This window comes from Gouania willdenowi, chromosome 6 (assembly GCF_900634775.1).
Source record: "Gouania willdenowi chromosome 6, fGouWil2.1, whole genome shotgun sequence".
Classification (NCBI taxonomy): Eukaryota; Metazoa; Chordata; class Actinopteri; order Blenniiformes; family Gobiesocidae; genus Gouania; species Gouania willdenowi.
Window position 1 is genome coordinate 65,487,988 of NC_041049.1, and position 144,179 is coordinate 65,632,166.

A 144,179-nucleotide genomic window follows, 5' to 3' on the forward strand; every position below is an offset into this window, starting at 1 on the left:
GCAGAACCAGGTTCAGAGGTGGCAGCCATCTGCGTCGACTGGTTGGGGTTAATGGACAGAAGGACCAACAGAACATGATAGAGAGCTAGAACATCAGAGTGTCTCAGACTAGTTGAGCCGTGAACCACAGATCAGGAACTGCCATCGTCAGCTTTACGACATCTGAAATTGAGCAGAGATAGAAGGACGAGGAGAAGACACTGACTGCAGAAAAAAATGATACAGTATTATCAAGTCAGCCTGCTTTGGCCTTGGGCCTCACTCCCAGTGGCCTAGTCAACACTTATAAAAGTGACAAATCTCTTTTTGTTTATTGGTAAGCTAACAGCGACTCCAAGATCTGCAAATGTGACCATTCACAGACGAGTCCATGTCCACTCTAGTGGTTATGTTATGTTATGATTCAGTCCTGTTTATGCGGACTGTTAGTCATAACCAGCTACATCAGAATTTGAATCTTTTCCCGTTTATTGAATCAGTAAATGCTACCGTTTACAGACGAGCCCATGACCAGCGTCATGCATGGCGGCTCAGTCCCATTGGTGTATGAATGGGTGAATGAGTTGATATTGTATAATGCTTTGAGACAACTTCAGTGTAGTCATAAAAGCACTATATAAATCAAGTCCATTTACCATTTACAAAAACAACATCCTAACTAATGCTTTACATTTGTAAATAACATGAAAGTTGACATTGAAACCCTTAGATCACATTTTTGTAGCTCCCACTGTGACAAAAGTTACCCATCTCTGATGTTCTGTAGCTCTAAAATACCCACCAACGTATGACCACAGGACTTTACAGCATCAGCCACATTCACCCATTCACACCCACCAACGGTGACAGAGCAGCAAGGCGAGGCACTAGTCTACCATTGGGACAGGTTTAGTTTTGGAATCGAACAAGCAACCCTCTCGATCAGAAGTAAACTCCTCCACCACCTGATTCATGGTCACCCCAAAAAGTCACATCAACACAGAAAGCAAAAAAAGAAAGAAGTTTGTCCAATGCTGAATTCAGTATGTGCTACTGGATAACCATAAATCCTATGACATTGGTTGGATTGTCGGTAACCTAACCGACAACCACACGAGTGCACCTGGTCTGAAGGTTGAAACTGGTCATCTCTGCAGAACAAAATACCATATCTGCTACAAGGTCTATGTTGTAACGCCCACTTGTTGACCTTAGGGGGAGAGACAACAGACTTATGTTCCCGTACAGTATGAGATCACTGCCAGGTTGTGTCTTGCCTTGTCCTTGCTCGTATATCGCAGTGATGCTTTGCCAAGGGTGGGACTCTAGTTACAAGGCAAGAATTAGTTTCACTAAACCGACATGCCAGCAGTTCAATGGTTAACAAGGAAAACGACCAACCGAGCAGAGCGTTCTGAAGTCTTCGTCAACAGTCATAGTCGCGTGACTGAATGTGTGAAAGACTTCTCGCTGTCATTCAAATCTGTGATTTCTCTCATTTGGGGATCTCACCGCCTTACGCTGGTGGGCAAAGGATAATACAGAGAACAATCTTAAAGGGTGGGTTATTTATAATGAGAGGGTGGGAAGGGACAAATAACACTGGACTGTATTTCCATGACCTTGCCAGCTCATTGGTTTGACCAGTAATCCCTGTCCATAAAGAGAAAGTGGTGGATTTAGAGGGCTATCAGAGATTCCAATATATACCTCCTTAGCACTCTGCCTTTCTGCAGGATTTGGTCTCTGTCGCTCTGCTCAACTTGCCATTTTTCCAAGTAAGGAAACCACAGTTTTGATGCTTTTGATTGTGTTTCTGAACATTGGGTGGACTTGTGTGAGAACGTGTCACGGTTGGTTCGACAGCAGCTGGGAATGCTCTCATATCGTTGGTGTGATGGTTGGAACTCATGTTTGTTGGCTTAGAAATGTGTCAGTGGACAGTTGTAGGTTTGTCTTTGAGGGTTTGAAGCATTTTGTGAGTTTGCTTTTGCTACAAGACCGAGAGGTGTCAAACTGTGGGTGGTTTAATGTCCTGTCAGTGATAAATTCACTGACTTATTGAGCTTTGTTGTCTTTTATTGGGGTTATGAGCCGGAATGACAGGTTTATGTACATATTTCATAGTGAGCTCTAAGTCGATTATATTTGGATTACTTACAGTATATTGATGTTTTAGGTTTCTATCATGTGTGACAAACGTTACATTAAAGCCTTCATGGTCTTATTGAGTATTTAAGTAGTCTTGGCTTTATCTTAATCCACCACTGCCGCCGCATCAGTGATTTACAACTCGGTGATGTGGAATGCAGGAAGGTTACACCATTACAAGGCTGAAGTTGAAAATCGATCCGTCTGTCTTTATCCTGCTGTCAGCGCTGAGGAGACACGGCAATGCCGAGGAAGCCCATCTTTAATCTGCAGTCACTCCCATCCTGTCTGGGGTCTTCACTCTACTCCTCAGTTTAATCCTCGTTTCCAGATTTAGCTTGTTTTCCTACAAGGTTTGAAACATTTAATCTTGCCTCATCAATTCTGTATTACATTTTGGCCGTAAAACAAAATCCGAATCTTTCCATGAAATACCATTAACGCACGGCAGGGACGGGTAACTTTTATTGCAGCGGTGGCCAAATAAATGTGATTATATCTGATCTCTGGGCCATACAATAAACATTCATAACAGTATTCAGAGTAATGACGCATCTGAATATTACTACATGGAAGAACAAAAGTTTGTGTGTTTTTATAGTTATTTTTCTGTCATTCTTTGTCATTTTTGTTGATGTTTTGTGCAATTTCTGTAATTTAGTAACATTTTTTGACTAATTTCGTGTATTTTTTTGCTCTTGTTTTGTGTATGTTCCTGTCATTTTGACAGTTTTTGCTGACATCTTATGCTTTTATTTTGGAGGCCGCACAAAATTAGACCAAGCACCGCATGTGGCCCATATTTAAGTTACCTTACTTTTTCATTTATTTTCATTTATTTGTGTTTTTCGAGCAGGGACAAGAAAACAAAAAACAAAAGGAACAAAATAACTCTTTGTGTTCAAGGAAACCACAACAGAGAAAAACAATCAGAGATGTTCAGAATAACAGATAAGATCCATGTACACTTAACATTGTTATAAAATGTCTGCTCAAAAGGGAGTGGGAAGAAAAAAAGACTTATTTATTCTTAATCGTACAGATTTCATCATATTGTTTCTGTCTGTTTAGACTTCTAGAAATACACAATAAGATATAAAAATAACCAAATACAAAGCAAAATACCAACAATGGTAATACATTCCATTCAGTTCAATTCACATTTAAAGACCACACTAGCCATAGATGTAATCAGTCTATTAGTTGTATTAAGCCCCGCCCCCATCCTCACTGTACTGTGACCAGATCATACTTTTATGAAGTGATTTAAAACTCTGAATGCTTTGCTTTTGTTGTGAATCTAGGCTGTTCCATGATTTTTACTCACATTAAATAAACAATCCAGGTTTTTTATTAATAACGTGCTATGAGATGCTTTTTCTCTCCTCCCTTTTGTTCCGGATCCATTTTTCTCGGTGTGAAGCAGGAGAGCTGAGTGAGCTTCAGAGGTCAGCTTAGCAGGATGCTATTTTTGCATTATGTTCTCATGTCTTGGCGGTCCGAGGGATCTTCTAAAGTGTTGGATTACCATGAACTCTCGTCTTTTTTCTGAGACAATCCTGTCTATCATACACACACACACACACACACACACACACACACACACACACACACACACACACACACACACACACACACACACACACCTTGCACATTTGATCCTATCTCCAAAGCAACCTGCTGTTGTGTCCTCAGAGTGTAGAGTGCCCTAATATACTCCCTCAGCCTCAAAGATATCCTTCTGCTGGCAATCCGTCGCCGGCGTACACATGAGAGCCATTTGTTGCCGTGCCAGCTATCTGTTTTGAGATTCCTGCTTTGGTCGTCCCAGGCTTTCTTTCTTTTAAGACGAGCCCGCTGTCATGTTTCCTGGGTAATGAAGACGTTGCGAACAGCTGTGCGACCAGGAATAGCGTGTCGCTCCATCATTGTGCCTAAAATCAGCTCCTCTGGCACAGGTTTGGCAGTCGACTCACTAAGTACGGAGACTTCTGGTTGCTGTTTGGTTAGGAATTTAATCTTCTTGCAGGCCAAGCTAATGCCAGTAGATAAGTAGAACGTGTGCTACGGCTCAGGGTGAAGGATTGTTAGCTTTGTTTATAAACTTAGCTTCTCTTCAGACAGCGAAAATCCAAATGTATACATTTTATCACCACTTTGGTATTTCACTGCATCTACAATCATCCTACTTTAGGTTCTATATACACTGTAAAGCAGGCCACACCAGTAAAATGCACACATAATGAACTATGAAGAATGATAATTCCCACTGTCTCTCCTTTTGTTATAGTGTACATACATACATACATGCATTTTTTAAAATGGTCAGGTTCGACATCATCAACAGGCAGCTGTGGCCAGGGGTGGACTGGGACCACAATTCAGCCCTGGCATTTTGTGTCCAGACCAGTCCTTGTGCATTGTCAGTGACACCATGTGGAAGCCGTTATTAAGTCAGTGGTGCTCAACATGTGGCTCATTATTTCTTAATTTTGAATTTTATTACCCTAGAAAACCTTAAAATGGGGAAACTTTTATCCCCTTTTTACCTATTTCCTTTGGCCATTTTGCAACTTCCTTTGTCCCAGTTCTGACACTATTAATTGCCTAATATGCCTAATTAATTCTAATTATTATTCCCCCAGAAAACCTTTAAAAATTGAACATTTTTAAGCCCTTTTTTACCAATTTCTATGGCCATTTTGCAACTTCTTTTGTCCCAGTTTTGGCCCTTTTCAGGCTCTGGCTCCTTTTGCAAATAAATATCCCTTTTTATCCGATTTTATGTTCATTTTTGCAAATTCTTTTTGACATTTTTATCCAATTTTTGTCCTTCTTTAATTATTTTGGCTACTTTTTATCCGAATAAGTTAACTTTTGCCCAATAAATACCACTTATTTCCTTTTTCTTCCACATTATTGCCCTTTTTCACTATTGTTTGACACATTTTGACCATTTAAGCAACCCTTTACCATTAAATACCACCTGGTTTCTTTTTATTTGCCATTTTTTGACAACTCTTGAATGTTTTTGACAAATGTTAGTCACTTTCCACTCTTTTCTTACCATGTTTTTGCCACTTTTGGACCATTTTTGGCCACCTGTTACCGTGTCTACCTCCACTTGATTGTCAAAAAAAAGTAGCGGAGCAGACCGTATGCCAGATGGCCAGTCCACCCCTGGCTGTGGACCCCTCGTCTAATTTTGTGCAGCCCCCAACACCCAAAATGACTCATAATCACACAAAATGACTGAAATATCACAAACAAAGAGAAAAATATCAAAAATGACAACAAAATCACACAAATGCTTAAACAAAAAAACCTTGGTTCTTTCCTGTATTAATGCTTAGGTCATTACTCTAAATGCTGACATGAATGTTGATAATGTGAGTCTTATATCAGACAAAATCAATGTTGTCGCCCTCACTGTGATAATAAAAGATGCCCATCTCTGGGTCAGGGATTGAAAATGCAGATTTGCATTAAACACATAGACCACAGTGTATCAACAATAACAAGAATCTGGAATCAGACACATATTATTATTCTGTCAAACACTTCAATATCTGTGTGACCTTCAGCTCACAAATTAGGAAAAGTAATGGATCGCAAGTACTCACATTACTGTGATTGAGTTGTTTTTATTGGGACTTTTTTCAGTATATTTTTAAATCTTACTTATACTTACTGTAAGTACTTTTTTAAAACAAATAAAGTGATTCATTACATTTCTACACAAACCGTTACTGAGTAAATCATTTTGAATGCAGTTTATTCACAACATAACATAACAATCCCTGATTGGCTGAAATCTTCAAAATAGCAACAATCACACATAAAGGAATGTTACTTGTATTTTAAGGATAAAAGCTGGTTTGAATGACACTAAAGACGTATCTGACACAAATTAGTAACACAGTTTAATTATTCAGATTAATACGGTTCATCTAAAGTGCAGTCATGTGACGTGTTGGCATTGCTGTAAGACTTTTATTCCACTGAGTGATGTGGATAAGAATAGCCACTTTAAACCGAGGTATTAACACATCAAGTTCAGTTCCATGAATACTAAATTAATATGGGGGCGTGATTGATTTAATGATGAACTTTCGGGCAAGAGAAAAATAATAACCGTCGACAAAGACATCAAAGAGTATGTGTAAAGATTTAGTTTAGTTTTACTCTCAAATCTGTTGAGAGTAAATTGTTACTTTTTGGTCAAAATCTGATTTTGGGGTTTTCACTAGCTGCGTATGCATTTTTGATGATAATTTGTCTGCCATGTTGTACTTAAAATAACAAATGCATTACAGTTTTTCCACTGGTGTATTTCTGGAGCTTACACTACTGTCACTCCAAACTGTGTGGGTATACTGGAGGGCAGCTGTCCTGCACGTGGAGGCTAAAAAACAGCCCTGATCGTAGAAAACAAAGTTTTAAAGGTTTTTTTTAGTATGTTATACACAATTTGTTTTGGCTTACCTATTGAAATGATCATGTTTTGTAGTTGGTCAGGTTGTCTGTAAACCCACAGGTCAAACATTTACATTTACTTTTACTTCACTGGTGGGACCAAATTGCCAGTTTGATCATTAAAAATTGGTCCTTTATTTCTGTGTACATCCCATCAGGGCTGGACTGGGAAAAAAATTCAGCCCTGGCTTTTTGTGTCCAGACCAGTCCACTACATTATCAGTGACACCATGTTATTAAGTCAGCGATGCTCAACATGTGGCTCATTATTTCTTAATTTTGAATTTTATTACCCTAAAAAACCTTAAAATGGGGAAACTTTTATCCCCTTTTTACCTATTTCCTTTGGCCATTTTGCAACTTCCTTTGTCCCAGTTCTGACACTTTTTTTTCCAGACTTTAGCTTCCTTTTGCGCATAAACACCCCTGTTTTCCTTTTTCTTTTTTCTTCGATTTTTGCAAGTTCTTTTTGACGCTTTTATCCAATTTTTCTCTTTTCTTAATTTTTTTTTGCCACTTTTCATCCAAAGAAGCTCACTTTTGTCTAATAAACACCACTTGTTTCCCTTTTCCTCTTACATTCTGCCTATTTTTGTTGCACATTTTTGCCTTTTTTCAATAATGTTTGCCACATTTTGCCCATTTAAGCTACCTTTAACATTGCATACCACCTGGTTCCTCATTCATTGCCCATTTTTTGCCACTCTTGACTGCTGTTGGCCAATATTAGTCACTTTGTTTTCTCTCTTTTCTTGCCACGTTTTTGCCACTTTTTCCCACCTTACTATGTCTGCCTCCGGCGGACCGCACAGGCCCCCTTTGGTCGACGTACCCCAGATGGCCAGTCCACCCCTGCATCCCACACAGACTGTGAGTCAGTTGTAGGAAGGCTACATTTGTTGCAACTGAAACAAGAGAAGGAAAAATGGTCAGTTGTAAATTTAAAATGTTTTTAAAAAAAGAAGAAAAATGAAAAAAAAACAAAAAAAAAAAAACAAAGGCAACAAAGTTTATTTCTCATTTTTTTTTACTTATCTTGTCTGTATTTTTTATTTATTTTTTTTTTCCTGCTTCCAACTCAAACAACTTTTAATGAAAATCATGCTCACCTGCTTCCTGATATAATCCACCTAACAGGAGCTCAGAAATGCACACCACCTGTTTGAAACTACTCATAAATGTACAAGAGAAATGTATGTAATAACAATAACATGAGTAATTTTGATTAGTTACTTCTATCTGGGTCCTTGATATTAGGCCTAATCTCTGATTTTTAAACAGATTGTTATTTATGTCATTTATTAAGAGATAAAGACATTTGTTACAACAAACAAACCTTTTGTTACACTTTATTACAGTTGTTGGAATATTTCCTAAAAAAAGACATTACTGGCATGTTTTCAGTGTCAATTCTGCAAAAGACAGAAAAACTCCAAACTGGTTAAAAATAATCAAAAATGACAAAATTGCATGAGTTGGAGTCAATACTCAGTGACTCGTTGATGATAACTCAGTCCTAGCGGAGAGATTTTTATTGTGCTTGGTCTTCTTTGTTTCCAGGTAACTGTTACATCAAGAGCTTCCAGCCAACATGGCCGACGAGTGAGTAACACCAACATCTGCCTTTCTATGAGAAGTTCACTTTACATTTTCACATCAGGGTTCCCACCAGCGCTGTTGAGCGTAGGGGCCCCCGACGTTGTCATTTGGCTTCCAGTGGCTTTTGTTTTTTTCCTTTTTTCAAGAAAGTGTCTATTTGTACGGCACCGTACAGACAACCCCCGGTGTTAATGGTACGGTTACTGAAGTACAAGTACGTAGCGTCTTAGGGTTAGGTTTAGGTTATAACCCAATATTGCAACATTTTTTAGGGTTAGGGTTAGGTTTAAAATAAGGTTTAGTCTTAGTCCCGCGACCAAAACTGGCCAAAGAGGGGCGCTGCGTACCGATAGAACGTCGATATATTGATACAGCAACCGTACAGATAGCCACTGCCTTTTTTTAATCGGTACCTCCGTAATATTTGTTGCACACTTGAACATAAAAGGGACTGCTGGGCGTGTCCATAACAATCCCAATAATACTGTGGGTGTAAAATATGTATAAATATATACTAATATGTTATTTCTTGTCTTAATACAGTATACTGTATACACCAGGTATGAGTAACTCTCTAGATCTATTCATCGTGACCCCTCACCAATTGATTTGATTTAATTTAATAATTTTGAACATGAGCACTACAGCAGTATATAAACCACAATTAAAAAAAATAAATAAAATAATAATAATAATAATAATAATAATAATAATAATAATAATAATAATAATAATAATAATAATACGTTGGTGGTTAGGTTTACGTCACTAAATTTGGTCCTCAAAAATGCGCTCACACACACACTATGCGGTCCCCCAAAGCTGTGAAAAATTCCTGGTGACAACCCTGTACATGATTCTTTGAGTTGTACATTCCAATCTTACAATCTTATTATAATACAAACTCTCTACTGTTAATGGGTAAAATGTTGAAATCTGAGGAAAAAAACAAAAAACATTATTTAGTCCACTATTTACAGTCTGACACTTATTTAACGCTTTTACAGAAAAAGACTGTCTGCCAGGCGTAAGCACACTCTGAAGGTAAGGGTTTCATCTTTCTGTTTGCTCTGTGTTGATCTTCATCCTGTCACTGACACCCTGTGGTGCTGCTCAGAGCTGCATGCTGGTGGTGGCCACCAACCTGCTGGAGGCTGAATCAGTGGTGAAGGTTGATGAGAGGGAGAAGTTCCTGTCAGAGAAATGTCCTCCTCTGGAAGTGCCTCATTCCAGGGATGAACTTGTTGTGAGTGCAAGACCATAACACATCATTTCAATCTCCAGTGTGCAATAGAAAAGTGATATTTACCCCTGTTTAAACACAGCCTCTATGACCCCCACACCACCTGATATACAAACGTATGGGGCGCCAATTAGTAGTTGCAACATTTACCAAACGTATGTGATATTTTTATTGTTACTTTTGACCAGATTTACAAAAATCTTTGTGAAATTAGTGATTTTTTTCTCTCTCGTAAAAATATAATGTCAATGTTAAATCCAAATGTTAAATATTAAATCTAAATCTAAATGTTATATTTAAATAAAAATGTTAAACCTAAATCTAAATGCAAAATGTTAGATTTAAATGTCACATTTTAAATGTTAGATATAAATGTCACATTTTAAAAGTTAAATCTAAATCCAAATGTTAAATCTAAATGTCAAACGCTAAAGCTTACCGGTGAATTTGCAAATTAGCTACATAGTTAGTTGCACCCATGACATTTAGATTTAACATTTAGTTTTAACATTAACATTTAGATTTAACATTTACAAAACGCATGTGATTTTTTTTAATGTTACTTTTGACTAGATTTACAACATTTTTGTGAAATTAGTGATTTTTTTATCTCTCGTAAAAATATGTCAATGTTAAATCCAAATGTTAAATATTAAATCTAAATCTAAATGTTATATTTAAATAAAAATGTTCAACCTAAATCTAAATGCAAAATGTTAGATTTAAATGTCACATTTTAAATGTTAAATCTAAATCCAAATGTTAAATCTAAATGCCAAACGCTAAAGCTAAATGGTGAATTTGCAAATTTTCATATTAGCTACATAGTTAATTGCACCCATGACATTTAGATTTAACATTTAGATTTAACATTTAGTTTTAACATTAACATTTAGATGTAACATTTAGATGTAACGGTAACATTTAGATTTAACATTGACTTTATATTTTTACGGGGAAAAAAACATCACAAATTTCACAAATATTGCTGTAAATCTGGTCAAAGGTAACGACACATTTTTAAGCGTGGTTTGTTACTAAATGTTCCAAAAAGTTGCTGTTTATTTTAGCATGTGCAACTTAACAATCGGTGCCCCTTATTAACGAGAATCAAATGATCCAAAAGGACCACCTGACTGTAAACCTGAGAACTTTAACTAATGACGCTTCTGAATCGGATAAACATTTTCATTACGTCTTTTAAATTGTTGTGTATATAGATGCTGAATTATTGTGTTCCATGTATTACAGACGGTAAAGTGCTGTCTTCCTCTGGGGCTGTGAAGGTAGCCTACTAGCGACCAGTCCCGCATGTTTTGGTTAGCTTAGCATGTAGCAACACTGGCAAAGCAGGGTCAAAAGACAAAATATGATGATATATCCATTCAAACTGCATACTGTTCTTTTTGTTTTTATCTTTTAGGAGCTGTGCCATAAACTTCATGAGCAGATTAACCTCAGTGAAGAGGAGCGCTACTCCATAGAGTTTAAACTGAACATGGTTATAAATGAGGTACTGTCATGTCCTGAACTGATCACACGTGTGTTTATTTTTACATGCAGCATGTTCACTTTACTACACTGTTAGCATTATTGCGTTACGCTAGCAACTGCAAGCGTAACGCAATAATACAATTACACATGTGGAAAAAGCATCAAATTCAATGTCTCATATTTAGCTTTTCTCACACTTGGAACACATTGAACTGAAATAGCTTGCTAAGTGTTGCACTGTTTGTTAGCCGTTTAACAATTCATAGCCATCCTGGATATTGGTTAGAGACATCTGGTCAAAATGAACATTGCATTTAACTACAATGTGATTCTGCCAAAGAGAATCAACATCACATTTTCCATTCATGTCTACAGGGCATATCATCAGATATCTAAAATGTCTTGTAGCCAAATATATATATATTTTAATTACTTCATTTTTTTCAGAAATCATGACTTTTTTTTTTTCCTGAATCCCAAAAAGTGCCAAAATAGATAAAAAAATAAAAAAATAAAAAATAATAAAAATAATAAATAATAAAAAATCTTCATCATCTATTGTAGGAGGTGTAGATTGATAAATAAAAAGCCCTCCTTTAAAATAAAGCCACAGGATCTTTTTACTCATATCTTGTGTCTGTAACCCACTGTTGGTGTGAGAACCTGTGCTTTGTTCTTTCTATTCCGCAGGTCAGGGATCTCAGCATCAAGATTGTGGATCTGAGAGGCAAATTCAAGCGACCCCGGCTGAAGAAAGTGCGCATGTCTGCAGACGCCATGCTCAAAGCTCTGCTGGGCTCCAAACACACAGTCAACATGGACCTGAGGGCCAACCTGAAGCAGGTCAAGAAGGAGGTGAAGGAGGAGGTGAGATGATGACACCCACCTACTCAACCCTGGCATTATGTGTCCAGACCAGTCCACTACATTCACAATGACACCATGTAGAAGCTGTTATTAAGTCAGTGATGCTCATGTCTCTATTTTAATTATGTTTCCCCCAGAAAACCTTAAAAGGGGGAAACTTTTCAACCCCTTTTTACCTATTTCCTTTGGCCATTTTGCAACTTCCTTTGTCCCATTTTTGCCCCTTTTCAAAAAGTTTTTTTCAGACTTTAGCTACTTTTGCCAATGAATACCCCTTTTTTTCCTATATTTTGTCCATTATTGGCCTTTTTATCCAAATAAACTAACTTTTGCCCAATAAATACCACTTGTTATCCTTTTTCCCTACATTTTGCTTCTTTTTGTTCCATTTTTTTGCCCTTTTTCACTATTGTTTGCCATATTTTGCCCATTTAAGCTACATACCACCTGGTTCTTCTTTATTTGCCCATTTTTTTGGCCATTCCTCACTGCTTTTGGCCCATTTTAGTCACTTTTCACTCTTTTCTTGCCACATTTTTGCTACTTTTGGACCATTTTTGGCCACTTTGGCCACTCGCTTGTAAAAAAACCCCCCAAAACGTAGCGGACTAGACTGGCCCACCGCCAGCATTTAGAAAAATGACCATTCTAAACATGAATACAAGAAAAACCAAATGGTTTTGTCTACTTTTTTATTATTCTGTGTTTTTTCATCATATATTTTTCTGTACATTTATGTCATTTTTGCTGTTGTTTTGCGTATTTTTATATTTTTGGAGTTTTTCGGATAAATTTGCACATTTACTTTGAGGGCTGCACAAAAATTCAAACCGAGAGCCATTCAAACTAATGCGAGGTTTGTGTTTTTTTGCAGGACAAGCAGCTGCGTGACGTCGGAGACTGGCGTAAGAACGTGGAGGACAAGTCTGACAGGAAGAAGATGTTTGACAGTTAAACATAACGGAGTTCAGGTCTAATGTCTGTAAATGAAGAGTTTCACTTTTAACGGCCACATATTCTCTCTAAATCAAATCAGTGTTAGCTGACGAGGACAAACTTGTCTTTCGTGTTAGTGTGAAGTGCAGAAATACATCTGGATGAAGGTGCTTTGATGCTTTGTGCGTTTCTAGGATGCAATTTTTGGATTGATTTCCTATATTATGAGAAAGATGATGGAGGGAAGATGAGGTGATATGGGTGATTTGTGCTGTAGGGTGTTAGTAACGTGCTGGGGTTTGTGAATATGTCACTTTGGGTGAAACTCTTCAGCCTTCTGCGTTGGCCTTTATGGAAAGTAATGTACTTATGTGCCATCCTGCTGTACATTTTACAAAAGGATGATTTATTCTTCTGCATGAACATGCTGGACGACAACAACGTTTTTCTGTTCACAATCAATTAAACCATCCATGTTCTTGAAGATTCACCACTTTGTCACGCATCTTCTGTTCATTTACTGTCGAATATGAGGGAGAGATCCAGACCAGACCACCAGGCACTTTCAAAGTGAAAGTACAGCTTGAACTAACCACCACTGTCATGCTCCTATAATCCTAAGCATAAAGGTGTGACTTGGCTTTTGCTGAAAATAAACACAAAGCTGTGTGTTCACCCTCCTGTCTGTATCCTCCTGCATTTGTAAAGCTGAGGTGTGAGCATCATCATCATCATCACCAACATCATCATCATCATCATCATCCAGGAGTGTAAAACTAAGTTTGTTTTTTTTCCGTATACGACCCATCTTGATCTCAAGTAGGGCCGAACTGTTAAAGTAACATAAAAGAAGATCACAGCAATAAGTTAGATATCACTGTCTTTCGAAGAATAAAAAAGATTCTGGAGCCACTGGATTAGTTTACAACAATTTATTTTAACAATGACAATGTCATTTGTGAAAATCTTGTGGGATTATTTGTGAAAAATTAGAAACATTTATGAAAAATGGAGAGTTCTTGCTGCAATTTGTGATTAGAATATTATTACTACACTCATTGTAATCAACACTGAACAATTGAAAGCTCCCTATGGCAGAGATGGGTAACTTCTATCACAGCAGGGGCCACAAAAATGTGATTGTCTGAGTCCGAGGGCCACATTATCAACCTTCATGTCAGTGTTTAGAAGAATGACCAATCTGAGTAATGATCAAAGCTTGAAAACACACATTTTGTGTGTTTTTAAATTTATTTTGTCGATTTTCTTGTCAATATGGTAATTTTTGGTTGTGTTTTTGTGTATTTGTCAAGTCATTTTATGTCATTTTGTGTAATTCTGTATGCCTTTGAAGTACTTTTGTATATGTTGTGGTTTTCGTGGTCATTTTGCATGTGCTGCCAGTTGCCTATGTCTGTCCTATGGGGAGTTATAGTATATTTGGAGTAACTGAGATATATTTGGACCTCAAATATCTGGTGACCTAATTAAAAGTAAAACTAAATCTCCTTTAGCAGAAAACAAACCACATATTCGGACTCGGGGGGAATAAAACGCATCCGCTGGTGCCACATTTTTTTACAAAATAAGCAATTTTGGCTGACGTATTGAATTTTTTCCAAAATGGTGGCCCTTACAGAGTATCTGTGCCAAATGTCATGTTTTTGAACCAAAGTGAACGATTCTCTTGAAATATGCAATGAATCTGCTGCACTATGTGGTCAGCCTGAGCCCCACATACCAGTGCAACAGTCCTTATGTCTAATCAGCATCTTGATTTGCAACACCTGTGTGGTGGATGGATTATCTGGGCAAAGGATGTGCCGACTAATACAGATTTAGGCTAATTTGTGAACAGTATTTGAGAGAAATAGGCCATTTGTGTAAAATAGAAATAGTTTTTGATCCCTGGCTTCAGCTAATGAAAAATAGGGTTAGATTAATTTTTTTGTTCAGTGTAGGTTAACAACGCATGTTTTTTCTAGCAAACAAAAAATATTATTAGAATTATTATGATGCTAAATTGTAACCTTCACTAGCCTTCCCAATGCTAGGATTAATACTATCAATCATTAATGGAGTTTTTCAACCCCTTGGGCTGTGGGACAGTATAAGACAAGTCATGAGAACATTCAATGCGTTTACTCGAAAAATAAAATAAATGTCTTCGTCCGATAGTAATTTGATTTTTAAATGCATGTTTACAACTTAGCTAGGCTGGAATTAGACAATCGTTAGCTCAATGACCACATCCAGATAATGTGATAAATCGAGCTAATGCTGCATGCGAGAACGTTAGCTCATTAGGAATAAGACACGGCGTCCTGCGACCATCCCCTGGATGAAGAAAGAGACGAACGACGGACGAGAAGGAGAAGATGCACTTTTGGACAGATGAGGAAACCAGTTTCATACTGCAGCTGCTAAAGGAGCGGAAAATATTCAAATACATGGACGGGAGAGAAAAAGATTTTCATTTGCTGTTATCTTAATACAGAAAAAATACAACGTTTTGCAAAAAAATACACCTGGAGGCTGAGTCGGAAAATGTTTGTCAAGAGTTCCATTTTGGCTCATGCATGGATACTCACACAAGACGAGAGGACCTTAATCCACGTGTGAGCATGTGAACACTGTGTGAGAGTAATCCACAGAGCTGTACTGTTAATTCTAAGAAAAAAGCAGAAACATGCAACATGAATTTGTCGGTGTGTGTGACTCTATTAACATCAAACTCTCGTCTGGTGAGAAATGGTAAGTTTTTTTTATACATTATCATAAACAGATCTATATCAGTTTCATTCTCATTATTCACTTTATTTTCCATTTGTCTTGCAGATGAAAAATGAGATGGTCATTTTAGCACAAAGGTACGTTCACTCATTTTCCTGTTTCATCAAAGCTCCATTTAATGTCCATCACTATAAGAAGAAACATTCCCTTTTAGTCTCAAACCTTTGTCCTTAGTGTAAGGAGGGGAATGATTAAGTTCTTTCAATATAAAACCTTTTAAAAAGTATTTATTTTTAAGTATGTATGTGTAAATTACTTTGTAAATTTCAACTGCATAAATCTTACGACATGAAAAATATTATTTATTCTAAAATATATGACCTTATTATTTGTTTTACCCTTTTGACTGTTGTCAAGGTGTGAGCCCTCTATATTTATGTTGTAAGACTTGACTTCCGGTAAGAGTTCGATAATCCACAGTCTGTTGGGATTGGCTTTATTGCTCGTTATAAAAAAAACCACCCATGAACCAAAAAGCATTACGGAAAGTAATCTGAGCATTTGTACGTGTTTGCAGTTTTCTACCTGCCACTGCTTGTATACAAATTTTGTTTCCGTTACCCTTGGAAATGCGCAAAATCTAAATAGTGCAATGAAAACTGGTAATGGAAACACCGGAATTTTGGAAAAACACTCAAATATCGCTAAAAAGTTTTCATGAGGATGAATTTCAGACGTTTCAATATTGAAATGTGTCGCAAAAGCACTATGAAAACAGTTTTTTCCGCAAATACACGTCGGAGAATGTAACATACATGGTCACATGACGTGAGGCACCTGGTCACATTTTTCTTTTTTTTTTGTTTTCAAAGTGAATGGACACGTGTTCTATTTGTTTATTGGATTAGGTTAGGGTTAGGGTTATAATCTCAGTACAGAGGTAAACTCAGTACGTGACACCAGGACATTTCTTAGCATTATACTTAAAAATGATTCCTGCCACATTATACATGAAACAACACAGGAATACAAAGTGTCATAAGGAGGTTCTGATCGTCCATCCTCCTGCAGTGAAGACTCGCGGGATGAGATTTCACAAAAGTTACGAGGCTCCTCCCCAAAACAGCCTTCAATGGACTCGTTTAAAACGCAATTATACTTTGTTTACATTCAGAAATATCGCTTTTATTTTGCAAAAATCTGTAATGGAAACCTAGCTACAGACACCAGCACTAGTCCCAGGAAGAAAGATTGTAGGACACCTTGTTACAGCTGTGACTAATTACCCATTAGAACAATTCCCTGAACCGCCCTCCCCTGTCTCCTTCTCCAAATGGGCTTACCCACACCCCATTGATATTTTTTTAATCTTCATGCAATAATCTCATCATTTCATGATGTATGATTACTATACACATATATTTGTATTGTGGAAGAACTGATTTGCAGTACTTTTGTTGACTGAACATATATATATATATATATATATATTTAATAAACAGATAACAAAAGCAGGCAGTCCAGTTAGACGAGCGGTTATTTGGTCATTCAGCTTGAGTTACTGCTCAGTATTATCCACTAAAGTCCAATTGTATTCCTCATCATGGCAGCCTTTTGTCTGCCCTGAGAGTCAAGTACCTCACAGATTTTGTGTCAAAAAGCGGCGCTGTTAAGACGGATCGCCTGCAGTTGATTGGTAGGCAGACACTTTGCACCGAGCCGTAACAGACTCAACAATGTAGTGTGTACGTGACATGTCATTCCTTGGAGTTAGCCCAGTTTATATTTGACCCCCGCTGACGACTGTATCATATCCTAAGGCAGCAGCTGCCTCTCCACCTAAACTCACACACACCGGGGTTTGAAATAGTTGCAGAGATGGATGGAGAACCATCTGGAAAAAGAGAAGTGTGTTTTCATAATACTCCAGTTGGTTGACCTGCTGTGACCTGCGGGTACAAGGTGATACCGTGCAAGACTCCACGCTCACTTCTCAGCCTTCAAAACGTCTCCTGATAGGCGAGGCAAGAAAGTAGCTGGAATATATTCTGCACATACGACACAGCTCTGCTGTGTGGACCGGGACCAAAATTCAGCCCTGGAATTTTCTGTCCAGACCAGCCCATTACATTATCAGCAACACCGTGTAGAAGCTGTTATTAAAGGTAGGGTAGGTAATTTCCTTCAGATACACTTTTTAAGTTTTTGGTTGAAATGGTCTTTATGCCAATTTCAAAATGTTTTTTAGACTTTAGTTACCGTTTGCCTATAAATATCCTTTTTCCCCCTATTTTTTGTCCATTTTTGCAAGTTCTTTTTCACACTTTTATCCAATTTTTCCATTGTCCATTCTTTAATTTTTTTTGGCCACTTTTCATCGCGATAAACTAACTTTTTCCAATAAATATCACTTGATTCCGTTTTTCCCCACATTTTGCCTCTTTTTGTTACATATTTTTGCCCTTTTCCCCATTTGTTTGCCCATTAAAGCTGCCCTTTGCCATTACACACTACCTAGTTCCTCTTTATTTGCCCATTTTTTGGCCACTTGACTGTTTTTGGCCCATTTTAGTCATTTTCCCTCTTTTTTTCCCTGGTTTTTTTGCCAGTTTTTAACATATCTGCCTCCACTCCCTTGTCAAAAAACAAACAAACAAAAGATAAACACCAACGGACGGTCCTGGACGGCCCCCCAGGACGATGCCCGGTATGCCAGATGGCCAGTCCACCCCAGTGTGTGGGTGACTTATTAGAGGCAGATCAAGCATCTTCATGCATGCCATCAGTGCTATCTGAGATGCATTTGGGGATTAGTTAGAAAGACAGGGTAACAGACATCTTCAATAATCCTTGAATCAACAATCCTCCTACTTTAACTAAGATTGGTTCGTTCTATATGCAGAATGTTGTACAAGTGTCTTCAGCTGTCACATGCTCCAAAGCAGTCAGTGTTACAGCGTGGCCAGATGGAGGGCCTGGGGTGGCAACAGACTCCCCACATTCTTGTTGGTTGTCCCAGTGACCACCAACCCAATGGCAGTTTAAGAGAAGCTCCACCTGGAGTGCAGTCAATGTGGCAATGGAAGCGAGACCGCCTATCTTCACACAGCCCAATAGTTCAGCCACCTTGATCAGGGAGTAGCCCCACCTAGCGCCCACCGAGAGCCCAAGATGGGCACCAACAGACCCCTGTGACCCTAAACAGGAATACATGGGTCAGAAGATGAATGAATAACATACTTCATTGAAAGTATGCTGCACAGCAGTCAGCCAATACGCTGCATAGGTGCAAAAAAATGCTACAAATATTGAGTGAGAAAATCAATGATACTTGTATCATGAAATGACTGTAGCAACTAGGAGAGGTCAAATCACAGAGAGATGAAAAGCAGAATCCACATTTACCATTTAGGCCGGGCTACCGGACTCACTTTGTTGTTGTGGTTGTTCTTCTTCTTCTTCCTCTTCTTCTTGTTGTTGTGTACACTAGTTAAAATCGCTACTCCTCTACGCTACGGAATAGGCTGAAATTTGGGAGGTATAAGTTATGGATGTGTAGGCATCGACACTCGGAGCCCGATTTTTGATTTGGGGCCCCAAAAGAAAAAAAAAACGAAAGTCGATTTCTCATTTATTTGTGAGTCAAATATTACGACAGTTGGTGGTACCTAATCATTGGCACATACCAATATATAAATGAATGAATACAATGAGAAGCTCAAAGCCCTTTTTTTGAAATGGGGCCCGGGGGCCCAACACCCCAATTCCTGTAATTTCCAAATTTATGGTAACATAATTGTGTGATGTATCGTTTCAAAGGTAATTCAACATAGATTACAATTATGCCTTGCACAATTTGATTAGGGTTCCGGGAGCCGAACTTCCCTTTTTTTTTGGCAATTTCCATTAAAGTCGTTTTCTTATTTATTTGTGAGTCAAATATTGCAACAGTTCGTAGTACCAAATCATCGGCACATACCAATATATAAATGGGGCCCATTACGTGTCATTATGTGCCATGGATGCACCAGGGGCCCCCATTGTTGTTTGACGGAATTCTCGGGAGCGTGGTAGGTGCTATTAGGCGCGAAGTGGTTCCGCGGGCCCGGCCGTAGTTCATCCAAACTTTTTTCTTAAGCAATTGCTAAATATTTACATTTTCTATTTGTCTCAAACCCCTCCAATGCTTTAAATCAATGCAATGCTCCTTTGTTAGTTTCTTTCAACTTGTGCTTCGTTCAAGCTCAACAAACAATAGCTGAATCAAATGCCAAGCTGACATTTGGTGATGGTTGTTAATGAGCAAAATTAGCTCCAGCTACAACTCATAACTTCCGAGTTATGAATCAACACTCTCTAACGTAGAAACTCTAAATAAACCTTTACACAGTGCTAAAGTGTTACATGTCAGTTACACAACACCACTCCTACCTCCAGAGGTGTGAGAAATATGAGAATGCACCTATCTTTTTCTTTGCAGTTTACACTATTAAATAATGGAGAAGGAATAGGACACAGAAACCGTGCAGATAAAAAGCTTTAGTCCAGTGGTATTTACTGTTATTTACTATTCCACTTGTCCTAGTGACATCCACCAAATCTACTGTAAACCTCTAACTTAAAGCAGATGGTGGATGGATTTCAGAGAACCCTCTTTGGCATGGATAGTATGAATCAACCTCCATGTTAACACACATATATAGATCTCACAAAGGCCATGCGCTTCATTCGCATTTCCCAATTCAGATCCGAGTTAGAGACATTCCTAGGGCTTGAGTTGTAGATCATCCGATGAGAAAACACCTGCCTGTCTGTATGTCTGTCTGACTCCCTGAATTATAAACCCGAGCCCCAGCATCACCATTCAAACTCGCATTCCCAGCATGACGTAAATGCTTTGATGTTGGCTGTCTGCACCTCGCTCAAATTTGTCAGTAGCTCGCCCCCCTGCTCGTAACACTAAATGCTTTTAGCTATTGATTATTTCACTGTATTTTTTGAAGTTTTTTTTTTAATCTTTGCACAAAATAGGGTTTAGTTTTTCTATCTATCTATCTATCTATCTATCTATCTATCTATCTATCTATCTATCTATCTATCTATCTATCGCTCTCGCTATCTATCTATCTATCTATCTATCTATCTATCTATCTATCTATCTATCTATCTATCTAGCTAGCTAGCTATCCCAAACTCTCTATATACCTCTCTCTATCTCAAACTCTCTATATACCCCTCGGTAGCTCAAACTCTCGATATACTTCTCTCTAGCTCAAAATCTCTATATACCTCTCTCTAGCCCAAACTCTCTACTTCTCTCTAGCCCAAACTCTCTATATACCTCTCTCTATCTCAAACTCTCTATATACCCCTCGGTAGCTCAAACTCTTGACATACTTCTCTCTAGCTCAAAATCTCTATATACCTCTCAAACTCTCTATTTACCTCTCCCCAGCTCAAACTCTATATACCCATTTCTAGCCCACATTCTCTATATACCTCTCTCGCTCAAACTCTCTATATACCTCTCTCTTGTCCAAACTCTCTATATACCTCTCTATATACCTCTCTCTAGCTCAAACTCTCTATATACCTCTCTATATACCTCTCTCTAGCTCAAACTCTCTATATATCTCTCTCTAGCCCAAACTCTCTATATACCTCTCTCTATCTATCTATATCTAGTTTGATGACAGAGGTTAATCATGAGATGTAGATAGATTGTATGTAATCTGAATAAACCTAATTAAAATTGCACTGGTCCATCTGGTTATATTTAGTCTATCACAAGAAACATAGAAGCAGTGCAGCTAGGTTAATGTGTCGTTGGGCTTCACAGAGAAAAGAAAAGGCAATACTTTAAATAAACCAAATATATAGTCTTCTGAGAAGCTCTTACAGTGTTTTTTCAGTGAATTCTCCTTGTGATTAAGTCTAAAGCAGCTGGTAATAAAACCCCCATGGAATATTCACACTCCAGATATGATCCCCTTGCTTGTTTTTAGCACATGTGATAATATGAGAGCCTCCTCTCTGGCCAGAGAAGGATCTAGAAATATTTCCCCAACATCTCACATCAGCAATCCAAGTCGAAATATTAACCAGGCCTGCTGGCAATTACTGGTACTTGATATTAATAGATGTGGTGTGAGCTTGATATGATGCATTTTATTTTCAAGAAATATGAAAAAGGATATAAGTGGAATCAGATTCATTTGTTGTTGTCTTAATGTTTGTGAGTTCAGGAAATCTCTGTTTTTTAAAGCTAGTAGGGAACATCACAGCAGGGGTTAGTTAGCAGGTGGCATTATGCTTCAATATTCGATAGGATTTCAATTACTGTCTCAGTCCCAAACGTCTCTGACATGCTCTGTCATTGGCAAATCTGCCTCAGCTTGTTTATATATTTCTATATGAAAAGCAGCAGAGCTTTGAATTTCTTCCAGAAAAATCCTTCTGAACAGCTTGGAGACACCAACAAATCAACTTTAAAACAGTGCTTCCCAATGTGTGCACATACTGTAGCAGGGGGTTCATGGAAACAATGATCAAATGATAAGTTTCCTCCTCATTTATACACGTTTCAAAGACTATTCATGTAGACTGTAGAATTAGGCCAACAGAAAATGTCTTCCTACTCTTTTTTTTTTCACAATGGTTATTCATTTAAAGAGTTTTACCAAGGCCAAACAGCTTTGGATGTAATGCATTAAGTGGATGGTACTTCTGGTAGGCTTCTGTTGAAAATAAAGATTTGCAATGCAAACACAGCGGATGTAACACTGGACTTAATATGAAAAAGTTTCATACAAGTATTTTCAAGTTCTAATTTACAAAAAGACAGTTTAATTTATCTGTAGATGTCACACCTGATTTCCCTACAAGTATTTGCCTTGTAGATCTTTACCCGACACATCAGTGACTGCGTGACGTAATTTTGAAAGTAATGTGATCCATGAAGATTTGTGTTGTACACTAATAGAGTATGAACGTGTGCACGTCTTATTTGTGTACTAACCAGGGGTGGACTGGGACCAAAATTCAGCCCTGGCATTTTCTGTCCAGACCAGTCCACTACATTATCAGTGACACCACATAGAAGCTATTATTCAGTCAGGGATTCTCAACATGTGGCTCTTTATGTCTTAATTTTAATGATCATTCCCCCATAAAATTTTAAAAGGGGGAAACTTTAACCCGTTTTGCAACTTTCTTTGACCCATTTTTGCCCCTTTTCAAAACTTTTTCCAGAATTTAGCTATCATTTGCCTATTTTTGTCCATTGTTGCAAGTTTTTTTTGGCACTTTTATTCAATTTTTGCCCTTTATTAAGGTTCTTGGGTCACTTTTCATTACAATTTTTCACCATTTTTTGCCACATTTTGCCCATTTAAACAATCCTTTGCATTACATACCATCTGCTTCCTCTTTATTTGCCCATTTTTTGTCCACTCTTGACAGCTCTTGGCCCATTTTAGTCACTTTTCACTCTTTACTTGCCACGTTTGGACCATTTTTGGTCAAGTTTAGTCTTAGTCACGCAACCTAAACTGGCCAATGATTGACATATCACGTGACCTAAACTGGCCAAAATTGATATGGCAACCGTACGGATAGCGACTGCCTTTATAGTAAACATGAATTCTCCTCATCCTAATCATCCTCCTTTTATAGCATCTCTAAGCAGAGTCCTTAAATGAAATCAGGCTCCTCCTTAATGACGTCTAATTTATGGGAAGATCTTGGCAGAGGATGATGATATTTCAGGCGCTTGTTTGCCGATTGGTCTGAGGATCTTGCATTTCCATAAACAGAGGCACCATATCCATATCCAAGCTCTTGTATATAAACGACCCTGGAGGATTTCACCCTCAGTGTCACTGGCTGCTGCTGCTGCTGTTGTGCTCCTCCTCCCTGACTTTGTGTTTCACTGTAGGTGAGACCAGTTTTTGTCTTTCTTCACCTCCCTCCCCCCTTTCTTCTCCCTCTCAGCCGTGACAGGAGGTGTGTGTGTGTGTGTGTGTGAGTGCGAAGGCGATGGAAGTCCTGACCTCTGAGGTTAATCAGCAGAGGACACATGATACTGGGATAAGGAGGAGGATCTTTGCAGTAAAGAGGAGACTATCTGAGAGTTGTGTGATTAGAAGACTTTCAAAAGACGTTTCTTTAAAGCTGGAGGATGGATTTTTTTTTGGTTTTTTCTTTGCATTTGGTCACATTGTGAGAGCTGGAACATCTGGGAGTTTGCTTTGGGTTTGGAGCAGGAAGTGCATAGAATTGCTGTTTCGAAAGTGTTTAAAGTAGTTAAATAATATTGGTTCATATACAGTAATGTATATCTCTGTTTTAATGTTTTACATCATTCTTGGATTATTAAATCATAGACGGATGATTTTTTATCACAGTGGGGGCCACAAAAACGTAATTGTATCTGATCCATAGAGCCACATTATCAACATTCATATATTATTAATGTAGAATAGAATTTAAAATAATGACCACTCTGAGTATTAATTGTTATTTTTTGAGTGTTTATGGAGTCATTTTGTGTGTTTTTGGGGAATGTGTTTTGAGAGTCAGTTTAGAGTCATTTCTTGGGATTTTGGAATAATTTAGCATGTTTTGGTTATCATTTTGATTGTCATTTTGTATCTTTTTGTTATTTTGTGTGTTTTTGGATTCACTTTGTGTGTTATGAATAATGTTGTGGACATCTATATTGGGTCTTATGCATTTTTGGAGTCATTTGGTGTACTTTTGTTGTTGTTTTGTACAATTTTCTTTTGGGGGCAGCATGTGGCCTGTTGCATATGTCTGCGTTTGAAAGTTTTTGTTTTATTCTATACAGTAAAATCAGGCACTGATGACTGGCTAATAGAAACTGCTGCACTGCATTTTTTTCTGCTGCATTGATGCTGTTGTTGTAACAGTTTAATTTTGTATTATTCTTTAACATCTGACCTATAATCAGTGAGTCTGTGTGTGTGGAGGGTGTGTGTGTGAGTGGCGTTGGCAGCATATCTGCTGACGCAGCACATTCCCGGGTTGGGAATCTTTTTCAATGTGTGAGGAATTGGAGATTTATCCCCCAGAGGATAATTGGATGAGAACACCTGCAAAAGAGCTTAAAGCAGGCGTCAGCTGCGACATATGACCCCCCCACCACCCCAAAATTAGCCCAGTCAGCTGCTCGGCAAATATATGTAAAGATTGCATTCATACTCAGAAGCTCACATCATCAGATGTGGTTAAAAGTATTTTTCTCCTTTTTCCTCTCAACAGGTTGTGAAGGAGACAAACTGCCACCATGTCTGAGTAAGTGTTGCCCCTCTTTAATGTGGTTTACTGATTTTAAAAGTTCAAATTGTGTTAAAGTATCAGTAATTCCTGGTGGAAGCACAAACCTTTAACACCTAGACTGAAATATACAATGAAAGGAAGATAATATGGTAAAGTTTTCTGATTGGTTGTAACGTGTGAATCCTTTTTACAAAGGTAAATAATGAGTAAATAGAAATCACAGATCCACCATCACTGTTTGTGGACATCATTGCTCTGCAGAGAAAGAAGAAACTAGAATTGTTGCATTTCCTGAAGAAAATGCAATTTTAATTAGCATTTCCATTAGCATTAACTAGAATTAGCATTTCCATTAGCATTAACTAGAATTAGCATTTCCATTAGCATTAACTAGAATTAGCATTAGCTAGCATTAGCATCAGCATCAACATTAACGCTATCATAATCCTTTCAATCAATCTTTTATTTGTATAGCGCCAAATCATAACCAATGGTATCTCAAGACACTTTACAGTAGAGCAGTCTTAAGGATGGACTCTTCATTTTATGGATACACACATATGCATATATACGTATATACACATACATATGTATACCACACCCAACTTGAATTCATCCCACACCCAACATAAGATAGCATTAACATTAGTTAGCTTTAGCATTAGCCAGTATTTACATTAGCCTAGCATTACCACTTACCTTACATTAGCATTAACCTAGCATTAGCACTGACCTAGCATTAGCATTAAACTGATATCTAGCATTAACGTTAGCCTAGCATTAACGCGAACCTAGCTATAGCATTATCTTAACATTAGCATTAATATTAACCTAGCAATTGCATTAACCTAGCACTAACATTAGTCTAGCATTAACACTAACCTAGCTATGGCATAAACTTAACATTAGCATTAACAATAACCTAGCAATCACATTAGCCTAGCATCAACCTAGCAATAGCCTAGCAATAGCATTAACCTAGTATTAGCTCAGCAATAACCAATCAATAGCTTAACATCAGTTAAAAGGTTGCAAAGGGTTAAAAAGCTTGAAAAGGTTTAAAGGGGTTGGACGTATTAGTAGAACATGAGTTAACGACCGACGAAAGAAAAACAGATAACAATAGATAAGATAGCAAGGATGCATCCCTGCTATCTTTGCCATGTCTGTGTCACATGACCAATGGAGCGTAACTGATTTGCTGCTGGACGATATGAGACAGGGATCTATTGCTTTTCCTATGTTGCCAGATCCTGATAGTGGCTCCTTTGCAGCCTAAATGAAGTTGAATCTTTTGACACTAAATTTTAATGCTAAAAAATGGTAAACAAGTAGCTTCAGTTAAATGAACACTCAGGGAAGAGAAAAGAAGCAAGAACTGATTTTTAACCAGAAAAGAGGGATTGACTTGGGACCAGATTAGGTTGAGTGTGACGATGCTGATCGTGATTTTTGTGCTGCTCACAGGAAGAAGTTGACCTCGAGCCGCAGGCATCATCTAAAGGTAGGAAACCTGCGGGTTCACACTCAGTCCACCTTTTAGAAACAAAAGTCTGTCCTCAGGGTACATTTAGGAAGGTACCTGTAGGTTTTTTTTTTTTTTTTTAAATACAAGCTCTATGTAAAAAGTTTATGTAAACAGTGCTGCTAACTGCTGGCTGTGGCTGCTCCAATGCACAACCAGAGTTTACAATAAAAGCGTCATACACGTCCAAAGAAGCTCCAAAACACATCCTTGTGTTGTCCATATAATAGTAAAGAAAATGCAGATAAAAGCATGTCAAAAACATATATGAGAAAAGAAAATCAGAGAATTCAGGAAAAAGCCAAAGTAAACACTGCACAGGTATCGTCACATCTGGCTGAACATTGCTGCTAAATATGGACTGTATTTTAAAGACACAAAAATGTTTAAAAACTACTTCAAATGTTTTTGTTTTTAAGAAAAGAGAATAAATGTGCACATATTTTGTTTATTGGTAATACATTAAATACATGTTGTGTTTTATACATGATGACTAATACAGGTACCTTTTAACTGTAAAAATAGGAGCTGCAAAAATGACTCCACATCTTAGATACAGATTTTTTTTAACATTTTTTTATTACACTCTTTTAAAACACAGTCACAAATCACCAATGATGGTTTTGATTTTGTGAGTTCATGGTTATGGGTTTGCAACTTTTTGTCTCCCTGAGCATGACCTCAATCCACAATAAAGCTGACCAGTGCAGTTTGTTGTGTGATGGTCAAACTTGTTTTATTTAGAGGGCCATATTATCAATATTTATGTCAGCATTTGGAATGATGACCAATCTGAGCATTACAGTAATAATACACACAATGACTCTTTGAAGTAATTATGTGTAGCTAATCATTACGTAAAAAAAGGAAGTATGATTTTAAACACATTTTGCTTTGAAAATTTGTTATGATTATTGTGTTACTTATTATGATTTGTTCTGGATAGAGAATAATTAATTAATTTAATATAGACGTATAGCCTCAGCTATTACAGAATATCAAAACTAGAAGTTGTAGCTTTTAAACTCTAGGGTGCTACCTGCTGGTTTCATGTCAAACACACATCAGAAGTCCATCAGTGTTAGGGAATTCAAGGATTTTTTATTTTTATGTGCATGATGTGCAGGGCCGGCCTTCCCGACAGGCAACACAGGCGGCCGCCTAGGGTGCCATCTGCTGGAGGGGCACCAAATTGCACGTCCCAATTTTATTTATTTTTTAATTTCTTTTAAATGTTAATTTAAAAAAGTATAAAAGACGTGAAACACACCCTTTACAATCACTGTACATGTTTTCTCTTAATTGAATACTAATATTAAAAATCTGTAACTATACCTGCTGATCTTCTGCCCATATTTATATTTATTTTGTTTTAATTCTTGTTCTATTCTATAAAACTCTATTGTGTTGTTTGCACATTGTGTTCTTTGGTTTTAAGATTTTTGTTTTTTAATTTTTTTTAAAAAGTCCTGAAAAACCTTGTCTGAATAACTTAACATACTATTCAAAAAGAAGACAAAATTGATCTTGCTGGAACTATTACTCATTTTTAGTTTGGGTATTTAATTTGGAATTGAAGTGCTGTTTTACCATAGACTTTCTATGGGGGCGGGAAAACTAATAGTTAGCCTGACATGACAACAACATGATAGGCGAACACTGATTGGCTGAAATCTCTAAAATGGGGATGTCCACATATAAACGGATATTATGCAGTAAAAGTTGATACAAAGGTTTTATTATTCAGCTTGAGACACTTTTTTTTTTCTTAATTGCAATTGTTTCATGTTCATTACTTTTCATATGAAATCATCATGTTCCAATTTTATAAAATCAACTAACAACTTTTAACTGATCTTAAAACATGTAACATGTTTGTACAATTTAACAATTGTGTAATATTTTACAAAAAATTGACTTTGCTTATTTTTCTTTATTTTTTAAACACGTTATCACAATTTAAAAACCAGATCTGCAGCATATTAAAAATAAAATAAAAAACACCTAAACACACATTTTTCAGAATGTTTGAAAGTAAACATTTAGCTCCACTAAGGCTCCGACTGCATTTGTGCTTTTATTTTGAAGTGAATTTATTTATATGCAGGACTGCCAATGCATATTAAAAAAGGTACTTTACTAAATACCAAATTATTTTATTTCATACTTTCATTTTACCCTTTATATTTAGTGACATCTTCATTTTGTACATGGAATCTGCTGCATATGTTATTAACTAATATTAATATTATGCCTTTTCACTGACAGTAAATGGGAATATTTTCTAATCTAGCATTACTGCCTTCAAGGCAAAGTTTTCATGTCCAAAAATACAGGAACTGCTTCACTGGCATCACTTACGCTCTCTTTTACAGAGTTTGATGCTGTCCATCGCTCAGAAGTGGATCGCCCAGGAGAAGATCGATATCACAGCTGCTAAGGAAGCCTACATGGCAGAGAAATGTTCTCCTCCAGACCTGCACGGAGACCAGAACGCCCTCATGGTACCAGACACTACATATGAAGAGCTTTGATTGGTAGATGGATAGTATTGTCGGTTGCTATAGTGGTAAAAAGTTGCTCAAATAAATAGTACTCAAAGAAAAAGTTACTAGTTACTTTCAACTCAATTACAGTAATGTGAGTACTTTTAATCCGTTACTTTCACCTCTGCATAAGACACATGATAGTAAACAGTTTTTTTTATTTGTATGAAAATGTATGACAATATATTTTCCATTGTTGCACTGTTTTTATGTTTTCAACAGGAAACCTGCAAAAAGCTGAACGCCCTCATTGAACAGATTGATGAGGAGAGGTACGACCTGGAGTCCAAAGTGGGAAAGTGTAACAAAGAGGTACACCTACACTCACAGATAGCACTATTAGCACACATGTTGTAGCTTCTCTAAAAAATAGTCTTAGTTTGTAAGTGTGCACTGGTCATTTAGTTCATGTCGAGCCCTGCAGGTGAGCATGAATCAATGCTTATACTGGGCTTCAGTGAAGGGACCAACATTGAAATGTTGCTCAGAGAAATGTGATAAAATCGCACATTGAAATTTGTGTATTTATATTGTAGAGTGCGACTCCTACAAAGTGAAAGCTGGTATCAATGCCTAAAGCTCTTAGTGGAATTTACGTTTTCCAAAATTAGTTCCATAACTCTGAAGCTTAGGCTCACCTTTGAATTCTTTATTGATTTTAAACTACACAGCAGCTTTTATGAGATATCATTATAAACTAGTTCTGATGAACTATGGCCGGGTCAACGGAACGTCACCGAGCCGAATAGCACGTACCACCTTCCCTATAATTCAGTAAAATGCCTCGGTTCCACCGAGTCAAACAAATGGAATTGTGCGAAGTAAAATTGTAATCTAAGTTGAATTGCCTTTGAAACAATATATCACACGACTATGTTCCGATAAATTTAGAAATTACCGGAAAATGGTGGTGCCCATCTCCAAACGTCGATGTGTACACATCTACAGTATATATTATACTTAACAAATAACAGAGGAGTAGTGATTTTAACTAGTGTACTCAAGAAGAAGAAGAAGAAGAAGAAAGTGAGTGGCTTATTGAGTCTGGTAGCCCGGCCTAGTGACTGAGGAAGAGGATCAGCATCTTCTACTTGAGTGTGAATCACTATGTCATCTGCATACATCTGGACCTGTATTTCATCCTACAACAACAACGGGCCTAACACAGAACTATTGGGTATTGCCCATGTTGGATTTTTGCTCCTCAGCACTAACACTTTGATCATCATTTCTTTGCATTGTTTACCCATTACATCTCTTTTTGTCTTTCTATCAAACTATTTTGTGGCTTGCAGATTGACGACCTTAAGATCAAAGTGGTTGACTTGGCTGGAGTGAAGAAGCCCGCCTTGAAGAAAGTGCGCATGTCAGCAGACGCCATGCTCAAAGCTCTGCTGGGCTCCAAACACACAGTCAACCTGGACCTGAGGGCCAACCTGAAGCAGGTCAAGAAGGAGGTCAAGGAGGAGGTGAGTGCAACAGAAAAATGAGTATTTTGGAGAGAAACTGGTGACTCTCGTTGACTTGATGATGTTTGTGTGCTGCAGCCTGCAGAGGCAGTGGGTGACTGGCGTAAGAACATTGAGGACAAAGCTGACAGGAAGAAGATGTTTGAGGCTTCCTAAAGAATTAACTAAACCCTGTTATCAATTTTTCATTGAATTCTAAAACCATCAAGTCAGCTAGCTCTGGTACTGGACATTTGTTTAATGGGTGAATCATGGGGACAGACAGTATTTACCACAATCCATATTTGTGCTGCTGGTGCTAAATCAACTATAGATACATGAAAGGTCTTAATCAAAATTCAACTATGACCATGTTTGTGTTTATATTTGTCAAATAATAAAACTTGAGCTTACTTTTTTACGTCCCCTGTGGTATATAATGTTTTTACATGTGAGGTGGTTCCACTAAATAAACTTTAATTGGCTAAAACAGTAAAAGAACTAAAGATTTTATAGAACAATCATGATCACATTTGATATTTCCTAACATTCAATGAAACATTAGTCATTTGTTTTTTTGAGCAAACAGTTTAGTGATGTTTGAAGCTGTGTTCAGGGTTAACACTGTTGTCTTGTGCTGAGCAACAATAGCATATCCATGTAGCGGTTAGCATTATCTCATTACATTGCACTGATTTAAGTATGGTGCAGCTAATTAACGAGGATGCTGGAGGCATGCTAATGCTAATGTTAGGCTAATGTCAATGCTATTGCTAGGCTAACTCTACTGCTAGGTTAATGCTATAGCTAGGGAAATGCTAATGCTATATTAGTGCTATCAGTTAATGCAGTATTACGCAGGCTAGCACCTGCATCCTCACTTGCATTTTCTTCAGGAAATGCAAATATTCTAGTTTGCTTTGATTTCATGGACTATAGGGCAGCAGAGCGTGAACATGTTAGTCACTTTAAGATCCAACCCAAAAACATAAATACAGACAAGGATTTTAACTAATAAGACTAAACACGATTTGGACTAAATGACAAAATGACAGAACCCTGATAAATTCCACTGAGTGGCATTGTGAAAGAAAAAAACAAATTTACGAAATCAAGTGTATCCCGAAAACAAATTTATTTAAAAACTGCCAGCACTAACCAAGCATTAGCCTACCTTTCAGGGGACACAGGCTGAACCCAACCACCAGTTTGGCCTACAGTCTCAGTTAAAGCTGGGATATTCTGTCTCCGGCTCATCATGAAATACTCATTATATCTTAAAAAAATATTGTAAGACCTAAACTCTAGAGAGCATCTTATAGAGCTGCAACACAGAAAGACAGAGGGTTAATGTGGTTAGATACGAGCATACAAATATTCAGACAAATATGTTTTTATTATGAAGCATAAATAAATAAGAGTTTATTCTCCTCTAAACGCTTGTGTTAACTGCACATATACAATACCTTTGTGTCTTGTTAAACTTTAGTTTTGTATTTCACAGTTTTGGCTATTTAAAGCTGTTAGAAATATTTATATAATCCTCATGCTAATATACTTCATCAATATTGTAAAGGAGTCAATGAATATGTTGTGTGGTTAGATTATTTTGTGTCACAGTTTTTAATAGTATGAGATAAATCAGCATGTGCGGTGTGTTTCAAACGCTTCCACATGGTGTCAGCACAGCACTTCTCTCACTCTGATCCATTAATAACACATCTGGCCTCCAACATGCAGAGTTAACACCTTATTTACATGATACACAGTGTAAAAATCAAAATTAGAACAATAAACTACCACCTTTAGGCATACATTTCTTTATAAATAATGTTTTCTTTGGGTGAACCTTGTTTTAAAATGACTTATCTGACAAGAATAACTATTCCATGGATGACCTTTGACGAAAAGTCTTCAACATCCAAATAACTCAACGCCATCAAAGGTTTACAGATGGTGAGTCTTGTGCATGTGCATGTGTGTGTGTGTGTGTCCTAATAATTGATGCTGTTTTGTTGTGATTTCAGTTGCGGTGGATTGACCAATGGCCCAGTTTTCTAAAGACTAAATATTTCTGACCTCTGTAAGTATATTTGATTTACTCTTCAATCTTCATAGAATAATGATCCTATACTATTTTACACTAGAACAGTTTCACTCACACATTTTGATTTTCAAAGCCCTAGCAAAATCTCTCCGGCCTCATCCCCGTGAAATTCCTGCTGACGATGCTAACCAGATGTCACATGGACAGTTTATGAGGTATGCACTAAAGAGATGACGATATTTCAGGATCTCTGTAAGCTATCCGTGCTCCTCCTGCACATAAAGAGGACCTTAAATACTCCACACATCCCACCTTTCAGTGTCTGCTTCTTCCTAGGCCAGTCTTCATCACTCTCCTCATCGCATCTTAGGTGAGAAACGTTCTTTATTGGCTAAAGTATAAACTGAAGATCAGCAGGGAACCCTCTCAATACAGCTTTTATAAAGTCAATCATTTTCTGTTAAAAACCTTGTGTGTGGAGAGACGAAAAATTAGGTTTCCCTAATTAATGGTAGTGCAGATTAACTGCTTGTTTTTGAAAAAAAAAAAAAAAAAAAGAAGTCTGTCTTTTTGGCATCAAAGCTATGGGGCGCCAATTATAAAGTTGTGCATGCTAAAATCAAACGCAACTTTTTGCAACATTTAGCATCAAACCATGTTTAAAAAATCTATGTACATTTTTTTCTGTTACTTTTGACCAGATTTACAGCAATATTTTTTTTCATACAAATCTAAATAAATCTAAATCTAAATATTACTTTCAAATATCAATGTTAAATTTAAATCTTTTGTTTTAGTACTTCTGGTGAATTTGCATATAAGCTAAATATTTAGTTTCACCTGTGACATTTAGATTTAACATTTAACATTTAGATTGAATATTTAGATTTAGATCTAACATTTAATATTTAGATTTAACATTTAGATTAAACATTTAGATTTAGATTTAATATTTATATTCAAATGTATAATTTAGAATTAACATTTAGATTTAGATTTAATATTTATATTCAAATGTATAATTTAGAATTAACATTTATATTCAAATGTATAATTTAGAATTAACATTTAGATTTAGATTAAACATTTAGATTTAGATTCATTATTTAATATATAATATTTAAATTTAATATTTCACATTTAGATTTAAATTCAACATTTAGATTTAACATTGACATTATATTTTATGAGAAAAAAAAATCACAATTTTTACAAATATTGCTGTAACTCTGGACAAAAGTAACTTTTTAAAACGTGGTTTGTTGCTAAACGGTGCAAAAAGTTGCTGTTTATTTTCGCATGCACAACTTTACAATAGGCGCCCCATACAAAGCAGGTTTATATACTTTTTATTTATTAATTTGTAAGTTATTTGGATTTAGAAATACTCTCACAATATCCAAATGTGATCTCATTACAAACATACAAAGGATTTAAATCATGTATATTAATCAGTAACAAACAAAACTTAATGAAAGCGATGTACAATAATCTGATAATCAGATGGTATATAGCCATTAACTCATTTTTTGTTGGTGTGGCTATGTTTTCTCGAGGTTATAACCCCATAAATGCTTTATTTTAGGTAAACTGAGCGAGATGCATTGTGCAAAGCTGCAGATTTTGTTCAGCTTTCAGATGCTGATGCTCACCTTTCCAGTGAAACTATTAACATTTTAAAGCCTGCCTGGACTTTCACTCAGTCAGGTCATGCAATATATCTGCTCCTCAAGTGCTCATCATAAATGTCATCCCTGACCTTTTAACCTGAGCTATAGGAATAGCAGCATCTTGTGAGGTCTGAGATGAATAAATCCTCTGCTCACAACTGTCGTTAGAGTTAATAAATGTATTTATTAATTTATTTGACAGGGACAATGCAATTCGGTACAGATATGTTTGCAACTGATGTGATGCACAGTGTATTAGCATTAGCTACTAGCATGGACACGTGTATATGTAAGGGATGTAATCCTGATAATATCAGTCATTCTCCAGACCAAACAGAACCCTAAAGTCATCAGGCCTTGGCAAACATATATTAGTGCTTTGCTTGTACAATACATATATTATTTTATAATGGTATGTCTTTTTTTGTTTTCAGAGTCTTAAAGCACAAGAGCAAAAATGTCTGAGTAAGTAACAAAAACTTTCCCATTTATTTGTACAAAGTTAGTTCCAGAGGTGTAAAGGGTACTGATATATCCTACTCAAGTAGAAGTATTGTTACTTGATTGAAATTTTACTCAAGTACAAGTAAGTCATACATAAAATATTCAGGTACAAGTAAAAAGTAGCTGAAATAAATAGTACTCAAAGTAAGTTACTAGTTACTTTCACCCCCCATGTGTATTTTTGGTAATAAATCTAGCCACAGTTCCCTTGCATACAGTAAACATCTCATGCATAAATTTAAAAAGGAAGAGACCAAATCTTGCACAGATAGAATTTAATTTATTTTCTGCAAAGGCATCTGTATAAAAGAAAATGTTTGTCAAAATGTACAGTCATTCTTTTGAATAAAATAACACCAATTAATTAATTTAAAAAATAAATAAATAAAAAAATATTGGGCTGAAATAACCTCCATTCAATGCTGTTTTGGCGCCGTGCATTACGTTTAATCTGATTGGTCGACTATGATGTGAATGCATTTGATTGTTGTCTGGTTATTTCATTTTTGTAGTTTCACAATGTCCGTTGATTGTTTTAAAACAAAAAATATATAATTTACTCAGTAATGGTTGGGTGTAGAAATGTAACAAACTACTGATTTATGAATAGACTCAAAAAAGTACAAGTGCCCATAAAAGCAACTCATTTACAGTAATGTGAGTACATGTAATCTGTTACTTTCACCTCTGGATAGTTCTGAGTTTTGTCTTCTTAAATTCAAGCGGAAAGAAGATGACATCAAGCCGCCGGCATCATCTCAAGGTAAAAACAATATTAATAGATTTGTTTAAAGAAAACATTTAGTGTGTTGTTGGTCCAGAGTAACGTTGTGTGTGTGACTGTGCGTGTTTCTGTCCCTCAGAGTGTGATGCTACAGATTGCTGCAGGCTTGTTAGAAACAGAAACGAAGGAGATCGCAGCAGCTAAAGATGCCCACCTTGGAGAGGCGTGTCCTGCTCCTGACCTGAATGGAGACCAGGCAGCTTTGATGGTGAACCACAGATGGAAACTAAACTAAACATCTTGATCTGTTTAAAACACCTCTGGATGATACATGTTTCTTTTTTGTTGCATTTAATTAGGACATCTGCAAAAAGCTGCACCAAGCTATCGACAAGATCGACGAGGAAAGATATGATGCTGAGGCTAAAATGGAAAAGACAAACAAAGAGGTACCAACCTCATTTAGTTTCCATCTGTACTTTCTTATATGCAGCTCACTGAACTACTGCCCTAGACAGTGGTCACCTGCAGTTCAAATGCAAAAATTCAAATATAATGTTCAAAATGTATTCCAACCTTTGGAAGCCTTTATACTTTATTGTTAGTCTAAATACACGGTCATTACACATTATTATGTAGCACCTGGTTTTGGCAGGCCAAACAGGTAAATGGTTTATCAACTTGGGAAACTTAAAGCACGCCTTAAGTAGTGCTGAGAGGACAATTAGGAGATCAGGAACACCTGCATGGAGACACAGGGGAGGAGTCAACACTCTTTCTCTTTCACACAAACTGACCAGACAGGATGTGTAGAAACAGACAGGAACCCATTAGCAACAGATAAGGACAGAACTAAAAGCTCAGTTCAGTCAGGACTGTGTTAGTCAAAATAAATGATTTATTTTATATAGCGCTTTTCATAGACACTCAAAGCGCTTTGGTATGGGTCTGTTCCAGGACCTCCTTGCCCTTTCCACGTGCTTTCATGGAAAGCCAGAGGCCGGGAGCGCACTCCTCCCTGACCTTCTATCAGCCCTCATGGAAAGGCTGAAGCAAGGAGAGCGGTTTAGCAGAAATCCCCAGGAGGAGTTGGGGTGGTGGTGGGTTGGAGATGCTTGCTGAGGAGTTATGAGGCAGCTGTCACGGTTTAAGTAGTGTATCCTGTATGCTGTGGCCAATAGGGAGCCAATAGGAGCTGTTGGTTGATTGAAGGTGTAGCTGGCTTGACGTCCACGGCCTGTCTGAACTAACACTATGCTCAAAAGGTTTAGAGACGATAAGATGGAGTTGTGGAGTTGAATGTTTCTCAATGTATTTAATCCTATTTTTGTTGTTTTAATATTTCTTGTGTGGATTAGATTTTTTTCCTCCTTTGTAACCAATCAACTATGTTATGTTACAAACAGTATACTGTACCTTTTCCATAGGAGTTACAGTTTTAAGACACTTTTTGTCCAGGTGCAATAACTATCAACTAAATTTTGGATCTATTCCAAAATGTGTCCATCAAATAAGATATCTGAGGTTGATTGTATGTTTTCTAGATTGATGAGCTGAAGATGAAGGTGGTGGAGCTGGCTGGAGTGAAGAAACCCGCCCTGAAGAAAGTGCGTATGTCTGCCGACGCCATGCTGCAGGCTCTGCTGGGAGGAAAACACAAGGTGACCATGGACCTGAGGTCCAACCTGAAGCAGGTGAAGAAGGAGGTGAAGGAGGAGGTGAGTGCAACAGAAAACACAATCACAGAGAGAAACTGTTGACTCTTATTATTAACTGTGCTGTGTGTGTGTGTGTGTGTGTGCTGCAGCCTGCAGAGGCTGTGGGTGACTGGCGTAAGAACATTGAAGACAAAGCTGACAGAAAGAAGATGTTTGAGACTTCCTAAGACTTTTAGTTTTTGTCGTTCATGCTCTTCTGGGACTCTGATGCTTTACCTTTGCTTTGTTTAACAAATACTTGTGCAATTAAATGTTGGTATGGCAATAAGAGAACACTGTGAGGCTGCTTCTTATTTCCATTCAGTAATGTTAGATATTACATGTGTTCACATCGGACATGGCGCAAAATGTTTGAACGGGCAGTTTACACACAATGTCAATGGGAAGACACGGTAAGAGGTGAATTCTTCTCCTGTTGGGCGGTCCGGTATGATTCACGTAGCGAGAGCGTTGGCCGTGGCATGCGTGCTCCCATTTTTACGTGACATTCATCATTCGCTTGAGTAGAAAATATTGAATTCCAGCGAATGTTTCGTGTGACACGCAGGCGCGAATGCCAATCAGAGTCCTTGTCATCAATGACGTCAGGCCGTCAACGGGGAAACTGGTCTTTTCGCCCATTTCAGCATGGAAGAGAAAATAATCGTGGCTGTGTGTGACCATTCGAAGCTTTTTTTACCAGGACCGGACCAGGAATGTTTTCGCGAAGCTCCTGAAGAAAACCTTTAAACTCACCAAGTTGGATGCATCGCCTGGTTAACCTGGTGAATCCAGGTTGACATTGAGCCTTCTGACAACTTTTCAGCTTCCACAGAAGGTAAAGAGCAGCCAGCGATTTTACTGGGGTCCTCCATAGTTTATGGTGAGAAGAAAGGGAGTCTGTTTGGGGCCTTTTTTATATTTGATTCAGAAGCGCAAATGAAGCAAATATGGGAAAAACTTTTTTTGATCCTGCGGAAGAATTCGCGCGGTGCCCGGTGTCCGGTGTGAACGCAGCTTTAGAGATGTCACTGAGGTCATCTTATACAGGAGGATGTTTGTCACATCATCAGAGATAGTGCTGTGCTCACTCTGAACCACTGGATGTCAGCAGAGAGCTTTTCCTCTCCTTTCTTCACTCTGCTGGTTCTCCTCCACATCATCACCTCTCAGCTGGAGTCATGAAGCGAGGAGCTTCATCAGATGACGTGTTCTACGGAGTCTAATATGTGATCTTAAAATTCAGCTTGACAATGAACTACATATGGTGAGTGACACATTTCTATATATTTCCAACTTTTGCATTTACCTTTTCCAAATCACTTTTAGCATAGAATAGAATAGAATGCTTTTATTGATCTGCTTTACATTTTATTATTGATATTTTGATCTTTGATTGTTAAACTCATTTCAATTATAAACTTAATTTCAGTCAATTCATTCATTCAGAATTTGCAAGCTAGCAATTTGAGCTTGAGAGACTCAGATCAAAGTTTTTTTTACTTTTGTATTTTTTTCAAACACTCATCCCAGGTATCATACAGATGTGGACCGTATCTTGCAACATTCCTGCACTTTTGGCATTCGTCTCGCTCGTACTAAATAGATGTGAGCCAAAATTTCCCCCACATGATGCTGCAAATGTGGGCCAGTTATCTTGAAACACATTTTGGCCAGTTTTTGTTGAATTATGGCAAGTTTGCATCGACTAATCTGGATGTGAGCCGAAAGTGGCCCATATATAAGGTGCCATGTGTATTTGGTGTGTTCTTGGCTGACGTCTGGTATTGTGATGGCTTGGTTGTGGCCAAGATTTGCCAAACAGGAGCGGAGAGCCCTAGTGCCATCATTCCATGCGGTATGTGGCCCAAGTGAACATGTCAGGTGTGGGCCCACTGGGCCAGATATGGACCAGAACTTTTTTTTTTTGTTTTCTGGGATGGTATTAACACTTGGACTTAAATACACATATATTTAGCAAGAAAAAACATATATACTCCATGAAGTATTAATCTATAGTATAACCACAAATGCAGAGATGGTTAGAAAAATGAAATATTTGAACGCTGATTGGTGGAATCTCCAAATGGCGGTGCCCACATATAAAGGGATATTACGTGTGCTGGAGGCTAAACGTTTGTACAAATGACTCCAAAGTTATCTCAAGGTCAATAATGTGATGAGTTATATATAGCTTGAAGGTATGAGAGTTTAATGCAGTCAAGCTGGAAAAGACATCCTAGTTTAATCAATGATTACTCATGTTTATCAAATGTACTTGTATTAGTGTGTTTATATATGAAACAAGTAAAACTGTGTAACTTTAGAGCAGTGTTTCTCAAATGGGCGTGCGCAATGGCACAACAGGGGGTACTTGAGAGAAAGAGAGGACAATTAACAAATGAAAGCATTGAAAATATGAGGTTTTATCATGTTTATTTTTAGTTAGAAATGATAATCATGCTAAATATTACCAGCAACTCACAAAATAACAACAAAAACACACAAAAAAAGAGTAAAATATATTGAATAATAACAAAAAACAGACAAAATACACAAAATGACACATGCTAAGAGAGAAAAGTGCCATTACCAGCAACACACAAAATGACAACAAAGTAACAGATACACTAAATGAGAGAAAAATACACAAGATCACTACAAAATACACAAAATAACAGAGAAACATCCAAAACGACATGAAAAGCACACACACTGAGAGAGAATTATTTAAATAATACCAATAACACAAAAAATTACAACAAAAACACACAAAATAAGAAAAATATACTGAATAACAATTGAAAAAAAACAAAACAAACAACAACAAAATACACAAAATGATGATAGAAATTATCTTGATGAGAAGATGAACTGAAGAAATAATAGTAGGGAGTGACAGGAACTGATCAAAACTATAGAAATACATCTATTCAGGAGCCACTAAATACTGTTTAATTCCACTTATTTACAAAAACCGATTCTTTAGAATGTGTGTTATCACTCATTCATTCCATCATCATACTCTATAGTTGTTTTTTTGTAGTATTCTGAGCAAAATCTTGTAGTCAGACATATAAGGAGGGTACTTGAATTCAAAAGTAGGAGAAAGGGGGCACTGGAGCCAAAAGGATTTGAGAACCACTGGTTTATATGATGGATGCATTGTCTCCACCAGGACTCCCAGCTTCTCACTTGTGACCTGAAACAGAATGAGAGATAAAGCATTGGAAATGTTGGCCACACTTGATAAAGGTTGTGTAACAATTGCCTCCTGCCTTTACTTGTCTCTGATTGGGGCAGGAACACGATAGCGTCTGTTGAGCGTCCACTCTTTCTGCTGGAGAAATTTATGAGGTTCCTTGAGGAGTTGTGGAGGTATTTCTGGAGCCTGCCGGCCCATTGGTCTGAAAGGGCTGCGCTACCATAAAGAGGGTTGTGTTTCACGCTGAGCAAGCACTTCACACCCTATATACCCTGTATAATCTTTACTGTTTGGGACTTGGCCGTATCTTCCCCTTCTTCTTCTTCATCTTCTTCTACTTCCTCAGCCTCGTCACATTCAGTAGGTGAGAGCCTCTTCACTGCAGCTTCTGTTTCATCGGTTGAGGCTTGGTCACAGGTGGGACTGGTGTTTAATCTGCAGATGGGAATTAATGGTGAAGGCAAAGATCTGTTTTTTAAAGTTAAAGCGGCACCTATGACCTCTGACCTCTGGGCTGTGGTCGGCTGCAGAAACATGGAGCAAAATCACAGGGACTTTGATGACTTTGATGTTTGTCTCTCTGTGGTGAAAACTAACTTCAGTTCTGTCGCATTCAAGCGTAGACTTGTTTATCTTACTTGTCATGATATTTTCCTTTGATTTAAGTGATCATTTTTGGGTATTTTGGCTACGTCTTATCTGGTTTGTGTCACAGCTTTTCTATATTTTGTATGAAATACTTGAGCCTTTTTGTTTTATTACCTTATCCAAATCAAACTTCATCCTACAGACAGTATGTACATTGACTTACATGCTTGCATTTTGTACTATAGTGAGATTATAATCTATGACCACCTGGTTTTTGTCACAAAATAATGATTTTTCTTCTAAAATCACATCCTTGCATATGATATTTGTTCTAGGTTTCTCTGCACTTTATACCTCTGATTTTTTAATTGACACATGAACCTGTTTTTAGTCACACCTGGCTTTTTGCATGCCAGCAGGATGTCGGAATTCAGTGTTAACTGCTCACACTACGAGCTCTGTGCTACATTTGGTTCCTGCACCGGGTGGCATGCGTAGCTCTGGTCTTTGGCCCTCGTTTACAACCCAAATTCCAGGCAGAATGTCTTCAGAGAGAGGTGCGGAGGGGGAAAGGATGCCAAGGTTTCACGCAGGAGCGTCAGAAACCTCGGCATATGACCCCGCCCGTCCAAAATTAGCTGTTTTGTGATCACGGTGGGACTTTAAGTTCCAGCGAAACGTGTTATGTTTCCCACTGGAGGTCAAAAGGTGTCTGATCGATACTGTAAGTCGGTCACTGAGGCATGTTCAGAGTCAGGGGGCTTCGTGTAAGATGCCTGATCATAAGTAACTGCTGATGTTTGTGTCTCAAAGCAGGGAGTGAAAACCACAAACAGCCAAAATGACGGAGTAAGTAACATTCAGTCTCTTTTTTTTATACAAAATACCACATATCAAAGGAATGTTTTTGCACCATTTTTAGGTAAAATGTTTCAATAGGATTTTCATATTCAACATTTTAGGGTTACTATGACTTAACAAATCAAATGGTCAGTGCTTAAAATATTCATCCAAATTGGGAATTTGTTGCCAAAGTATTGAGGGAAGGTGCAGATTACGTAAATGTAAGCCTAAATGTTTTTTTTTACAGCAATGTTTGTAAGTCTGTATTTGTTGTTGGTTGCTCAACAGTGAAGAAAACACTACTAAAACTAACAATTTAACACTAAATCAGCTATCCTGGGTCCTTTCCATTTTGAGGATTTTTTTGGAGGGAAAGAAAGGTGATTTTAAATATCAAAAATCTAAAATTTTTGGGTTGTAGATTATTTCATGATTTTGAACCAACCACTAAGTAATCACAATGACATCAATGTCCTGTCAGTTTTTGGTAGTTTTACAGTTTTGATGATAAATGCCTACTTTTTCCATTATAATGAAAACTAGGGACAGAAATTGCACAAAGTTTTGATACATCACTTCTCAGAAAATAAAAATCAAGCATTATTTATCAAATTTAATGCAAAATATTAGTGGAACAAGGGGGAACAAATTACGACTGTGGCAGCTTGTATAGGCGGATTGAATGCAAAATCTCATTGTCCACACAAATAATAGGCATATACTGTAGTTTAACTTTATAATCAATCAGAAGGAAATACTTTTAAAAAAATGTACTAAACTTAGTCACGTTCAGTTCTCTATTTATACTCCTTAACATGATTTATTTTGCATTTTCAACTTAGCCCATGATCAGTGAAGCCATGCAGAGTTTGAGCCCTAGCTACTGCTTTAGCGCATGTGAATCCATCAGTTCAATGTGAAGGTCAACCTTTCGCTATGAGTCTCCATGGCAGCTGTGCATCAGGCTGGCATGTGAGAGCAGCTGCAGATACATTATAGAACAGCAGTTGTAAACTCTGACTGTGCTGAAAATATAGAAACATTCTGCTCGACTACCTTTAAACACAAAAAACGTTAAGCCACATGTCACATATTCTGGTTAATTAGCTTTTTAAAGTGCTAAATATAGCGTTGCTAGCTGTAAACTGCAATGTTAGCGTGTTTGCTTAGTTTTGTGTTCAGCAAACACCAGCAAAAATGTTGTCGGCCTATACAGCAGAGATGCAAAGAGTATAAGTATAATATATCTTACTCAAGTAGAAGTACTGTTACTTAATTTAAATTGTACACAAGTACAAGTAAGTTGTACATAAAATACTCAAGTACATTTAAAAAGTAAGGTAACAATATACAATGAGGGTCCCATAATTAACCTTAGTTAAGGGCATTATTAAACATGAATTAACAGTTTAATAACTAACTAACATTATCTAACACACCAGTTAATGCATTAATAAGCAGTCAATTAATGCTTAGTAATCTAAACATTACTAAGCATTATTAAATGTTATATAATGTTATTTGCTATCCTTATATAACATTAATTAAACACATACACATACACAGTCCAAATAAACACTGTAGGTAAATGATTATAAAGGACATTATATTTTACTATTATAGTAATATGTGATGCATCCATACGGATAATTTCTAAAAAAAAAATGTCCTAATATGTTTGAAGTGCATCTATAAACTGTATATATAGAACTTTGTGCAGAATATGTATTGAATGTGTACTATAAAGCTAGCAACATTAGTTTCCTAATTATTATAATATTTTTTAACATTATCTCGAGAGCCTTGTTTTTTTTAATATATATATATATATATCTGAAAACTGCCAAAATAAATAATTCAAATTCAAATTCAAATACAAAAACGTACAATTTTATAAATTCAAATTTTTTTTGCCGCAGCACATTTTCAGATTGTCTACTTATGCACATTTTTAGTACAGATTCTACGCAATGTTTTGTAAATGAGGACCTTGTTCTGTGATTATTAAATTACAGGGGAAAGAAAATGACTTCCAGCCGCCGGCATAATCTGAAGGTGAACGTCACAGCCTTTTATCATCTAATAAAGTCTTTGGTTCCCACATTTAAAACCTGTTTGTGTGTTTTTACAGAGTTTGATGCTGCAGATTGCTTTTTCCTGGATGGAGCAGGAGAAGAAGGAAACTGAGGAGACAAAGTCAGCGTACATGAGCCAGAACTGTCCAGACCCTGACCTGGGTGGAGATCAGAATGCCCTCATGGTGAGATGACATGAATAGATGATGTCATAATTGTAGGTAGGGCTGGGGTCATTTATAATAGTAATCGCCTAATTCATAACTAATTACAATTATGGTGCAAATAGGATTGTAATAGTAATTGAATTGTAATTGAGTTTAGATAATTTACTTTGAAATTGTAATTGCCAACAAAATCTATAGAAAACTGTCAATTTGTGTTAATAGGTTAGTGTTTGGATATAATTTTATTTAAGTTGGGACGATACGATTTTACATTAGTGTGAATGTAACGGATGTTTATTACAAAGAACAACTCTTGTCCCTAGTTGGGCTTTTACATAAGATATTATAATAAATGCACTAAAATATAAAGGTAAACATGCTAAAGGTAAAAAATAACTGGAATTTCATTGGAATTGGAAAAAATGTTGGTAGCCATAATCATAATTGAATTGTAATTGAACATGGATAATTCAAAACGTAATTATAATTGAAAAATATAATTGACCCCAATCCTGGTTGTCGGTGTTGTCATGGTGTTGATTCCTAAAGCTGGAAGAATAAATAAAAAAAGAGATGGAAAAATATTTTTTTTATTTGTGTGATTGATATTGATGTTGGTTGATAGAAGGAGATTTAATTTTGTTTGGGTTATTGTCAGGAACTCTGCAAGAAGCTCCATCAGGCCATCGATAAGATCGATGATGAGAGGTACGACGCTGAAGCCAAAGTGTCAAAGGCAGATAAAGAGGTAATCTTTGTTTATTCACAATCCTACATTCTTTTTCCAAACTTTGGGTTACGCCATCTAATATTTTCTCAAAACGGGGTCGATGACGTGAACAGTGAACAGATTATAGAATGAAGATGGTTCTCAGTCATAGTCCTGTTGATTCTGGTTTATAAAGATCAGTTGAGGGAACTGGACTTTAAGTTTAACTTGATTCATCTTTCATCCAAGTGGCGAAGTCTAACAGGAAGTCTAGAGTTAATACTATGGAGATGCTTAGCCATGATTGACCTATTGATTCTGAAGGAGCTTTTTGTTGAGCAGTAAATGTCTTAAAGCTGATATCTGGAGTTTCTGAGAAACGTCTCGATGTCCCGCCCTAAACAGCCTCACTTCCTCCCACTGCCTCTGCCTACTTTTCTGCGGAACATAACAACGTCGCATTGATATAGGTCTAATGGTCTATTGGTCAGGTAAGAGCCAAAATCATATTTACCTGTTTGCTGTTGTGACGTGCACAGTTATGTATTTATTTATTTTATTTATTCAGTTTATTTCCGACATGGTTACATTCACTTTTTTTTTTTTTTTTGTACATGCCGAAAAAGGAGACGAGAGAAGCATTTCCAGTGAGTGTATTGGAGTGTATTTGTGGGTCTGAAAATGGGTGCATGGGTGACTTACTAAAGATTATACGACATTGTGATTCTTTTTATTTCAAGGTTCCATATTATGCTATTTTTCACCCATCTCCATTTGTACTAAGAACCCCAACAACATAGTATTTGAGTTTTATTTTCCCAAACCTACCTGTTTTCTGGAGTTTTAGCCCTTTGAAAAGTCACTTTCTGACCAATTTTAAAACCGGGCTGTTTGAGTGGGCGTGTCTATAGATGCGGACTCCACACAACTGTTGCTCACTAGCGATTTTCTTTTGCTATCCACACTGCACATTACAGTAAAACACATTGCTATTTAAGCGGCTATTGTGATTGTGAGTCAGAAAAACACTGTTTCATGAAGTGTTTTGGCTCAAGAAGGACCAGTTTATAGATGTAGAGACCAGAAAAAAGGTGTTTTTCATAAAATGGGACCTTTAAAATATATTTTAAAAATAATAAAACAATCTCAAATAGATAAAACCACCTTACAAATGTAGATTATTTTGTTACAATTTGTGATTTTTGACAGTGAATTCTTGTCTTTAACGGGTCTACTGACATTACCGACAAAACATCCCAAATACAACCAAGCATTTCAAATGTTACTCTTGCTTTCTATGAGTATTCTGATAGTATTAATGATTACAAAACAAAGTCGTTAACTCAGTGATGTCCACGTTTGGACCAGATTGATCTAAACTGGGCCACACGACAAAAAATTGAGCGTTTCAAAAAAGTGTCCCCACGAAAGTGTGATATAAGAATATAAAACCCAACAGAATACACAAAATGTCAACAGAAATAAACAACAACAATAAAGCACACAAAGCATCACTAAAATACACAAAAATATACAAAACAACAGTATTTTTACAATAAAAAAATACCTTAAAAACAACAACAAAATGACAAAATGAGTCTAAAAATATAGTAAACAACACAAAAATAGACAGATCGATGGAAAACTACACAAAATGAGTCCAAGAACACAAAAAAATATCAATAACAAACACACATTCGTTCCTTAAACACGTTGGGCAAGGGGTAAATATGTAATGTAGAAAACTGTGTATTTGTGAATACTTGATAATGATAACAATCCTGTTTCATACACCACACTCAGAAATAATATATCACATTTGTATTCAATTAATGATTATAACCTTTATTTTACCAGAAGAAACATTGACATTGATAGTGTATTTTATTAAGGTTTGATATCCGTGACACCCAATGATTCTCCTAGTCTTCACACTGAATAAAGAGAATTATTAAAGTAACGTAAACACTCTGTTCCATTAGATTGAGGAGCTGAAGATGAAGGTGGTGGAGCTGGCTGGAGTGAAGAAACCCGCCCTGAAGAAAGTGCGTATGTCTGCCGACGCCATGCTGCAGGCTCTGCTGGGAGGAAAACACAAGGTGACCATGGACCTGAGGTCCAACCTGAAGCAGGTGAAGAAGGAGGTGAAGGAGGAGGTGAGTGTGGACATACGGAGGAGGACATGTACACCTGATAAAGTGAACTGATGGGGCTGATTCATTTACTGTGTTATGAATGGTACTATACTTAGAATTAAATCAAATTAAGTTTAAATTCAAGTTGAAATGAATTGATCTGAATTATTATGAATAAAATTTAATTAATCTAATCAAATTCTAATAGAATTAATAAAAATTGATATAAATGTAATTTATTATTTATAATCAGAATAAATTACCTTGAACAAAATTAAATCAATTTTAATTAAATTGATCAAAATAAATTCAAATGCATTGAACTGAATAGATTCATTATTAGTATCAACACACATTAAATTATGAGCTAATACAATAATCTATAAATCACATGCTAAATTGATGCCTTGGTTAATTCCAAGTGTATTTACGAAATGTAAAAGTGAAAATATAATGAAATAAAAGTTGATACAATTAATAAAAACAATGTTTTATCGCATAATAAATGCAGTAAAACAACTTTTTGTGTTACTGAACTTACATTTGTTAAAAGCTACACAAGATGTTTTATTTTAATGTTATAAATACAACTTAACTAACAAATCGAGACACTTATAACTTTACCATTGGCTGTGCTAAATATGAGTCAGAAACTTTAAATTAAAAATGTAAAATAATCATGAATCATTAGTTTATCTCACTGCGTTCAATGTACAGTAGTTCGCAATGATTCTGATTGTGTTTCTTAGCCTTAGATCATGACTTTCTCTCATGTTCATAAAATCTTTAACAGATAGGTTAGGACATTTTTTTTTTTTTTTTACGAGTGCTAGAGAAACATTTTTTGTTGGTTTGTTTTTAAGTTACTTGAAATTTATATATATTTTTTCATATAAAATACCAAATTAACACATTCATCTCATGGCAATTTAAATTTGAATCAACATGTCGTATACATACATGCCGTAGATACAGTATGTGTTTGTTGTCGTTATGTGTTGTTTTGGAGTCATTTTGTGCATTTGTTTTGAGGTTTTTGTGTGTTTTAGTTGTTACTTTGTATGTTTTTGTCAACATTTAGTGCGTTTTTCTATCATTTTATGTGTTTTTGTATTTTTTTTGCTGGATGGGATTGAAGTCCATGACTTTGTGCACTGGGGCACAGCCATGTTGGAATAACAAAGACCATTCCCCAAACCCAAATGTAATTAGTCTGTATAGTGTAGTGGGCAATTATGATAAACTATATTAAAAACCAAAGCACCACTTCCACAGAGAAACCATTTTTAATGTAAACCAAAGAGAAGAGAAGAGAAAAGTACAAATTGAACATATTTGTGAGTGAGATGTTGTTCAATTGGAATCATGCACATCTCTCACACCTCTTTAAGAAACAATAAAAAGTCACAATATTTCGTCAAGCAGGGGGAAAATGTGGAGACTTTTTTAAGATTTCAGCTACCTTTTGCAAATAAATATCCCCTTTTTTTCTTTACTATTTTATATTTTCATTGTCTTTTTGACACTTTTATTTAAAAATTCTACCTTTTACCCAATAAATTCTACTTGTTTCCTTTTTCCCTATACATTTTGCCTCTTCTTGTTTCATATTTTTTCCCTTTTTCACTATTGTTTGCCACATTTTGCCCATTTTAGCTACCCTTTGGCATTACATATCACCTGTTTTTTTTCTTTTTTTACCCAATTATTTGTCATTCTTGACTGCTTTTTGGCCATTTTAGTAATTTTTCACTCTTTTCTTGCCTGTCCTGCAGCCAACAGAGGCCGTCGGCGACTGGCGTAAAAACATTGAAGACAAAGCTGACAGGAAGAAGATGTTTGAAACCTCCTAAAGTCTTCTTGGACGATGACGGGACAAACGTGGACCGACTGGTCTCTGCTGTCCATCTCAGGGCGAGAGCGTAGGCCTTTTTTCACTCTTCTTTTTCACTTTTGGTTTTTGTGTTTCTACCATCTCCCCGACAAAGACTGAACCCCAACAAACACCCCGTAAACAGTTGTAACCTCCTGCAAAGATACGACCAGTTGTACTAGTTTTCATGAAGTCAGTAGAAATAAAACATTTGGAAACAAGAAAAAAATGGTTTGATTTAATGCTTAATTTGACCTTTTTATACAAGAGTTGTGTCAAACTCAAAGATTATTGTGTACCAGAAAGTGAGCTGGTCTCAACACTAAACTAATGTCCAAACATCTCGATTTAGACAAAGAGAAACTCTGTTGCTCTTGTTAGTTTAATTTAATCTTTTATTTAACCAGTAACAGTCCTATTCATGTTAGAAACCTTCTTTTTAGGCAAGTGTTTAAAGAGTAACTAAGCACCAAGTATTCTACAGTATTTGGGTATAAACTAAAGTAGTTCTGTTGATTGATTCTGGTCCAACTCTCAACATTTTAGTTAAAGTATTTCAATTTGTCATATTTTGTTGTAAAAAAGACAGAGTGACTGCCCTCTATGGGTTGAAACCAGGCTATTACAATTGATTTTTGCTATTGGCTGAGAACAAGATCATGTGATGTTTTGAGACAATCTTGCGTCATAAACAAGCACTGATAGCCCCGCCCCTTTTATAAAAATGTACCACCTGTGGGCTCTACAATCTGTGGTGAGTAGGTTTGGGTTGAGAGGAGAGTGAATAGAGAGGTATATTGAGTAAAAAGTAGCTAGTTAGCATAGCATAGATTGTTCATTGGAGATTTTATAGCATAGACTGGGCGTGTCTTAACTGCTCCAGGAGCCCCGCCCATAATCGAGGCATTTTTTGAATTTCCCTCCTAGTGGCAGGTCAGGGTAAAGCTAAACTCAAGGTTTGAGTTGATATCTGATTATTATTAGACATTTTCTTTTAAAGGTCCCATATCATGCTATGTTTCACTCCATTTGTTCTAAGAACCCCAAAAACAAAGTATTTGAGGTTTATTTTCTACAGTTTTAGCCTCTGAAAAGTCACTTTCTGAGCAACTCCACACAAACAGGCTGATTTACGGCCTACTTGTGCATATTCATGAGTGGGCGTGTCTTTAGACAGGACACTGACTTCCTCCTCCCCCACGGTGACGTAGGGCCAGAGGACGGCCCTCCCTCCTCCCACCCACTCCGTAGCCGAGCTCATGCTGCTTTATAAACACGAGACAGAGCGTGGGGGTGCCCCACCTCCAGAGCTTCCTGGAGGCGGGGCTTCTCCAGCTCAGCGCCGCGTCAAATTCATCATCAAAGTGGGAACGCGTCATCAAATTGGAGCGAGGTGTTTGGGCTCAACCTGCAGTAAGAAAGGAGCAAATCACCCTCTAACTAATGATTGAGGGAATCAGTGAAAAAAACACTAAAAACACTTTATGATGTTTAAAGCACAGAAAAGTTGATTTAGTTTAACATGGACCCTTTAAATACTGGTATTTTACATTGTTGTACATCTGGGTTTTATGTTTTATTGTGGAACACTTTGGTCAAACCTTGTTTGTTGTTAAATGTGCTCTATAAATAAATTGGATTGGATTCTCAGCCAATGGCAAATGTTGATTGTAATATCCTGGTTTCAACCCATAGAGGGCAGCCACTCTTACATTTTACAACTAAATATGACATATTTAAATACTTTGACTAATATGTAAAGAGTTGGACCAGGATCAATCAGCAGCACTACTTTATATTAAAAAAAAATATTTGTTTTCAGCAGAAAAACAGTGGTTTTGAGTTTTAGTTACTCTTTAAAGAGTAAAAACACAATCACACACGTGCACTAAACTTGAATAGGATAACAGTCCTGAACAGTTATTATTAATCTTTAATGACTTTATTAACTATAACACATGACCCTTAAAACATCCTCATGCACATTGATCCCTGTTGGTATTAAAATAGAAAGTTTTCCAATGTCTCTGGGATTATTATCCAATTACTGAAAATGCTGAGGAGGCATTTTTCCTTTTGAAATCCTCTTTTCTTTTCACCAAAACATTAGGCGCACTTCATACATATCTCAACCTATTTAAAATTTTCTCTTTTCAAATCAAATCATTTCTGTACTTTTTTCAAACTTTTCATCAGAACTTTTTTAACAAAACTTTTCAAGACATTTTTAGAACTGTTAAAACTTTTTTTAATTTTATTTTCAACTTATTCCATTTTTTTGGGGAGCTCTTTTAAAAAAAAACCTTTTGCTTTTATTTCTTACCTTTTTTTTGCATTATCATTTATATATATTTATATATATATATATATGTCTATTTGGTGGTGTTTATTTATTTATATAATCAAAAACTAATGGATGGATTTTGGTGAAATTTTCAGAAAATATCTGACATTTATGTGAAATGCAATATGGTGACTGCAGGCTTTAAACTTTTCTTTTTTTCTGTTTTTTTGTTTCCAAATCAACTCTTTAAATCATTTTTTTTTAAAAACTAAACTTTTTCCACTATTTTCTTTATTCATCTTTTTGATCTCTCTGTTTTTTTGTTGTTCCGATTAGTTTAATCACGTGTTTCAGCTCCTGTCACATTGTTTTGCTTTTATTTTGTTAGTTTTTCTAGTGTTTCTTTCAATATCATCCGACCAGCAGCAAAAAGGAATGTTTTGGTTTGTAAGCAGGTACACCCCCTTCAAAGGCAGAAACACCCCCTTCTTCTTCACTTTGGGTCCTGATGGTATTTCAAAATAAGATATTGTAACAGGGTTAGGGTCATATTTTGACCTATGCTGAAGCAGTAATCGAGCTGGAAGTTGAGTAGTAATGACGTTTTTTCAAACTCTTTCTGATTGGTTGGTGAAAAGGTACCGTAACCCCCACTAAGGCGGTTTTGTAGCCCATCAGAAACACCCCACCGCCGGCCTGACCCTCCTCGTTTTTTTGCATTTCTTTATGTAGAATTCAAGGTTTCTTTAAAAAAAAAAAAAAAAAAAAAACATCTCGAGTTAGTCTTGGTGTAGACCTATCATGACATGTATTGCTTTGAGATGTCCAGATTATTACAATGCTAAACTGAAATGCACACTTGTAGTTTTTATCAAATTTTCTAAAGATTGAACCTTTTTTGTAACATGAAACGTACTTTTACATTCATTGAAACGACAGGTGAACAGATGAAGAAAACAGCCTCCCAAGTTATTCCTGGATAATTTGCAGGAATAACTTGTGTTATTTCCAAACAGCTGACATGTTTCAGGCTCCAATCATCTCAGCTTAAACCACAACATAAAGCAGTTAAAGAGCGACCGGTGTCTTTTCCAGTTTATCTCCGTCCACCAGTGCCGTCGGGTCATATCCTCACTGGGAGGGCGGTTAGCGGAGCAGGGCTGGGCCGGGTGTATTTCAGGAGCTCGCAGGCTTATTGGTCTAACTGGGAATCCATTTCCATAAAGAGGATCTGAGCATTTTGCTGAGGCATCACAACCTTCCATATATACCTATTTCACTTTTCACTGTGTGTGGCTTTGGCAGTGTCTCCCTTTCTCCCACCAAGTGAGTCTTGTCCTCATCCTCCTCCTCTCAATAGGTGAGACATTTTCCTTATTTTCTTCTCTGTCTCTGATTTGCTCTGAACTAGTTTTTTGAGATCAGCATCTTTAAATGAGTCTCCATACCCTCTGCACGGCTTCTAAAACATTAAAATCAGGAATCTTCTTCACCTCTGACCCATCCTGACAGCCTCCACACACTTTCTATGTGTATCCACTAGACGTTTGACCTTTTCCTGACAGAGTGGCATTTATGACACCTATTCATTTGTGTTTTACAACTGTTTGTAGCCTTGTGTTAGAAAGTGATGCTAAACCTTCATCAACTGGACTCATGTCATACTGTCAATAATGACTTAAATGTTAATTGAATATCTGATTAATCCAAACATTTTAATTGGAACATGAATTGCATCTACCAATCTGATGGGATTTGAAGAGTTTAACCATTAATTGCGTTAATGGAGGCACTTTACTGAAATAACATCTGGATATTTAAAGATACTTCAACCTCTAACTCTAACTATGACGTTAGTCATAGAGATGTGTCTAATTCAGTAAAATACTGCTGTGAAATTTGAAACATTTTGCCTCTTGACTTGATCGGGCCATAAAAACCTCATAGAGTCGACACTCGAGCTGGAGAATCCCAGTTTAGTTCAGTTGACGTTGTCGCCCCCCCTGACTTCAGCTGTGGTCTGGGATCGCGTTACCGCACAAATACTTGTGTTCATCAATCTCCATCGGCCCCGCAAAACATGCTGATCTCAGAGAACCTGATGCTGTCAACTCCATCAGAACGCAGCCGCTTTTCACTCCCTCTCACAGGCCTGTGTGTGTGTGTGTGTGTGTGTATGTGTGTTACAGGGCGTGAAGAGCAAAAACCTCCAAAATGTCTGAGTAAGTCATGAAATCACCACAGCTTATTGCAGGAGTGGACTGGCCCTGGTATTTTTACCCCAGAAAACCTTAAAAAGGGGAAACTTTTTAACCCCTTTTTACCTATTTTCATTTTGAAACTTCCTTTGTCCTATTTTTGCCCCTTTTGAAAAAGTTTAGACTTTAGCTTCCTTTTGCCAATAAATATCCCTTTTTCCCATTTTTGCTAGTTCTATTTGACATTTTTATCTAATTGTTGTCCTTACTTGAATTTTTCTGGCCACTTTTCATCCAAATAAGCTAACTTTTTTCCAATAAATACCACTTGTTTCATTTTTCCTCTACAGTTTGCCCTTTTTCACTACCATTTGCCACATTTTGACCATTTAAGCAACCCTTTTCCATTACGTACCACTTGGTTCCTCTTTTTTTGCCCATTTTTGGCCACTCTTGACTGTTTTTGGCCCATTTTAGTCACTTTTCACTCTTTTCTTGCCATGTTTTTTTTTTCCATTTTTGGACCATTTTTGGCCACCTGTTACCATATCTGCCTCCACCACTCACTCGTATAAAAAAATAAAAAAACATAGTGAACCGGATCAACCAACCGGAACGATGCTCGGTATAGATAGCCAGTTCACCCCTGCCTTATTGTCTCTGTGCACATGACACACAAACATCCATGTAAACAGACTAAGAGTGAATTTGACACCCATACTTAATGAATATTGAGAGGGTTCAAAGGACAATGACTCATTTTACCCAATCACTCATTACAGGAAGAAGCTGACCTCCAGCCGCAGGCATCATTTGAAGGTAAGACGGACTTTGATGATGAATATCATTTAGTCCGAACCAAGAGCTGATGTGTAAAAGTTAAATGGATTCTCAACCAAAATAACAAAAACAGCTCAACTAAAATACTTTTATGTGTAACCTTCACAAGTATAAATGAGGTGTGATTTAGACGCTACAGATGCAATAAAAATCACATTAAATGCACACTTGTGGAGGTTGACATGTTTGACAAACAGTGATATAGTGACAGTGCTTCATTCACGTAACTCCAACTGGTTCACATTAAATCTGAACGCTGATTTTAGGCTAAACATTTATAGAAATGACTCCAAAGACATTTCTGACTTGATGAATATCGAATCGTGACCTCAGCGTATCGTCCCACCCCTACATACAGTATATCTTATTTTAGAAATAGCTCTTTCGTTCCCAAACGCTGCCAGAGCAAAAGTAAACCTCCAAATATAACCAGGATGTTTAATATTAATGCTAAGAGTGCTAAAGTGCATCACGATTTCAAAAATACCTGACAGAAAAGATTAAATTAGTTATTTTCACATGCATTTTTGTGTTTAGAAGACATGTTAAGTTGAGGTTTAATTTGTTCAGACAAGTTTTTTCTGGAAAAGTTTATCAAAACTTTTTCCTGAAAAACCTTATCTAAATAAACGAAACCTCAGCTCAATAGTATGTTAAAAAGAAGACAACATTTATTTTTCTGGAACTATAACACTTGAAACACAGTTTTATGTGAAACTTTAGCAGCTCCATAAATATTCCTCTCACTTCATTCCTTTCTGTTGGTCCCTTCAGAGTCTGATCCTGCAGATCGCTGCGGGCTGGATGGAGACGGAGAGGAAAGAAGCCGCTGCGGCCAAGGAAGCGTACATGGCTGAGCATTGTAGCGGTCCAGACCTGAGTGGAGACCAGAATGCCCTCATGGTGAGGAGATCATGGGTTTCTAAAGGAAAGAGTCCCTGTAACAATAAACTATTGCCTATCGTGTTCAACCAACCTGATAAAACAACGTTTAGAACTTCTACAGCTAATAGTTAACCTGTTTATTTGCTTTTAATTACTACTTTTAATACAAATCCAAGATTAAATATTAAATGTATGAAATGAGAAACAAACAAAAAATCTACTTTTATATATTTTTTTCTTCTAAATGTTGCATCGCCGTGAAAAGGTCAGTAAAGGTTTTACATAAAATACCAATCCTTCTACAAAATGATTTCCACTATACTTTGGTATTAGATAATATCTAGGATAATGATTACACCTGTTTCTTCTAAAGTTAATAAACTAAATGTACACATTACAACAAAATCATCCATTAAAGCTTATTTAACATGCATTTGTTTTTAACAGTTAGATAATATAGGGATAGTCTTAAGGATGATGTCACATCCTACAGCATCACAAGCAGGTCATATTCTACTGTTGCATAAGGAACTCATAGCAGCAACTTTATTGCATTAATTAACAAACAAAATGTCATTTTCACAGACAGCTGTCATTAAAAGTACACTGCATATTATAATTTATCACAAAACAGACCAAAACAGAAGAGAATAAACAAAGAAAACAATGAAAAATTGGGGATAAATAAAAAACTGTAAGTTCCTTTCCGTCACACACTTTCGATTAAAAATGATGTACTACTTAGTCTATTTTAGAGTAAATTTTACTCATTTTTTTGCAGTCATCTCACATGCTTAATGTTATTTTTTCATCATCTAAAGTTTGCTCTACCATTCTCAAACAAAAATGTATTTTGGGTCCTTGTCACCTGCTTCATGGCTGCAACACACAAAACATTCCAATTTGCCATTCTCGGCCGACAAATTGTAGAGCCGATCATTTTCCTGCATGTTTAAAAGAGTCAGGAACGTAGGACCGCAGAGATGCAAAATATGTCATTAGTGCTGTAACAACTAAATAGTGTCCCATTCGATCACTTTGACACGTTCAGTCTCAGAAAGCAGTCAATAAAGTTCTTTTTCAGTTAAAGAATCAGCCATTTGCTGCTGAGAGAGGGTCTTAGTACCAGTATTTCATTGAAGTGTTAGAGTTCTCGCTAGCACTGTGGAGTGTAGGGGCCCCCGATGTTGTAGATTTGCTCCCCTACAGAGTGATGTCGCCCCCTACGGTACGTTTTCAGTAGCGTAGGTGGACTATTCTGTATTTTTTTTTTCCTTTTTTAATCAGTACTGTTGTAATAGTTGTTGCAGACTTGAACACAAAAGTGACCTCCAGGCATTTTTACTCTCTTTTTTATTTTTTGGCGTATCCATAACAGTTCCAATATTACTGCGGGTAATACTTCATTTATATTTGAAAAGCACGTCTTGGAATCACTTTTGAATCAGTTGTTATTTCTTGACTATACAGTGTATTTATTAGTGGACGACCTATACCGAAGTCATACATTTCAACATTTTCAGAGCCAGTGGCGCTCGCTTGCACACCACACAGTCCCCCCTACGCTGTGAAAAATTCCCGGTGAGAACCCTGGTTTGGGATTATTATTGACTGTTTACCCAATGTCTTTGTTGTTGACAGGAAATGTGCAAAAAGCTTCACGCAGCCATTGATAGGATTGATGAGGAGAGGTACGACGTTGAAGCCAAAGTGCAGAAAGCCGACAAAGAGGTACGACGCGTCCTATTCTCCTGTGCAGAGGAGTCTCTGAGCCTGTGAGACGGATAAGGAACAGTTTCTCTCCTCTGCAGATTGAAGACCTGAAAATCAAAGTGGTGGATATTAAGGGAGTGAAGAAACCCGCCCTGAAGAAAGTGCGTATGTCTGCTGACTCCATGCTGGCGGCTCTGCTGGGCTCCAAACACAAGGTGACCATGGACCTGAGGTCCAACCTGAAGCAGGTGAAGAAGGAGGTGAAGGAGGAGGTGAGTGTGGACATACGGAACTTTATTATAGGGAGGGATCGAGGACCCAAGCTCTAAGAAGGGATGGGCAGCTTTAATCACAGCGGGAGGCACAAAACATGCTGTTTTCTGATCTGAGGACCAGATTATCAACATTCATATCAGCATTTAGAATAATGACCAATATGAAAATTACTACACAAAAGAACAAAAGATGTGTGTTTTTGATGTATTTTTGTACATTTTTTTAATTGTAGCTTTGTCTGTTTTTGTTTTGTGTGTACATTTTTTTTGAGTAATTTGGTATTTTTGTTGTTTTTTGTATTTTCATATATATTGTATTGTTTTGTGCAAGGACACACTTGTAAAATAGATCATTAATGTGGTTCTTCTGGTAAAATAATGGTCATAATTGTATTTTATTTTTTTGTTATTTTAATGTAACTTTGTTTTGTGTGTCATGAATCATTTTGTGTATTTTCTCAGTTGTTTTTTGGAGTCATTTGGTATATTTTTCAGTCAATATGTGTATTTTTGTTGTTGTTTCATATTTTTTTGTGTCGATTTGTGGTTATTTTAAGTAATTTTGTCCATTTTTGTAGTAATTTTTTGTATTTCTCTGTTATTCTTGTGTATATTTACTGTCTTGTTATGTGTTTCTGAAGTCAATATGTGCATTTTTACTGTTGCTTTGCGTATTTTTTCTGTCAACTCATAACATACTTCGTCTCCTCCTGTGCAGCCGACAGAAGCCGTGGGCGACTGGCGTAAGAACATTGAAGACAAGGCCGACAGGAAGAAGATGTTTGAGACTTCCTAAACGTCTCGCTGCAGTTTTCTCTTCCGTTTACATGAACTCGCCATGTCTTATGTGTACAGGACGAAGCATCACTGAACATGCAGGTCAATGAAGTGTCTCGGGTAAACATTGGTTTTAAGGTGGTTTTGTTTTTTTTTCTGTAGTCTGGAGGGAGGGGGAGGGGTGTGGAGAATTACACACACACACACACACACACACACAGAAGTCTTGAAACACATACATCGTGGTCAGGTAATGGTTTTCACACCTCATGAATCACCACAAGAACATACAATAAAATCATCTGTGAAAACAGTACAAGTTTTGTCTTTTCTTCAACGTCTCTTTATAAACGAAGCCATTTTCTTGCTCAGACATTGTGAATAAATTAGCTACTTTTTAAACACAGATTATGCACCTTGTTTTGTGAAAGAGGGAATTCTCAAGTTATTATTTTGTATACTGTAGTTAAACATCTTTAAATTTTTATTTTCACTGAAACATTGTGACAAATGTTTTTTAGTGTTGCTGATGTGGTGTGTGGTCAGTGGAATGTTATCTATATTCTATATGTGTAAAAACAAATGGTGGATTTTCTATGAAATCTTTTAAAATTGAAACAATTGCATAAATTAGGAGAAATTGGGTGTTTCATGCGGAAACCTCAACATTTCTCACCATTTCAAGTTACTGCCAGCCTTCCTTATTGTCTTACCTTCTAATTATAGTGAAAATTTAGTTTTTTTTAGAAAGTGCTTTGCTTTTATTTATTTTTTTCTTCCACTTGTCTCCACATGCTGTCACAGGTCAACACTACAAGAAGTGCAATCATTATGAGACAGCAATGCATGTTTTGTTAATGCAATGAAATAAATTAGTTTATTTTATTGCTTAATTGTGACCATCACCAGCCCTCCCTAAGGAAGGATAAGAAATATTTTATTATAGGGAGGATATAAAAAGGGAGAGCAGTGTTACACCTAGGTGGAGGGGGAGGGGGAGGGGAAAGGGAGCAGGGAGGAGAGACTCAAGGTAGGAAATAGAAAGGGTGGGGAAGAATAGATTATTTTACAGTGATGGTGAGATGTGAAGTTGAACATATTGTGCTTATTATGTTGTGTAATCAAACCAGTATAGTGACAAGTGTGAAGCTTAGCTAAAATGGTGGTGGCTGTGGACAAAGGGAAGGAGTGAGTGATAATACCAAAAGTAGGTATTTGGGATTAATGTGTCTAAAGTTAAGCCCAGTATGAGTTTTATCCCACATCCCAAGGCGTGTCAGTGCATCGTATACCAGTATATGTGCAAAAACCGCCACTGCAAACCCAGGGACTGCCCCGGGCCCGCAGATGCAGCCAGGCCAGCAGAAAGAGTGGGGACCAAGTGAGGAGTCTTTGATTCATTTATTATTTTTTACACGTCATAGGAAAAACAGACTTTTATCAAGGATGGGTTCACAACATTAGAGTGAAACCCACATTCCATCCCCAGGAGATACAAACATATTATACCACAGTGCATAATGTCAACCAATGATCTACGTTTTTGAAAAAAGTCTGCGTAACAATGATAAATAAGTCTTTTAATGCTAAAGGTTGATGAAGCGCTCACAACCAGAGAATGATCCCACACATTTCTCCCTATTGCCTTGAACAGTTCTCGTGATACATTTTGTTCTGCAGATGTGACGTCTGATGATGCTCATGGTGACGTCAAATAACGCTGGTGCATGTGTTCGACGGCTTGGAGCAGAGTCTACTCTGTCGGAAATAAATAAGAATGAGAAGAAGACGGCTTGGAGACTGAAAGAAGACAAGCACAGTGGACTAAACTACTGTTTGGTTCCACAGATGTACGCAGAGGCATGTGTACAGGTCTTGCAGTAAACAGTCACATGTACGGCGAGTAAATAAATAACCGTGTCGCATTTTCTCGTCCGAGTCCGACCAAACAGTGAAAACCTTTTTTTTTTTTTTTTTTTTTTTTAAGAAATGACATATTTACTTTTGTTTTAGTGGTAAGCACCAAATTTATTAACAAACATCTGTTAATGTCAACACCAGATCAGAGCAAGTAACAAGTGTAAGTGAAACACAAACAGGGGCGCAGTGCACGCAAGAGACCCATTGGATCTATTTACATAATCCATGTATCAAAGATAGGGATAATCCATGTTATTGTGCAGAAAACGGAATGTTTCAATGGCGTCTTCCTTTAAAATTGTCTTTTGCTCCATTCTCCCTCCACCGTGAATCACTGCGTTCACTGTTTCAGATAAAGCTGCATTCTTCAGGACTACAGCTGCTGCAGCAGGAAAAGAAGAACGCTGCATTCTTCCAGTTCTTGGGTTCTCTTGGGTACTTGGACTTCCTCCATGTGACAGCCTGGCGTTTTGTCCCCAGACAGGTGATTCGGCATAAGACAAGAACACCCTGGAAACCTGGGAAATTTTACTAGTCGAGTAGATTTCACTGAGTTTCTCTGCTGAGAGGGAAGACAGTAATCTGCTCTATACATGAGGACTTTAAGTGGATTGAGATGACATAATAAGGTCCCATTTTTGATACAACACCCAGGTTTAATGGTTTTGAATAAGCCCCGCCCCCCCTCATATATTCCCAGATGATCTGACAGTCCTTTTATGGCTCTTTGAGGTCTGCTTCCAGTCTGCCTCATGGGGCCCCAAGGTGTCACAGCCTCTAAGGTTTCCAAAGATGCTAACTTTATCCTTACAGCCACACAGGGAATGCCAAGGAGAGGCCTGGGTTATATTCCCATCATGTGACTTCATCAAGACTGTTTCAAAAACCATGACTCCTCCCTTCCATCATCAAAGTCCTAGATTCACGCCTAATGACTCTGATTCATTAATACGGCTCTCCTTCACCATTTGAGATGTTCTATTGATAGTATGTCAGTCTAAATCTAACCTTTGAGCCTAAAAGATTAGGTCATACAAGGATATTAGGTGGTGTTAAACCATATCAGGTGTTGTCAGTGTGTCTCATCTCATTTTCCTGCTTCAGCAACCTCATAACATCACTGTAATGTAATTCATTCTCCTTCCATCCACCAGATGTCCTCATATCATCTTCTCTGTCCTTGTTTCCTCCTCCTCCTCCCACCAGTGGCCTTAGGGTGTACTCACACTGGCAACTGGGGCCGTTCCAAGCTCACAGCAGCGGTTCCCACAGAGAAATACATCATCACGTTAATTTATGACACACGTATGGCGTTACGTCACCATTAAGCGACTCTGGGTTTGTTGTTGACAGTACATTCTGTTAATTTCATATTTTCTGTTGCGTTGGGTAATGATAAACCAAGATTTACCCAGACACGTGCTCTTTTCACGGACTGGGTTTCCCAGGGCCCCTGAACGCATCACGTTAATTTAAATGACTAACTCTGCTCATATTTGCTCTATCGGGGAAATTCCAGCAGTTTATGAAAGATAAGTTACTCTTTACAGCCAGTGTCGGTACATTGCGGTAATTTTACTCACACGTAACGGAAAAATTAAAGATGCCGCTTTGTTTTGATGAAATCGACACAAGGAACAGAGAGAACCAAGTGAGTGAGAAAGAGAGATTTTAAACAGACCAAATAACGGTGGATTTATTAAAAATGAAAGACTCTCTGACAATAAAAATCACCATGAATGGAGGTTCAAATGGATTTGAAAACAAAGGAGGAAACTGAGCCTATAAAGGTAAGATCAGTTTAATTTCTGGATCAATAAATGTCGTTCTGATTTTGTGGAGCTAGTCTTTGTGTACATTAATATACTGTGAGTGTAAATAGATGCTTTTAATTTGTGTGTTTGTTTAAACTTTGTGTGTGTGTCTGTGTCCATCTGAGCATATTTATCTCCATCACTTTCAGTTTTCCTTTTGATGAACATGACATTATCTAACTCTTCTTTTATTTCTTCTTCTTTAAGTCCACGCAGAGTGGACACGCCCCTCCCTGGACATTAAACCATGAGCTGATCCTAGTTTCCATCATCTGGTCTAGACTCATCACTTCTACAGACAACAGACAGAATAAAGCTCAGAGTCAACATGGGATGCACTTATTTATTGAAATGTATATTAAATGATTATTTAATTTTCTGTAATTTTATTTTTTAGGAGATGTTTTTAATTGTTTCAATAATTTAGAGACTTAAGGAACAGATTGTTATAATGCATAATAAAGGTGATTTACTTGAGTCATCACTAATTTCAGATTGTTTTTAAGTCTTTGTATAAAAATACTTTAACAGGACAACAATGATGTGCAGAGCTGCAGTAATGTTAATAATAACAACAACCACTGCACATGCCACCAGAGAAGCATCCAGTGAATAATTTACAAATAAAAAAAAAAAAAGTTCACTGATGGTGACATTGAGATCTCAATGTCACCATCAGTGAATTTTTTTTTTTTTTTTTTTTTTGTAAATTATTCACTGGAAGCTTAGATATTGTGTGACAAAGATATCAAAGTTTGTTGTTTTGAGAAGAGTCATATTTATGATTAAAAGTTATGATTGTATTATATTCTAAAGTTTAGAATTATCTGGCTCGTCTTCCTTTCTTTCTGTTCACAGCATAACCTTATATTTAGTTCTAAAAAATGTGTTTACAGCTAATTTTACTGATTATTGTTACACACCATCCTGCATGTGCATTATATACAGTATAAATGTGTAGATTTAACCCACTGTTAGAGAAACCATTTTATTAAATACAAAGCAAACGACATGCAAACAGAAAAACAAAGGTAGAAATAGTGTATTTAAATTATGAAATTAGTGAGTTGTTAAAGTGCTGAGGTGCAGCGGAGGGTCTTCTTCTGCAGAGACGTGATGATGAGGGGTCCGCGTAAAAGCCAAAATTCCATGGTAATTTTGAGGATATAAACATGCATATAAACTCTTACTGGTGTATTAACCCATATAAACCAAAAAATATAGAAATGGGACATTTTACGGCTGCAAATGTGTAACATATTACTGGTGTTTTGAGAAGAGGACACATGTAGATTTCTGAGCAATTCATTATAGTTGTGCAGGACTAACAGGAACTCCACATACTGAAAATTGATATTGCCACATGTGCACTAACACAACACGACCTAAGAAGAGAACTAAAATAAGATTAAAAATAAATAAATAGTTGCAACAATTTGCAGTCTTGTTCCAGGTTCTGCTGTCATAATATTCCCATCCTTGTACTTCCAATGTTTAAATGTTTTGTTTTTAAGGTTCATGTTACATTTTGCAAAATGTTGCACTTTATTTCTGGCTTATTGATTTTTTTTATTTTATGTTTTTTTTTAGACATATTAACAGGTGGCCAAAAATGGTCCAAAAGTGGCAAAAATGTGGCAAGAAAAGAGTGAAAAGTGATTAAAAATGGGCCAAAAGTCATCAAGAGTGGCAAAAAAATGGGAAAATAAAGAGGAAGCAGGTGGCATGTAATGGTACAGGGTAGTTTAAATGGGAAAAATGTGGCAAACAATAGTAAAAAAAAAAGGGCAAAAACGTGGAACAAAATGTAGGAAAAAAGGGAAACAAGTGGTATTTATTAGGCAAAAGTTAGCTTATTGAGATGAAAAGTTGCCAAAAAACTAAAGATAGGTTGAAAAATTTGATAAAAGTGTCAAAAAAAACTTGCAAAAATTGACAAAAAATAGGAAAAAAAATGGGACAAAGGAAGTTGCAAAATGTCAGAAGGAAAAAGGTAAAAAGGGTTAAAAGGTTTTCTCTTTAGGTTTTCTGGGGGAATAATAATTATAGTTTAGTTATAAAGAGCCACATGTTGAGAATCACTGACTTAATAACGGCTTCTATGGTGTCGCTGATAATGTAATATAATGTGACTGGCCTGGACAGAAAATACCAGGTCCCAGTTCACCCCTGTTTATAGGTTAGTGTTGGTTCATTTACCTGTAAAACCAGTCCACATCTCCTAAAATAAAATAAATAAATAAATCAAATCGTCTGAGATCCAGAACTCGGATCAATATTTCAGGCCTTGATTCGGACAAGAAAGTCCTGTCTTAAAGGTACAACGTGCATGGCACTGATAGACTGCCTGTTGTTGGTCACCATACCTGGCAACACCAGATAACATTCAGGACTGACCTGAAAGCAAAGCAAAAAGTAAACTGATGATTCCCTGTTTAACAGATAGAGCAAACATCCAGTTTACAGTTTAAAGGTAAAGAAAATGACTGTCCTCCAATGATTCATCCAATTCATTACAAAATCATATTTGTATGTTTTTTAATTAGAATTATCTGGTTAAAACAACAACATAAACTACAGATGATCATTTCCTAACTCCAAGTTACCCAAACAAATACTCAAAGATGGTCTTGTGAGATAAATAGAGCCATTTGAAATACAATTTCAATTCTAATGCAAACCAAAAGTGCTGGTTTTACGTCAGTCATGGCTGGTTATTAATTAAAGCTCTGTTTTATAGCTTGAGGACAATTTTTTCATGTGACACATTCACTTCCTGTAAGGCCAGTTTGTTAGACGTTGCTATGGTAACATTGCTATGTTGACGTGGAAGAGAATGAGGCCTTTGTGAAACTGTGCGATCTGTGTGCAACGTTCAGATACAGTCATTTTCTGTCCTCACATGGACCGATCCACCTGTTATAGATTCAAAATGGGCTTATATATATATATACTGTATATATATATATGTTTATTTGATAGGGACAGAACAAGAAGCATTGTTACAAGTAACCGATGCCATATTCATAGGCCATATAGCTAACAGCTAATTCGCAGACCTGGTCCCTGGTTCTAGTTTCCCTAAAACTAAACTAAAACTATTGACACTTTCCCTATTTTCTACATTACCATAATATGGACAAACACATGACACAAACTCCCATCACAGTCCTACAGTTCAAAGATGATCTCCCTTACATTTGTGTTGTTCAAATGGGGGTACGTGTACCGCTAGGGGTACGCAACGGCCCTACAGGGGGTACTTGAGAGACAGAGTGTAGAAAATTACAAATTAAAGCATTGAAAATATGGGGTTTTATCATGTTTATTTTTAGTTGAAAATGATGATCATACAAATTATTACCAGCGATTCACAAATGACAACAAACACACAATATAAGAGAAAATATACTGAATAATAAAAAGAACAGACAAACAACAACAAAGGGACACCAAACAGACACACACACACACACTAAGAAAGAAATATACCTACCAGCAACACACAAAACGACACAAAAGACACACTAAATGAGAGAAGAAATACACAAGATCACAAAAATATCAGAGAAACATACAACACAACATAAGAAACAACCACACACACTGAGAGAGAATCATTTAAATAATACCAACAACACAAAAATGACAAAAAAACACACAATATATTGAATAATAGAAAGAACAGATAAACAACAACAAAATACAAAAAAAAAAAAAAAAAAAAAAAGACAATAGAAATAAACATGATTAGAACATGAAAATAAAATACAAGAGTCAGTGTTGGTCCCACATGAGAAGAAACTATACAAATATCTCTATATCTCTAAAAACAGTTTCTTTCTACTTATTTACATTCTTAGATTCTTTAAAATGTGTGTTATCACTCATATATTCTATCATTATGCTCTGTAGTTTTTTTAAAATTTTTTATTTTATTTTCCAGAATTTGGAGCAAAAAGTCAGTTGGAAATTTAGAGAAAGGGGTACGTGAGCCTAAAAAGTTTGAGGACCACTGCCATATATCATCTCCCCTTATAAACCCTGTAACCTTTCTTAAGTGTTTAAATACCTGGGGAACACCTCTGGAACTAAAACAACACAAAGGTATGCACGTGTTAGCTTCACCAATGAAACATGTTTTACACACAATGCATTTACGCTTAATAATCTGTGTCATTAACAGTGAATACTGTAGTCCTGCATATGTTGGATGACAATATATTGATAACTAAAACATAAGGCACTTGGCCTGAGGCCCATTTTGCTAAATGTATGACCCTTATTACAACACCTCCCCCATCAGGCACCGGGAAGCCCAAGCTGCCAGGAACTGATTGTTATCCTGCACGTTCTCCTTCTTCTACCGAGGAAATCCGACTTCCCGTTAGCAAACAATCACCAAAGGTCCACCTCCATGCCAGACTGACTCAGCTGCAAAAAACAGGCCAATCACCCTAAAGGTGGCGCTACAGCAAGCCTCTAAAGTTCAAAAATGTGAAAATTCACAACAAATCAACCATATGTGCTACATATTTGCAACTTTTTACAAATAGTAGCAGAAAAACAAAATAAACTTTTGTACAGTTAAACCTATTTTAAATTATGAAGTCCATTACGCTGTTTTTTTAATTGAAACCAACAAAGGATCCACACAAATTTTTGATTTATCATTAAAAAAGCATGTGAAAAAGAAAACATACATTTTATGTTTGTTATTGCTATTGGTTGATGAAGCCTTCAAAACCAAAGAAAATGAGCCCACACACATTTCTCCCTATTGCCTTGAACAGACGGTGTGTTCCAGTTTGAGCTGTTGGTGGTTCCTCTCCGAGGTGGTTCCTGCCTTGCTGCCTGAATAGGGCAGAGCACCACCATCGCTGCCTCATAAGGTGATACCTGTAGGGATGGCATCACTTTCGCTGACATCAGGACCACAGCGAGAGAGCAAACTCAGATTGTTTACAACTCCAAGCAGATCAAATGTTGGCCTTAGGTGTGTGTGCACGTCTTTTCATGTGATCGCATGAAGCTGAGTTACAAGGACTTGTTTGTGTAACTGCTGCTATTTTTTGAAGAAAAAAGGCACTTTTGTCTCATTTATGTTCGTCAGGTTATCTAAAGCCTTGAACAGTCTTCTATATCAGTCTTTCTCAAATGGGGGTACGTGTACCTCTAGGTGAACTTGATGGTACTACAGGGGGTACTTGAGAGAGAGAGAGAGAGGGAAATTAACAGTGTCAGTCTTGAGGTAACCATAAATTATAAAAACTGTATAAACAAATCTATTCAGGAGCCACTAAATCAGTGTTTTTCAATTTTTGAAATTTTGTATTATTTAAAACTAATTCAAGAGAAAAAAAAATGTCTTAGGGGTCACCAGAAATTCTTGATACAAAATGGTGTCACGATCCAAAAAGGTTGCCAACCACTGCACTAAATACTGTTTCTTTCCACTTATTTACAAAAATTGATAGTTTAAAATGTGTGTTATCACTCATTAATTCCATCTTTATGCTCTATTGTTGTTTTATAAGCAAAATGTAGTCGTACAAAGGGGGGACTTGAGCCCAAAAAGTTTGAGAACCACTCTTCTATATCACACCGTTTTGTGCCAATGTGTTGCTTTCCCAAATGGAGGGAGATGGAAATGTTGGGGAGGGGCTGAGTAGAGTTTAGTAGTGAAATTTCCCCCCCCCCTCCAGATCCAGTATCCCCTTTCACTCCCCCTCAGGGAAGAGCACATGACCTGGGAAAAAGGCAGCGAGGACCAACGGTGAAACAGCAAGATGTTGGGCCTCTGCTGCTGTGAGCCCTTCAATGAAAACCACATGGAGGACAAAAAAGAGGGGGGAGAAGGAGGGGGCGAGAGAGAGAGAGAGAGAGAGAGAGAGAGAGAGGAGGGGAGTCCCCATGAGCCTCACTGACATTCCCAACAAGCATTGCAGGGGAGAGAACTGTGTGTGTGTGTGTGTGTGTGTCAGATACACAACAATAAGACAGTGTGTGGGTGTGTGAGGAGGCCTTTATAAGAGGAACACACACACACACACACACGTTATCTGAGCCTCGGAGCTGCAGGACACACAGATTCCACTTCAGAGTCCAAGAGAGAAGTGAGAAACAATCTCATCGCCAGCTGTTTGATTTACAGAAGAAAAGGAACGTAGAGGAAAGAAGGCAACATGTCCAACGCTTTGATGAGGAGAAACTCCAGCAAACAGGGTCTACAGAACCTGATGAGGTACGTGGGTAATATTCAAACACTGGAACTGTTACATTCTTTACCACAGAGAGGATTTCTGATATCACTGCTGGTTTTTGTCATAGTGGAAAATCATCTGTGTTAAAGTGACTATAAAGCTGTCTGAGTAAACAGGAACAACAGAGTTACTGGCATTATCAGTGTTTTGGGTCACACAGAGCTTTGGAAGGATTTGGGGGGTATTAACTCATTTGATGTTGATGCAGAAAGCAGATGAAAACACACGTTTGGTGCCAAGCACTCAGACACATGGTGTTAACAGGGATGGATAACGGTGTGTCCTGCAGTGTAGTGTATGTGTGTGTGTGAGTGTACGGGACGTGTGGTCATTTTCCCACTAATATATTCATTTTCCGCATAATTTCAGGTATTTTCTCTCTGTAGAAATTTCAGAATTTTTGTCTTTTCTATCTCAGTTATCACACAGTGAGACCGTAAAATGACTACCTCACTTTGGTTTGAATAACGCCTTATAAAGTGTGACATGCTGTGAAATAAGTGCAAGATTTTCTCATAGATACTCATAACTTCAACCACCTGACTTTGTATATATGTTGATGTATAGAATACATGTGTGTCTCACTGGTCAATCTTTGAACCTTCAGTTCACAAGTGGACAAAGCTGCACATATAGGAGAGAGTGGGAAACAGTTATGGGACACAAACTCAGGCTTGATCACCCTGTAGCTGGCCACCTTTGATGACGGCGTCAGTAGTGTTCCTGAATCAAAGGAACACTACTGATGATGCGTCCCAAAAGAGACACGGCTCCCACGCCACTCTCAAATGGTAAACCTCATGATACGACCATCTTTTGGCACAATGGACAGTAAAAAATCTGTGATGGTCGTAATCGTGATTAAATTGCATTTGACGTTTCGCAAAACCCCGCCCACAAACAGTCATTGTCCAATCATATGTCTGAGCAACCGTTACTATTTAAACATGGTCTGATTCATGCTCAGAGCAGGCAGAATGGTGAGGCTTGTGAAGGTCGGATACCAGGTACCCCAAGAGTTTGGCTGGGCGAGTCGTGTTCTTTCAGTTCCCAAAGCCGCGGCGACGACGGCGACGACTGGAGTTTACAGTTATTAGCAACTCTCACATTATTATAATAATATCAGTATTTCAGTTGACATCCTCCAGAAACATACAAGTCTCCCAATCTAATATTAACAGGCTTTGTTACCACTTAGCAGCTTTATTAGCTTTCTTTTTGCATATTTTACAGCTGATTTAAGACCTGTTATCATAAGAGATGCTAACAGAAAGCTAACACAACTTAACTTTTATTAGGTTATTAACTTCAGATTTAGTAATTGTGATTAATTGTAATTAAACATTAGTAATTGAGAACATAATTGTAATTGACTTTCTGAGAATAAAAAAACAATTGTATTTTGTAATTGTATGCTGGTCACTGTAATCGTAATGAAATTGTAATTGAACATGGATAATTGAAAACGTAATTGTAACTGAAAAATGTAATTGGTTCAACATCGCATCTCATGTTTAATGATTCTGATTCAAAGGCACAAAGCGAGGCAGGCGTTTATGTATTTGTTAATCTCATTTTTAAAAAGTCATTCCCTCACCACCAGTGAACTTTACAGCACATCAATGAACTGCATGAGGAAAATGCAGGAGAAAAAAATGATAATCCTGTTGTTAAAAGTTCCAATTTGAGGTTTTTCTTGATTGTTTAGTTGTGGAAAATGATTCACTTGTTGGGTTCCTGTAAAAGTATACATGATGAGAACACTCTATAATGTGGGCAGCATCACTGGCTCACAGCAAGAAGGTAAAGGCTGATGTGGTTTAGGCAAGTCTATTACTTTTAGTGACTGCAGTGATTTTAACGTGTGTCACACAACCATACACCAAACAGTTCTTGGTATTTGTCAGTTAACTTATCGTTCATAATAAACTCATCTCCAGCTTCAGAAACACATTCTTTGACTTGAGTTTGGGAGATAATGAAGATCACAGAGTTTCAAAGTGTAACTTCTTCTAAAAACTCAAGGTCTTAAACATGTGAGTTGAGTTCAAATTAAACCCATACTTGATGCAATGTGGTGAAAGCCAGGCCTGGAGGGCTGCTGTGCTGCTTGTTTGCACACCTGTGAGTATGTTTTATTATCAGCTTTGATTCAGGTGTGAATAATTACTGTCCTATGCTCTGTTTTTAAATCATCTGGATATCAAAGTTTGGTTCATGGCTTCAGGAGATCACGGTCTGGTTCCAACACTGAATATAAAACCTGTCGTCAAAGACGTGTGAATGACACAAACTACGTCTCTGCACGGCGCTGACACAAAGTTTGGTCACGGCCTGCAGGCAGTTAGAGGGTCTCGGTGTGTCTGGAGGTGTCGTAATCAGTGCGAACCTCTGAGTCACGCTGCGAGCGTGTGTTTATGGAGGAGATAACAGCTGGAAGAGACGTCTCGCTCTGACTCAAGCCTCTCAGCAGATGTTAGGATGATGACATCACTTCAGAAACACTGCGAAATGAAACATATTAGTCATTGATTTTGATGAAGCATGCTCATATTTGATAAAGGAAACGTGTTAGAGTGTTTTGTTGATGATCGTCATTGTAAAGACTATTTGTCTAGTGATATCTACACAAGTATTCAAAGGTTTTTCTGCATCTTTAAATCAGATGAAGATACTTTTGCATTAACACTCTCCTCATAGCCTCACCTTGTTTGGTTTGATTTGATTGGTTTTCTCAGCATGACCATGTCTGTGACTGTACTATTATTCTTTTGTTCATTATGGTTGACTGCATTAGACACAGATGTTAGAAAATAAGTAAACATTGTTAAAGAACCAGTTTCACTTAAAATGGCAATATAACGTGCAGCTTTAAAAAAAGTGTGTGTAAAAGTTAGTGAAAAACAATTACCGTATTTCAGGGATGCTCTGATTCTAATACTGGTATCGGAATCAAGTCTGACATGTTTGACAAACTGTGACGTAGTGATTACTCAAGGAAGTGCTCCATTCATGTATTTCTAACTGGTTTTATGAGGTTAAAAGCATCCAATGGTTTTGATGGTAGTGAAGAATTGCCAATTTTAAGATGTTTTTCCTTGTTTAGCTGGAAGGCATGTGTTAATGTGTTGTAAGATCGCTGATAGTGGCATCCAAACGTTTCACCCACCAGCATTTTAAAAGTCTATTTTCTCATTTCCTAGTATACACAACATTAAAATCCGTTCCTGATCGTATTTGGAATAACTTCATAACGTCAGAGGAACTGAATAATGCATAACTACGCACTAAAACGTGAGATTGACAAACTGTTTCTGCATAAACTTTCTACTGGACCGTAAATACAAAGAGTATTGTCCATGATTGATATGTGAACGCTGATTGGCTGAAATCTCCATTATGGCGATGCCCACATACAAAGGCATATTACGTATTAAAAAAGTTGATATAAAGTTTATGTGTCATGTATTTCTACCCCAGAGGAAAAAGTTCTCTTTATAATCCTGTTTTTATTGCTCCCCACTGCGCAAAACAAACAGTGTGGCAGCAAGATTGAGAACAAAAATGTGATGCACAATTTTAATAATACACCTAGTTACAGTGCATGGCTTATTAATACAATTTAAAACATGTATGCTCTACTGTTTAAGGTTAAAAATGCAAAAACAATAACAAGTTAGTTTCTTACCATTCTCAGAGGGGATTCTTTCATTTGTGACGTGTTTGGTCTTTTAATGAATTTAAAACAACGAGAAATGAAAAACTAAATGTTGTTTTTGTATTTCATTATTTTTTATAAACCAGCGCGTTTCCTCTCTGTGAGTAAAAGGAGACATAAAACACTGCCAATCTGTTTTTAATCAGCTTCTACATGGGACACAAACACCCCCGAGCGGTGATGTCATCCAGAGGAGGCATACCTGCTTAAAAACAGTCTGTGACCTCCGACCCTACGACTCCCCCCCCACTGAAGGTTTTTGCTCTGTGTTTACAGCACTGGGAGATAAGGCACAGAGGAATGCTGGGGTGGAGGTAGCTGATGAGTGATGGGGTACCGCTCACTTCTCTGTCCACAGGCTCAGGTCATTAAAAGGATGGAGGAAAGAGCAGCACTGGTTCCAGCAGTCTGGAAGATTAGGCTTCGACAAACATATCATTTACTTTTCACAATAAGGAGTGTTTCTTTCTCTAACTGCTTTTCAAAAGTGTAAATCCTTGGCTCTTTATTAACAACTTTACACACAGCCTAATTATTATCAACTCATTTAACATTTAACAGTCACAGTTTTAATCATCCTGCCTTTCTTTGAATAAAGTCAAGTTTCCAAATGAAGGACTAAATGCATCATCTTGCCAAAGATTGTGATTTGATGTAAACTTTAAAAGAGAAATATCTTGTTGATTTTTTACAAAGCACAAAAAAGAAAGCAGATCACTTTAAAGGTCCCATGTTATGCTATTTTTCACCCATCTTCATTTGTTCAAAGAACCCCAAAAACATAGTATATGAGGTTTATTTTCCCAAACTCGCCTGTTTTTCTCAGAAAAGTCACTTTCTGAGCAACTCTACACAAACAGGCTGATTTGTGGCCTACTTGTGCATATTCATGAGTGGGCGTGTCTATAGACGGGACACTGACTTCCTCCTCCCACTCCGTAGCCGAGCTCATGCTGCTTTATAAACATGAGACAGAGCTTGGGGGCGGGGCGTTCACCGGTACATACATAGAGTAGAAAATGCATACATAACACTGCACGAAGGACGCTGACATCCTCACCTTTGTGGGCGTGTCTGTTTACATGTCAATCACAGCAGAGAGCTTCCTGGAGGCGTGGCTTTTCCAGCTCAGTGCCGTGTCAAATTTGTCACCAAAGTGTGAACGCGTCATCAAATTGGAGCGAGGTGTATGGGCTCACCCTGCAGTAAGAAAGGAGCAAATCACCCTCTAACTAACGATTGAGGGAATCAATGAATAAAACACTTTGGACATGTGTATGAAGCCCTAATAGCACTTTATCATGTTTAAAGCACAGAAAAGTTGATTTAGCTTAACATGGGCCCTTTAAGATGTTTTCCCTAAAAAATTTGTGATTTTGTGGCCCATGTTGGAGAATTGTTTATCCTCAGATTAGAAGGAAGCTTGGTGTTTTAATCCCAGTTTATGTCTGTCAAGGGCCCAACTATGCTTCAGCAAGACACAGACAAACCATGTCCAAGCACTTCTTAAATAGTGAGCAAAGGCAATCAGGGAGATGGGCTTCACCTGTGAGAGACCAGATAAACTACTCTAATACGAGTAAAAACATTGTTCTTTCAAAAACATTACTTAGCCAAAAGTACTGAAGGATTTGTATAAAAAAATATTGAGTGAGAGAAATTAAAAATGTCCAACAGAATTTTCCTCATCATAATTAAAAATAAAAAACACTGATGTACAATCTGTTACATGTTTATATAGTACTGTATACATCTGAATTACAATGTGGTGTTTCATTAACTACCATAACATTTAGGTTTTTGTTTAATGAAACCACATCAAACATATGAAATCACAGAATGAACAAAGAACTGTAAATAAATGTAATAAGTCTGAGTTAACTAACTGAACTGTATTCATCAATAGAGCTGTTCATTTGCACAAAAAAAAAAAAAAACCCAAAATCAGAATCAGAATCAGAATTCCTTTATTAATCCCAGGGGGAAATCGCTTTTATTACAACCCTAACCCTATCCGTATGCAGCACCCCTATTTGGCCATTTTAGGTCATGTGATAGGTCAGTTTTTGGTCAGTTTAGGTCACGTGACTAAGACTAAACCTTACCCTAAACCAATTCCTAACCCTAAAAGTTGTTACGATATTGTGTAATACCCTAACCCTAACCCTAAGACGCTACGTACTCGGTAACCGTACCAATATCACTGAGGGTTGTCCATATGACAACCGTACAAATAAACACTTTCTATAATTAACAAACACTGAAGAACTAATAAAATGCAATGTTCAATGCTTCTTTTGTTTATCTAATGAGACTTTTTATTGCCTGCATGAAATTGGTTTCAAAAACCTTGAACGTGAGCCTTAAATATCGGTGCCAAAAATCGGTGGGGCATCTTTGTCCTTCTGAAGGTCGATCTCTGCCCAAGGAGAGGCAAGGCAAATTATTTGTAACCTGCTCTTTTATTGACGAGCATGTTAGTCCTCATGCAGGACAACCCCACCACTGACCATGAGTACCTGAGCTTTACACCAAAATAAACATGCCATTTAACCAACTAAGCTTAAACAAAATAAATTGAGCCATTGGAACAAACTGAAGATAAACAATAAAAATAAGATAAAAACATATCAAACCCCAGATTGTGACAAACTGTAAAACCCAATCTCTCTGTTAGAAAGCAATGACAAAATGTGACCGTAAAGTAAATTTTACACTGCTTTCATAGTTTTCCATGCAGGGATTCGAATGATGGATTTGACAGATTGTTATTGTTCTCATACAGGAAGTTACATATTTCTGTTATAAAGAGTTTGCTATTATCTAAATGTGGATTAAAAGGGGATTTTGAAAGCTTTCAATCCACGTTTCTTATCAGCGCGAGGGATTTAGTCTTGGCTCTTTCTGCTAATTGAAAACCAACATGTGCTCCTGCCCTTCTTTCCTATTGTCAGCTTTTCCTTCTCACTTTACTTTAAAGCCAGTGTGCAAACCAACCTGGAGGATTCCCAGACTCCAGAGATCAGTGGTTTCTGCTGAGACACACAATGTCCTCACGTTTCTAACTTTTCAAACTTTCCATTGCGTCTTATTCACACAGCACCAAATACAACAGCCATGACATGGCATTTATTAAAAGGATTCCTTCTGAATGAGAGAGTGCAGACACAATGAGTGAAGACATCTGTATACAAACCCTGCGCGGTAGTGCCACAGGTAATTACTTTGGCAAATACTCTGGGAAACACGTCATTTCCACTGTTTTATTGGCCGCATTGCAATAATTTAGCAATTTTCTAAAAAAAATCCACACAAATACTGCAGCCTAACATACTGTAGCTCAATTTTGTGATGACATGAAGCTTATAAAACCAGGAAAAACCCACAATCTAGCCACGTCATAGTTTAAACCGCAGGGTTCAATGTGTGAGAAAAAAGTAGTCTGTAAATTACGGTACAGATAACACCTCCTGCCATGTGTGAACAACTGGGGTTTTATCCAAGCAAATGAAGTTAATTACAAACAACAATAAATCATCATTTTCAAAGAAAAGATGCCAACACAAATAAAGTCAGTGCCAAATATGTCGGCTTGGCCCGAAGGCGAAGCAGAGGACACAAAGCATTGGCTCTAAAGCCAAGTAGCGTAGTGGTAGTTGTTCTTCCTTCTATTCTCAGCTGTGTGTATTCACTCATTGATCTTATTCAGAATTAAGCAGGTTCATTGGTATAAAGTTCAATTTAATTGTGATATTTTTATGCTGAAACCTGTACATAAAATACAGTCCAGACTTAAGAGCTGTATTGAAACAATGTGAGGATGTTGTGGTGGTTTTAGAGACCAGACAGAAAAGTATTGAATTCATGTACATGTTCATTTGAACAAAAAAAGTGATGAAAACAGAAAATCAACCTCTCTTTGTGGAAGAGCTTAGATGAATACTGACACGAACGGTTAAGATATTATTTAATAATCTGTTCTAGGCTTTTGTCAGATCAACATTGTTGTATAGTGGAAAAAGAAAACGTTTTTTTCTTAATTCAGTTTGAAAGTTGATAAGCTCACACAGAGTTTAAAGTTCAACATATTTTAATTTGATAATCAAACAAATCAATAAAATAAAAAAGTTTTTTTTTAACTTTTTTTCTTTTAAAATAACGTATCAATCTCGTGAAAGCATTGCCATGTACCGTATTGTATATCGCCCTACTCATATTTAATGATAATAAATAATGAAAACACACACATTAGATTTAAAAGCGGAGAAATCATTTCTTTTGCACTTTTCATCTTCTACATATACTTTACTTTCCTAATCATATCATTAGAGATAATATAGCTTTCATCGCTGTGCAAGTTACTCTAAAGTTAGATAGAATACTTAAAAGGTGGCAGTAGCTGCATTCGTAGGAACACGGGTTGGGAACCGGGGAACTTCTTGAGCACTGCCAAGAACCCCAACACTGCTCTGGTGCGCTCCCTTCATGATAAAAGCAGCCCCACTCTGATATCACTCCATTAATGCATGTCCACAGGTCCTGTTTGTGCATGTGTGTGATTCAGATCTATGTGTGTGTGAAGCATGTCCCTAAAAACACAAATTTCCCCCTGAGAATACTTAAGTATTTCAAATTCAAATACTTGACATTGTGCATGGTTTTCCAGTCTCAGAATGAGGCAAGTGTTACTCTATTGGGACACGATGATTCGTCAAAAGTGGAAAAAAATGTGTCATTATTCAATAAAGTTGAAGGGCTGTGTAAACGGAAAGACTGAGAAGAGCCACAGCGGTGAAGCCAAAAGAGTTGCATGTGCTCCAGAGCCATCAATTGTTGAACAATTGTTGAGTTTAGGGCTTGTAACTGAAAACTCTAAACATGAACAATCCCAAAGCATCGCTCGGAAACAAGTAACAAAGGAAGCAACAACACAATCGTTGTCTAAGTGACTGAGTGAGTGTTCTCCTGTACTCTGTGCACGTACGGCCCTCCAGTACCTCTTTACAGCCCATCTGGTGACTTCTCTCTGTTGTTGTGCATGAATCAGTGCTTTTCACTGTCCCGACTTGTTTCAGTACAGCACTGACTTCATCTCTTAAACATCTTCCCACCGTCTTTGTTCACATCTGGACGCCTCGGGCCTTTTAAGTAATCCAGCTGATTTGATACGTTTCCGGATTTCTCTTTCATTCAACTGTTGAATGGAAAGTGGATTGCGTGTAGCGGCGGTGTTAGCTTAGTTTATTTATTTAAGTGTGTTTTGATTGTTTATCTTCATGTCGGTTTTGCAAAGCTTGTTATTTTTGTGAAGAGGAAACCAGTCTGGCTAAGCAGCTGTATCACCATGCCTCGGGTAGTTTTCTCCTGATATTGGTAAATCGTTTTTTGAATGACATTTGACATTTTGCTCATTGAGGTAAATCACTGACTGACACATCTATTCATGTGGTAAATGTTACTTAGTGCTTTAAGTGGCTCAAAAAAGGTACAGGCATGAGTCAATCCTGCACAAAAGGTTAATTTCCACATGTATAGCTCAACCCTAAATAAGCTCGCCTCTTGACACAAAGATCGCTCGTTCAAATTAGGTTGAATTTGACCTCTCCAGCAGTTAACAGACCACGTATACAACAAAAGATCTTTAATATTTTGTATATGAGTAACAGGAAGCTGGATGGAGTCAGACAGAGTATGCACTGTTAATGAACACAACCTCCTGCAGCATGATCCCCAAGACCCAAAAGGAAAGGGACTAACTTGGCTCAAATCCTTACTTATGATGAGCAGGATTTTTATGTATATAGATTTTAAATAGTCCAAATGAGAACAGTTACATTTCCTTTGCTTTTTATAATACGTTTCTGTCTAGTTTTTGATTGTCGTAAGGACGTGACTCTCGCTCTAACCCTACGTCACTTCCTTCACTCGCAATTTTTGCAACAGAGCTGCTGAGATGTGATATTTGAAAACCGACCATACGACTTTTATTAAATATTTTATTAGTAAATATGTGTTTTGTGGTGTTTTTAATTAAAAATAATAATAATATAAAAAAAAAAAAACAATTAAAACACAAGACACAAAATTCACTATCAAAAACCAAACAGAAAATAAGAATAAAAATAAAAATAAATCGGAATTCATGAACTTCTAATTATTTTTAAAAAGCAGGGTTTTAACCCTTTAAATAGTACACAAACTGCCGTGAAATAGACTCACCGAATGTGTTTTGGGCATGCGCGCCGGACCCCAGACTAATTTGGATGCCCGGACACATTTGGTACCTACTGTACATCGCACTGTGAAGGCTGATGCGCTCTGATAAGCGGCGGAGCAGCTATTTGAAGGATTAAAACAGATGCGCTGGTGAGCGTACCAGAACGTTGAAAGTACGTTCTTGGCGCTTGGAGAAGTGCCAGGACGGTGCGTTCCGGCCCACTTAAACCACTGATGTCACTGTGATATCCTGCGAGGAGAAAAAGTATTTGTTTACGACCTACGTTTGCATCTCTCAGTCACACAAAAGTCTGATGAAGTTAATAAACAGAAGTTTTTCTTGCACCATTATGATCTTATATTTCCTTGGTTGGTAGCAGCAGCAGCATAGGTGTCTGTTAAACTGCCACGGGGAGAAAATCAGAGCTTTTTTCTGACGCTAGACAAAAGCAATTCATCGTGTCTCCATTTCTTTTCTCCTGGCCTGAGTTCTTAGACTTTGATCATCATTAGTGTGAGACATTTCTTTGATTTTAATGCCAATTTTTAGTCTCCTAAACAAAAGACATGACAAGAATTATAACTTCTCTTTAGTTTCCCAAACACACATGGACTCTTAGCTGAGCTGAGATGACTCATTGTGAGTGCTGATCCTGTTGTTCACGCTGACCTCTGGGTTTCAAAAGCCCACCCACTGAAGCAAACATGCTGCATGTTCAGTCTTGTCCCTGTTGTCACCTGTTGTCACAGGACTCAACTCAAAGCTGGGAGGCTTACTGGGTTCCCATTGTGTTGGAGAAGGTATACCACATTAGAGGAAGGGAAATGACTTCAGCTCTTTAATCACTTTAATAACCAAGCTTAAAACAGAAGGTTATTGTTTCATTGCCACGTATGAGAGGTTTTCACAGCACTGATTAGCAAAAGGAAAAGTAATGATAGGGCAGGGCGGAGAGGGTTTGCTGGGTGAGTTTTTACCAAAGCTGTCAGCACGTTGTCCAGCTCAACACTCACACTCCCTGTCCTCCAGATGTACCAAGAAGGATTCATTCTGTGTGGCTGTTGGAAGCTGTAAACAGACAGATTTATGGCTCTAATGGAAAATTGGTAGATTTGTATATTATTTCACTTTTTAGAAAATAAAGGGTTCTGAAAAGTCACAAAATATAGAGCGACTAAGGTGCTAACTTAGCCACACTGCTTGGATATTATAGGTCAATGGCTCTCAAACTTTTTTCACCAAGTACCACCTCAGAAAATACTTAACTCTCCAAGTACCACTATAATGACCAGCTTTAAAATACAGTAGCGTAGTAGGCCTAAGTATTCATTAAAAACAAGACAGAGGTTTTATTTAACAAGTATATTTAATATTATTGGCCACTGTAACATTACACACAGTTTGAACAGTAACACTGTGTTTAAATATAGGAACATAAAACACTGTGGGAGGCGTGTGTTATGTCCATGTTAGGAGTAGAGAGGAATGTCAGTAGGAGGAGTTTCGGCAGGTGACGTCAACTGCCGGGCGTAATCGAACTCGCCCCTTTTGAGCTGACTTTTGACAAAATGTGGAATAACAAGGGAGGGAGGAAACAACTTTTTCTACGTTGGCCCTCTGAATGAGGCTAAAGGGATGTATATCACTGTAGCAAAACCATTAGAAAGTGATTTTTTTCATCATACCTCCCCTTTAGATAATTAATCAAATAAAATGAATTTGGCATACCACTAGATGGAGCTTCAGTGTTATAGGTCATTTATATCTCCGTTTATATGTGGAAGTGCCATAATGTATTGGTTTGGCTTATTAGAAATCAGACTGTAGCTGTGTTTCCGTTATAGATTTTCGCAAAATAAAAGCAATGTTTCTAAATGTCGACAAAGTATAATTTCCCTTTGAACATGTTTGCATTGAAGGTTGTTTTGGGAAGGAGCCTCAAAACTCCCGTGATATCGCATCCCGGGAGACTTTGCTGCAGAAAGACGGAATCTCCTTATTACACTCTGTATTCCTTTGTTGTTTTACGTCTAATGTGGTAGTGATCATTTTTAAGCATAAAGCAAAGAAATGTCCCGGTGTCCCCTTCTGTTTACACATACCGTGCCATGTTTTTTTTGTAGAGAAGTGGTCATGTCACCCAGTATGTCACATTCTGTGACGTGTATTTGTATAAAGTGCTTCCATTGCACTTTTGTGACGCATTTCAATATTGAAACGTCTGCAATTCTTCCTCATGAAAGCATAAAAACTTTTTAGCGATATTTGAGTGTTTTTTCAAAATTCTGATGCTTCCAATACCAGTTTTTATTGCACTACTTAGATTTTGCACATTTCCAAGGATAATGGAGATGCAGCTTGTGTTAGTTTGATACACTTTGACATTCCTCTTTGGATTGGATAAAGTTCTTGAAAAACCACTTTTTGGGATGAATGGGATAAATAAAGGTCTATCTTATTTTTAAAGCAATTAGAGCTCTACGTTTTTGCCTGAACCCAAAGGTGATATATGTATCATCTATAACATATTTGATCATTTGCCCAATTCTGCATTCAATACAAGCATAAAGATTGTAATAAACACTGTATTTATTAACATCACTCACTTTAACAATGACTCTGGTCTCTATCAATGTCCCCGTGCGGCTGTGATACAGTTATTGCAGCTTTTCTTACACTGACATGTCTCACCCTTCATTTCCTTCACCTTCACCACCCAGCTCAAATCTGTGTGGGTCACATCCACAGTGAAACACCCAGCTCACCCTCATCCAGCTGTGCCGTCACCTCTTCACCTCTCTGTCCATCCTCGCTCGCCCTCAGGAAGGGTAAGAAGAGACCTGAGGGTGTAACAATCATCCTCTGTCTAAGTGGGACATAAAAAAACAGACAAGAGTTTCAATGAAAGCAAAAGTTGCCGGGTGTGGAGCTTATGAATGACCTTTTTCAGCTGTGTGACGTCCATCTGATGTATCCATAGCTTCCTTCTGTTGATTTATTACTTGTAACATCTGTGTTAGTTTCTGCTAGTCTTATTATGACCTCCTTCACTATCAAAGCTGCCTCAGACCGGCCCACTTTAGATCGAAACCTATTATTATTGAAATCATCTAATTATAACCTTACATGTTAAGTCTACAATAGCTCACTATTCTATGTAAAGCCCTGTAATTCAGTGCAAATAAGTGCTGCTTCACAATACAGAGTTATTTCAACATGAGAGCACATCCCCAACATTATTATTAACATCTGACGTCTTTGTGACCAAATGCGACGCAGCGGTTCGACGAAACAATGGACAATCACCATAAATGGACTTTCTCTGCTGTCAGAGTTTACGCCTACATTTGCTTGAAGGACCAAAAAACAGCCTGTTTTTAAGAACGGCCTGAAAGTGACTTTTCAGTTTTCAAAGGGCTAAAACTACAGAAAACAGGCGAGTTTGGGAAAATAAACCTCAAATACTGTGTAGTAGGGGTTCTTAGAACAATTGGATATTTGCATTATTGCAAAATATTGGACCTGTTTCTTGCTGTTGTCATTGGCACTGGCATTTTATTGGTACCCTCAATTACTGTATGAACTAAGCAAAACCAACCCAGTCTAACTCCAGAACGTGTAATACAGAGTTGGGGAATCTTTGGGGTACATTTTCAGTCAAGCAACTTGACCATCAGCTTTTTACAGATTCCCTCTTGATAAATCTAGCATTTTTTTGTCCTTGACCTGGTCTGGAACTTGTGTCCTTCCTTCAGGCTGACGGCTCAGCGCAGCATCGAGGATGCTGAGGAGGTGGAGAGGGAGCGACGCAGACGGGCTCGAGAGTCTCTGCAGCGAAGGGACAGTGGCTCCGCCCCTAGAGAGCCCTCTCCTGACAGTGAACAACACATGTAAGTTCTGAACCAGCAGGGACTCTGAGGCCCTGTGGGCATCAAAAGGCCAAGACATCATGTGACATAATCAGCATCATGTGACAGTGGTTTCATTTGCCTCATTATTTCAGTCATGAACATTATCTGAGTAAACAAACATGTTTGCAGACGACATCTAAACTTTATAGAATGCATCATAAAACTAAGCGTGTCCCTATGCTTTTAATGTGGATGAATTCCTTGTCCATATCATCATGGGAACCCATTGACATTACTTAGTGCAGACCATTTTTCATTTTCTTTGGCTTCCTGTTTAGGCTGCTAAATGTGCTGTTGCATGTTTTCTGTAATTCCTGGCAGTTTAAACAGTTTGTCGTCATGTTTCCAGCTGTGATCTCACCCCACCGCATGTTAGGCTTTCACGGTGTGTGTACGTAAAAAAGTGTTTCCATTGGGAAAACCTCTTGTCGCAGCGATGTGAAGGCAAACATGCAGCTGCATTCTCATTACACAAACCCCAAAGAATGTTTACTACCGAGCCTCTCAGCACGAAAACCTACTACTGTGTTAAGGCCTGTGGCGTCTCATCCAACTTTTAATTTCAGCCATGATTACAGCTTGCGCCGCGTCCTCCATCATGTCGCAGGCTCAGGTGGTTTCAGGCTGTGGTGACTTTGTGTCTGTAATCAAAGCAGGCTTTCAGCACAGTGCGCTCCGATGCAGTCAGGTGGTCTTGGTCGTTTTGAAATTATTTTCTTACCCCCTGGAAATTCAGTTTAGCTGTTCACAGACTGTAAAGCCAATCTCTCTTTATCTTTGACTTCTGTCAGGTATTTGGATTGTGTCCCTGACTATTGCTAATCATGAATGCTAAGGCAAGCACAGGCTGTCTGTGCATTAGTTTAAAGAGAAGAATGAACCAACATTATCACTTTTACTTATAACGTTACAAAAGCCCTACCCATTGGCAGGAGTGGGCATGTTTAGAAGCCATTATTAAGTCAGTGATGCTCAACATGTGGCTCTTTATGTCTTGATTTTAATTATTATTCTTCTAGAAAACCTTAAAAGGGAAAACTTTAACCCCTTACTGCCCTTTTCCATTTTGCAACTTATTTTGTCCTATTTTTGTTCCTTTTCCAAACACTTTTTTCAGACTTTAGCTACCTTTTGCCAATAAATATATTATTTCTCCCGATTTTTTTGTTTATTTTTGCTAGTTCTTTTTTACACTTCCATCCAATTTTTGTCCTTTCTTTAATTTTTTTGTCCTCTTTTCATCCAAATAAGCTAACTTTTGTCCAATAAATACCACTTGTTTAATTTTTCCCTACATTTTGCCTCTTTTTGTTCCACATTTTGCCCTTTTCACTATTGTTTACCATATTTTTCTTATTTAAGCTACCCTTTGCCATTACTGCTTTTGGCTCATTTTAGTCACTTTACACCCTTTTCTTGCCACATTTTCGCCACTTTTGGACCATTTTTGGCCACCTGTTCCCATGTCTGCCTCCACTCACTCTTCAATAAAAAAAAAATAAAAAACAGGACCGGCCCAATTCGGGTCGACAGCCCACCGGGATGTCAGATGGTCAGTCCACCACTGCCCATTTGGTTGTATTGATTAGTGTAATTTGGTAGTGGTTGTAGGCTATGATTTTCCTTTTCATTATAATGCAGCATATCTATAATACACCAGCATTACTGTTAAAGAGTCTATTGTGATATTTCAGTGTTTACTAGGGGTGCCTCCTTTTTTTTTACTTCCAATATGATACCAATATTGCGAGTATTAACCGATATATTGACCGGATACGACATCAGAATGAATCATACATACTTAGGTTGTAGTGTGAAATGTTTGAAAAGGCTTGAACATCTGATTATTACTAAAACAGAGAACAACAGTCAGCAACTATAGGTGTGAGAAAAACTGACCTATTTATTAGAAGTGCTGGAGCGAGTCTGGAATAGACTGATTGAATCAGAGATTTTAGGAAGCCGATATAATCCGTTATTTGTTGTTTTGCCAATGTTGTGTTGTTGGGTTTCAGTTCTGCAGCAGTAATTTTACTCATTATAGTAGAAGCATGTTAAAAGAAGCCAACACAGCTCTTTCCCAGGCTCGGGGATCAAACGCGTTTCCGAGACCAATCAAGCAAAAATAATCCCTCCTGGGTGTCCTGGGTTAGCCAATAAAAAGGGCTTGATTTGTTCTTTTCATCTTTGGCAGGTATGAGTTTACCTTTGACAAGGCAGTGAGAATCACACTCCTTCAACAAATGTTGCTTTGTGTTAAAGGGTGAATGTGACGATATGGGAATGAGGGAAACCTTTGAAACTCCTTAGGTAGTACAAAATGCTAGGAGTGTGTTCTCAGTTAGTAACATGTGTGCTATACAGAGATAACATTAGCATAAGCAGGATAAACAAATAATATCAATCATTTATACATATTTCTTAAAACCATGAGGTCCTTCCACAGCAGACTTTTAATGATTCCCAAAGTCAACTGATATCTATGTGTTTATTAATTTATTTATTAACATTTTATGACATTTAATTGCTTATTTTATTGAAACACATTGAATTACAGCCAAATATTCAAACTGTGCTATAGGAATATTAAGTTTTGCTTGCTTGGGTACATTGTTGGACTGATTAAAATGCGAACCTAAGGATCCGAGCACAGGGGTTGAACATCCAGCATCCTAATCACCTGAGGAATGTTTAGTGAATTCCTTCATGCCAGCACACAGAGCCACACAACATTTTCATTCCTCTTAATGAGCAGGAGGTAGTTTCATGTGTAACCAATATGATACTAAGACTTTTAACTAGGCCTAGCACACCACACAGACCTGATGTATTTAACCCTCGGAGCATCTTTGTGACCAAATGTGACATTTTGGGTGTTTTTCTTTCTTTGGCTCTCAATATTCTGCTCAGGAATACAGGCTAGTTTTATGGAATTTTGCCACTATTGTTTTTTCATGTTTATTTGCTTAATTCCAAAGTCTTGTGTATAAGATATATAGATATGCATCATACTGACACTTAGTAACCACGTGACCAAATCTTCCCCATTGGCTCCCATTGTAACCACATATTTTTCATATACTGTAATCTTGACATATCATAATGGTTTTTCAATAATGATATTAATAATAATATTTCTTGCAAAATATACAAGTTGTACAAGTATATTTTTTTCTTTCAAACTGTCCTTGTGTCAAAAAATAATAATGCATTTAATTAAATTCTACTATCAATTAATGACAAAGCCAAGGCTGTAACATTTTCATCACAAATATTTTTACTTTGGACCTCATTTTTGGAAATATTGCATAATTTTCCTGCTGAAAAAAAAAGGTTGCATACAAACTCCCCACCATCAAATCCCATTAGCGCTTTTACCCAAATTTCTGTGAATGATTTTGAAATACTGTCTGATGGAGCCATGCATGCATACTGCTCAATAATATGATCCATGTTTGCCAAGAGGAAGTTTTAGGGCCATTTCCTTGCAAACAGAATCCAAATTCTAATGAAATTAAGTTTATGGATTTGATTAAGTTTAAAACATCACAAATTAGGTATCAAGGTCATTACAGAACACGGCCAAAAAAATGTATTATGATTTTTTTTCAAGTAAACAAGAGGAGTAGGATTTGCGGGGGGAATTGAACTTTAGAGAGAGAAAATTCCAGACTACTTTGAAACACATGTGCATCTCAGTTTGTGGGATATCCCTTTGGAACAGTCTTCATATACTTTTTTTTTTTTTTTTTTAAACCTTATTAGATCAGTGCGAGGACTAGAATCTGATTGGTAGGTGGACATGTGGATGTTGTAAGTATAGGTAGGCCTATGAATGCTTGTTTTTGTTTATGTTTAGGTTTATTTCATTGTGTGTGTGTATATGTACATATATATATATATATTTTTTTTTTGCTCAAATGTCGTATTTCTTTTGTTCTTTGTGAAATAGCTTGGAAGTAGGACCAGGACTGGGGTTCTTTTTATGTGAGCAATGATTGCTTTATATTGTTTTTTCATGTTTGAGATAAATAAATAAATAAATAAATAAATAAATAAATAAATAAAATAAAAAATAATTCAACAACTGGTGATGAATATCTTCTTTTATTTCCAGGTATGACAGAAGCCTGAAGCCAAACGGCTCCTCGGCCGTGGAGGAAGACGAGGGCTTCAGTGATTGGACCCAGCTCAGGGAGAGACGGAGGCAACAGCACATGCTGATGCACACCCAGGGTGGCGAGGAAGACGATGATGAAGAGGAAGATCAAATGAACAAAAGTGCTCCTTTAAAGACTGCTCAGGCATCCATTTCCATGTCCAGCCAAATCAACCGGACAAAGAAGCAGGAGGAAGTCGACACTGCAGGAAAAGCAACGGTGAGGCAGAAAAATCTGAAGGAGGAGTTGGAGAAAACAGAGAAGGTTCAAGTCCCTGAAGCACAGGTCAGAATCCCTCGAAAACACATGCATGTGTCTTAACCCTTGTGCACTCCAATAAAAACTCCTTGTGTACACAAACGGTCCATCTGATAGAAGTACAATAAAAATGTACTCCAAACTTCCACCTACAACTTCTGACCTATCCATAGATATAAAATTTATTGTACATTTCAAACCCTTTTTACGTTTCTATTGACTTTTTTATAAACCTGGAACCTCGAATTTATTAGCAGAAAAAACACTTAATATTCAGTATTTCCAAAAATGAGGGCCAAAGTGAAACATTTGTGATGAAAATATTACAGCCTTGACTGTGTCATTAATTCATAGCAGAATTGAATTTAATGCATTTTTATTTTTGACACAAGGACAGTTTTAAAGAACATTTTTCCTTTATTTTGAAAGTAGAGGCTTAGATCTATTAGGTTTGATTGGAAAAGCATTATGATGTCAGTATATGAAAAATGTGTGGTTACAATGGGAGTCAATGGGGCAAATTTGGTCATGTGGTTATGAAGTGTCAGTATGATGCAAATACTGTAGTATCTCCTTTTTTATACACTTCCAATAAGAAAAAAAATATGTAAAAACAATAGTGGAAAAATTTCATACAGCTAGCCTTAAAAATGACCAGAATATTGAGAGGCAAACAAATAAAAACACCCAAAATTTAATGAATTACATTAAATATGATTGGTCATGTCACTAGCTTTGGTGAAATCAGATGATTTATGAAAGACGCATATTTAAAAATGACACAATTCTAGTTTTTTCATCTATCTTTTTTGTAGTCAGCCTCACTGTGAAACATCCAGATGTGAGGAATAATGTGTGTCATTTACCGTATATATGTGTAACATATGCTGTGATTGGCTCTGTGTGAACAGGTGGAGAAAAGAAAAGAGTCTAAACTGTCCTACACATCAAAAGTCTTCCTTCAACATGAGCCGAAAAACTGCTACAGATACGAATCCTCTGCAGAGGTGACGCCGTTCGTCAGCAAACCCAACAGACCAACCAGGTATGTCACTGTCACTGTTCTATACACTAAAAGAGATTTTCTAATTCAAGTGATCTAGTGATAAATTCCCCCCCAATAAATATAATCAATAAATGATAAAATAAAGAAAGAAATGAGCAAAATAATAAATAAATCAATAAATGTTTTTAAAAAATGATTCTTAATTGACACATATGTACAAATAAATACACAAAATCCAACCGTCAGAAGATAATATACCTAAATACAACAGAATCATCAGCATATATAACAATAGGAATCTCCTCCAGTGGAAGAGATTTTATTAGTAGCGTGGTTCATTGTACACGTTATTAAGTCAGTGATTCTCAACATGTGGCTCTTTATGTCTTAATCATTATTCCCGCAGAAAACCTTTAAAGGGCAAACCTTTTAACCCCTTTTTACCTATTTCCTCTGGCCATTTTGCAACTTCCTTTGTCCCATTTTCAAAAAGTTTTGACTCTTTTTTCAGATTTGACCTCCTTTTGCCAATAAATATCCTTTTTTTCTATTTTTTGTTCAATTTTGCAAGTTCTTTTTGACAATTTTTGTCCTTTTTTTAAAATTTTTGGCCATTTTTCATCCAAATAAGCCCAATATCATTTTTTTTGTTCCACATTTTTCCCTTTTTCACTGTTGTTTACCACATTATACACATTTAAGCTTTAGCCATTACAAACTACCTGGTTTCTTTTTATTTGCCCATTTTTTGGCAACTCTTTACTGCTTTTGGTTCATTTTAGTCACTTGTCACTCTTTCCATGCCAAATTTTTGCCACTTTTGGATCATTTTTGTCCACCTGTTATTATGTAGCGGACTGGACTGGCCCTCTTTGGGTCGACGACATTTACACGTTTTTATTTTATTTCCCCAGAAGCTTTGAAACACAACTTTAAAAAAGGTAGAGAGAAGTAGAGAGTACAGATAAGTGTGTAAAAATGTGTAAAAGTAAAATTGCATACTCTTTTAATCTACAGATACCTGAAAACCCAACTTAAGTAGGGATGCAAAGTATTCATATTCTGTTAACTTTACTGTATTACGTTGGTAGCAGAGAAAGCCTTGTTGGATGCAGCAGCAGCAAAGCAGGAGAGCACGATGAGGCCGAGGCCATTCTGGAGACCGAGCAGCGTTTAGAGAAGATCAGACGTGGCCTCCAGGAAAAGGAGAGCCAGGAGTTGGAACAGCTGAGACATCGACAGGCGGAGGCTGAGCAGGAGCTGGAGGAGTTACAGAGGAGGAGGATGGAGAGACGAAGAGTCAGGGAGGAGGAAGAGAGGAGGAGGGAGGAGGAGGAGCAGCATCGGTTGGCCAAAGAAGAGGTGATCAAACATCACAGCGCTGGTTATGATCCTAGATATTGTGACCAGGGGTGGAGCACCACATTTTGGGCCCTGGGTACAAACCATCTTATTGGGCCCCTATACTGTAAGTTACTTTATTTTTTGCCCAGAATCTATACTAGTGTTCTCCAATGCCCATTATAAAGATCAATCCAAAATAATCCTCCTACAATTAAAAATTACTAAGTTTAAAAAACATATTAACTTATGTCAACTTATTTTTACAAAAAACTAAAAGAGATGGACCAGATATTTCAATGCACAAAGCTTATTCAATTCAATTTTCAATTCAACTTTATTTGTATTGCGCAATTTACAACAAAATCATCTCAATGATTGTGCTTACAATGTGCTTATCAAAATATAAAATTCCTAAAAAGAAAGAAAAAACCCAACAAGATCCTCATGAACAAGCATTTAGCGACAGTGTGAAGAAACAACATCCTTTTAACAGTAAGAAATCTCTGTTAAAACCAGGTTCAGAGGTGGCAGCCATCTGCGTCGACTGGTTGGGGTTAATGGACAGAAGGACCATCAGAACAGGATAGAGAGATAGAACATCAGAGTGTCTCAGACTAGTTGAGCCGTGAACCACAGATCAGGAACTGCCATCATCAGCTTCACGACACCTGAAACAGAGCAGAGAGAGAAGGACGAGGAGAAGGCACTGACTGCAGAAAAACATGATACATTATTATCAAGTCAGCCTGCCTTGGCCTTGGGCCTCACTCCCAGTGGCCTAGTCAACACTTATTATAAAGGCCATGAATCTCTTCCCGTTTATTGGTAAGCTAACAGCGACTCCAAGGTCTGTAAATGCGACCGTTCACAGACGAGTTCATGTCCGCTCTAGCGGTTAGGTTATGTTATGATTCAGTCCTGTTTATGTGGACTGTAAATCATAACCAGCTACATCAGAAATTGAATCTCTTCCTGTTTATTGAACCAGTAAATGCTACCGCTTACAGACAAACCCATGTCCGCTCTAGCGGTTAGGTTATGTTATGATAATGGAATGTGTGTAATTTTTCTTTCTTTACTGCCAGGAGGAAAAGAGACGAATGAAGGAGGACATTGAGAAGAGGAGGATGGAGGCGTCGGAGAGGATGAAGAACTTGACCACAGATGGAGACGAAGGTTTCAGTCCCTTCAGTCCCAAAGTCCCCACACACAAGGTAACAATCGGTTTCCTTCTTTAAAATACAGCTTTTTATCAGTTTTAATAAATCATACTTATTACAATTATGACTAAGAGCAACTGGCTAAACTCTGTCCTTGGAAGTGTGTGAACGAACTTCTAACGTCATTTGTGACCCTTTAACATGTACCTGTGTGTTACCTTTACAGTCCATGGGCTCAGGGTCAGCCTGTAAGTAGCATGTGTGTGTGTGTGTGTGTGTGTGTGTGTGTGTGTGTGTAGAGTATTTGTTAAGCCAGCTTGTCTTGGCCCGCACCAGGAAAAGCATGTTCCTGCATCATCACCAAACACACTAAATGATCTCATCGTGTGAGATCAATGATTTGTAAACTGTGTGTTTTGTCCTGAAACATTGTGGCTATGAACAAACAAACACACAAACACACACACACACACACACACACAACCGTCGACTCCCAATTAGTTTACTCAACATGTGGCTCTTTATGTTTTATTTTTAATTAATATTCCCCCAGAAAACCTTAAAAGAGAAAACTTTTCAACTCTTTTTTACCGTTTTCTTTGGCCATTTTTTGCCTCTTTTCACTGTTTAGTTTTTTCAGATTTCATCTTGCTTTTGCCAATAAGAAAGCCTTTTTCCTATTTTTTTTTTCATTTTTTGTTGATTCTTTAACTATTTTTTTTGCCACTTTTCTTACACTTGTTTCCTTTTTTCCCTACATTTTGCCTCTATTTGTTTCACAATTTTTCCCTTTTTTACCGTTGTTTGCTACATTTAGCTGATTTAAGCTACCTTTTGCCAGTACATACCATCTGTTTCCTCTTTTTTCTCAAATTTTCTTTGCCACTCTCACTGTTCACTCTTCTCTTGTCACGTTTTTGCCACTTTTGGGCCATTTTTTGCCACCTGTTACAATTTTTTTGTCACTTTATTACACTTTACTCATCACTGTTAACTCTGTTTACCTTCTTGGAACAAAATGTCTGGCTGTGATTGGCTTAAACACCATTCAATCAATCTAACTGGACCAATACTTTTTCAACAATGAATCCCTCTATAAAAAGTGAGGTGAATGATTTTTTGTTTTTATGAATGCGTGGGTGTTGCATCCTCCACGGGTGAGACGCTGCCTGCACACACAGCAAATCTTTAACTCCCGAGAGTCACTGTTTGACTTCAGAAATGATTCTCAGGACTTTAAGGATTTGTTGATCCTTTTGTTGTTAATACAGACATCCATGTGCATGACACTGCATGTGTTCTGCACTGAAAGTCATGTATTAAAGCTATTGGGTGTTACAGCCTGTCTCAGAGCCTATACTGTATACTGTATATATGGGCAGTGATGGAAAAGCCTGTGTCCTTCCAGGTTAGGTTTTGGGAAAAGATGATTGGCATGGGAAGAACATAGATCAGTGGAGGGAATGTGATGTGAGACTGTGCATGTTGGGGAAGGAATTTTGAACATGAGGTAAAAGATGTTGAACTGATTGTACTGAAGGAGCCAGTGACTCTTTTGGAAGACTGGAGCCTTGTTTTTATGATTTAAGTATTGGTCATTGTGTTTTCTTTAAGGAGTATGGAGAATATAAAGGACGCTATCTAATATTAGATGATATCTGATTATAGAATGCCAGAGAAAATGTTAGAGTACCTTTATTGTTTTCACAGTGTTCATTGGCAATATTTGGCGATCATCTTGACCAATAAAAGAGTCAAATGTAATATTGTGCTTTCTACAGACCAATTAAAGAATGTCGTCACCACAACACACAGATTGTTGCAAAATTATGGACGCTGGTTTCAACTACTTTCTCCATGTTTGAGGATGGAGGGATTTTTTTCCCCCTAAAACCTCTTCAGTCAAAGACAAAATGAGTCTTCTTTAACTACAGTATATTTAATTTTTATATATGTTTTAATTCCTTAGAATTTCAAAAGGCTGTAGCTGTAAATTTGTTAGATTTTAATTCATGTTGGGGGGGCTGTTGAAAGCTCTACTACTGAGCCTAAAGTGGTGGTTTGATGCCAGGCCAATAAATGCATCAGAGGGATTAGTTTAATAAATGTCAAGTCTCCACAGAACAACTGTGTTGGAAACATGATGTTCAGTGGTAGTTTAGCTCTTTGCAGACTTCAATGAAAGTTAAAGCTTTTTTTCTATCAGTATTTTACGATGGCCGTAAAAGCTCAACACAGAATGACGAACGCCGCAACGCAACGCAAAAACAAAAGCGCACACAAATACAAACCCCACAACACGAAAGCTCACAACACAACACAACACAAACACAGTCTGGTAAAAATCCATGAAGAAGAGTGACAGAAATGATCAGGCCCGGGAAAGAATTGGGCACCGACACCAACGTCAACGTCACTCTTCTTCGTGGATTTGTACCAGACTGCTTTCGCTTTGTGTTGTGAGCGTTTGTGTTGTGGGGTTTGTATTTGTGTGCGTTTTTGTGTTGTGTTGTGAGCTTTTACGGCCACCGTAGTGTTTATTGTGTCACAGGTATACAAGCAAGCAGAGAAATGGTGCCGTATCACAGTAGAGGATGAGCTGCCCAATTTTGCGTTACTAAATGGCTTGACAAGCCCTGACAAGCTCGGGATTATGAGTTTGCTCTTCCACGTGACATATACACATCTGTGAAATGACATCACGGCTGCTGTTTGTAGCCACTGATTACTTTGGGTTGTAGAGGTACGAAGCTCAATTACACATTGTGGCGGAAAATGCATCAAAGGTCATTGAAATCAAAACACATGCGATAACTAATCTCCATGCCGTCATCATGTTGTTTGATTGTGTATGTGGTCTGCTCTTGTAAAGTTGCTACTCACACGGAGTTTGGTGAACGCCAGCAGGCTCTCTGTTGTTTGGTTTGGACCGATCTGTGGAAGTCTGCGGTCTAATGTGGAGCTGAACCATAATTAGCACATCACTGGAGGAAAGTCTCAGCATATCTTTGAAAAATATGATCTCATGAGCCTTTTTTCTTTTTGTTTTATAGATCACTGAGAGAACAGAGTCACTAAACCGTTCGCTGAAAAAAAGGTAAGGACTGTATGTCTGAAGTAGTTTTACAACAAACTACATGTTAATAATGCAGCTAACCTCATAAAGTCGTCAGTTGTATACTCAGGGATGGACTGGCCCTCTGGCATACCAGGCATCGTTCTGGTGGGCCATCGACCCAAAGTGGGCCGGTTCTTTTTTTTTTTGAAGAGTGAGTGGAGGTAGACATAGTAAAACGTGGCCAAAAATGGTCCAAAAGTGGCAAAAACATGGCAAGAAAAACTGAAAAGTGACTAAACTGGGCCGAAAACTGTCAATGGGCAAAAAGAAGAGCAACGAGGTGGTATGTAATGGCAAAGGGTAGCTCAAATGGGCAAAATGTGGAACAAAAAGAGGCAAAATGAAGAGAAAAAAAGGAAAACAAGTGGTATTTATTTGGCAAAAGTTAGCTTATTTGGATGAAAAGTGGCCAAAAACTTACAGTAAGGACAAAAATTTGATAAAGATGTCAAAACAAACTTGCAAAAATAGACAATAAATAGGAACATTGTTACTTTAGTTTGTCATTTACCAGCTTGTTTGTGCAGCTTGTGGCTGAAACACACTTTACAAATAAGAAAGACAATCACATTCTGTTAAGGTTAAAAAAAAACAAAACATTTGTGTTTTTAAATAATGTTTAAAAACAAAGCTGATGTGGGCGTGATTTACAAAATCAGCTAACAATGAGATCTCATTCAAAAGCTAATAAGTATGTGATAAGTATATAATTAAGTATAAGTATATAAACCTCTTTGACGGATGAGCCTGAGGAAGCCTTGTATCTAATATCACTACACTCTTAGCTTCTTTACTTTCACACTTTCCTCCTCCCTGCTGCTATCTAAAGGTTTTCTCTGATGAAATGACCTTTGCACCTCTCGCCGTGCATCACTCTTCTCGTTTTTATGACCTCGCCTAACTCCGTCCAGATGCAGGCAGTGGTGTGCTCTGTGGTGAAGTTCGGCGGCTCCAGACTGTCTGCATCATGAAATTATCAGCTCGGAGAAGCTCTTGGCAGGAGGGTAGCCTTGGTGGAGGCTTTTATTTTCAAACGAAGATATCAGGAACATGCATGGAGGAGGCAGGATGCCTCTGAACCCTTGACTCCTCCGTCACTAATCATTCTGCTGCTGTGTTGTTGTGTTTCTGCCCATCCTGTGTGATGGATGACCTCATATTTAGCAGATTTGACAGGTTATAATTTACTTGTGAAAGCTGTAGAATTAGTTAGTTTGCCTATTTTGATAACTTTAGTTGTTGAATTCATTACTACGGAAATAAGAAGTTGAGTTTTAGAGTAGCATGCTAGCATGTTAACCCACAGATGAGAACCAGCTGTTTTCTCTCTTTTAACACATGCCTCATAACTTCTGATAAAAGCTTTAATGCACTTCACTAAAGCACTAAAACAGTTCAGCAGGTCCTCCTCTCTTTATTAACAACTCATTTGACTTTAACCCTCGACTGAAGCGACAAAATACAAAACACTTGAGTGTCGACAGGAGTAATATTGGGGTGCAATACGCAAGAGGGGACGATAACCCACACAGAGACTGGAAATAAAGCAAAAAAAAAAAAATCAAACATTAGCTAAAAAACAGCCTAACTAAGACTTGAACCTATGAAACCTATCAAACGTGAAACTAACTGAACACATATATTAAAACTAAACACAACATATAACCAATAAATGCCACATCCTTCACTTCCATGACTTTAACTGTATTCGAGATGGCACGCTCCGTACTATACACTACAAACTCAGTGAGTATATACTGCCTTCTATATACTTTAAGTATGATTAGGATGATGAGCGGTGATGAGCATTCCCACTGAAGTATACTTCCAAGTTTCCCAAAATGCATTTGGAACCTACAACAACAAAAACCTGAAGCACACTGACACTAAATATGTTGATTCACCACTTTTGAAAGTTCTGAAATATTTTTTAGCGAGAAAGTGAACAAGTAGAATACAAATCTGTAAGACTCACGGAAACACATCATGCTGACATTTCGGAGATTTTCGGAGTCCAGCCATTGTGGTACTGACAAAAACTTCTGGTTAACTTCAAAACAAGAGCCCTATTTACAAAAGCTTTACAAATCTAATGGAAGACCAGAACAGTAACTTTTCTTTTGAAAAGGGGATGTTTGATTTTTTTTAGCTAGAAGCCGGTCCCAGGATTATTTTATGTTCCACTCGCAATCCATCATAGGGCGGTTGAGTATGACTAGTGTTCTCACTGTGCATACTTCAAAAATGTCCCGATATAGTATACATAATTTGCATAATATCTAATCTGAACGCATTACATACTAATTTTGATGTTAGACGAGTAGTACGTTAGTATGACATTTTGAACCTCTGCGTCGTCTACACAGGCAAAACAGTCTAAAACGGTAATCATTTGTTTAAAAAATACATATATGTATATTTCAGTAAATATTTCAGTGATTATAAGTTTGATTATGTCCTTGTGGATTCCTGAAAACATAATCTTTTCGTTTTGCAACAGTCTCACTCCTGGTGCAGAGGTGAGCTGCCTTTGCTGGTCATGTGAGGTTACAACCACTAAATCCCTCAGGGAAAACTTTATGACCTCCAGCCTCATTGCAGAGGATTAGAAATAGTCACACCTTCCAGCTGTGAACTCTCCACCTCACATCTGCAATCAATCCTAGAGTTAGTCACCCAAGGAGCCTTTTTCTTTCAGCCAAACACGGCCTGATGCTCTGCACTGTGGGAAGCTGCTCAGGGCCATGGTGAGGGTAAACAAATGCTGTGAGATGTTAAAAAACCATGAAGAAGAAAAGGACTTTAGAGAAACTGAATCACAATAATACCGTTGACATCTAATGCAAGGCTTTGAAAAAGTGTTTAAAAGAATGTGTTTACATAGCACGGCAAACAGGGATTAAATTTATCCAATGAGTAACGTCTGACTTCTGTTATGAGCGTCTGTTTCGTGTTCACTGCACTGACACAATATACTAGTATTTTTTATTTATTTTTTATTTTTTTTTGCCAGATTCAACTCATGTTTCCACCCAGAAAGTGTAAAAAAACAATCCACTAAAATCCAGCCTAAACCACCTTTTTCAGACATACTAAACCAAACCTGGCAACGCAGCATCTGCAAATGTGCTTCTACAGTAACAAAGTACTTTTACTTTGTTGTTTCTTCTTTTTTTTAAACATGTAACGTTTGTTTTGTCTTTGTTTGAAACAGTAACAGTTTTAAGAAGACGCTGCCTCTCCTCCTGCTGTCCAAGATTGACGACAAAGTGGAGCAGTACACCCACGCTGTGGAGGTCAGCTCACACACACAAATATGCGCACACACACACACACACACGCGATCACACGTATTCCCTTATAAACGTAAACATGAATCATTAAAACTGTATGAAAAACAAAAGACGACAAATGAAGTTTAAAAATAAGTCTTACTCAGCAGACAAAAATGATTTCTTTGCATTTATCATGCAATCTAAAGACTTTCTGATGACGGTTGCAATTTTTTTTTTAAAAAAAAAGGAAGACAAAGATTAAAGAAATCACATTTAATACCAAACTTTGAAAGGAAAATTTGTTCAATTGGGGGGAAAAAGGATTTTCTATTTTTTTCCTTTTCTGTTCTTTTTTTTCAAGTAAAGTTTAGTTCAATAATAGCGATAATGTACTAAAAAAGAATAATTGTTATTATAGACTAAAACAAAGTGGAGGCTGATGCCTGAGATTACACTGCCTACCCTTATATTCACATTGGTAAAATATTAATCCTAGGTAAGTGCGATATATTGATTTATTTATTATATATCAAGACTTATTATTTAGAATCAGACAATATTTTGATTTATCTTCATTTTAAAGCTGAAGAATTTTTTTTTTTTTAAACCAAAAGGAAAGAAGTATAAACTAAAAATCTTACAACTACATTTCATAAACACAAATTATTTGAAGGTCCCTTAATCACCAATACAATAATTTACCTCACCAGAATTACAGGAAATACCATAAAAAGACATATTTAAGTAGACTATAGTAATACCTATAATAATAACACCTCTGCTCAGCTGCTTGTTTCTTTATGTGGAAGCTTGATGAAGTTTACATTTCTGGAAAGCTTTGTGGGTCACATCCTCCATTCCACCACTGCAATTACAATTTTAAAAGTGCAATTTCATTTAGCAGATGCTTTTATCCAAAGCAACGTACAACACAAGCAGTTAGAAGCTGTGTTTCCATTACCCTCGGAAATGCGCAAAATCTTTATAGTGCAATAATAACTGGTCATGGAACCACCTGAATTTTGAAAAAGCAAAACATTTTTTACACTTCATGAGGAGGAATTTCAGACGTTTCGATATTGAAATGTGTCGCAAAGGTGCTATGGAAACACTTTTTCTGCAAATACACGTCACAGGACGTGATGTACCTGGTCACATGACCACTTCTCTGCGAGAAATCATGGCACTGTACGTGTGGATAGAAGAGGAGACCCAGACATTTCTTGGCATTATACTTATTATACCACATTAGACGTGAAACAACAAAGGAGTGTTACAGGGAGGTTTAGAGCATCCGTCTTTCAGCAGCGAAGTCTCACAAGATGAGATTTCACGGGAGTTACAAAGCTACTGCTCAAAACAACGTTCAATGAAAACAAATTCAAAACACAATTATACTTTGTCGACATTTAAAAATATCACTTGTATTTTTGCAAAAATCTGTAATGGAAACCCAGCTACAGACCCAGTGACCCCCAGATTACAAGCATTCTTCCTTAACCGTTGCGCCACCACAACTACCTCTGAAAATAGTCTCTTTTTCTGGCCATTTATCAGAAAACTGCTCCCTGGACAGTTTTGGGACCTGACCTTCACTCTGCTGCACTTTTACACTCATTGTCTGAAAACAGCTGACGAGCAGAGGCTGCTTTGACCTTTTTTGTGTTGTATTTATGAATGCTAAACCCCAGTGACCACAAAACCCATAAATCCTGGAAATTTTGCATCTCAGGCAGATTGACTGAACAGATAGAGCTCTTTTATTTTTGTCCTTCCATTTAGGCATCACCTTTATTAACTTTTAGTCATTTTAGCATCACTACTTACAGTAAAAGGATAGCATTATGAACGAATAAGCACTCATGACTATATTCTCCTTAGATACATGTAGCTCTTCTAACAGCTTATTCCAGTATTTTGGGAGATAACACAGGCACCACCACTTATTGAACCAAACAGAAATAATAAAATCTTAGTCGGGAACAATAAATACATTATTTGAATTTAGTGAAAGGACAAATCCCAACAGTGGAAGGATCCCATAACCTTATCAGAAAAGTTGACAAAAATCACAGTTTTTATCTGAAAAAAGAGCAGCAGAGTGAAAACCTCATAACAACCAAATATCCTCTTTGCCAGATCAATGATGCTGATCATGGTACAAGGATCAATCACACTTCTAAGGCCTAGATTTGTTGTTTTTCTGTTAATAACCACACAGCTGGCACAAGTGTTTGGGACCCCCTAATTTTTAGAAGAATCTGGATCTATTCCAAATTAAACTTGGTGGGGCAATAGAGGAACCAACCTGACATAACTGAATCAAATTTCATAAAGATCGGTTTGAGATGAAATTAAAGATAAGGATTTTGTTTTTTTAATTTTATTTCTTTAAACTGATCCACAATAAGTATATTGATCTGGATCTTCCATGGCATAAAGTCTAACTTTGGATACTTAGTACTAACGTAATTCTGCTGCCTAACACTGATGAAAACATGACCCCCTTGGTAGAGGTACATAATGTAGAATAATACAACTATCATTTTATTACATTTAAGGTTATAGTTATGGTAAGGGTTATTAATATGGTGAATATTAAGGCTATTGTTAGGGTTATGTGTAGAGCTAGGGTTAGGTGTTCACAATTGATCTTTTGATATCAATATATAATGTAAATTATGTAAATCACACTCTCACAGAAAGCTGGAATCAAATGCAGGACTCTGGAGGAAGCCAGAGAGTTCATATGGCTTATTTCAAACATGATTTTTTACACAAAGTTGGCAATCCACACAGACAAGCTGAGGCAGAGTTAAACCACAGCAAAGGTCAAAGACAAGCAGAGCGTACACACGAGGAAACCACTGGAATAACTGGTCTATAGAGAACACAGATATTCTGGCACAGGAGGAATGAGTCGACCGAAACTAAATAGGAGGGAGTGATGAGGAACAGCTGGGTGAAACAGGTGAGACTGATGAGGGAAACGAGGAAAAGAAGTGACCCTGAAATGAAAAGGTGGAAAACAGGAACCAAAAGGTGGTCAAATAAAACATGAAGTGCAAAAAACAAACCATGGGTGTGACAAGATGACAATAGGGTGTCGAAACAGGTCTCAGGTGTCGGCATATGATCAATAGAAAAGTAAGGTTGGGATTCTGTCCATTGGGATTTCATCGATGATATGTGGAAATTCTGCAATTTAATTTAGCAGATGTATTTATCCAAAGCAAGGGGTTAAGGACTTGTTCAACATCCCACAAAGATGACCAAGGATGGATTTGAACTGGTGACTTTTTGATCACAAGCCCGATTCCTTAAACATTACGCTACCCCACAGCTGTTTATGTAGTTTTGCAGGAAGTGAACAAAAAACAAAAAAAGTTTGACAATGTAAAATATTTGATTGACTTTTAAAGGACAGTACAGTAATGACCATTAAAGCTTCTTTTAAACTGCACTGATCTGTAGCAAAAGTGATATTTATGTGTGATAATCATATCAAATACTAAAAGGCGACTTGGTTGGATTGACCATTTTCTGTCTGTAACTACAGCGATACTGTCGACCAATTAAAGAGTCCCGTTGACACCTTGCCATTCTATGGTCCAATGAATGACCACAGAAACACATAAATGGCTATTAAAGGTTGTTTAATAGTGAAAAAAAAAAATCCAGTAAATTTGGGTAAACTGTATGAATCAGACTCACGGGCTTTGTGTTGTGCAGAACTCTCAGGATTCTCGTGCAGTGAAGGCATCACCTGTCGACTTACCAAACTCACCTGAAGTCGTGGCGTTAAAGAAGAACCTGTTTGAGGGTGGAGAGGCCTGGAACCTGAGCCCTAGCAAAGGGGTCAACAGCAAGGTGGGAAACACTCAGCAGTCCTGTCAATTACCAATCACATCATAAACAAAAAGCTGGTCATGGGGCAATATTTCTCATTGAACTGTTCATTGTTTCCACCAAAAAAGCAGATCAAATTCCATATGGAACGAAAAACAAGCTTGGAATGATACCAAATTAAAAAACTTTATCAAGTACAACAAAAGCCTCTATCCATGAAAACACTCTTTGGGCAGTGACGTGCCGTGAGCACTAGGGTAGGGTAGGCAGAGCGTTCTAAATAGAGACCACCAATGTCAACACCAATGACAATTTCATATGTTTCTGCTGGCAAGTGTTAATTCAATTCAATTCAATTCAAGTTTATTTGTATAGCACAATTTACAACAAAGTCATCTCAATGCGCTTATCAAAATATAAAATTAATAACAAGAAAGAAAAAACCCAACAAGATCCACATGAACAAGCATTTAGCCATTTAACAAAATCAACATCCTAAAACACCATTAAAGAAACATAAACAATTATTTAATATAGCCTCTATACTCTCCCAACAAGATATATCTCATGACACAGCAGCACATCTGTTGTTTGTGTTGGAAACACAGAAACACAGAGAAAATGACAACAACAACATCTCGGAACAGCCTCAGTGAGGAGCATCCACAAAGCTAATCCTTCCTTTTGTACCATTCACTGTAGAAAATACAAACAATTTTCTGACCTTACCTTTGCTGAAAAAAACAAGTTTCTTTATCGTCTCTAGCGCTGTCATCCTGACTGTAGTGTATCCCGCCCACTAGCTAGAGAATGTAGCAGCAGCGGTCACATGATATCACTTCACTAATGCACTGTGAACTTAGGTATAGCATTTAGCATAACGCGGTTAAGTCCAAAGGCAGCGTAGAGAGCTATCTTTGGACGTAAATGGTTCTCATGTTGGGGAACTGACTGCGCATGCGCAAACATAAAAACACGCTATGGGAACAGAGGCAGAGCAGCCGTGTGCTTCTGGGAGGGGGCGTGGCCTCCTCCTGCCTTACAGCGGAGTGAGACTGCAGCCGTTCCAGGAAATAGCGCTGTTTAGTAATTTGGGCTATGAAACGCACAAAATGCTGACACTTTCAAACTTACAGGTATTGTAGGCTATTGGAAATTGAAAGATAAACAATTTATAATTATATTATAAGTAAAACAAATAATCAAAATATCAATTCACCCTTGGGTAGGCACTGCCTACCTTGCCTACCCTGACTGCACGTCACTGCCTTTGGGGTATAATAGAGGCTGCTTCTGCTTCTCCTCTGGGGTTAACTCCCGTACACCTCATGCTCGTTAAAGATGGTACAGCGTATAAAGAACAAGCCGTTTTGTTGTTGTAGAGCTGCACTTTATTGACTGGCTGCACTATATAACTTAATACTCGCTGCCTATCCCGGAAGCCGTGGAGGACTCTATTCATAGGCACGCACACACATCTCTCCTCCGTGGGCTCACTCTCACACACGCATGCGCATTAGCCATATACAGTACATGGTGTGGCCTGTGAGCATGTGAACAGGTTAAAATGCGTGAGACTTGAGAGCTTTGGTAGTGTGTGCGTGCAGCTCAGACATCCCTCCCCCCTCTCATGTTCGTCCAGTCTAACCCGCGTTGAGTGATTTCAAAATAAAATGAAAATCAACGTTTTGACACGTAATCACCATAAAAGTCCAAAATAATGGATGCGGGCCATGCACAAGCTGTTATAAAAGTTTCAGGTCGATCAGACTGCGTTATGGAGATTTGCGTTCCACACACACACACATGCACGCACGTATACAGACATTCCTTGTAATTATACATAGATTAGACTAGATTAGATAGCTTTTATAGTCATTGTACGAGACAAGCCATACAACAAAATTGTAGCAGCTTAAAAATAAGAAAAAAAAACAGAATAACAATAAAATATTAATTCTAAATCTAAATTTTGATTTGCTTTCATGAGATTGAACACTGAAGGACTGGCACTTCCCTTATGCATTTTGTTGATCTTTCACACTGAGTGAAGCCAAAACTTTATTATAGTTATTAATTATAATCCCATGGTTTTATCTGACAGCATAGTAAGGTTGATGTTTCCAACTTGCCTAACATCAACACTATTTTAGATTAGATCTTAAAATCATTTCTATATGAGTCATCTTCTGATCGAGAGGTTGAGAGTTTGATCCTAGTGCTATACCTGCCTATTTGTTAAAGAACACATAGACATAGAACCCTAAGTTGCTCCCAATGGTCGATTAGCGCCTTGCATGGAAGCTCAGTCCCAGTGGTGTGTGAATGTGAGTGTGAATGAGCTGATATTGTGAAGTGCTATGAGACCTCGGTGGGGATAAAGTGATATAAATCAAGTCCATTTATCATTTACCATTGAAATCATACCCACTTCTGTGATTTCTGACATGTTTATTCTAATCATTATGCCTGTGGTCTACCCATTAGGACACTGATGGTCTCAAGGTGGGCGTGGCCAATCTGATCACTCAATGGGTAAAAGGCCCTTCAGATGATAGCGGTAAACAGATCCAAAGCAAACCAGCGGTAAGTTTTCCTCTGTACATATTATTCTAACTTTTTTGACTTGTGATACCTTGTATAAAGTCGGAGAAGTATGTTGTGGTTGCACGTGTGTGTGTGTGTGCATGTGTGTGTGTATGTAAGTTAAACATGAAAGTGAACATCACAAACTTGTTTGCTAGGATATGAAGTCAGGAGATGTGATGCAGAAGAAAAACATGTGGGAAATCATTGGCGACACCTCAGGAAAAACAACAACCAACGTGCAAGTAAGTGTTGAAGCTTGTGTCCAGATTAAACCCTGACCCATGCAATATATATATTATTTTTTTCTGACATTGTCTGTCTTAAGAGTTCAAATTGATTTTCATCGTATTTCCCTGCCAGGCTGCCTCAGCAAGTAAAAAGTACAAATTTGTTGTGACTGGCCATGGGAAATATGAGAAGCTGTCAGCAGACAAAGGGAGCCGGGAATTTGCTCACAAAAAGTCTGGTAAGAAGAAGAAACATCAATAATTGAGTGTGTGAGTGAAACTTAGGCAGATTCAATAAGACTAGTTATAAGTTCCTTCTTGATAATTTAGTCCTGTAAAACAAGACTAATAAGAATTCAGATTACTTTATTTCCAAACACCAAAACTGAGATGAAAGTATTTACCTCTACATGAGATCCGAAACCCAGAAACTAGTATCATTAGTGCGACTTCAAGAGGATATGGCAAGATAATATATGGTCAATGAAATCTAATAAACATATCCTTTTTATAATATACACTTAAAATGTACAAGCCATTCTTGTGTTTGAAACATTTTTTTAGAAGGAAGACTTTTAGACTCACTTTTTGTCCCTTTTTATTGGTTCCAATATAAATAAAAGTCCAATTTTGATATCAGATGGTAGGTACAAAGTTGACTAATATTGATTTGTCCAAATTAATATTATACATTTTTGTAAATGGATGATTTTATTGATGAAACATTGAAAATAAAAACTCAGAAATTCTCAAAATGGCATCAACATTTTAATGGGATGTGACTTTAAGACACGTGTGGCTCCTCCTCTCCAACTACAGCACAAACACAGACACATTTCATCCACACAAGCAGTCACACGAAACATTTGTCAAGTAAAAAGAATAGTTTCCTGTCATAAACATTGCCCTTTTACAGAGAGACTAAGACTCAGACCTGTACATTTATTTAGTTTTTTTGCTAAACCCTTTGAACCTGTACATTGAACATTAATTCTAACTCTTTTTAGTTGGTATTTCACATTTTAAAACACTTAACTGGCAGCAAACCCACGTGCTTTTCTGTTAAAGTCTTTTGGTTCCTCTTCCTTACCTTTACGCCCGATCAAACCCATTTCAAACACAGTTGAAATCTTAGTCACCGGTCTGGACGCTGCCTCTTTCAACCTTTTAGCATCAAACTTTGGACTAAAGAGTAGAACTGGAAGCCGATAGGCAAATGAAGGTATTTCCTTAACCTCCTCGGTTTTCTCTTTCTTTTTTTCTGTGTCTTTCTCATTTTTGCTCAGTTCAATCTGATGCATGATGTTCTCCTTGGAAGAGAACATCTGGAAAAGAACAGCTTCCCACATCTTTGTTGCTTTGGGTGCGTCGTTGGGTGGGTTCTCATCATGACCTCTAGGCTCATCCTTCAACATTTTATCTTCCTTTTTCACTTCACTGCGTTCCTGTCCAGCAACTTCCTTTTCAGAGCCAGCTTCAGGAAACTTGGGCTCTTCCTGCTCCACCACCATATGCTTTTTAAGTCGAGACCAACCGCTCGGTTTGTTTTTCAGCCCTTTAGGCTTTTGTAAGACCTTCAGAACCGGCTCGGCTACTGGTAGAGTCTCCAAGCTTTCCCTTTTCCCAGATTCGGGTATGACTGCTGATACCAGGTGAGCTTTTTCTTTACTTTCTGCATCAGGTTTGGCTGCCTGGGTGTTAATAGGAAGCTCGGGTGCTACGGATCTTGTTTTCAAGCTTTGTGGTTCAGCCTGAGTGATAGACGGCGGTTTCTCTTGGTCTCTTTGTTTTGAATCATAAGATTTTTTCTCAGTTAGAACCACCTGCTCAGTTGTCTGAGCTTTGTTTTTACTGAAAAGTTTCTTTACAGCTTTCAATGGATCTGGATCAGATATTTTGGAACTTTCAGAAGTCTTCATATTTGTTTTATTGTCTGCTGTTTCCACTTTCTGAAGTTCTGCCATTTCAGTTTTATCTTCAGCATGAGCCTTCAGAGCTTTTGAAGGTGCTGTTACTTCTTGTTTTGCGTCAAACTGATTAGTTATTCTTCTCGTCTCTTGTGTTGTCATTGTCACTGGAGATTCTGACGCTTGCGAAACAACAATACTCGGGATAGAAACTAGTTGTTCAACATTTTGTTCAGCTTTGTTAATAGCTGTTAAAGCCTCTTTAACTGTAGATACCTCTTTTGTAGCCTCTTCCTTCACAGATAGATCACGGCTAGGTGTTTTAGAATCGACCATGACATCTTCCTTAGGCTTGTCCCCTTCTTGAGTTGTTATCGTTGAACTGGCAATACCAAATGCTGGAGAGTAGGTTTTGATTCCACCATAAGCTGCATACTCAGCTGGTGTCAATCCACGATAGCTAGACTTTTGAGACCCTTGTGTTGGCGTTTTGGGTCTTTGTGAAGCTACAGGTGATACACCCTGTCGTGGCGTCCCAAACGTCGGTGTCTTTGGTCTTTTGTATGCTGGTGATGTGCTCATCAATCTGGCTGCTTCAAATGTTGGAGTCTTTGGCCTCTGATATGCGCTCACTTGGGAAGTTTTTTCAGTTGAGGAAGAAGTTAGAGAGCCAACTGGAACAGATGGAACCAACCCTGGTGCGGAATCAGATTCTGACTTTGTCTTTATGACACTTTCTTCATCTTGTTTGGTTGCAAATGTCATTTCTGTGTGAATATCTCCATTTAGTAAGGTATCAGGGAGTTCTGTTGTCTTGGATTTGCTTGTCTTCTTTGGTTCTACAGTGACTGATGTTACAGCAAATAATAAAGGATTAGGTTTAGAGATTTCAAAGACTGGTGTTGTAGCTCGAGCTGCTTGGAAACCCGGGGTTCTGGGTCGTCCCGCTGTAATTCTTGATTTTTCAAAATCATAGGTTGGAGTTTTGACCCTGATTTCAGATGTGGGAGTGGCCCTTTTAATTTCTAACGTTGGAGTTGGACCTTTGATTTCACTTGTAGGGGTAGCTCGTTTTGTATCAAGTGCTGGAGTTGTTGACACCAATGTTGGTGTTTTTCTCTGGGGTTCTGGGGTTGTTGGAGTTACATCTATTATCATTTCTGTCTGTGTTTTTGTTTGAGATATGGTGCCTCCAATTGCAGTTAATCCAGATGAGTCGTACACCGGTGGTGTCCTTGATGTCTCATAATATGAAGTGCTGGCTGTATACATCCGAATTTGTGGGACGTCAAACATGGGTTTAGGTGACTTTGATGTTTCTGTTGCTTTAAATGTTGGGCGTGGACTTCTTGATTTGGCAAGTGGCATCAGCACAGTGAGTGGCTGGATTACAGCTGCTGTTGGATATGAAGGTGGGCCAGAATTGATGAATTTGAACTGTGAGCTTCCTGCAGCTGCAGCAAGCGTTGGACAAAAAGGGGTATCATAACTTGAACTCAACTGGGACTTTGTTGATTCAACAGCTCGTAATGCTGACTCTGTTATGGAGAATGCTGGCCGAGATACTGCGGATACTACCAGCTGGTCAACTTGTCCTAAAGATGTAACATCCCCAGACATTTGCGCTGAACCAGCAAATGGAGAAATGGGGGAAACTTGCAGTGAGGAAGAGTTCAGAGGATCTGCCACGGTTTGAGGTGACATAGTTCCCAGTCGGCCATAAGCTGCACGCTGTGGATAAGGAGATGCCACATGTTGATACAGAGGCCTGACGGTGAAACGTTGCGCCTGTGGGGTGTTGTAGAAGTTTATTGGTGTTTCTGGGGTCTTGGGTGGAGTGGAGGTGTCGCTGTGCTCGAGGTCAGGGCTTGCTTCGTTCACAGGAGAGAGGCACGAGCGAAAAGGCGCGGGCGTCTGCGAGGCCTGAGCAGAGGTTTTTTTCTTTGCCGTCCTTTTGAGAAGCTTTTGAAGACGAACATTGTCTTTACCGGGCTTAGGCAGGAGGGGAGGAGGGTACTGCATGGAAAGCAGGCTTGCTGCGCTGATGGTACCGTAAGCGATAGCCATGAGTACTTCAGCACTCTGGAAGAGAAAATGGTCAAGAAGTGAAAAAAAAAACCCAACCAAAACAAGCGGTGTCATTGTTTATTTTAATATGATTTACAAAATAACACAAAAGGAGCTGATTTACTATAATCTCAAACAAAGAGCGCTAAAATAGGTGCGCACCCAAATAGACTGCGCTTACTGTTTGTTGTGCTGCATGTGCGAATGCCTTTGCAGATGATAAAAAGTGGTGGAGATTGCCCTATTTAATTAAGCATCTTGTGCTTTAAAGCACTGCAAACAAACATGAATATGAGTAGAAGAGACCACTGACCATCATCGGATCATCACAGCCATTGTCTTAAAATTCTTTTAAGTGATCATACGAAGATGCCGTAATAATTGTGGAGACAGAATCTGAGGTAGTGCTGCAGTCTGCTGTTTCCATTTGATCACACGTTCTTCCCCCTACGCATTGAAGCCATGGAAAGCTCTATGGAAATCTGACACTCTCTTGAACAAAGTTAAACTGCTAAAGAGCAACAGAATGAAGGCGCTCACACTAACGTTCATCAGGAATATCGTTCAGTTTGCGTTCTCCCAAGATACACACTGTAAACCCAAACGGTCAAAGTAATTAAATAGATTAAGTAGTTAATACTCAAAGTTATAAAACAAGTTCTACAAATTTAATTATGTGAAGTTGGTGTAACATGTTCTTCCTTTTTGAGTAACTTTAAATAATAATTTTTGAGTAAATGGAACTATATTTATTTATAAGTAAGGATAACTTAAAAACACAACTTAAGTACAACTTAATAGAATTAAGTAATTACATGCTAAGAATGATAAAGTCCTGTTATCTCTGTTGTTTCAAAAATGGATTATTTAAAAATAAAATTAATTTGTATTAGACAGTTATCCAACCTTTTAAGTTCTGGAAAAATGTGACTTTTTAAGTTAATAAACTTGAAAAAAAAATTGATGCTATCGATTGCCTGCATTTTTTTTTAGTTCTGGTAATTTATTCAGGTTTACAGTGCACTATGAACGAGTTTATGAACTATCGTTTACTGAACATGTTCAGGCACAACACAAACAAGTTTGTATGCTCGTCTGTGTGACTCAAAACTGCCAGTTTTCAAGCATTGATGATAAATGTACTGATTTTACTTGTCACTCTGAGTTCATTGAGATATTTCATGTCTCATAACTTCCTCGGGTGGTATTAGCAGTGTAAAACTCCTTTTTTTTATCACCTCAAAGTAACTTCAACACCATGTTTCAGTCTGATATTCTAACCAGTAATTTATTTGTCTCTTCCTCAGATTTATGACACGATGATTACTAAGAGCGCTCTCCGAGTAGTTTCCAGCAGCGGGATGACGAAATCTAATTCAACACTATCAACATTCCTTTTTTTTTTTACACCAAGTGTATGAGCTGTTTCTGCCTCCACGACATGAATCCACTCCAGTTAAAAGGTTTTCTTTTTATATATACGTCCAGTTTACCGTTGATTATTTCATATTTACTGTGCTTTTCGGAAGCTGTTTTGCATATATCTGACCATATCACATATAGCTTCAGGTTACCTGTTTTTATTCATGTATTAGATGATTGTGTATTCAAGAGCAATTTCATTTCAATAGATGTAGAAACAACTGCTTAACCTTGTATTGCACTTCCGCATTGGAGTTCTTTGTGGTATAAACATAACCTCATGCATCTCGTAACTGACTTAGTTAGTTCCCTGCATTCCTTCAGTTGAATTTATCCTAAACAACATTTGGTTATCATTGATTAATATGCTCGTGATATATTTTCTTTCAATAAATTAAAGCTTTTTTCTACAAATGTGTTGGGCCTCATGTCTCTATTTTTAAATTGTGCCTCTCAGTTACCCTTGATGAAATAGGAAATGTCTACATAAGAAGCTCTTTTTGTGTCCACAACTGCAACAAATATTAAATAATTATCATCATCAGTGGAAGATGTATTAATGTGCGAGCAAGGTAGTTTCAAACTAAAGTAGAACCAAAGTTGAGCAAATCATAATACAGTTAGTACAACCTTGAAATGTCACTTCCTGATCGTATCCTTTGAATTATTTCGAGAGAGAACAATAGAGAGTAGAGAACAATAGATATATTGTCATATACACTGTACAATATTCCCTGTTTTACTTTCCCTTTACAAGGTAACAGTATAATGTCTACTTTGTATGATAAACAAATATTGTGTCGATGTAGTTAACAATAAAGTTACATAAACTCCAAAAATACAAATCAATTAGAAAATAATAATTATGTCACTTTTGACATCTATGTTGTAAAGCCGGCTGATGCAGACTTGGTGTAATAGGATGACTATGTTTGGTGTTTTTTTAAATCAAATTATAACAATCAAAGATAAATTAGAATGTAAAATACGGTTAAATCTTAACCCTTTAGGTGCCAGACTTCAGTCAGGAATTTTTTCATTTTAAATGATGATTGCATATATCTGTAGCTTGTGTTTGGATATTTACTCATACTGTAAATTATTTTTTTTTAATTTGAGTTTAATTTGATCAAACCATTTAAATCTTGACACTCCCCAGTATTCTATCAATTCTCAACATACGGTACTTTTAAGATAGCATAATATTAAGCTTTGCAGATTTTCTGCAGTACTCTTGGCTTTTGTAGGGGGCGCTCGTGGGACCAAATATTCTTCTCCTACTGCAAAGTGTCAGGCTGCTTCTGTAAATTCCCTCCTATCTCCTTTCCTATCCACTTTTCCTTAACCCCGTGGATGACGTCACAGGGTTAAAGATAAGTGTCAGGAAACTCCTAAAGGAGTTAGGGAAAGACCATCACGTTGTTTTGACAATCAGACGCACTTCCACTAGGTGATGTAATAATCAGACAGCGGTGAAGGTTAGTGACGTCTTCCATGATGAAAAACTGCAAATTTCTGAAAATGGACTACTAAAAGCACATTTATAACAATTTCCTAACCGCTGATATAATCTGAAATATCCCAAGGTTTGAATGTCAATCAAAGTTGCAAAGACCTCCCCCTCACACCTGGGGTCTACCGAAATAAGTTTAGCTCAGGGTCAGCTTTGAGTTTCCATGGCAACAAGTTAGCGTGCCCCCTGCGAAAAACATGGCTCCCGCGGGGCAGCTGTATCAATATGAACCTGAGTCCGACCCTGAGGGAGAAGGCTCTCCCGAAGTGGTACGTCAACCAAGACTTCAGAGAGACGTTTCTGAATGGTAAGTTATCAACTTCATGTCGTCTTTACATTTTATTTGTACGCCGGCTTAACGGCTATGGTGCGTCGAATACTACCTTGTAGACTTGAAGGAGCTGTAGCCTACTGTGTTTATTTATCTTATACTTAACAAAAAGCAAATTACGGTAACGTGTAACGCATATAATAGCCTCATGCTAATCTTTGCAACCTACAACCGAGCAAGTTCTGTATTTTGTTTTAACGGTAGCCATCACTCCTTCGCTAGCGAGAAAAACAATGGCGGACTTTCGCAAAAGTTTTCATCAGGTTGGGGGTGGAGTCCATGGGTGGAGATACCAGCGGAGGGGAGTGTATTTTCTTTCCCAATTCAACTTGTGACATCACAAACTGAGAACATTTGAAACGGAGCACTTTTATCAAAGTTTTAAGACTTACACAGACCATAAACAAAGGACTTGATGAATTTATTTCACATTTTGTGTGCTGGTGGACACATATGTGTTCAAAAACACTGCAAACATGGATTTTTCATATATTGTTACATACATCTATACATTTACTTTTTGTAATGGACGTTTTAGTCAAATTCAAAGTTGAGATTGTTGGTTTTGATGGCTTTTTTTTTCACTGTGTCTGGCTCACTTTAGACCAAATTATATTTATTAGGCCCCTGAAGCAGAGTGAGTAATAGGTGGATTATGGATGTAGTGAAGATGGTTGGTTTTTAATGATGATGGATGGATGGATCTTTTAACCTCTCTTTCCACAAGCACACGCTAATGTAGCCGCGTGTGTGTATTTTTAGCAGCTGAATGGTGAAAGTGAATGCAGAGCCTCTGACCTATGACATGGCCTGCTTACACCTGATTAGGCCTCAGGAAAAATATTATTACAGAAAACATTCAAAGCCATCACAGCCAAAACAAGGCTAATGTGTAAACCACTAATCTATAATAGGGGGAAGCACGGGATGAGATAAGCGCTTTAACTGGTCCATGTGTTTAATATCCTCACTTTACTCAGACACGCACACACACACTGCCCTCCCTGGATCTGCAGCCTGCCCGACACATGAGATACCCGCTCCCCTTTTAAGGCTCTGGTACTTTTGGTATTCCAAGTGCCTTCAGGATGTGAGTACAAAAGAGGAAAGAGTAATAATAGCCTCGTAATAAACAGCCCAGCTCCTGTACAATGGACTCCCTTAGCATATGAATCCATCCTGAAAATTCAGTTTACCTTTAGTAAAGTAGCTGTGGGTAAATACAGCATGCTATAGGGTGGGATCAGAGAAAGAGGATGAACTTACCAGGTTAAACACTTTTCAAAGAGCTCCAGGGTGCTTGCCCTTCATGGAAATAAAAGAGTTAACCATCAGTATTATATTTTTAATTCAAGGCCACAACATCAAAGTGAGATATGACTGCTTATCATAATTCTCTATTACAGTCTGAGACAGAGAAATGTCAGAATAGGGAGTGTTTGGATGCTACAGGGAGACCAAACACTGTGTGGCTAACACTTAGCTCAGCCCTGCTGGTGCTTTAACTTTGCATTGAGGTCAAGAAATGAAGTACACCTTTAGCACGCGTACAAAGAAGACCTCCAGCTGACATCAAGGGGGATTATTCTGCATTCACCAATAGTAACCAAACATATTCGCTCTGCTCTGAAAGGAGAATTAAAGGTGCATTTTGGTGTTGTTTTTACCTGTGCGGCTGCTGCTTGGGGGACGGCCGGCCGGCTGCTGCCTGCTTGTCCCAGCCTGGAGTGTCAGAGTGGCAGGTTCATGTTGAGCCCAGCTCGACCCCCCTTCCTACAAATGGTAGGAACAGGCGCCATGGCGGTCCAAAAATAAATGCTAAGCCCCAGGGGCTTCTCAGTGACAGCAGCATCGTTTGGGAGAGCAGGGCAAAGCAAAGCCCAGCTTCAGGCAGCACCTACAGAACACAGCACCTTAAGTTTCACATGCTCTAAAAGTAGGCTCTGATGGCCACCCAGGGGTCCCACGGGATGCAGCAAGAAGCAGCCATGGTTTGTTGAGAATTGTTAGGAAGCTCTTTAAAAAGAAACCAAAAATCTCACTAATGAGGTTCTTCACTAAGAAAAAAGTAGGAGCGTTTCACAAAACACGAGGTTTACACTTATTTTTTTCTTAACTTCTAAAATAAATGCATAATGGTTCGACCTTCATGCCAGTGTCTAAAAAATGCACAGTAGGGATGTAACGATTGATTTTACCAACGATTAAGTTCAAGTCATGATCCGTTGTTGCTGATTTGATTCAAGGATAATATTGGTTCATTTAAAACGATTTCAATCCAAAATGATTCAGTGACTTCAAAGCGATTCAGTAACTTTTTAGCCAAAAAAAAATTCAACCAGTGTGACTGAATTAAATACGTAAATACTGGACAATGCAGGTCAGGTTTCCTAGATTCTTGTTGTTTTTTAGGCCGGGTTACCGGACCCAAAACACCACTCACTTTGTTCTTCTTCTTCTTCTTGTGTACACTAGTTAAAATCACTACTTCTCGGTTATTCAAGAACGAATCAGCCTGAAATTTGGTAGGAATAATCTATGGATGTGTTTGCATCGACGCCCGGAGCCCGATTTTCGATTTGGGGCCCCAAAAGAAACCAAAAGAAAGAAAGTTGATTTCTCATTTATTTGCAAATCAAATATCACGACAGTTGGTGGTACCAAATCATTGGCACATACCAATATATAAATGGGGCCCATTACCCCATACGTGTCACCGGGGCGCTAGGGGGACGGCGGGGGAGCCATTTTTTCAAATGACTCCTCCACCGTTAGTTCTCCTTAGATGGGAATGCAGTTTAGTATGAATACTCTATGAATGAATATGATGAGACACTCGAAGCCCTTTTCTTTTAAATGGGGCCCGGTAATTTCCAAATTTATGGGAACATAGTCGTGTGATATATCGTTTCAAAGGTAATTCAACGTAGATTGCGATTATGCCTCACACATTTCCAACAGGGGCCCACCCCCCTTTTTAGTCAATTTCTATTAAAGTAATTTTCTCATTTATTTGTGAGTCGAATATTGCGACAGTTGGTGGCACCGAATCATTGACACATATCTATATATGAATGTGTCACAGTGGCGCCAGGGGGCCCCTTTTTTCAAATGACTACTCCTCCGTTAATGCTCGTTGAATCGGGCTGTAATTTGACATGGATATTCTATGAATGGATGTCAAGAGCCTCGTTTCAAAGGCAATTCAACTTTGTAGCTTGGCCAAGCTACTCGGCGCGGAGACGTTCTGTGGGCCCGGCTGTAGAACTTATTGTAAGAGAATCAGATATGAATTCAATATGGACAAACAAACAAGTAAACAACATTTAATAGCAAATGTATTCACATTTTATTTGAAAAAAGACTAACCAACACTTCAGTTTAATTTAACAGTTCACTTTTCTCCTCTTGTTTTCAATACATTTTTAAAATAAAAATATTAATAATAATAATAATAATATTAATAATAATAATAATAATAATAATAATAATAATAATAATAATAATAATACATATTTGGTTTACCTGATTCTTCTGCTTGTTTTTTTTCATCAATAATGCAATATTAACATAAAAAAATGAAGTGCAATCAAGATCTGTTTAGGTTAAATGAGCAGTGGTTGAACCTGCTTCTTTTCATTTTAACATGATGTTATCATGAGGCTTTCGGAAAAGCTAATGCTAACGAGCTAACGCTACATGTGCTGCTGCTGCTGCAGTGAACGCTGCCAGAAGGGCCTGGCAGACGACTGTCAACACAGCGAGCGACTCTTTTAGAATATCTCCATCTGTGTTAAAGCCAAAGTGTTTCCACATGCACACTGGACCCCAGAGATGGATTCATCAATTTCTCGTTCATCATCATCTCCTCCATGCTATGTTTTGTTATCTGCTGGCACGTGGCAATGATGACACAGACAGCTGATACAGGCCATATATTATGTCTGATATTCATCGTGGCTTGGCTTCGCGAACAAAGATTTATGAAGGGGGCTGTCCACGTCGGTTGCACGCTCGCTGGTGGCTGACAAGGCCGATTCTTTAAAGGCAGAACCTGCCACAGCGCCGTAAGGACATGGACGTGTCCTACGAGCCTGCGCAATGAAGTTTTTAGGTGAAGTGCAGTGTGCGTTGAATTTTTTCATCGGAGTGTCCTTCTCCTAGACAAACTGCCTGATCAGGCTAACGAGCGCCATCTACCCAGAGAGTTTTACCTCTCCTGTGGTTGCAGTTTAATGTCGTACCCAGGACAAATATTAAGGCGCGTTTAAAACACATCCATATAAAGTCGAATGTGCTTAAATCTGATGCGTTATTTCTTTGTTTCGATACAATTGATTGGTTACCTTTTAAAACGATTTTAGATCAATTAATGTCACCAGGAAGGTCAACTTGCCAAGCACAGATCGATGTAGTTGGATTGTAGGAATATAAATCAATTAATCGATCTCATGGATAAATTGTTAGTGACCAAAAGTTACACAGTGTGCCTTTTAGCAAAGCCCTAAATAATGTCACTCAGTGTTCGTAGCTGTTTCTGGCTATAGGCAAACCATGCAATTGTACTGGGCTCCAGGAGCCACTAGGGGCCAAAGCTGAGTTTTTTTTTATCTCATCTGAGTAGAAAAAAACAGATTTGGGGCCTGTTTACATAACAACGATTTGCTTCTGTTTCATTTTTTGTTTCCAAAAAGTTCCGCATTCAGGGGTGGATTCACTAAGATCTGAAATAAAGGGTGATAAAGCAGTTGCTTCCCTAAATCCTGGCTTTAGTGATGTAGTTTCCTCACCTGCTGCACAGAATTCACTAAGATTGCAGCAATGATTAGTGCACATGCAGAACTGGCACAGACCTCCCTTATTTAAATGAGCGTTTTGTACTTGTTGTGTTGAACATGGAGGGAGAACATGAAAATTTGAAGCAACAAAATTGGAAGTGTTAGTAGAGGAAACAAATAAAAAAATAGATGAATTACAGCAGATAGATAGGGTGCATGTGTGCGGCTGATCGCGTGGGTGAGACAGTGACCCGAGGAGGAGAGATGGAAGCACGTCTCTCTCTCTCTCTCTCACACACACACACACACACACACACACACACACACACACACACACACACACACACACACACACAGCTGGAGCCTTCTTTCATTTCCGCTGTGATTTCTGTCCACATTTACTGCAGCAATGATTTCTGCGTGTGTGTTTGCACCTGCTTGTAAGTTGTACTATTTTCTGGCACTAAAACTATCACCGCAAACAGTTCCAGATATCATGAATTGCATTGCTCACCCTGCATTATTTTTTTTGCATTTCCTCCTCCCATATTTTTGCTCATCCCTGGGAGATCCACCTACTATGCATATTAAATAGAGGGGAACGCGCTAAATGGATTAAGGGGGCACTGGAAAGCGCAGTGGCGGCGCACTCCTGATTTTCTGGGCTTTGTACTCCTTATTAGCGTGTGGAGCGACATTTGCTCACGTTTTAATACCAATTAACCTTTTGTGAATGCGCCCCTCACACGCCAACTATTTTTAAAACAATCTCTATTTACATGAGTCCACGGGAAGCATAAAAAACGATGTCGTATACATTACAAGCCAATAGATGGCGGTGTGATTTTACTTGTGTTTTCCTCCAAACACAAGTAAGAATAGAACTTTAATCATTATTCATGTACCAGAGGACAGCCTCCATTCACCTCCTCAGCAAACATTTGTGCGTCTTTCTCACGCTAATCGAAAAACATCACCTGACCATTCATTCAGAGTCTGTGTTAAAAAGACAGAAATTAAGTATAGAAGATATATACCGTATCTAAAGCTCCAAGTAGGAGTGTAGCACTGTATTTGTCATCAGAATCTGGTGCAGGCATGAAATATGTCTCCACTGATCCAAGTGATGGTAAAGTAAATCAACACAGAAAGTGTCGGTTCCAGTGGCGGCTGGTGTCAACTCCAAAATATGCATACACCAAAAACAGGGTTTGTGCAGGTTTCAACAAATAATTAAGGAAAATCGCAGTCACAGAACTGCTTTCACACTAACCAAATGTATTGCCACAGAACCCATAAACAAGCAAGAACAAATGTATTACATACAATTGAGTGAGTGAGTGTGCGTCAGGGTTATTATTCTTTTTGAAATTTAATTCGTTTTATTTTAATGTTGTTTTTCAGATTTTTTTTAATTTTATTTTTATTTTATTTACTTTGTCAGTTTAACAAGTAATTAAATAAAAAAAAGGGGTGACAAAGGAAGTGGTAAATGAACATACATAATTATAATTTAAGATCATACTTAAAATACTCAAGTACAAGTAAAAAGTAGCTCAATTAAATAGTACTCAAAGAAAAAGCTACTAGTTACTTTCACCCCCCTTGTTTATTTTTGGTAATACATCTTGCCAAGGTTCCCTTGCATACAGTAAACATGTATAAACTTAAAAAGGAAGAGATTAAATCTTGCACGACAATGATAGCCAGCCATTTGATTAAACTGTCATTCTGAGAAGCTAAACAAAGACTTAACAGCGATGAGTAAAGTTTAAGTAAACTGACATAAATTAATACCAGGTGGCAAAAAATGTTCCAAAAGGGGAAAAAATGTGAAAGAAAAGAGTGAAAAGTGACTAAAATGGGCCAAAAGCAGTCGAGAGTGGGCAAAAAATACTGGCAAAAAAGAGAAAACAGGTGGTATGTATGACAAAAATTAACTTAAATGAGCAAAATGTGAAAAAAACAATAGTGAAAAATGGAAACAGGTGTTATTTATTGGGCAAAAGTTAGCTAATTTGGAAGAAAAGTGGCAAAAAAGGATTAAAAAAAAGGGACAAAAATATGATAAAAGTGTCAAAAACAACTTGCAAAAATGGAGAAAAATTAGGAAAAAAAAAACAAAACAAAGAAAAGTGTCAGAATGTTTGGAAAGTGGCAAAAATGGGACAAAGGAAGTTTCAAAATGGCCAAAGAGAAAGATATAAAGGGGTTAAAAAGTGTCCCCCTTTTAAGATTTTCTGGGGAATAATGAATAATAATTCAAATGAAGACATATAGAGCCACATGTTGAGTATCATTGACTTAATAACAGCTTTAGCATTATAAACTAAACTGGGGGTGCAGGGTTGCCCGAACCTTAGAACACCCTCACATTTAAAATCGCTGCACCACCCCTGGAGTGAAGTTCCTATTGTGGGTGAGAAAAACTTTCCCCTAACCCTGTCACGGTAGCGCCTCCTAGAGGAAATCTAATGCTCGTTCTCATTGTCAAACACTGAAATATTGAATATCCACTAAATGGATGATTATATTATACCTACAGGTAAATATTAATGGATATAAATGTAAGATATGATTAAACTAAAAACCAAAACAGAGATAAATCTCATGAACAATATAGTATCTATATCTGTATCTATAGTACTATAATATAATATATAGAAGCTTTTCATAATAACACAGTGAGAAGATATTTATACTGATTTAGAATCACCTTTGTTTAGAATTAAGAATAACTAACAATCTAATGTATTTTTAAAAGATAAAATATCAGCAACAGGGGATTTACTTTATTTTTTGTATTCATTGCGTGTTATGATAATGATAATGTGTGTTGAGTATTATATATTTATATTTATTTTTTCCAATATTTTATTTAAGTGTGTGTTACATGTCATTCCTCATTCTTGGAGAGCATCTTAATGTTGTTGTATTTGTTGTACAATGATAATAAAAAGATTCTATTCTATTACCCTGAAAATTATTATTCATTTCAAATAATTGTCACATGAAAAACAAAACGACTAAAAATGTAAGTAAGTAGTACATATTTCACTTTAGATCTTGTGAACTTGAAGAAAACTTTCCTCTGAGCAAAACTTTTTTTACTCTGGTTTCCTTGTTCGAGCTCAACTTGGGGACCTTTTTTAACTGGTGACCAATTTAACTGGTGACCATTTTAACTGGTGACCAATTTAACTGGTGACCATTTTAACTGGTGACCAATTTAACTGGTGACCATTTTAACTGGTGACCAATTTAACTGGTGACCATTTTAACTGGTGACCAATTTAACTGGTGACCAATTTTACATGGTGATACATTTCACTGGTGATAAAAGTAGTGGAGAGAAAAGCAAGCTTAGCTCAGAATTAGGTGTCCATGCATGTAATTGTATGCATACTGTATATATTTTTATAATATAGGTTATGTGAAGACAAAGAAACTTTATTGTCATACACACTATTTTATACTATTTAAATTAAAGGTCATATAAGGATCACTAAGCCATCACCTGCTATTACTCACTATCCATCATTAGGCTGCAGTGAGTCAATAGACTAAACTTGTGAAATGTAAAGATATTGTTTATTATAAAATAACAGATGATGTTCAAAGGAAAGATAAATGCTCTTCCAGAAGGCGTTCAAAAATACTTCTCACTAGAGACCAGCAAATACAACCTAAGAGATCAATTCATGTTCATTTTTACCAAAAGCAAGATTAGAAGTAAAATGAAGATGTCAGTCTGTTCTCAGGCTTAATTTGTGAAATAATGTAATAATTTAACAATAAAGAAATGAAAATGAGTTACACGCTATTTAATTTCAAAAATAAAATGTCACATTATTTTTTAGCGCGACATTAGAGCGAAGCAGTAGAAATATGTGTATATATATATATATATTGCATTATTTGTGGGAAAAAGGCTACTCAAATGTTCTTGTTGACTGCTTGAATGACTGCTTGTGTTGGGCATATAAGCATTGTTGCTTCTGCCTGTTTCAGTCTTGTGATATATATATATATATATATATATATATATATATATATATATATATATATATATTTTTTTTTTTTTTTTTTTTTTTTTTTCTTGTTAGACTGAAACAAACAAATAAACTGAAACTAAATCACCAGTTAACCACAAAAACTTGCTAATGTTGGGCTAACATCTGTTTGAATTCTTTCATTGTCTTATTTTGTTACAGAAAACACATCTTTCAGCGATGACGTGAGGACACGTCCTCCCTGAGACATGAGGGTTATTTAAAGCCGTTAAGTCCGACAGATGAGACTAAACTGATAAACTCATCTGCTGCTGTATATAAATGACCTACATCCCAATGTCTGCAGATAAACATGGACACAAAAGCAAATATTTGCACATTTAAAGTCTAATATCAAAGATATGACATTTACTGAGGAATGCCTCAACAGATGTAAACATCTACTAATCTTCTTTTTATACACAGAAATGTGTTGTAACATTATAATAAAACACTTATATCTAAGTCAGCGGTGTCAAACTCATTTTGGTTTCATGTCTTTTTCTATCATTTTGACTTTCAAGAGCAGATGAAATTTGATGTTCTAAAGGGCCAGATTTGGCCCCCAGGCCTTGACTTTGACACATGTGATCTAAGTAATCCATTAATTGCAAGTGGCATAAACAAATTCTCTATATTTCTGTTTGGATGGGGTGGAAAAATACGGACCAAACCACAGGGAGAACATGCAAACCCTACACATACTGGTCAGCTGCATGGTGCACCCATGTGATGACGTGTTGAGACACATCCCTGATGCCTTCAGGTCAAACTGTTGATGGAGTCAAACTTCAACTTTGAGCCGAACCATAAAGTCACATTTTGCTCCCGTGGCTTCACAGCCGTCTAGTCAACATAAATGATCCTAATGATCTGATTGGCTGTGAGTGGGATGATTAGTTTTATGCTGTACATCAAAGAAGGGAAACTGTTATGACAATAGGGGGCCACACAAATGTGATGGTCCTTTCCAAGGGCCACGACATCAACATTCATATCAGCATTTAGAATGATGACCAATCTGATATACACTATACACAAATGAACAAAGAAGGATTTTGTGTTTTTTTTTTTGTTGTTGTTTTGTATATTTTTGTTGTTATTTTAATCCGTGTCCCGTCTGTTCTTTGGTTATTTTGTTTTAAAACCAAATCAAGTTCCTAAATAAACAGTGTGGTAATTCTGTTTTAGTGACTTAAATCCAAAACAGAAATACAGCAGCATTTTTCTGTTTTAAAATAAAATGTTCTGTTTGTGAGATATTTAGATATTTAAGTTAAAACTATGGACGAGAGCTTCATGTTTTAATCACACCACACAGAGGGGACCCATAGACGGGGGCGGACTTTTACTCTGCTGCGTTTGATAAAATGTAGTATGTTGTCCACCTCACAGCGATGGCAAATAGGACTCATTTGTGCGGCGATGATGTTTGGTTAAAAAGTTATTGATGTCGGAATCTGTGAATCTGTGAATATCTGCCATTACTTTACTCAACAGTGTTACGGTCCAAATAACATCCAAATAAACTGATGACTGACTATCGACTGTGAGGCTGGTGTGAGGAACAATAGATGTCAGAAATTTTTTGACACATTTGTAAAAACAATGACAGTTTTTTTTTAGGTGTTTTTGCTAATTATAATACCACTAGCCACTAACAGCAGCCGCTAACACATACAGAAGTTGATTTACAAGAAACGAGTAGCACCAGTAGATTCATTACACTACCTCTGGTTCCTCTAATCACATATTTTACACAACATCCTTTTTTTTTTTTTTTGCTTTGATTTATTTATGTATTAATAACGTGTCAATTCATCCATCAATAATGTGACTTATGCGGTGCTTTTTTTTTTTTGTCCGGGAGTAAAAGTCCACCCCCGTCTATGGGTCCCCTCTGTGTGGTGAGCTTAAAACATGAAGCTCTCATCCTAGTTTCCCCGTAAATATCCAGATACCACACAAACAGAAGATTTAATTCTCAAACCAAATAATGCTGCTTGTCTGGTTTTTTATTTTTCTGTATTTCTGTTTGGGTTTTAAGTCAGCAAAACAAAATAACAACACTGTTTATTTGTCATTTTGATTGAGTTTTACAACGGAATAACCAAATAATGAAGGGTACACAGACTTATTTGGTATATTTCTCTATAATTGTGTGTGTTTTTGTATATTTGTCATGTGTTTTGAGTATTTTTGCTGTTGTTTTGTGTATTTTGCTGTTGTTTTGTGTATTTTCTTGGCCCTGTGATTTTTGGAGAAATTTTGTCTGTTAAGGTGCGCATGTTGCCCATGTCCGCCTCCTGTCTGCTTGGTTGGTGGAGCTAAAGCTGCTAATGATGCTAAAGATTTGCCGACCCCTGACTTAGACAATCAACAAGTTTCTGCACTTTTTACCTTTACTGTCTCTTTCCAGTTAATTGCACTTTTTAAACTAAATCAAGCATGTCTTCTACATTTATCTTTCTACTGAATAGAGTTACAGGAGGAGATGATAGACCTGTTGTAAACCTGAAGGATGATCCTGTCCTGCTTTGACCAACACAGCCTTGTGTTTACCCCTCAGGCCCTCAGAGACACCACCTGCCCTGGCGTTCCACAGACCTTCTCACTCTAATGAAATTTGCTTGCCTAATGCAGCCGCCCCGAAATAGCCTCCCTGAGAGGTGCGGGTACATCGAGGCTGCCTCCTCTTTCTCCAAACTTGAGCCTCCCTCCTTTGCCCTCACTCTTTTCCATCTCCTTATTGAGTGCCAGCAGAGGGAGGGGGGGGAAGCTGTGGGGAACGGCCTAGCCTCCTCCATGATTCCTCCACCAATGAGGAGCCCAAGGAGATCCGGTGTCAGTATAACAGAAGGACATAATCTGCGCGGTAACTTTGCAGAACCTTACAGCCTGTCTTGGCAGCAGGGAGCTCACTTCTTTCGGCTTTTCTGAGGTAAGGGAGGCGAGAATGGTGATGGTGTGAATGGTGGACTGGGGGTCACACATCTCCACAAACTGTGTAAAAATCACTGCCAATGGCTGCATGCTGATTAAAGAATGGATGGACAGCATACAGACGAGATCTAGTAGTGTTATTAAGTGGTCATATTGATCCTAAATAATGCATTCCAAAGAGATGCTTTACATGTTTAACCTTTAAGTGAAGGTTTGAACTGGGATCTTTGGTCCTGGACCAGCAGCTGGACTATGTGATGGTTTATGTGCTGTTTTTGGTTGGGGTCCAGTGATCCAGCTCAGACCCATACCTGAGGGATTTACAGATGGCTTAAAGCCTTGGAAGCAGCTTTCCACCTCAGGACCCAGAGGATGAGACCAATAAGTGACTAATGCTGTCATTGTTCCTGGAATCTTCCATCAGGAGTGTAGTCTTCTACACATGTATGCACATTAAGGCCTGAAAAGCTCCAGGATCAACACTTTAACATCTTGAGCAGAAATCCCAGTTCAAATCTAAGCTTGGGAAAATTCCTTTCCATTGTTGTTGACATGCCAATAAAGCTGTGATTTACAGGGTTTAACAGCAAATCTTTAACAGAACGAGCCATTAGACCTTTAACCTCCTCAGATCAAGTCCACGGCTTATTTTAATTCTCAACTAAAGTGGTCTCAGTCAACAGGGCGAGGGCAGGGACTGCCACATAAGGAAATAAAGAAGGAATGGTGGGTAGTGGTCCAGGAGAAAGCAACCCAATCTTCAACATCCACTGAAACTGGATCCCAGACGCCAGCAGCTGTATGTTGGAAATAGCTGAAGTGTTGAGGCAGACTGCGCTGAAGCAGCTCCTCTGAGGTGGAACCAGATCAAAACTATTAAGTTAACTCACATATGGAGGTCCAACATTAAAAACTGGGCTTTTTATCAGCAGCTGAGGAGCAAACAATAAGATAAATCATCAATAACACTGGTTGCCAATATATTTTGTCCTGTGTACCCCCTTCTTATCTTAAGTAGCCTCGCCATAATTCCATCTAGAACATTGGTTTCTTCAGGCTTAATCTACTAATTCAAAACAATGTGTGGAATTTAAAGTGTAATTTTTAAGGGTTTTTTTTTTTTAAAGACCAATGAAACTTTTATGTGATTACTTCAATAGCAAGTTAATACAGTCTCCTGTATGAAATGTAGCTTATTATCGTCTGCTATTGTCAGAATTGTGATAAAATGACTTCTAAAGCATAAAACAATCATGTTTCAATAAATTACAAGAAAATATTGTATTTCATTGTTAGTTTTTGTTGTGAATTTGTCCAAAAAAGACCTAAAAGCGAAACAAGGAAGATGTCCTGATTATTTTTAAATTAATTGTTTAATAATTCTGAGTTCCCCCCTGCAATGTGCTCCTGTGCCTCTAGGGGTATGCGTACCCCTGTTTGGGAACCGCTGACCTATAAGTCTGCTTTACCATGAGGTAAACAGGTCAGACACTGAGGCTGCATCACATCGCTTCCTTTACATTATTATACTTTAATGATAAAAAAATAAATAAATAAATCAAAATAATAATTTAATTAAATTAAAAAATTAGACTTTGATGCAGTTGAATCATTCACTTGGGGCGGGGGGTGATGAAGATGAGGGGCACTCCCAGTGTAACGCCTGTTCAGGGTGTGGTTGACCACATATTTTAAGACTCCTGCAACTTAATCCTGAGCTATAAATACAAGAGCAGGTCGCTGCGCTCACACCAAACTTTAACTTCCTCTCTCTTCTCTTCATCACAGGTTGCAAAGTCCACTGTCACCATGTCTGACACAGAGGAAGTGTAAGTCCACTCACTATCACTGAGATCTGGCAACAGTTTCATAAACACACAAGCTTTGAACTGAGTTTACTGAGCTGCAATTTACAATTTCTACTTATTTCAGCCACAAAAAAATAAAAAATAAATAAACTCTACATTGTGTTGATTGTAACACCTGGACAGCCAGGGTTGGGGTGACTTGCATTTTTCAGTTACAATTGCGTTTCCAATTATCCATGTTCAATTACAATTCAATTATGATTACTGAGCCTGAAATTAATAACCTAATAAATGTAAACCCTCCTCTTGTGTCAGCATCTCTAATGATAAAAGGTCCTAAATCAGCTGTAAAATACACTAAAAACAAATATCTATCATCTAATTTCTATTTTTTTATCCATTGGTTACCTTTTTAGGCTTCATAATCAATGAAAATATAGGTTTTAATATTTATGGTGTGGGAATCTGAACCTTTTTTGTATCAGTATTCTAGATGTTTTAATGGTAAAGTGTGGAAAAGCTTGATATGAAACATATTTTAATAAATAACTACATACTGTATGTGTACTGTAAATATAACTGTAACATGGTCCCCCAGTAAAACGTTAAATAATTGCCATGGCAATTACAATACAATTTAATCATGATTACAACGCAACAGTTTTTTTAAAAATTACATTACAATCACGCCATCATTGTAATGAATAATCAATTACACAATTACAATTATAATTGCTGTTGACAGCAGCAAAAATGTGTTGTGAAAAAACGTCATAAAATCATGTCAAAGTAAACAACTAATCTGACACCACAACTAAATAAATTGTACAAAATGTCAGCATAAATCAAATTAATAAATAACTAAAAGCATGACAATTTTTTATTGTATGTCTCATTCATTATGAGATATACCATTCCAACAGAAAAAAAGTTTATTTTCAGAATAAAGTAAGTAAATAAACGTATTATTGCAATAAAAGAAGCAACCAAAATAACTTTTTTCAGTTAATTTTGTCATGACAGACAAATTCCCAAATGTTTTAAAACAGATTGAATTGACAAAATGTATATTTTGTTTGTTTGCATGTCCTAATAACATAAAAAAACTAATGTGACACCACAATATAAATAAATTAAAAACATGTCTATATAAATTAATTAAATAAATAAATAAATGAAAGTGTGACAAATTTCTTTTGTACGTCTCATTCATATACCAGATATAGCATTCCTACACAAAAACTTATATATATATATATATATATATATATATATATATATATATATATATATATATATATATATTTAAAAAAAAAAGCAAGTCAATATATGTAATATTGCAATGAAAGAAGCAAAAAGTGATAAATATAATTAGACGAATGAATAATAAATGAGTATATATAGTAGCAGAGTTTAATTCCTCGTGTCTGTTTGTTTTTCTCTGCAGTGATCAGGTTGAGGGTAAGTAACATCTCCTTTCCTTCTTTAAATCCACTTGACTGTGAGATGCAGGTACAGCCGGGAGTTCCATGCTAAAATCTCTCTGTCACCCACTGACCTTTGACCCCTTCTCTGCACTGGACAGTTGATGTGTTCACAGGTTTGGCTTGACTCCTCCAGATTCAACTTGTGCAATAGCGCTTTCTCTTTTAAGCACATGTGCACAGATGTCACCCCCCACACACACACAACCCCCCCCCCCCTCGCTATAGCATGGGTGCAGTAGTCACTATCGCTGTCAACAGTGTTGTAGCAGTGTTGTACAGCCTGTTGTTAAAGAGTCATGCAGCTCTGCATGACCTTCAGCAACTGCAGAGGTCGTCCTGAGCTGAACACAGAACACTGATCAGCCCACGAGGACCAGGACATGTACGCTTAGCATGGATCCCCAGTGTACCCACATTTTGGATTCTATGGCGTTGTGTTAGTGCCACAATTCTGCACCAGCAACAATGTGGACGCCGGGCCTCTACACTCTGCACTGCCCAACGTTACAGATGTGCCACAATTCCTAGCCAATCAGAACCCTGGAATGACAGATTAGCCTCGGAAAGAGACGGGAATGGGATGTGATGGGGTGTACAGGTGTAAATAAATCAGGAGACTGTTAGAGCTGCACATTGTGTGTATATTCACACCTTTAAGTCTAACACAGTCTACACTACATGTCAAACTCAAGACCCGGGGGCCAAATCCGGCCCTTTAGAGCATCCAATGTGGCCCACTCGAGAAAGTAAAAATGAATGGAAAAAAACATGAAACACTTTGTAAATTACCAAATAATTGAGTCGTAGATATCTCAGTCCCTCCAAATACACAAATTAAATGACACTTTTCCCAATGCTCATATCACACAATTGTTGAAAGATTTTTCTTTAAATTATTCCAAAAAATTTCTAAATTAAATAAAAATTGGTCACAAAATAAAGGAAATTTAAGTGAAGGGAGTGATATCTGTCACTTTTTGCTTGGATCGTGAATAAATGACATTTTTAATGTTAACCTGTTAAAAAAAATTGAAAAATTCTTACAAAATATTTAAATTTTCCTCAAATTATTACGCAACATTTTTCTTAAATAAACAGAAATTAGTTGGGATAGATATCTATGTATTGTTTGAAAACTAAAACCCAATCCAAAGAAAAAGTTATCTAAAATAATATTTTATTACATTATATATATTATATTATTTTAGATATATATATATATCTATATATATATATATATATATAAAATAATATAATATATATATATATATATATATATATATATATATATATATTTTAACACTAACTATTATTTGAATATACAACAAAAAAGAAAATACTCCAAATAAAAAAATTTAAAAAAAGATGTGAACAAGTAAAATTAAAACATCCAGTCATTCCTTCATTTGCCGACTCAGCAATTAACCACAAACTGAAGCCAGGCGTTCTGAACCGAGTTGGGTCAATTACAATCTAAATCATGTGATAATTAATTACAGTTTTTATGTAATTATAATTGTAATTGTAATTTTAAAGAATCTTCGAGTTCAGATTATTGACTTTGTAATTCAATTACAATTTAAACACAAACCTAGGAAACAATGTTACATTTCTATGGCGTACACATAAGAGATGCTAACAGAAAGCTAACACAAGAGGAAGGTTACGTTTTTTTGGTTATTTAATAAAGGCTCAGTAATTGTGATTAACTGAAATTCAACTTTATTATTTGAGAATGTAATTGTAATTTACTTTCAGGGGAAAATAATAATTGTATTTTTATTTGTAAATGGAAAAAAATGTAATTTAGTTGTAGTTGAACATGGATAAATGAAGATGTAATTGTAATGTAAATATATAATTGACCCCAACCCTGGTTCTGAGTGTAACCATGTTAAAATGTCACGTCCTTTAAGGTCAGTGATTGTGGTGCATTAGTAACGGTGCAGTGTGGATCATGAGCCGCAGACACGTTAGCGTGAGCATGCGTAAAGGTTTCCAGAGATGATCCAAAGCGAGCGTGCAGACTTATGGCACGCCATATGATTCACGTGCTGTCAAAATGGGTACAAACGGGATCTCTTGATAATGATGTTTTGCTCCTTTTCCTTTCTCGGGTGGACGTGAAGAATACGATGGTAAGACCCAGCCGGCAGATTTAGCCTCACTAATGTTTTCAATCATCGTTCTTCCTTCACGTGGACTTTCTGTGGCATGCAGGTCCACACTAATGCTAATCATCAGAGGCAGTGACGTGCGGTCAGGTCTGCTGCTGCTGAGGCTGAGACGTCCTCAGCATCAGAGAGAAAACATTTATTACCACTGCGCATAGACTCACCATCGCCCCCTACATGAGGCAAGAGTACTGCCTGCTTGACTTTGAGCCTTTTTCAGCAACAATAAACACATCACATATGTGTGCATATATAATTAGACACATCATCAAGGTCAGAGGTTCTCAACTTGTGGATCAGGACCCAAAGTTAAGATTTTGTTCAAGTATTTAGTGCAGTGGTTCCCAGCCTTTTTGAAGTACAGTCCACAGTTTGGGGCGGAGCTCATTGCGGCATACTATTGTGCTGTGTGATTCTTATACAGTTAAAAATAATAAACCTCAAAATAAATAATTGTGCCATATAAATTATTTTATGTGACATAATTCTATAGGCATACAAAATAGAAATGGGTTAGGTTTAAGGCTAGAGTAAGACTGAACGCGATTGGTTTATTGAAAGTTTTATATATATTTTATATATATATATATATATATATATATATATAATGTTTGTTACAAACAGTAGATCCCAAAGTGACAATATGCCAAATATCTTAACACTCCATTATATTTGAACTACAATTTTATTTGAGGAAGATAAAGTATAAAATACAGTTGTTTGACTTTGTGTGTGATTTTTTTATTTGATATAAAATAATAATTATTTAAGCTTTTCAGGCTTTCTTCCTCTTTTAATAGTGCAAAAATAGATGAATAAAAATAAACAAGTAAATACAATTTTTTTTAAAACTCATTTTAATCAGTCGGTTTTTTTTTTATTACTAGACATTTCAGGCGACCCCATTCTATTTCCAGGCGACCCCACACAGGGTCACGACCCCAAGGTTGAAAAATCCTGATTTAGTGGATCCTACACTCCCCTCGCATTAAAAGCTGAAAACTATATTTATATGCTTCTTATTTTGTGTTTTCATTGCAGGTTTGGTTCAATTTATTTGGAATTTACAATTAAAAAAAGCAAATTTTTGTTAAATATTGCTTTTTTTGTCATTGATTGGATAAAAAGAGTGTTAACTGTAGCCATATAGTTGTGATATTCTGTGTTTTCTTGGCTCCATATTTTCATTTACTGGCATTGAAGTTGAAGTTTAGGTTATAGAAAGTTAGGACGTGTATTACAAGTGTTTAAAAACGTGTTGTGTGAAATACAGAGAACATATTTAATAGACTGAACATGCAAAAATGCAGCTATTTTTACTGTAAGAGTGATAAGTCACTACCTCACTGTCCTGGCCTGACCGCACGTCTCTGAATTATCGAGAAGAAAAAGGTTTCCTTTACGACTCGAGCAGAATCTGTCACATTGTGTTTTCTGCCTTGATTTTACAGTCCGAGTATTGATCCTCAGCCTCAGTCCATCAATCACTGATTGATTCTTCTCCTCTCCTAACTGCTTGCTCTTTCACTCGCTTTAGCGCCATCCAGTGGCAGTTCCTGGAACTGTTCCTCCATCACACCTCCTTATATCTTCCTCCTTAATCCATACACTCACTTCAAACCAGGGTTGGAGGTCAATTACAATTGCAATCGCGTAATTGATAATTCATTACAATTATGGCGTAATTAGTATTGAATTGCAATTTAAAAAACATGTTGCTGTCATAATCGTATCTAATTTGTAATTGAGTTCAGACAATTGACTTTGTAACTGGAATTGCCATGAAAATTCTATAAAAGATGTTAAAAAATATTAAAATATGTTTCATATCAAGCTTTCACACATTATACCAATTTCAAAATATAAATCTAGGGGTATAAAGGCTCAGACGCCCACACCAAAAATATTAAAACCTATATTTTCATTGATTATGAAGCCTAACAAGGAAACCAATAGATAGGAGAAAAATTAGATGATAGATATTTGTTTTTAGTGTATTTTACAGCTGATTTATGACCCATTATCATAAGAGATGCTAACAGAAAGCTAACACAAGATGCCGGTTAACTTTTATTAGGTTATTTATTTCATGCTCAATAATTGTGATTAATTGAACTTTCATAATTGAGAACGTAATTGTAATTGACTTTTTGAGGACCAAAAATAACTGGAATCTAATTGTAATTGGAGAAAAAAATGCTGGCAACTGTAATCATAATTGACTTGTGAATGAACACGTGTATTTGTAATTGAAAAATGTAATTGACCCCAACCCTGCTTCAAACCATCCTCTTCCTCCCCGAGTTTTCCTTCTTCTCTTCTTCTGCTTCCATTAACTCTCTCACGCCCTTCCTCTCCCCTGGTGACTCACTGCATGTTGTAGAGGTAGAAGAGGAGGTAGTAGAGGAGGTAGAAGTGGCCCCTGAGGCAGCCCCTGAGCCAGAACCAGAACCAGAGCCAGAACCAGAACCAGAGCCAGTGGTAGAACCAGAACCAGAACCAGAACCAGAACCAGAACCTGAGCCAGAGCCAGTGGCTGAGGCTGAGGCTGAGGCTGAAGGTATGTGGCATGAAACCTGAAACAGGGGGGAAGGGAAGGGGACTTCTATCATCCTTTCCCAAGGCTTAAGGAACGCTTCCATCAGCAGCAGCAAAGCTCCACACCATGTCTGCTCATGCTAATGCTAATGCTACCTGCCTTTCCCCTTCAGACATAGTAAACTACACATTATACATGCACCCATGATGAGCAGATCAAGAATAGGGGGAATATAGCCACATATTTCCTGGTAGCAGCAGCTCCAAGAGGCTGACATTTGAGCTCCAAACATAAATATCCACCATTAAACACAGAGAGACCCTCAGAAATACTATTCAAAGGTGCACTGGGAACTGTTATATTGATAAAGTTAGTATAGTACTTCTCTTTTTCCTTTCCTTCAATAAAACCAAGAGAAATGCCATCAATATATATGACTAAAACCAATATTCTCATATTCTCGTAGTCAGACTTAACATTTTGGGTTTCTTTTTGCCCAAAATGGCAATATTAAAAGTGTTACCACTAAAACTATGTCACAGCATTAAATAGATAAATAAATAAGGAGAAAATACGTTCATATTTTCATTTCACAGTGCAGAGTACAAGATGAATGATATCCTGCTTTACTATTCAAACCAAACATATACTTTTGTACCTGTATATGTCCAACATGTACTCTTATTATCATTATTAACATATATCATTCTTGATGACAGCATAATGCTCCAAACATCTGTGTATTCATTCACATGCTTTTGTTGTGTTTAATATATAAATCTTATCTTCATTCAAATGAGAAATGTAATTCAAATAAAAGTAATTCCACATTATTTATGTTCTGAAACTTGACATATTTGACTATATTTAAAGGTTTTGTTAAAATTACACTGGTGACCAAATGCCTGTAAAACCCCTTTCAAAAAACTAAAACATCCAAAAGCATGTGAATCGATGTCTAAACTCGTTCCTGGAGGACCACAGTCCTGCAGGTCACACACATTGTGACTAAAGGCTCATCAGATTCAGCTTTGCAGGAGCAGGGAGACATCAAAAACCTGCAGGACTGCATCCCTCCAGGACCAAGTGTGGGTTACATATAGGAGTTCATTTGTTTCATTAAAATCTGGTTTTTTAGTAACGTTGTAACGTCCTGTTAGCCTTTACCATGTGTTTTAATCTTATAGAGGTAGAGTTGGGTCTTTATTATTCAATCACAAACAAACTTTCCAATAAAGAAAATTACTTTAATCAAAAATAAATATTTTTAATCGAAGGAAAAAAGTGTTCAAATGCAATAAAAGTAATTGAGACCCAAATAATTGCATTTGAAAAAAAATTTTCTTTGAATGAAAATGTTTTTGTTTTTTTTTTAAAAAAAGGTTGTTTTTGAATTAAGTCATCGTTTGCATTTGGGGCCATATTAAGGGTAGTACGTTTATGTGTTATTCAATCAAAAAACCTTTTCAATCAAAAATAAATATGTTCAATCAAAGGGAAAAAAAAATTGTTCAAATGCTAAAAAATATTTGAGACCCAAATAATTGCATTTGGACACTTTTTTTTTCTGTGATTGAAAATGTTTTTGTTTTTTATTGTAAAGTAATTGTTTTTGTATTTTGGCCATATTATGGATAGTACATGTCTTTATTATTCAATCAAAAAAATAAAAGATTTTAAATCAAAGGAAAAAAATGTTCAAATGCAATTATTTGGGTCTCAAATATTTTTTTTGCATTGAACACTTTTTTTCTGTTTGATTGAAAATATTTTTTTTTAATTGAAGTAATCATTTTGATTGAATATTAAAGACACAAATCTACCTCCATATAATCTCCAGCGTTTTCACGACTGCTGCTGTAATGCTTAAATAGACCCTTTAGTTTTTACAACAGGAATCATTCCTATTGCTGACGTTTCTCTACAGACCTTGTGCAGCTCCACAGCCTGTCTGCCTTAGCTCCTGCACTGTGTTCAGCTGTGATAGATGTCCAGTGCTCCAGCTAACACTCCTGTTTATTCTGCTTTGTGTTTTCGATGCTTGCTGCATGCAGACGCCGCAGAAGAGGAAGGTATGTTGATTTCTCTAAAGAACCAAAAAGATGTTCTCGTCAGTCTGTTATTCTGGTTTTGGAAGGAGCTTTTTTTTTTGCAGTTGTTTACGTCTTACTGTCATTTTCAGACCTAATGTAGTAAAAATAATCCATGAGCTCTGTCCAATTGGTACACCATTCAAACTGCCCACTGGAGCTGTGTTTAGGGGGAAACAAAGGCAAAGGGCTGCTAGTGGAGACGAAGGGTGATAGAATATTAAACGCTAACACGTGTGCTACCTCGCAGCGACTCCCATCGTTACACCTTTGCTATGCTGCATGGCATGGAGCCGCCAGAATCTGGGTTCAAAGGAGAAGACATGGAAACATGGCATTGTCTTGCTTGTGTAAGAAAATTTTGGGGGTCAAGCCAAAAAAACATACGACAAGAGGAAAAGCCACATTTGGTTGGAAAACAATGAAACAAAATCAAATGAGAAGCTTTTGTTATGTTTGATTTTTTTTTAAATACTAACGAGAATTCTCTGAGGACTTTGTTCTCTAATCTGTAATACAGTGTGATCCATGGTGTGTTTCTAACTCCATCACATGTACTTTCCCCCTCTTTGTGTCTTAATTTCACAGAGGAGAAGCCAAAGTTCAAGTAAGTCTCTTTCCGTGTTAGTCTGACTTCCAGTGATGTATGTAGGCCTACATATTGTTAGTGTTGGCATGTATAAAAACCATTAAATACTGAATCAGGGTGTGAACACTGAACATTCCGATGCTCTCCCACAGGCCCACCGCTCCAAAGATCCCTGATGGTGAGAAGGTGGACTTTGATGTAAGTGTTGGCTCTGATTATAATAAACCAGAAGCTTCTCATACACAAATATACCACTTATAATCATGATATTTCCACCAATTTTAATTATCGTTCCATTGGAAATTACATTTTTTTTAAGCATTTGGAACCAGGGTTGGGGTAAATTACATTTTTCAGTTACAATTACGTTTTCAATTATAAATGTTTGAACACAGTTCAATTACGATTACAGTGACCAGCATTTTCTCCAATTACAATGAAATTTCAACTATTATTATTAATAACAAATTATTTTACCATTGCCAATGTAGAGCCCAAAGTGACTCATAGTAATGATTCTTTATCTACTGCATGGTGACAACAACCTATAATCTTAGATATTAATGGAAGTTTATTGCTCATAACTTGTTGTTGTTGTATGCTAATTTGGTCCTGTAGAATCAGTGCATGTCTTCAACTTTAAGTGAATCTAATGCAAAGATTGGTGACTTTTCTCGCAGTGGGAGTGGCAAAAATGTTGGGCAACATTATCAACATAATGACCAAATTCAGCATTAAAATAGGAAAAATAAATGAGATTTTGTCTGTATTTCAATTGTCTCGTGTTTTTTCATTTTGTAAAATTCTCTCTCATTGTATGTGTTTTTGTTGTCGTTTTGTATATTTTTTTGATATTTTTGCTGTCTTTATAGTTTTTTGCTATCCCTTTGTGTATTTCTTTATATTTTTGTATGTTTTTAGAAGTCAATTTGTGTGTTTTTCTGTAATTGTATATGTTTTTGGACTGATTTTTGTATATTTTGGTAATCGTTTCGTAAATAATCCTGTTCTTTTTGTGTTTTTCTGGTCTATTTGTATGTTTGGGGAGATTCTTTTGAATATTTTTGCTGTTATGTGTATTTCTGTCGCACAAGGTTGAGTGCTTTGTCTTTGTATCTCAATGCTCGCAGGATATCCAGAAAAAACGTCAGAACAAGGACCTGATTGAGCTGCAGGGTCTCATCGATGCTCACTTTGAGTGCAGGAAGAAGGAGGAGGAGGAGCTGATCGCCCTCAAGGAGAGAATCGTGAGTGTTCGCATTCTTAGCACATTGTCAAGTTATATCGTGAGGAAACCAGACTTAAATACAACAATAAATCCATGCATGACAATAAATAAGAGATACTGTTGCGTGTGGAACTAAAGAATGTGTCTTTATGCGATGCTGCAGGAGAAGCGTCGTGCTGAGAGAGCCGAGCAGCAGAGGGTCCGTGCTGAGAAGGAGAAGGAGCGCCAGGCCAGACGTGAGGTCAGCTGACCTCTCAACATTTTAGGCCTTTTCTCACAAAATGATCAATATGTCTCACTTGAAGTTTGTTTTGTCCAAACACAGGAGGAGAGGCGGCAGAGGGAGGAGTCAGACATCAAGAAGAAGGCAGATGAGGATGCGAAGAAGAAGTCAGCTTTGACCAGCATGGGCTCAACCTACAGCAGCCACTTGCAGAGAGTAAGTGCACGCACACGCACACACACACATGCAGCTCATAGCAGTCACATGATCAGCTGATCACACATCTCTGCACCTCACAGGCCGACCAGAAGAGAGGAGGCAAGAAGGAAACTGAGAGAGAGAAGAAGAAGAAGATCCTGGCCGCAAGACGCAAGCAACTGAACATTGACCATCTGAATGAAGATAAGCTGAAGTACGTTCTCTGTTCTCACTGTATAAACACAGACTCCAGTGTGTAGAGTAGATGTTGTGAACCATGTGTTGAGAAGCATTCCTTTGTTCTACCTGCAGGGATAAGATCAAGGAGCTGCATGACTGGATGACCCAGTTGGAGTCTGAGAAGTTCGACCACATGGAGAGACTGAAGAGGCAGAAGTACGAGGTGAGGAAATCATCACGTGGGGAAATCATTCCCTAACCAATCAGACCCAGGTTTGCAACATTCAAATGTTCTGCTAAAGCAGCAGCAGAAGATGTGAAGACGAGAAGAGCAGCGTGGATCCAGTGCTGCCTCTTTCTCATATAGTGGTTTCATTCTGTTAGTTCATTAAGAGTGATGCACCAAAATTCTGGCCACAGAAAATTTTCGAAACACTTTTCTCACCGAAACAAGGCGACCAAAACAGGATGTTGTGATGATGTGAGCAAACACCGCAGTCAGCACACATGCTTGTCTGGAAATGGGTCAACTTGTCCGCAGACTCACAGAGCAAGAGCCCTAAAGTGTTTTCTAAGCAATGGTTGAGAAGGAGCACGAAAGTGTGATTTATGTTGTAGTTGCATTAGTTTGGTCCGTGTATCACTCATTGTGAAGCACACTGTTTATATTGGACGGTTATTATGGGGTACAAAGTGGAGGATGCACACAGTAAAGCAGGGGTGGCCAACTCCAGTCCTCGTGAGCCGGATCCCTGAGACTTTTAGATGTGTCCCTGCTCCAACACACCTGGTTGAAACCAATGTGTTGTCATCAAGCTCTGCTGAAGCAATGATAACGAGCCATTCATTTCATTCAGGTGTGTCGGAGCAGGGACACATCGAAAAGTCTCAGGAATCCGGCTCTCGAGGACTGGAGTTGGCCACCCCTGCAGAAGAGCTTTAAACGGGCCGAAAAAAGAAGATACGGCCCGAACCTGTCCGACCTGAATAAAGTCGATGTCTCTTTAAACCCGAACACGTTTCGGTGCGTGCATGTATAATGATCTGTTGTGAGTTATAAACATGACGAGCAGCTTCATGTGCTGCTACACGCTACTTCTGGTTGAAGCATCACTATTTATATTGGATGGTGATTAAAAAGGTACAAAGCGGAGGATGCACACAGAGAGCATCGGGGGCAGCTTAGTGGAAGCAGGGGTCCTCAGGTAAAGACAGGAGTATGCGAGCAAATCGCCTGTATTAAATAGATGGTGTGGCTGATTTATTTGTTTCTCGATTATGCAGATTAAAAAGAGAGTTAAAACAACTCGTGCAGGCCTGGAAGTCCCTTTTGTGTCCAAAGGTGCAACAATTATTCTGACGGTACCAAATAAAAAAAGAAAAAACAACAGAAAATCCCTCCGTAGGGGAGAAAACCCTGGTACACTGGTGAGAACCCTAGTATTAATAATTTGCATAATAATTTTATTCGGTGATACGGTTTTCTCATTTTCGGTTTCAGCCAAGAATTTTCATTTCGGTGCATCTCTATTAATTACCATTAAAGTCAAGGCCCAAAGCCACAAGCTGAGATGCTGACACACATCAGGCTGGTTTCTGCTCCATGTCCTCACTGTTTGATTCCCTCCAGGTTACAACCCTGCGTAAGAGAGTGGAGGAACTTAGTAAATTGTAAGTAGTAGTGATGTTGGCTTCAGGCTCGCTGCATGTAAGCATGGCAGACGTTAGGAGAACAAAGGCACCACCAGGAGGGCCAACACTCTGAAAACAGGAAAACAAATGCAGGGAGTTTAAGACCGTGGCATCGCTTCACACTGGAGCCTCATCATGGTAGTTCTTAGTCTCAGTGAAGTGTGAGTCCAAAGGGTAAGTATAGGGACCAAGATCTCATCCATCCACCACCAGCCAGGTTTAGAACCGTCAACCCTCCGATTGTCGGTCGGTGGAGCCGCAAACAGAAGCAGGAGGTAAAGTGTGTGTTAAAGCTGCTGCTGTGTCGTGTGTTTTTAGGTCCAAATGTTCAGGAATCGCATCGATGAGTTGCAGAAGCAGTAAGTGATGTCAGGTTGTCCCACTGAATGATCCTGTTCACGCCCTTCCCTGTCTGTGAAATAACATCAGGGCACCGCGATGCTCTCAGATCCCTTTGCACAACTTTATCAGCAGGTGGACTGTCTCTGAAAAGTCTGGATGCACTAATTCTACCTCGCTAACATGAAAAGTTAGCTCAAATCTGATCAGAAATATTGGAATAATCAGTCAAAGAAATGCAAAAAAAACCCCTTAATATAATGTATCCACTTTATCGTGTGTCCTACCTGTTTTGTTAAAGTGGTTATAATCAATGATTGTCAGTTTTAGGTGCATTATGCATTTAACATCATCTGTCAGCCTAGAATGGGATATTACTGTTGATGTTTACTAGGGATGCAACAATACAGTTATCCTACAGTTGTTTACATGGTAGGTTACTCTCTCTAATTTACATACTAAGAATTTAAGTTAAGGAAAGCCATATTTTAGAAATACGGAGAAAATAAGAAATCAAGTATTAAATCTTTGTGAACATGAAGATAAAATCATGCAAAACAAATTCCCAGATTGTAGATGTTGTCACAGCAGTGAAGTGGGTTTGATATTTAGCTGAAAACGCTCAATAGCTTCTACATTTTTGGCCCAAATTGGTTCATTTTTATTTTTCTAAATATCCGTTCCCACTGCCTGTTTGTAGCACAACTCTACAAACTGGATTTTAAAACTTTGAAGAGTAAATAAACCCCAAAATCAGTTCTGCTGAATACAAATGTATCAGTGTATAACGTAGTGATGTTGATTGATTCTGGTCCAACTCTCAACATTTTAGTCAAATTATTTCAATTTGTCATATTTTGATGTAAAACGACAAAGTGACTGCCCTCTATGGGTTGAAACCAAGCTATTACAATTGATTTTTGCTATTGGCTGAGAACAAGATCATGTGATGTTTTGGGACCATCTTGCCTCACAAACGAGCACTATTAGCCCCGCCCCTTTTATCAAAAAGTACCACCTGTGGGCTCTACAATCTGTGGTGAGTGTTTGGACAGAGAGAAGAGTGAATAGAGAGCTATAATGAGTGTTGAGCAGCTAGTTAGAATAGCACAGATTGTTGATTAAAGATTTTATAGCATAGACTGGACGTGTCTTAACTGCTTCAAGAGCCCCGCCTGTAATTAGGCATTTTTTGAAATTTCACTCCTAGTGGCAGGTCAGGAGAAAACAGGGGTTTACTTACACTTTAATGATTTTTAAATGAATATGTTGTCTCTCTAAAGTCCCATTAACTTATCGTGGCCCTTTTCTAATGTCCCCGTTGTAACGAAACAAATGATAATTTACAGTCATTTGAATTCCTCTGTGTCCTGAATTTACCATTGTTGGATAATCAGTGTCATCCAATGTGAGGCGATGCCTGGTTGTTGGTTTTCTTTATATGAAATCTCACTGACCCTCTGAGCTGCAGCAGGGACAGGTACGCACTGCATGGCGTGTGCTTTTAATCCTGTTTGTCAGTCAGCCTCGTGCACATCCATCCTCTACTGTTAGTGATCCAACAATTTCCCTCACCTGTGTGCATCGCTCTGTTCGCTTTTTACATTACAGCAGCAAGAAAGGAGCCGCCGCCCGCCGCAGAAAGTAAACGACCTCAGAGCCGCCGCCGCTGCCATTGTCTCACACGCACGCACGGCTGATGAAACAAGGCGCCCAGTGGCGAAGGTCGTAGCTCAGAAGGAGCGAGTAACGCTGAGGGTCACCACGCGCTCACCCAGTCATGCCCTGAAACATGCACCCAGCAGCCTTTAGCTGCTCTTTAATGTCATCCTGCTTCCTCGCCCTCCACTGTTTGGTTCTCAGTATTTTTGTAAATAAAGTGTGACTCTTCAAGCCACATCTGTACAGCTGTTGTTATTATTCTGCAGTGAACAAAGGCCAGTCTTTGGAAAAGTCATTTCTTTAGCTTTTAGTTGCACTCCTGCAGGGTAGTAGTTTGGCTGTATATAAAAATAAAAAAATTAATAGATTCATAAATAATAAATAGAAATAACTTCAAACTGAAATGACAAAAAACAAATCTGTCAAATAAGTTAGTATACACTTTTACCATTGTGTTACAAATTGCTGTACTATAAGATATCTTGCTTTTACTGATCACTACGTAGCATAATGTGTCCATCTAGTTTAAAAGTAGGGGCTTAAACACTGAACTATTGAGCATGATTTATAGTTTACGCCTATTTTGCTAGTGAGCGTGTCAGCCATCACTAACTAAATGTACATTTACTGTATTTACTAGTGAGGGATATTTAGGGACATTGTTTACACACTACACCTAGCTTCACATAAAGCAAGTCATGTAACTAACTGCGACACATCCGTCCCAGACACACTGATCACTGATACAGGTTAAGTGGGTGGGGGGCCCGACGGAAGAGGAGGGGCTAAGGAAATAAAGCCAGGGAAAAGACAAAGCTCGGTCTCTTCTTCTGGATCCCCGCGTGGTGAAAACACTCCCCTGGTGAAGCCCATGTGGTCAAAGGACAGCAGTTTAGTGAAGCAGGACAAGGAGCAACAGCGTTTCTGACCGTCAAAGTAGTTAAAACCGTCAACCTAAGCCAGGGGTCTTCAACCTTTACTGTCAAAAGAGCCATTTTGCCTCATCTCACCTGGATTAAAGTCCTTCCAGAGCTGAAAAAAAATATCATTTTAATGAAGACAACATAGTGTATAAAATTCTATAGTTAAAATTATATCAAATAATTTTTAGATAATGTATTTGAAGGGCTACAAAAAACAACTTGAATTTGATAACACACAATGGCAGCCAACACATGGTAATTGCTGATTTCTTGTCACATATCAATCATGCATATTTAGCTGGCATGTTGACACAATTAAAATGTATATTTACTTCCAGAATAAAGTTAGTTGATTTAGTTGTCTTACCAGAGATTTAAAACTTTAGGGTTAACCACAGGTGCATGGAAAGTTAATGGTCTGTAGATGTTTTAGGAGGTGAAGTAGGAAGGTGGCAGAGTTATTGCACAACGTGATTTGTTTTTAGGTTTACAATTCGTTATATTGTGATTTTATTTGGTTTGAAAATCAAATCATTACCACCCTCTGTAAGAAAATAATTATTTATTTCAATATTTTTTAAAGCTTTAGGTAGCCACTGCAAAAGACTCAAAGAGCCACATGAGGCTCCAGAGCCGCAGGTTACAAACCTCTGACCTAAACAGTCAAAGTTGTCAACATCTTCAGCGCCATGGTCACTTACATCATCATCGCTGTTAATGAAGTCATTGCCATCATGAACATCACTGTGGTCATTACGTAAGGATTTATTTTTTTTGGGACATTAAGACAGAGCTATAAATATAAGGACACTTTGATTTTGGAACTTTTATTTTTGTTTCCTATTTTTTTTTTGGGGGGGGGGGGTCTGTTTAGAACAGACGAGTCAGAAAACTTCATGTCCTGCCTCTGTATTACTACATTTCCCAGAATGCACTACTCTTTCACTGCAGTCTCAGGTTTTCTTATGGGTGTGACTGGTTTTCAGAAAGTGAAAGTTACTCTGAGGCTGGTGAAATGGCGCAGCAAGCTGAGCTACAGACGGAGACTTTGTCCTGTTCCATTTGTCTGGACCTCCTGAAGGAGCCCGTGACCGTTCCCTGTGGACACAGTTACTGCAGGACGTGTATCAGCAGTTTCTGGGATGGAGAGAAGGAGAAGAAGAACAACTACAGTTGTCCTCAGTGTAGGATGAAGTTCACAGAGAGGCCTGATCTGGTGAAAAGCATCATATTAGCAGAGTTGGTGGAGGAAAAGAAGAAGAACAGACGTCAAAATGATCCTGATGATCAAAGATTTTCTGCAGCTGAAGACGTGGCCTGTGATGTTTGCACTGAGAGGAAACTGAAAGCCTCCAAGTCCTGTTTGGTCTGTGTGGCCTCTTATTGTGAAAAACACCTTCAGCAACATAATGATGTTACATTAAAAAGACACAAGCTGGTGGATCCGTCCAAGAAGCTCCAGGAGAAGATCTGCTCTCGTCATGATGAGGTGATGCATATGTTCTGCCGCACTGATCAGCAGTTTATCTGTGTTTTCTGCTTCATGGAGGAACATAAAGACCACGACACGGTTTCAGCTGCAGCAGAAAAGACTGAGAAACACAAAGAACTGCAGGAGAGTCAAGCTAACATCCACGAGAACATCCAGGACAGAGAGAATGCTTTGGAGCTGCTTAAAGAGCAGGAGAAGACCATCAACCTCTCTGCTGATCAGACAGTGGAGCACAGCGAGCAGATGTTCACTGAGCTGATCCGTCTCCTCCACCAAAGAAGCTCTGAGCTAGAGAAGGAGGTCCGATCCAAGCAGCAGACTGAAGTGAGTGCAGTCCGTGTGCTTCAGGAGAAGCTGGAGCAGGAGATCAGTGAGCTGAAGAAGAGAGACACTGAGCTGCAGCAGCTCTCCCACACTGAGGATCACATCCAGTTTGTCCTCAGCTACAGCTCCCTGTCAGCGCTCAGTGTGTCTACACACTCCTCCATCATCCTCACAGGTTCTGAGAGCTGCTTTGAGGAGGTGACAGCAGCTGTGTCAGAGCTCAAAGAACATCTCCACAAAGTCCTGATGGAGGACTGGACCAAAGTCTGTCACACTGTGGAGAGAGTGGATGATTTACTACCAGAGCCGAGGAGCAGAGCTGGATTCTTAAAGTATTCACAGGAAATCACTCTGGATCCAAACACAGCTCACAGACGACTCAGATTATCAGAAGGAAACAGAAAAGTAACACAAATGGAAGAAGATCAGGATCAACCTGATCATCCAGAGAGGTTCACTAAGTATGATCAGGTCCTGAGCAGAGAGAGTCTGACTGGTCGTTGTTACTGGGAGGTGGAGGTGAGAGGAGGAGAAATTGATGTATCGGTTGCATACAAGAGTATCAGCAGAACAGGGAGTGTGGATGGATGTGGATTTGGATATAACGACAAATCATGGTCATTAATCTGTTCTCCAGACAGTTACAAATTTAGTCACAACAACATCACCACTTCAGTGTCAGGTCCTCAGTCCTCCAGAATAGGAGTGTACGTGGATCACACAGCAGGTATTCTGTCCTTCTACAGCGTCTCTGAAACTATGACTCTCCTCCACAGAGTCATCACCACCTTCACTGAGCCGCTACACGCTGGAGTTTGGATTTATTATGATGTTGGAGATAGTGCTGAGATCTGTAATCTTAGATAAGGGTGATAGATCACCTTTATTGTCACATATGTAGAGCAACATATGGGCTGCCACGGTGTTACACCCATGGAGCAGTTAGGGTTAAGGGACTTGCTGTTGAAAAACTAATCTGATCAGATTTTGAATAATGGATTGGACCAAATATTGAAAATGGGTTTTTGAAAACATCACTTAATCCAATCTTGGTTTTAATCCGAATCAGTTTGTGTTTTAAAATGTTTTCACTAGGATTTTGATAACTATTATCCAAAAAAATCAGGATTATTCTGATCCCAGCAGTGTGTTGGATCCAGGATGGATTTCAGGAAGAAAAATGTGATTTAAAATAATCATGCAGTAGAAGAAGAAAAACGCTGAATGTGGTTTGGAAAAAAAATTTTAAAATTGTGTTTTAAGGTTGAAATTTGAAGTTTGAATATGAGGCATATGGAATCTATATTTGCTTTATTTTCTTTCCTTTTTATGGGGCAGATATGGTTTGGCTGGTCAAAAGACATTAAATTATTAAAGGTATTTCTATTTTCTCCTTTCCTTCAAATAATTACGGTTTGACTAATCCCATGCTAGCTATTCTACCAAACACCTAGTAGCCATCAGTGTGATATACTGTTTCATTCTCTTTCATCTGTTTGATATCAAATCAGCTTTTAATTGTTTGAAGTGTTCAATGCTTATCTAATTATTAATCCTGTAAAATCAATAAATTTCTAATAATCACTTGTTGTCGTGCTTTGACACTTTTCACAGCTGACGTGTTCACCTGTACATACCTGAGCAGAGTCACATGACTGCTTCCTCTCAAGACGCTTAAAACAAAGTAGATTCAACATAAGATTTAAAATCAATCAAACTTGGGTTTTGACGAAAACATGTGGAGGTGAGTTTATTAAATAACAATGGTAATAATAGGATTGATCAAATTAGTCTTTTTTGCAGGAGTTTCATCATTTAAAAAATCTAAAATAACACACATTCCAGCCTAAGATGGAGATGAAAGTCCAGATTCCTGTTTTTAAAATGAGAAACATCAATCCAAAAAATTTAAGAACAAAAATTCTCACCTTCATTACTGGAGTAAAAGTACAGATACGCCATGTCAAAAACTACTCCATTACAAGTAAAAGTAGCTCAGTCAAAATATTACTTGAGTGAAAGTACATAAATATTTGAATAAAATAAATTTGATCAATTAGAATTGATGAACTTATAAGTTATGTTGACTTGAATCAATAAGATTTGAACAACATGTTATGTTTAATTAGATCATAGATTTTATTTTTATTTTTTAGATCATTATAACATGAAACCTATGACCCTCTCTGACTTTTCCACTTAGACATTTTTTAACTCTGCCATTCTACTTTCCTGAGTTTCCTCTATGTGTCAGCAAAGTGCTGTTAATCACATGATCTCTGCTCTTTGAACCTGTGCTCTCACTCTTTGTATTGGCTGGAGATGTTGTCATAGTAACCATGTAGGGGCAAGCCTTAGAGGAGTGACTGAGAACCGCAGGGAATTCTGGGAGAGTGTGTGTGTGTGTGTTCACAGTGTGAGTTTAGTCATGGTTACAGAGAGCATTATGTGCAATAATAAAAGGACGTCTTTAATGCCAATCATCGACTCATTCTTCAGACTTTACAACACAGGGCTTCATCCTCCTCCTTACTGTCTGTCTCTGTATTTACTGCATTTCCCAGAATGCACCTCTCTTTCACTGCAGTCTCAGGTTTCGTTGTGGGTGTAACCAGATGGTGTTGACTCGTTCTGACTGGTTTTCAGGAAGTGAAAGTTACTGTGAAGCTGGTGAAATGGCGCAGCAAGCTGAGCTACAGACGGAGACTTTGTCCTGTTCCATTTGTCTGGACCTCCTGAAGGAGCCCGTGACCGTTCCCTGTGGACACAGTTACTGCAGGACGTGTATCAGCAGTTTCTGGGATGGAGAGAAGGAGAAGAAGAACAACTACAGTTGTCCTCAGTGTAGGATGAAGTTCACAGAGAGGCCTGATCTGGTGAAAAGCATCATATTAGCAGAGTTAGTGGAGGAAAAGAAGAAGAACAGACGTCAAAACGATCCTGATGATCAAAGATTTTCTGCAGCTGAAGACGTGGCCTGTGATGTTTGCACTGAGAGGAAACTGAAAGCCTCCAAGTCCTGTTTGGTCTGTGTGGCCTCTTATTGTGAAAAACACCTTCAGCAACATAATGATGTTACATTAAAAAGACACAAGCTGGTGGATCCGTCCAAGAAGCTTCAGGAGAAGATCTGCTCTCGTCATGATGAGGTGATGCATATGTTCTGCCGCACTGATCAGCAGTTTATCTGTGTTTTCTGCTTCATGGAGGAACATAAAGACCACGACACGGTTTCAGCTGCAGCAGAAAAGACTGAGAAACACAAAGAACTGCAGGAGAGTCAAGCTAACATCCACAAGAACATCCAGGACAGAGAGAATGATGTGGAGCTGCTTAAAGAGCAGGAGAAGACCATCAACCTCTCTGCTGATCAGACAGTGGAGCACAGCGAGCAGATGTTCACTGAGCTGATCCGTCTCCTCCACCAAAGAAGCTCTGAGCTAGAGAAGGAGGTCCGATCCAAGCAGCAGACTGAAGTGAGTGCAGTCCGTGTGCTTCAGGAGAAGCTGGAGCAGGAGATCAGTGAGCTGAAGAAGAGAGACACTGAGCTGCAGCAGCTCTCCCACACTGAGGATCACATCCAGTTTGTCCTCAGCTACAGCTCCCTGTCAGCGCTCAGTGTGTCCACACACTCCTCCATCATCCTCACAGGTTCTGAGAGCTGCTTTGAGGAGGTGACAGCAGCTGTGTCAGAGCTCAAAGAACATCTCCACAAAGTCCTGATGGAGGACTGGACCAAAGTCTGTCACACTGTGGAGAGAGTGGATGTTTTACTACCAGAGCCGAGGAGCAGAGCTGGATTCTTAAAGTATTCACAGGAAATCACTCTGGATCCAAACACAGCTCACAGACGACTCAGATTATCAGAAGGAAACAGAAAAGT

At 37.7% G+C, this 144,179-nt stretch overlaps 10 protein-coding genes across 20 annotated transcripts in view; 9 read left to right on the plus strand and 1 right to left on the minus strand.

Annotated features, from left to right (window-relative positions):
* Positions 1 to 1,650: 1,650 nt before the first annotated feature.
* On the plus strand, positions 1,651 to 13,235 carry LOC114464798 (troponin I, fast skeletal muscle-like). The gene is made up of 7 exons (XM_028449361.1): positions 1,651 to 1,757; positions 8,167 to 8,208; positions 9,213 to 9,249; positions 9,323 to 9,451; positions 10,872 to 10,961; positions 11,633 to 11,809; positions 12,684 to 13,235. Exons 2-7 carry the CDS (start codon positions 8,198 to 8,200, stop codon positions 12,762 to 12,764), a joined length of 525 nt encoding a protein of 174 aa, XP_028305162.1. The 5' UTR covers positions 1,651 to 1,757; positions 8,167 to 8,197; the 3' UTR covers positions 12,765 to 13,235.
* Positions 13,236 to 23,321: 10,086 nt separating this feature from the next.
* LOC114464802 (troponin I, fast skeletal muscle-like) lies at positions 23,322 to 30,715 on the plus strand. 2 transcript variants are annotated; one of them, XM_028449367.1, is made up of 7 exons: positions 23,322 to 23,410; positions 24,761 to 24,793; positions 26,246 to 26,282; positions 28,679 to 28,807; positions 29,072 to 29,161; positions 30,145 to 30,318; positions 30,397 to 30,715. In XM_028449367.1, exons 2-7 carry the CDS (start codon positions 24,786 to 24,788, stop codon positions 30,472 to 30,474), a joined length of 516 nt encoding a protein of 171 aa, XP_028305168.1. In that variant the 5' UTR covers positions 23,322 to 23,410; positions 24,761 to 24,785; the 3' UTR covers positions 30,475 to 30,715. The 2 variants fall into 2 exon arrangements, with proteins under 2 accessions (XP_028305168.1, XP_028305167.1); XM_028449366.1 differs by having other exon boundaries at positions 23,325 to 23,414.
* Positions 30,716 to 32,481: 1,766 nt separating this feature from the next.
* On the plus strand, positions 32,482 to 37,394 carry LOC114464799 (troponin I, fast skeletal muscle-like). The gene is made up of 8 exons (XM_028449362.1): positions 32,482 to 32,559; positions 32,681 to 32,714; positions 34,449 to 34,479; positions 35,242 to 35,281; positions 35,382 to 35,510; positions 35,602 to 35,691; positions 36,787 to 36,960; positions 37,050 to 37,394. The coding sequence occupies exons 3-8, from the start codon at positions 34,472 to 34,474 to the stop codon at positions 37,125 to 37,127; spliced, it is 519 nt and encodes a 172-aa protein (XP_028305163.1). The 5' UTR covers positions 32,482 to 32,559; positions 32,681 to 32,714; positions 34,449 to 34,471; the 3' UTR covers positions 37,128 to 37,394.
* A 761-nt stretch (positions 37,395 to 38,155) lies between these two features.
* LOC114464800 (troponin I, fast skeletal muscle-like) lies at positions 38,156 to 48,686 on the plus strand. The gene is made up of 7 exons (XM_028449363.1): positions 38,156 to 38,206; positions 41,546 to 41,581; positions 43,591 to 43,630; positions 43,707 to 43,835; positions 44,476 to 44,565; positions 46,509 to 46,682; positions 48,437 to 48,686. Exons 2-7 carry the CDS (start codon positions 41,574 to 41,576, stop codon positions 48,512 to 48,514), a joined length of 519 nt encoding a protein of 172 aa, XP_028305164.1. The 5' UTR covers positions 38,156 to 38,206; positions 41,546 to 41,573; the 3' UTR covers positions 48,515 to 48,686.
* A 3,374-nt stretch (positions 48,687 to 52,060) lies between these two features.
* On the plus strand, positions 52,061 to 57,699 carry LOC114464801 (troponin I, fast skeletal muscle-like). The gene is made up of 7 exons (XM_028449365.1): positions 52,061 to 52,178; positions 53,008 to 53,040; positions 53,799 to 53,835; positions 54,631 to 54,759; positions 56,383 to 56,472; positions 56,553 to 56,726; positions 57,448 to 57,699. The coding sequence occupies exons 2-7, from the start codon at positions 53,033 to 53,035 to the stop codon at positions 57,523 to 57,525; spliced, it is 516 nt and encodes a 171-aa protein (XP_028305166.1). The 5' UTR covers positions 52,061 to 52,178; positions 53,008 to 53,032; the 3' UTR covers positions 57,526 to 57,699.
* A 9,456-nt stretch (positions 57,700 to 67,155) lies between these two features.
* lsp1a (lymphocyte specific protein 1 a) lies at positions 67,156 to 108,145 on the plus strand. The gene is made up of 13 exons (XM_028449358.1): positions 67,156 to 67,484; positions 81,194 to 81,328; positions 85,467 to 85,794; positions 86,679 to 86,812; positions 87,865 to 88,135; positions 89,203 to 89,331; positions 92,331 to 92,374; positions 95,610 to 95,691; positions 99,403 to 99,540; positions 102,007 to 102,105; positions 102,264 to 102,350; positions 102,469 to 102,574; positions 107,617 to 108,145. The coding sequence occupies exons 1-13, from the start codon at positions 67,426 to 67,428 to the stop codon at positions 107,622 to 107,624; spliced, it is 1,620 nt and encodes a 539-aa protein (XP_028305159.1). The 5' UTR covers positions 67,156 to 67,425; the 3' UTR covers positions 107,625 to 108,145.
* On the minus strand, positions 103,082 to 111,441 carry prr33 (proline rich 33). Its single transcript, XM_028449357.1, has 3 exons — positions 111,243 to 111,441; positions 110,842 to 110,880; positions 103,082 to 106,324 (listed from the first exon to the last, which is right to left on the minus strand). The coding sequence occupies exon 3, from the start codon at positions 106,307 to 106,309 to the stop codon at positions 103,367 to 103,369; it is 2,943 nt and encodes a 980-aa protein (XP_028305158.1). The 5' UTR covers positions 106,310 to 106,324; positions 110,842 to 110,880; positions 111,243 to 111,441; the 3' UTR covers positions 103,082 to 103,366.
* Positions 111,442 to 121,231: 9,790 nt separating this feature from the next.
* On the plus strand, positions 121,232 to 137,792 carry tnnt3a (troponin T type 3a (skeletal, fast)). Of its 10 annotated transcripts, XM_028448559.1 has the most exons (16): positions 121,232 to 121,346; positions 123,137 to 123,177; positions 124,604 to 124,617; positions 126,773 to 126,781; positions 129,201 to 129,377; positions 131,411 to 131,428; positions 132,035 to 132,053; positions 132,188 to 132,233; positions 133,166 to 133,282; positions 133,427 to 133,504; positions 133,589 to 133,702; positions 133,786 to 133,898; positions 133,997 to 134,087; positions 135,495 to 135,535; positions 137,507 to 137,585; positions 137,628 to 137,792. In XM_028448559.1, exons 2-15 carry the CDS (start codon positions 123,158 to 123,160, stop codon positions 137,541 to 137,543), a joined length of 894 nt encoding a protein of 297 aa, XP_028304360.1. In that variant the 5' UTR covers positions 121,232 to 121,346; positions 123,137 to 123,157; the 3' UTR covers positions 137,544 to 137,585; positions 137,628 to 137,792. The 10 variants fall into 10 exon arrangements, with proteins under 10 accessions (XP_028304360.1, XP_028304359.1, XP_028304362.1 ...); XM_028448558.1 differs by having other exon boundaries at positions 137,507 to 137,792; XM_028448561.1 differs by having other exon boundaries at positions 129,201 to 129,369; positions 131,409 to 131,428; positions 137,507 to 137,792.
* A 1,599-nt stretch (positions 137,793 to 139,391) lies between these two features.
* On the plus strand, positions 139,392 to 141,880 carry LOC114464963 (E3 ubiquitin-protein ligase TRIM16-like). Its single transcript, XM_028449650.1, has one exon. It carries the CDS (start codon positions 139,496 to 139,498, stop codon positions 141,161 to 141,163), a length of 1,668 nt encoding a protein of 555 aa, XP_028305451.1. The 5' UTR covers positions 139,392 to 139,495; the 3' UTR covers positions 141,164 to 141,880.
* A 1,044-nt stretch (positions 141,881 to 142,924) lies between these two features.
* The window catches only part of LOC114464962 (E3 ubiquitin-protein ligase TRIM16-like), a 2,433-nt gene continuing 1,178 nt past the window's right edge, over positions 142,925 to 144,179 (plus strand). Inside the window, exon 1 of the mRNA XM_028449649.1 lies at positions 142,925 to 144,179. This exon is cut by the window's right edge and continues 1,178 nt beyond it. Within this exon, the coding sequence (XP_028305450.1) occupies positions 142,972 to 144,179 (1,208 nt within the window). The 5' untranslated portion in view covers positions 142,925 to 142,971.

Bases quoted from the DNA above. Each gene is read 5' to 3' on its own strand.
- LOC114464799 (XM_028449362.1), top strand. The intron at 35,282-35,381 runs GTAAAAACAATA...TCTGTCCCTCAG, and splicing joins GCCGCCGGCATCATCTCAAG to AGTGTGATGCTACAGATTGC. The intron at 35,692-36,786 runs GTACCAACCTCA...TATGTTTTCTAG, and splicing joins TGGAAAAGACAAACAAAGAG to ATTGATGAGCTGAAGATGAA.
- LOC114464801 (XM_028449365.1), top strand. The intron at 56,473-56,552 runs GTACGACGCGTC...TCTCCTCTGCAG, and splicing joins TGCAGAAAGCCGACAAAGAG to ATTGAAGACCTGAAAATCAA. The intron at 56,727-57,447 runs GTGAGTGTGGAC...CCTCCTGTGCAG, and splicing joins AGAAGGAGGTGAAGGAGGAG to CCGACAGAAGCCGTGGGCGA.
- LOC114464800 (XM_028449363.1), top strand. The intron at 43,836-44,475 runs GTGAGATGACAT...GGTTATTGTCAG, and splicing joins GAGATCAGAATGCCCTCATG to GAACTCTGCAAGAAGCTCCA. The intron at 44,566-46,508 runs GTAATCTTTGTT...CTGTTCCATTAG, and splicing joins TGTCAAAGGCAGATAAAGAG to ATTGAGGAGCTGAAGATGAA.
- LOC114464798 (XM_028449361.1), top strand. The intron at 9,250-9,322 runs GTAAGGGTTTCA...GGTGCTGCTCAG, and splicing joins GGCGTAAGCACACTCTGAAG to AGCTGCATGCTGGTGGTGGC. The intron at 9,452-10,871 runs GTGAGTGCAAGA...TTTATCTTTTAG, and splicing joins ATTCCAGGGATGAACTTGTT to GAGCTGTGCCATAAACTTCA.
- prr33 (XM_028449357.1), bottom strand. From the start codon at position 106,309: ATGGCTATCGCTTACGGTACCATCAGCGCAGCAAGCCTGCTTTCCATG.
- lsp1a (XM_028449358.1), top strand. From the start codon at position 67,426: ATGTCCAACGCTTTGATGAGGAGAAACTCCAGCAAACAGGGTCTACAG. The intron at 67,485-81,193 runs GTACGTGGGTAA...TCCTTCCTTCAG, and splicing joins GGTCTACAGAACCTGATGAG to GCTGACGGCTCAGCGCAGCA. The intron at 81,329-85,466 runs GTAAGTTCTGAA...TTTTATTTCCAG, and splicing joins CCTGACAGTGAACAACACAT to GTATGACAGAAGCCTGAAGC.
- LOC114464802 (XM_028449367.1), top strand. The intron at 28,808-29,071 runs GTACCAGACACT...TGTTTTCAACAG, and splicing joins GAGACCAGAACGCCCTCATG to GAAACCTGCAAAAAGCTGAA. The intron at 29,162-30,144 runs GTACACCTACAC...TGTGGCTTGCAG, and splicing joins TGGGAAAGTGTAACAAAGAG to ATTGACGACCTTAAGATCAA.
- LOC114464963 (XM_028449650.1), top strand. From the start codon at position 139,496: ATGGCGCAGCAAGCTGAGCTACAGACGGAGACTTTGTCCTGTTCCATT.
- tnnt3a (XM_028448558.1), top strand. From the start codon at position 123,158: ATGTCTGACACAGAGGAAGT. The intron at 133,505-133,588 runs GTCAGCTGACCT...GTCCAAACACAG, and splicing joins AGCGCCAGGCCAGACGTGAG to GAGGAGAGGCGGCAGAGGGA. The intron at 135,536-137,506 runs GTAAGTAGTAGT...TTTACATTACAG, and splicing joins GTGGAGGAACTTAGTAAATT to CAGCAAGAAAGGAGCCGCCG.